The 144179-nt window shown below is 43.3% G+C and overlaps 2 protein-coding genes, 1 long non-coding RNA gene and 3 pseudogenes across 3 annotated transcripts in view; 4 read left to right on the forward strand and 2 right to left on the reverse strand.

The window, feature by feature from the left end:
- Nucleotides 1-18688: 18688 nt before the first annotated feature.
- Nucleotides 18689-39646, reverse strand: LOC121561529 (annotated as a pseudogene).
- A 1071-nt stretch (nucleotides 39647-40717) lies between these two features.
- LOC121561526 lies at nucleotides 40718-44680 on the reverse strand (annotated as a pseudogene).
- Nucleotides 44681-45432: 752 nt separating this feature from the next.
- On the forward strand, nucleotides 45433-47261 carry LOC123481211. The gene is made up of 3 exons (XR_006658795.1): nucleotides 45433-45725; nucleotides 46655-46759; nucleotides 47219-47261. It is a non-coding gene; the product is annotated as an uncharacterized LOC123481211 (long non-coding RNA).
- Nucleotides 47262-47266: 5 nt separating this feature from the next.
- On the forward strand, nucleotides 47267-54139 carry LOC121561525 (annotated as a pseudogene).
- Nucleotides 54140-86041: 31902 nt separating this feature from the next.
- On the forward strand, nucleotides 86042-109540 carry LOC121548348 (aldehyde dehydrogenase family 1 member A3). The gene is given in 17 exon segments (XM_045215778.1): nucleotides 86042-86104; nucleotides 86107-86154; nucleotides 86773-86877; nucleotides 88061-88201; nucleotides 91720-91849; nucleotides 94248-94309; nucleotides 98372-98500; nucleotides 100029-100142; nucleotides 100688-100790; nucleotides 101515-101625; nucleotides 101628-101665; nucleotides 101668-101700; nucleotides 105223-105301; nucleotides 105304-105386; nucleotides 107559-107716; nucleotides 108683-108757; nucleotides 108916-109540. Coding segments are annotated over 17 exon segments (1542 nt in total). The 3' UTR covers nucleotides 108986-109540.
- A 6906-nt stretch (nucleotides 109541-116446) lies between these two features.
- LOC123484960 (leucine-rich repeat serine/threonine-protein kinase 1-like) overlaps nucleotides 116447-144179 on the forward strand; it is an 85990-nt gene continuing 58257 nt past the window's right edge. The window contains 8 exon segments of the mRNA XM_045215779.1: nucleotides 116447-116659; nucleotides 117306-117520; nucleotides 129438-129631; nucleotides 141886-141990; nucleotides 141992-142058; nucleotides 142235-142414; nucleotides 143131-143279; nucleotides 143447-143673. Of these exon segments, the coding sequence (XP_045071714.1) occupies nucleotides 117427-117520; nucleotides 129438-129631; nucleotides 141886-141990; nucleotides 141992-142058; nucleotides 142235-142414; nucleotides 143131-143279; nucleotides 143447-143673 (1016 nt within the window). The 5' untranslated portion in view covers nucleotides 116447-116659; nucleotides 117306-117426.

A 144179-nucleotide genomic window follows, 5' to 3' on the forward strand; every position in this document is an offset into this window, starting at 1 on the left:
TGGGCTATTATAGCTATTTGGTTTCTTTCCATAAAAGCTTTAACAAAATGTTGTTATGGTATTACACGTCCATCCTGTTTTGACAAGACCCTCATACTTAACCAGAATTCAAAACAATCCTAACTAAACTTGTCCATTTTACTATCTGCAATCTAATAGCAGTAGTAGTTTGTATCGCATGAAAATAGAATTCATATGACCTCATGCACTTTTATAAAACCCATCCAAAAGAAAAAGAACTACAAATCCAACAATGCAGCATCCCAAAACACTTGAATCCAACAATGTAGCATCCAAAAAAACTACAAATAAAACAAATCAATTAATAAAATAGCATATAACTGCTTATGTAAACATTCATTTAACATTCCTTCAAATATTAAAAACTCACTAGACATTGGGACCAAAATAACTATATATTCAAGAATGCAATATTTTCCAATGTAGTTCTAAGGCGGTCGATGCTCTGGGAGCAAAAGCACTTCAGCTTCCGGTGAAGATTGGCGGCCTGACCGGGTCTAGCCCTGAAAAATATGAATTTCTATCGAATAGAAAGATCTATAGCCTCAGCAAAAGGAGACATCCAGGTGGGAAAATATGGCCATTATTAGGTATGGGTGGAGGAAGAAGTGTGTGTTATAAAGAGAGAGAGAGAGAGCGAGGGAGAGAGCGAGGGAGAGAGACGGGAGAGAGAGAGGAAAGTACTTTATTATTTTGGTGAGTGTAATATTACCTGTTCATTTTATTGTACATTTTTATTTGTTTATTATCTATTTCCATCTTGCTTTGGTAATGTAAATATATATTTCAACTGTCAATAAGCTTACATTTTTATTGAATTGAGAGAGAGAGAGAGAGAGAGAGAGAGAGAGAGAGAGAGAGAGAGAGAGACAGAGCGGGACAGCACAGACTGACAGACCGGGAAAGACAGACAGACAGACAGACAGACATACAGACAGACAGACAGATAGATAGACAGACAGAGAGAGAGACAGAGCAGGCCCCAACAGGGAGTTTACAGAGTGGAAATGCACATTGTAAAACAAGGCCCAGCCACAGCCTGAGAAGCCCCTCCTTCCAACAGATTGGAGCTGAATAAACATCAAAGAATGTGGAGATAGCATAACGTTTCAGAAACCCAGGATTTATGAAACCTACACCAGGGACGACTTCTGAATACTAAAACTACTGTACAACAACGAGACAGGGAAGAAGATGGCGTCAAGGGTTGGGGGAGTAAACTGATTACCGTAATGTAATCTCGTTCCAAAAAGCTGTAACTGTAATCAGTTACTTCACAGCTTTACACAAAAAATTTAATCGGATTACAGATACCTTGAAAAACTAGATGACAACTTCTTGGATTACTTTCCAAATTGAGAAAGGATGTTTGGAAAAAAAATACATTATGGCATCTTGCTATTTATCTCAATGACACTCAATTCAGCATTGAAAAAAGTTCAGAGACCACTATGATGACACACCCAAATGATGACCACCAATCAGAGACTACTATGATGACCCACACCAAATGATGACCACCAATCAGAGACCACTATGATGACACACCAAATCATGACCACCAATCAGGAGACCACTATGATGACACACCAAATCCTGACTCACTAATCAGAGACCACTATGATGACACACCAAATGATGACCAAACCAATCGAGAGACCACTATGAAGACACACCGTCAACGTTTGATGGATCCCTTTTTCCTTCATGCCTCTTAAGGGTATCCAAATAAATGGTTACTGATTATATTTGGACAGGTAACTAGTAACTGTAAGGGATTAAATTTAGAAAGACCTACTAGTGTTGCACGGTTATACCGAAACCAGTATTTCTCTGATACTAGAACATGAAAAACGGTTCGGTACTAGATTTTCTTTCTACTGTCGGTACTTTTATCAAATGTGTCTCCGAATCAACTCTGTCTATTGGTAGCCGATGTCCCACGTACAGCCTTCTCCCCTTAGCCTGCACTGGAAGTCTGGGCTTCATCGTGTTAGCTCCACTCATGCTGCACTGACGTTTAACACACTTCAATAATGCGACACAGCATGTAGACATTTTTGACACTGTTCATTACTGTTACGCAAAACAATGTTACAGGCTTGCACATACTGTGTAGCTTCCAATTTTTGTAGGTAACTTTCTTGCTAGCTTACAGCTGAATACTGTATCTTCAATTCACTACCCTGGTACTTTGTTTCGTGATCCATATGCAAACCATAACGCAAAATATGCTGATTTCAAAGCTGATTAACAAAACTTTATCCCATTCACTTAATCGGTCGCTCTCAATCTCTCACTACATACTCACACTCCTATTGAATAGCCCATTCATGAATAGGCCAGGATACATCTTGAATTTACTCAGTTTATCAATAGAGATTTACCATTCAAATAAATGATTACCATTGTGTTGTTATGTAGTTAGACTGGTAAAAAACAAAGTCATATTGATTGTATAATTGATTCATTAATGCATACATGACTGTCTATAAAAATGTTGATGTATAAAATGTAAATGTAATGATATTGAACTCAAAAGATGCTAACGATTGGACAGAGCAGAATGAGTTTATCTGTCTGGATCAAGTGCCATTCGTGACTTTGGTTAATATGCCTTCTTTTTTTTTGCAGTGGTATCATTTTTGGTATTAGGGTATCGTGGTGGTATCGGAATCGTGATACTGAACCTGGTATCGGGTATCAGAAAAATCTGGTATCGTGACAACACTATAACCTACCCAACCCTGGTTGTCATAGCGTAAAAGCATGTCAATTAAAAATAAGAATATTAAATCTAACTTCTGACTTCATAAGATGTGATGATCTGTAGTGCATTATCTTTGGCTAGTAAGAGCAAACCGACAACACATGGTTTTGATTCTGGGTGGCTCAATTTGGAAAAGGTTTTAATGCTCGGAGGCCTTCTAGTCACGAATCAATTCAACTCAATCTTCACCCCCTTCCACACAGTCTGCATGGATGGACTACTTCTCTCCTCCTTCAAAGCTTCCGATTACATTTGGAACCCCTACTGACTAGAATAAGGTATGCATGAAAGTTACAAAAGGCTAATAAACTTGCATGTAACGGTAATAAAGCTTTTGAGTGACAATTGGAGGCCACTCTCCCGAGTGGCACAGTGGGTCTGGCACTGCATCGCAGTGCTAGCTGTGCCACTAGAGATCCTGGTTCGAATCCAGGCTCTGTTGTCATAGCCCGGCCGCCACCGGAGACCCCATGGGGTGGCGCTTGGCCCAGGGTAGGAGGAATGGCTGGCAGGGATGTAGCTCAGTTGGTAGAGCATGGCATTTGCAACGCCAGGGTTGTGAGTTCGATTCCCATTGGGGGCCAGTATGAAACAAAATATATATATATAAATTAATGTATGTACTCACTAACTGTAGTTGCTCTGGATAAGAGTGTCTGCTAAAATGTAAAACCATAAAATGACTGTTTTCTAATGTACATGCAGCTGTCACTTCTACTATTGGTTGTTTGTTACAGCCATACTTCACAGAGCACTGGAGGATCCGCTCTCTCACTCAATACAGGATCCCTGTTTCTGTACACTGATTTTAACTCCTGAACCAGAACATTTTATTTGGACTGTGAGCATCGCTGACACTCCATTCCCATTCATAGGGGTTGGGCTAAGTGTGGAAGACACATTTTGGTTGAATGCATTCAGTTGTGCAACTGACTAGATATTCCCCTTTACCTTTCCCTTCCAAAAGCCACCAAATCAACCAGTTAAGGACAATTATTTTAGGCAGTGTAGGTCCAATGGTATCCAATATCCACTATCCATCATTCAACATTTCTGTCACTCACCTGGAATGGTGCCGCAGTACTTGGGCTGCTTGTCTGCAGCCGTGGGTCCAGTGGGAGGGGGCAGAAGTAGGGATGGTCTTGGCTGAGCGTTCGGTGTCGGACCACCCTGTGCTGCAGCCCGGAGAAGGAGTCGGCAGGACCGCTGACCACACTGACCGGCTGGATGAAGAGACTGTCCTCTCCTGTATAGACCAGTCCAGTCTGAAGATGAGACAGACAGAGAGAAAGAGAGAGAACGAGAGAGCGAGAGAGCAAAAGAACAACAGAGCAGCCGTTAACATTCATACTCCCCTTGTGTTTTTAGGCTAGATCGGCTTTTAACATATCTCTTGGTTTTCTCTCACGAGATCCCAGATAGTTGTTTGCATCATGCCACCTCCCCTTGCCCCGACCAGAGCTGCCTCAAGCCCCACCTCTATACCCCAACCTACAACCCAGGCAATGGCCCACACCATGCCAAATACCTTATAGTCTAACCCAAAGCCCCGTGAGGGTAGGCCGGTGCAACTTGAATAAACTGCAACGTATAAACACGGCAGGCCCGCTCATTAGGCAGATTAGGCGGACGCTTATGAAGCGGCAGATTGATGAGGGCGGCATTTTCTGAGCTAAACTGACCAAGACGCACCTCCAACAACACATAGAAACTCACATACAGTGCATTCGGAAAGTATTCAGAACCCTTGACCTTTTCCACATTTTGTTACGTTACAGCCTTATTCTAAAATGGATTAAATTGTTTTTCCCCCTCATCAATCTACACACAATACCCCGTAATGACAAAGCATGTTCTGCAAATTTATTAAAAATAAAACACTGAAATATGACATTTACAAGTATTCAGACCCTTTACTCAGTACTTTGTTGAAGCACCTTTGGCAGCGATTACAGCCTCAAGTCTTCTTGAGTATGACGCTACATGCTCTGCACACCTGTATTTGGGGAGTTTCTCCCATGTGGTCCTCTGTAGCTCAGCTGGTAGACACGGCGCTTGTAACGCCAGGGTAGTGGGTTCGATCCTGGGACCACCCATACACAAAAAATGTATTCACGTATGACTGTAAGTCGCTTTGGATAAAGCATCTGCTAAATGGCATATTATTATTATTATTATTCTCTGCAGATCCTCAAGCTCTGTCAGGTTGGATGGGGATGCGTAGCTGCACAGCTATTTTCAGGTCTCTCCAGAGATGTTAGATCGGGTTCAAGTGGGCCACTCAAGGACATTCAGAGACTTGTCCCAAGCCACTCCTGCGTTGTCTTGGCTGTATGCTTAGGGTCGTTGTCCTGTTGGAAGGTGAACCTTCGCCCCAGTCTAAGGTCCTGAGCAGGTATTCATCGGGGATCTCTCTGTACTTTGCTCCGTTAATCTTTCCCCCGATCCTGACTTGTCTCCTAGTGCCTCCTGCTGAAAAACATTCTCAGCACAATGCTGCCACCACCATGCTTCACCGTAGGGATGGTGCCTGGTTTCCTCAGACGTGACGCTTGGCATTCAGGCCAAAGAGTTCAATCTTGGTTTCATCAGACCAGAGAATCTTGTTTATCATGGTCTGAGAGTCCTTTAGGTGCCTTTTTGGCAAACTTCAAGCGGGCTGTCATGTGCCTTTTACTGAGGAGTGGCTTCCGTCTGGCCACTCTACCATAAAGGCCTGATTGGTGGAGTACTGCAGAGATGGTTGTCCTTCTGGAAGGTTCTCCCATCTCCACAGAGGAACTCTGGAGCTCTGTCGAGTGACCATCGGGTTCTTGGTCACCTCCCTTACCAAGGCCCTTCTCCCCGATTGCTCGGTTTGGCCGGGCAGCCAGCTCTAGGAAAGTCTTGGTGGTTCCAAGCTTCTTCCATTTAAGAATGATGGAGAACACTTTGTTCTTGGGGACCTTCAATCCTGCAGAAATGTTTGGTACCCTTCCCCAGATCTGTGCCTCGACCACAATCCTGTCTCAGAGTTCTACGGACAATTCCTTCACCTCATGGCTTGGTTTTTGCTCTGACTTGCACAATCAATTGAATTTACCACAGGTGGACTCCAATCAAGTTGTAGAAACATCTCAGGATGATCAATGAAACAGGATGCACCTGAGCTCCATTTTGAGTCTCATGAAGGGTCTGAATATTTATGTAAAGAAGGTATTTCCTGTTTTTTTGCAAACAATTTCTAAAAACCTGTTTTCACTTTGTCATTATGGGGGTATTGTGTGTAGATTGATGAGGGGAAAAAATAATTTTAATCAATTTTAGAATAAGACTGAAATGTAACAAAATGTGGAAAGAGTCAAAGGGGTCTGAATACTTTCCGAATGCACTGTAATTCTGACCAAAAACAATGACAATTTCTCTCAAACAGTGGCAATGGCCCTTTTTATGCGAGCACTGATGCCGGCCTGTGACAAAACAATGCCCACTTTGTCAAAGTATTTTGCTTGTCCATTCCCAGCGCTTCTCCAGGGTGCTGTTGGGAGATGCACTCTGCGCTCCACCAACGTTCAGTCAAAAAAATCATCTAACATAAATCATGTAGCAGATATAGGATATGGTAGAAAGAGGATGTGGCCTTTTTCTGTAGCCTACAGCCTGGAGATAACATGTATGACAATGTAATGAGGCAGAATGTTTACGTCATGCAGGTTTCTCCGATCAAATAGCCTAACCTAAATGGCGCCAATCAAATAAAAAAATGCGCTATCATGTTTAACAAACAAAATACCCTAAAAACAGGACAGTCAAAGTAAAATGGACATTATGGAATGGACAATCACAATGGTTGTCCAGAGTTATACCCCATTGTCATGATCAGTGGTTTCAGTTTGTATCAGTCAATTTCTGACAAGGTGATCATAATGAAAAAATTAAAACACTTCTGAATTATTGCTGTGTATACACATTGCAAAAATGCTCATGATAACTCCTGATAAAGTTGGGTAGCTGATATTCAGAGCTTAAATCGCCAAATTCATTAGTCACAGGAATCCAGGACCAGTAAAGCCAATGCAACGGCCTGTTATACAAATGGTGGCTTACCACATGGATGGGCATTCATAACATTCCATTGCTGGCGACGGTGGCTACACCACAGTAAGCACGAGCCAACGTCTTTCGGATGTCTTGTTTTGGTCGGTCCGGACCTAAGTCTTTTTTGGTGTTTTACAAACGTAAGCTTACCACATAGATAGGCATTCATAACATTCAATTTCAGGCAACACTGTGGAAGGCACCTCAGACCAATGCCATGCCTTTTGGACGCCTTTTTCGTGCAGTCCGGACCAAATTTGAACCAATCGTGTCCATCTAGAAATTACGTATTTTTAACTTTCATTCAGAACCGGAAAATGAATCTGATTTCAACGTCCTGGAAGAAATACGTATTTTCAACGTCCGGAAAAGATGTATTTTCAATGTCCTGGAAAATATGTATTTTAAACGTCTGAAACATGCATCTTTTCACCTTTCATTCAGAACCTAAATTGAACCTAACTTCAATGTCTGGAAAATACGTATTTTACACGTCTTTTCAACTAATTTCGCTAACTGGGACTATTCTAGTTTTGGGGGCATTTTTTTTGGTCTCGCCTAGGCGGCAGAACAGCACGGACCAGCCCCTGTGTATAAAGGCATTATATAGCATAAACAAGGTCTTCATCAGCATCAGATGCTTCATAAACCATACGTAAATGTCATACTGTATAAAGAGTGTAAGGTTTGACATAACAGCTCCTTGTGTAGGGTGCATTGCCAAATGGGCCAAATAGGCCAAATAGCAAGTCATGGCAGAGAACTCCCAGAGAGAACAGACTGAGAGAAGAAGAGTCAGCGCAAACTCTCTAATTTACATCTCAGCACACACCTCCTCAGGGCTAGGGAGAAGAAGCATGAAGGAGTGTGAGAGAGAGGGGGAGAGAAGAGAGAGAGAGAGAGAGAGAGAGAGAGAGAGAGAGAGAGGAGAGAGAGAGAGAGAGAGAGGAGAGAAGGGAGAGTGAGGGAGAAGGAAGAATAAGGAGGAGAGAGAGAGAGAGAGAGAGAGAGAGAGAGAGAGCGGGGATTCTGAGAGAAATAAGGAAAGAGTGAGAAGGGGAGAGAAGAGAGAGAGAAAGAGGACCATAAACCTCACTCTTTCATCCCTCTCTGACAGGTACAGACAGACACTCCCTACAACATGAATCATAAAAGGGAAAACTAGAAGAGGACAGCTGCAAGGTTTTGTAAGGCTTCACTAAGGATCCATCGTTGTATAGTGAAGGTGCGCCGGACAGAGCTAGAAAAAATGAGTTGACATGGCATTAACAAGCAATCCAGATCCACACAGTGTCTTAAAGGTATTCCAAAAGCCCGAGCGGCAGCAATTACAGAACCTATGAGCCCGTTTCCATGGCAACTAGTGTTGGCGGGATAATGTTGTCTTCTTCTCGGTCAGAATAAGCCCAAGGTTTTTTTTTTTAAAAGGAGACGCCCGATGATTCATTGTCCATTCAGCAATCACGGTTATGTACACAGTGAAGGAAAGAGAGGGAAAGAGAGAGAGACAGACGGACAGACAGACCGAGACTTAAACAGGCTGTTCACTTGGCCACATTCACAACACGACACAATGTGAGAGCAGAGCCTGCATGCGGCCAGCCACAGAGCTTCCAGTGTGAGGCGGGGTTATGAATAACGGCTGGTATTTCAGGGTAAAATAGAACACCATGCTAAGCGTGTTACAACATACTGTAGCCACAGCAGGCTAATACAGCAAAGACATCCACCGGGCCCTAGCTCCAAGCTAAGCCTCAGGGTAAGAATGCTGTTGCAGCACAGCACAATACATTTCTATCTCCCCTCACTTAAAGGCTGGTATATCAATCGTGTTTTTCCAACCATGGCCTGACCAGTGAAATCTCTAGAGCCCATTATAGTGAAATTCTAGAGCCATTAAGTGAAATCTCTCAGAGCCCATTATAGTACCTTATAGTTGTTGTCTGGTGATGGTAGTTATAATGCTGCTGTTCGCTCCAGGACACTGAAGTACTGTCTCTTGTACTGTATAGGGTCCTATGCCACTGACTGACAGACACACACACACACACACACTTCCAAGGCTACAAGGCTAGGGTAAAGGGATACTTAGTGACCTGGCTACAGACAGAGAGAGAGTATCCAGGGAAGATAACTATTAGGGCTACAGTCTGTTCTGTGTCTTCTCCCCTCAACTAGCCTACTGACACTAACACAGGAGAATACGTGACACACACACACACACACACACACACACACACACACACACACACACACACACACACACACTAGTGGGACTGGTCTCTCCACTAGGCACGGTGTCAGGTCTTGACCTGAACTGAACTCCAGCCAAAAACAACCCAATGATTTAACAACACAAATAAAACTGTCTTGAAGTGCCACTGTACAAAATCCAGGTTTTTTCATGATTACAGTAAAGTGAAAGGTTTGGACACACCTACTCATTCAAGGGTTTTTCTTTATTTTTTACTATTTTCTACCTTGTAGAATAATAGTAAGACATCAAAACTATAAAATAACACATCTGGAATCATATAGTCACCAAGTAAGTGTTAAACAAATCAAATATATTTTAGATTTGAGATTCTTTAAAGTAGCCACCCTTTGCCTTGATGACAGCTTTGCACACTATTGGCATTCTCTCAACCAGCTTCATGAGGTAGTCAATTAGAATGCATTTCCAATTAACAGTGTGCCAGAAAGGAAGACCCAGAGTTACCTCTGCTGCAGAGGATAAGTTCATTAGAGTTAACAGCACCTCAGATTGCAGCCCAAATAACTGCTTCACAGAGTTCCAAATAACAGACACATTTCAACATCAACTCTTCCAGAGGAGACTGCGTGAACCAGGCCTCATGGTCGAATTGCTGCAAATAAACCACTACTAAAGGACACCAATAATAAGAAGAGACTTGCTTGGGCCAAGAAACACGTGCAATGGACATTAGACTGTGAGGTTTTTGGTTCCAACTAGGTGAACGGATGCTCTCCGCATGTGTGGTTCCCACCATGAAGCATGGAGGAGGAGGTGTGATGGTGTGGGGTGCTTTGCTGGTGACACTGTCTGTGATTTATTTAGAATTCAAGGCACACTCAACCAGCATGGCTACCACAGCATTCTGCAGCGCACGCCACACACACAAACACTGTTTGTGTTACCTTGCATTGACCTACTGAGTGAAAATGAACTACTAAATGAACAAAAGGATGGCCTGCATAGTGTCTCTCTGACATAGTGTGTGTGTGTGTGTGTGTGTGTGTGTGTGTGTGTGTGTGTGTGTGTGTGTGTGTGTGTGTGTGTGTGTGTGTGTGTGTGTGTAGTGTGTGTGCTGGCACACACGTGCATATATGTGACACACACACCTTAAATCAGCCTTCGTCCTGAAATACGACTGTAGGTGTCAGGCTATCCTGACCCACTTCTCTCCCTCCACAAATGGATATAACATTTAAACAATCATGACCTCATTTTCCAGATAATAATATCCTACACAGGCCTGGGGGAGAAAAAAAAGCTGCCAGGCCTATTGAGCTTAGAATGCATGAAATGCCAAGAAAAGGATCATGCCATTTTTCCAATTCTTTTTTTACTTTAACTCATATGCTCATGTGGGTTTGGAGCCATCCGATCGTATTCTACTGTCAATGACATAATATGGTGTGTGTAGTTCAGGGTAGTTATTATGGTGTGTGTAGTTCAGGGTAGTTATTATGGTGTGTGTAGTTCAGGGTAGTTATTATGGTGTGTGTAGTTCAGGGTAGTTATTATGGTGTGTGTAGTGTGTGTGTAGTTCAGGTAGTTATTATGGTGTGTAGTTCAGGTAGGTGGTCGGGTAGTTATTATGGTGTGTGTAGTTCAGGGTGTTATTATGGTGTGTGTAGTTCAGGTAGTTATTATGGTGTGTGTAGTTCAGGTAGTTATTATGGTGTGTGTAGTTCAGGGTAGTTATTATGGTGTGTGTAGTTCAGGGTAGTTATTATGGTGTGTGTAGTTCAGGGTAGTTATGGTGTGTGTAGTTCAGGGTAGTTATTATGGTGTGTGTAGTTCAGGGGTGTTATTATGGTGTGTGTAGTTCAGGGTTGTATTTCAGGGTAGTGGTATGAATGGAAGGGACAGTCATAAGTAGAAACTGTGACAGGGAACAGAGAACAGTTCCAGGCGCAGTCCACACACACACACACACACACATGCACACACACACACACATGCACACCACACACACACACACATGCACACACACACACAGGCACACAGACAAACGCACGGATGCATGCGCGCACACACACACACACTAGACAATGAAGCAGCCCAAACACACAAACACACACACACAGCTCAGCTCAGTCACACCAACATGGAGTCTATCTAAACATGTGAGAGAGACAGAGAGGAACACAATGTCTAGCTGTTAATTGTCTAATCACAACCACTACATTCAGTTCAAACAGGGTGTGTGTGCGGGTGTGTGTGTGAATTCCTGAACACTTGACACTTCCCAGAATACAATGCAAGGTGAAGGAGAAGTAATTTACCAGACCGCTGCAGGTGTTGAGTGACGCAAAAAGAGTCGGTGTGGTTGACAATCCATCCCGAGTAGAAGCAGAGCTGGTCTCTGGCAAGGCGCGACCATTTAGGGGTCTGTTTCGCCTCCCCCTCTCCTCGACCACAAACCCCTCAGACAGAAAAGTGACATCCCTTTTCAGGTGTAAGTACAGGTTCTTTTCCAAAAGCAGGTAAAGAGAAAAACTAACGTGTTCCCACAGAGTTTAGTCCACCCGGGAATCGACAGAGCGCTGGGCACGCCCGACGCCACACTGCGCCCTGGATGAGTCCTGCAACAGGTGAGCCTCCTCTCCAGAGAGCTCCACGGGGACCACCATGTCCACTAAGTCTGTGTCATAACTGGAGTGATCTATGGGAAAGGAGAAGGGAATAACTCATTCAACATTGAGTGTAACTTTCAAAACTTTCTGTGCCAAGGTCTGTTTGAAAACAATATGCTATTGTTTTTTAATATTGCCATAAGTTGCCTTGAGTTGTCTGTGGTGTGATGTAGGCTAGTAATTCAATGTCATAGCAGCCTATTTCACAACAAATGAGGAAAATTGTACTATGTCCTGGTCATTAAATAAGGTCTATTTGGGGTCTGAAGCGGCATACAAGTCATTATTGATCTTATTCTAGTCACTTATTCAACTCTCCAATTGTGCGTAACTTCGTTGTGAGCGGGCGCTGGAAAACGGAGGAGAAAACACAACCAAAGCTGTGCAAAGTTATTACTCTGGCAAAGCAACACAACTGGAGTTAATACAGGAATGAGTTGGACAGAAGATCTTGAGAGAGGGAGAAAGAGAAGGAGAGAAAGAGAAGGAGAGAGAGAGAAAGAGAGAGAGAGAGAGAGAGAGAGAGAGAGAGAGAGAGAGAGAGAGAGAGAGAGAGAGAGAGAGAGAGAGAGAGAAAAAGAGCGAAAAAGAGGAAGAGAGAGAGAGAGAGAGAGAGAGAGAGAGAAAAAGAGGAGAGAGAGAAAGAGAGAAAGAAAGAGAGAGAGAGAAAGAGAGAGAGAGAGAGATTCCCCATGCCAATAAAGCCCATTTAAATGAGAGAGAGAGAAGAGAGAGAGAGGAGAGAGAGAGAGAGAGAGAGATATCAGACAACCGTTCTACAAGTCCCTGGCAAAACAATGATTAACAGTTACAAAGTATCTACAAAGCAGGTGTTACATGGTACTTACCAGTCATCGCCTACTCCGAAACAGAAAAGGAATATAGACAGGAAAAGCTGCGGAGCATGGCGCTGTCATACAGATAAAGACTAGCGGAGTGACTGCGGAGGGTGTACGCGCCTGCAAAAGCGAACAAGGACTGCAGGGAACTTCCACAAAGTTTGTGAACTTAATCGGAACTCCAGGCAAAATGAATTTGAAGCGCTAGACACGCCTGCCGCACTTCGGCACTGCCTCTGCAACCACCGGATTGGTTAGGGTAGTTTGACCAAAAAATCTCTAACGTTTGATTGGACAGAAACGACGTCAAGCATCGGGGGGGCTGCAACTTAACACGTGGTTTTAGCGTAGAGGAGAAAAGATTTGTGAATGTTATATTTAGGAAAGTTTTCTTCCATGGGTTATGCAGTTGCAATATACCCCACTGTTATTTGATTTATGCTTGTTTATGTAATAATTGGAACTTGTGGGACAAAGTCCACATTAAATGTGTAGGGCCTGGAATAGCCTATCAACAGTCATTTCAGTCAAGTGCTAGGAATCGATAGGCAACTAAATGAAAGCTGTGAATGAATTAATGCAGTGCAATTGTAGCCTATTCATGATAGCCTACATTTGCTAGACTGATTGAGATGACTGTAGGTCTAGTTGATTACATGTCTGTCCACAGGCCAAGAAACATGTTGCTTCAATTCAAGCTCTTGGATAAAGCAAAATGCAGACAAGAAGAAAAGCATGCAGAAAACCACAGTACAAATCACATGTGGGGCTTTAGCTGGGCTAGCTAATGGACTGTTAAAATCTCTCATCAGCTCCTAATTGCAAATGGGAAGAAAATGTGTTTCAATTAGTGAGGAAGATATTACACATCAGTGGTTGGCCTCTGGCAATGTGTCCCAGTTTGATAAGTCAGGATGAAATCCCCAGCCCTGCTGAGTGTGCTTACATTGTGTAGTGTACCACAACAAGGGCCTCTAGGATCCTGTGTAGTGTCTGTCTGTCTGTCTGTCTGTCTGTCTGTCTGTCTGTCTGTCTGTCTGTCTGTCTGTCTGTCTGTCGTCTGTGACTGACTGACTGCTGTCTGCCTGCCTGTCTGCCTGCCTGTCTGTCTGTCTGTCTGTCTGTCTGTCTGTCTGTCTGTCTGTCTGTCTGTCTCTCTGTCTCTGTCTCTCTGCCTGTCAGTCTGCCTACCTGTCTGCCTGTCTGTCTGTCCATCTGTCAGGCTCTCTGCCTGTCTGTCTGCCTGTCTGTCTGTCTGTCTTTGTGCGCGCACTGCTCTTTTCATCAACAACCAAACTGTTTTCTAGATGATATAGGCTACAAAGATAAAGGTTGTGGAGGGCAATCAGTTTGCCTCTCTGTCTCCAGCAGGCAGCACAGCCTCTGCATAAGCCACGGTCGAACACTGCCACCAGATATGGATGGAGTCATTTACAATAGGCCAGCCCGGTCTAGCATAACCCAGCCCCGAGCCAGCCCCACACACACAAATACTGTTCTCTCTATCCAACTACACTGACAGTCATTTTATTGCCTTTACTGCTCCATGGGTTATGGGGTGTGCTTAGAGCATCAATCACAAACAAATAGACTCAACCCATTGGAAGACACTTTAACAGGTCAGCACTGACCGGACAAAAGCTGACTGGTGACACTACTGCCGACTCATGTTCCTGTTCATTCGAGTAGAAAAGGCTGAAGTAACTGAATTGTGTGAAATAAGTGTGTGTGTGTGTGTGTGTGTGTGTGTGTGTGTGTGTATGTGTGTGCTGCGTCGCCCTACACCATGGCTACGTCCCAAATAGCACCCTATTCTCTATATGACTTTTGGACCAAAGTAGGGACACTATAAAGGCAGTAGGTGCCATTTGGGGACGTGGCCATGGTTCAATCTAATTCCAGTGGTAGCCTTTCTCATAACTATCTCTCTTCCACCAATAGTCCATACATCATCTAGATCACAGGGAGGCTGCTGAGGGAGGACGACTCATGATAATGGCGGAACTGAGTGAATGGAATGGCATCAAACACATGAAACCATGGAAACCATGTGTTTGATGTATTTGATGCAATTCGACTCATTCTGCTCCAGACATCACCACGAGCCCGTCCTCCCCCAATTAAGGTGCCACCAACCTCCTGTGATCCACATCCATATCAACACAGAGACTGTTTTATCATACTTCTGTTTTCCTAGCCTGGTCCTATCTGTTTGTACTGCCTTGTCAACTCGGTCATTGTGACAGGTCTAGGACCAGGCTATACTATAAACCTGCCCAAGAGTGGCTGAATATCTTCTGTCAATGCAGTTTGGTTTGGTTTCATGCACCATGGTTGGACTGTGAGGTAGTGAGTCTGGCGACAGTACATTTCTTATTTTGCCCAAGTGGCCTGAGACCTGACAGATGAGCTGCAGAGTATTAGGACTGTTTGAAGCTAAGCTGTCTTTTCTAAGGAAGGAACAGGGCCTAGAGTAATCCTCTATGGAGCCTGTCGTCTGAATAGACCCTGGTCTCTTTCTGTGTGTGTGTGTAACTCTCTGGAATGAGTCTCTAGAGTGAGTCTGTCTCAATAGACTCCGGCCTGTGTGTGTTTGCGTGCGTGCAGGGATTAATCCCAATTCCAGGGCTTTGATTTCTTCATTTCTAAAGCTAGAGTAACCTCCATGGACCTCTGCTTTCTCTCCAGGACAAGCGGCCAGCCACTATGACGGTTTCCCCTAAACACTGATCTGAGGTCAGTCTTGCATTTTCCTTATAATGGTAAAAGATAGGATTCAGGGAGGGTAAACTGATCCCATATCTGTGCCAACCAGTAAAACAGAGCTGTCCCGGGCTTGAGCGGATGGTCAGGGGGCCGAACGTAATTACAAATACATTGTAGACTGCAGATTGAACACAAGAAGCCGAAACAGATATAATATTTGACGAAAACATAATAATTCAAACCTTACATTTGTATACGATCACGTGTCTATTATGCATGGGAATATTTAGAAACCTCATCCATGTTTGTGACTCACCATAGTTATACCTGGCTCAGTATCAAGAATCATTTCAGCGATGTCTGTCTCTCTTGCCCACCAATGGAAAATGCGTCATTCAAAACTGTTAAAGAATCTCTCCACCTTGTAGATAAGTGTTATACAAGCCAGGTTTTAACCAATTAACATACAATCCCATTCAGAACAAGCACACTAACTCCTACGCCAAAAAGGTCCAGACCTGCACTCTTCTTCCTCCCTGAATCACTACAACACAGTATTCTTTGTTCCAGCCCAGGACTAACACACATGATTCATCCACTAATTAATTTAATATAGGTGTTTTACCACTAGGATGTGACAAAAGCCTGTACTCACTGCACCCCATCCAATACCTGTCTCCCCTGGATTAGGAATGGAGTTTCAGACAGGAGGGAGCTAGGACATGACATTTGACCCAGAGGCTGTTTGTGTCTTATTTGGGCTCCAGACAGTCAGGCGGTAAGACAGATGGACAGATGGAAACGGACAGACGGAGACGGACAGACAGATACAGACATAGATATACAAACAGACAGGCAGATACAGTACATGCAATTAGACAGAGACAGACACATGCAGACAGACAGAGGCATCTCAGTCTGTGAGTCTGGCATTCACACGGTGAAGTACAGTTGTGGCCCGCATTTGCTGTTTTCAAGCCTGCTCACTCTGGTGGGAACAATCCTGGAAGCATTCGGTATCAGTCAGGAGAGTGTGTGTGTGTGTGTGTGTGTGTGTGTGTGTGCACCTTTCAGCATGAAGTGCTTTGGAAAAGCAAAACATTCATCCCAAGTATGAAAGCCATGACAGGGGAGGTGGAGTTTCAATTTAGTCACTCAATGTGTCGAGAACTATTTCTGATTCACAAAGAGGGCTCTCTTTGACTGAATGGGTTACCCTGGGAATCAGTGCTCTTGGATATAGGACTCTTAAAACTGCAGAGCCAGTAATCTCCATCCAAGTTGGTTTGACTGAAGCCAGTGGTGATCTACTCCCCTCTAGAGGCCAGTTGTGGTAACACAGGACTGGGACACCAAAAAAACATCAAAAAGACTCCGTCCCAAATCGCACCTTATTCCCTATATAGTGCACCAGGTTCCATAGGGCTCAGGTCAAAATTATTATATTATAGGGATAGGGCACCCTCTGTATATAACCTTGTTATTTTTATTTTATTGTGTTACTTTATTTTATTTTATTTAGTAAATATTTTCTAAACTCTATTTTCTTAACTGCATTGTTGGTTAGGGCTTGTAAGTAACCATTTCACGATAAGGTCTACACCTGTATTCGGTGCATGTGACAAATAACATTTGATTTGATTTAAGGTGCCATTTGGGACACATCCCATAGACTTCAACAGATAGCATGGCTTTTGAGGATCTCAGGATATTCTGTACAGATCCATGTGAATCTCTATAGTATATGGCTCAGTTCCTGTTAACACATTGCACCTACTTCAATATGATCTTAACACCTTATAAATGTGTTGGGTTGTATAAATCTGATGAACAGGATAGATTTGATTTGAACCAGTAGAAAGATGAGTGACACACACACACACACACACACGGTGCTAGTCAAAGACAGGTTTATTACAGTACATAAAACACACTACACTAGACAGTTATAGTTTCAAGTTTCAAGGTTACATGCACAAGTACAGTGAAATGCCCTTCTTGCGAGCTCTAGTTACAGTGGGATGTTCATTATAACATCCTAATCGTTATCTTTTAAGAAACCAAACTAGACCGTATAAATGTGTTTCCATATTTGGGGGAAGATGTGCAAATTAAAAACAGACATACAAATACTAACCTATGTGTTTTACACATCACCGTGAGTGACTCCTAAATGTTCTACAGTGCTTCATTAAAACAGTGTAACATAACCTTGTTTCAATGTTACGTAAAAGTTTCTTCAGCATTCTGAATGACATAGGATTTTTCCTCTGGCTCACACGTTTTCATACAATCATATGATTAAATACTACATCAAATAAATGTTACACTTGTAAAATACAGACCATAGTTACTGTATGGATCAATCAATTAGCAAAATATTGGCATGTTGTTTTTAAGAAATATGAAGAAATGTACATAAAGTACTAAAAAGTGTTGATTGTATTCAATAAAAATGCTTGTGGCAAGACATGAAAGGGATGAGAGGAGATGACGAACATGTAAAATGAGAGAGAGAGAGAGAAGAAGAGAGGAAGAAGAAGAGAGAGAAGGAGAGAAGAAGAGGTGAGAAGAAGAGATAGAAGAAGAGAGAAGAAGAGGGAGTAGGAGAGAAGAAGAGAGGGAGTAGGAGAGAGAGAGACGAAGAGAGTAGGGGAGAAGAAGAAGAGAGAGAAGAAGAGAGGGAGAAGAAGAGAGAGAAGAAGCAGAGAGAAGAAGAGAGAAGAAGAGAGAGAGTAGGAGAGAAGAGAGGGAGTAGGAGAGAGAGAAGAAGAGAGAGAGAAGAAGAGAGGAGGAGTCCATTGTGATATAGGCTCTCATTCATCACCTGGTTGTCCATAACTAACCCCCATAGCCAGCAGAGGTTGAAATAAAACATGTAGGCCGCTAGTGAATGAACGCAGCCCATAAACTATAAACCCTAGCCAGGCCTTGATGGATGAAGGGCTCAAGCGGAGCGGCCGCCTGGCACCGTTTTACGACATGCTTGCGCACCACCTTTCTGCAACAATACTGAACAGATGAAATATGACAATGAACAAAAACACAAGGGTTTTAGTGTTTTGGGTTTTCTGGTCTTTATCTCGTTGCTGTCTGAGGAGGGTTCCATGTGAAACTGTGCCATCGTCAACATTGTTTTCCTTGAAGATGAGAGGAGTTGGGACGTGGAAGAAACTACAGGCCAAGAGGAAACGGTCTCTTTCTGTTTGTGAAGTACTTCTTTTTTTACTAGACTACACTCCAAATTCCAGAGTCAGAAATCTAAATCTAAATGTTTGTCTGATTGTTGTCGTTTTTCCATATGGGATGGAATCTGTTTTGTGTTGTTCTAGCTTCTCCTATGACCTTGATCCCGCCCCTCCCTGCCTTTGGTGCAGGGCTCCGGCAATCACGACACGAGCTGGGTCAGTAAACAGTCTTTGATGAGCAGACATTCTCTGAGAGAGATAAGTGTCTGAAGCAGCCGTTGTTGCCCTCCTTTGTGCCCACTCCAGATCCGTTGCCATAACGATACCTGCCCTCCTCTTTTTCCTCTTCAGTCAGACTGCTTCCTTCACCATCATCCTCTTCATCACTTCTTTCATCTCTGGTCATCTGGAGTCATGAGAGAGACAGAGAGACAGAGAGACAGAGAGACAGAGAGACAGAGAGACAGAGAGACAGATAGAGAGAGAGAAATCTATTAATGGTCCTAAAAACAATGTACTCAGAACATACAGCAAGATTCCTCTTTCTACCTCAGAGACCATCATTATCTCTAACACAGTAGTTCCCAAAGTTGGCCGCCTTCGATCAATCAAAACCACCTGGAGTTTAATCCATGGTAGGTCAGGTCAGTCTTTCAGGCTTACCAATATAGGCTCTATTCTCTCTCCTTGAGCCGTCTGACCGTTCTGAGTCACACTGTGCTCTCCACCAATATAATTATGTTAGGCACAATGCTAAATCCCCAATAATTAGGTTCCAATGGCAACCCACTGTTGCCTTGTGACCTCGTGGGGTTGAGTAATTGCCTCTGGCACCTTGGCTGTTTTCTGCCATTGCCGTAGCTGACAGGGATCAAGCACCTTGCCAAGCCCAACACACTTACACACACACACACACACATGCACACACTCGCACACACATGCACACACTTGCACAATGTTCTAACTGCCCAGTCAGTAAGTCTACATTCACAGAATGAGAACAATGAAACAATAAAACAAGCTAGATTCTAGACCACATTGACAGAGAACAGACACTGTAGTCATCTGACAGAACAGACACTGTAGTCATCTGACAGAGAACAGACACTGTAGTCATCTGACAGAGAACAGACACTGTAGTCATCTGACAGAGAACAGACACTGTAGTCATCTGACAGAGAACAGACACTGTAGTCATCTGACAGAGAACAGACACTGTAGTCATCTGACAGAGAACAGACACTGTAGTCATCTGGCAGAGAACAGACACTGTAGTCATCTGACAGAGAACAGACACTGGTGGAGACATCTGGCAGAGAACAGACACTGTAGTCATCTGACAGAGAAGAGACACTGGTGGTCATCTGACAGAGAACAGACACTGTAGTCATCTGACAGAGAACAGACACTGGTGGAGTCATCTGACAGAGAACAGACATTGGTGGAGTCATCTGACAGAGAACAGACATTGGTGGAGTCATCTGACAGAGAACAGACACTGGTGGAGTCATCTGACAGAGAACAGACACTGCAGTCATCTGACAGAGAACAGACATTGGTGGAGTCATCTGACAGAGAACAGACACTGGTGGAGTCATCTGACAGAGAACAGACACTGTAGTCATCTGACAGAGAACAGACACAGTAGTCATCTGACACAGAACAGACACTGCAGTCATCTGACAGAGAACAGACATTGGTGGAGTCATCTGACAGAGAACAGACACTGGTGGCTCATCAAGAGAACAGACACCCCCCTCCTCTCTCTGTGGATGACTTCGTCAACCACTTTGAAAAGAAGGTTGACGACATCCGATCCTCGTTTGTTAAGTCTAATGACACTGCTGGTCCTGCTCACACTGCCCTACCCTATGCTTTGACTTCTTTCTCCTCTCTCCAGATAAAATCCTGCGACTTGTGACTGCAGGCCGCCCAACAACCTGCCCGCTTGACCCCATCCCCTCCTCTCTTCTCCAGACCATCTCCGGTGACCTTCTCCCCCTACCTCACCTCGCTGATCAACTCATCCTTGACCGCTGGCCATGTCCCTTCCGTCTTCAAGAGAGCGAGAGTTGCTCCCCTTCTCAAAAAACCAACACTCGACCCCACTGATGTCAACAACTACAGACCAGTATCCCTTCTTTCTTTCCTTTCCAAAACTATTGAGCGTGCCGTCTTTAGCCAACTCTCTTGCTATCTCTCTCAGAATGACCTTCTTGATCCAAACCAATCAGGTTTCAGGACTGGTCATTCAACTGAGACTGCTCTTCTCTGTGTCACGGAGGCTCTCCGCACTGCTAAAGCTAACTCTCTCTCCTCTGCTCTTGTCCTTCTAGACCTGTCTGCTGCCTTTGATACGGTGAACCATCAGATCCTCCTCTCCACCCTCTCCGAGCTGGGCATCTCCGGCGCGGCTCACTCCTGGATTGCGTCCTACCTGACCGGTCGCTCCTACCAAGTGGCGTGGCGAGAAGCTGTCTCCGCACCACGTGCTCTCACCACTGGTGTCCCCCAGGGCTCAGTTCTAGGCCCTCTCCTTTTCTCCCTATACACCAAGTCACTTGGCTCTGTCATATCCTCACACGGCCTCTCCTATCATTGCTACGCTGACGATACACAACTAATCTTCTCCTTTCCCCCTTCTGATAACCAGGTGGCGAATCGCATCTCTGCATGTCTGGCAGACATATCAGTATGGATGACGGATCACCACCTCAAGCTGAACCCTGGCAAGACGGAGCTGCTCTTCCTCCCCGGGGAAGGACTGCCCGTTCCATGATCTCGCCATCACGGTTGACAACTCCGTTGTGTCCTCCTCCCAGAGTGCGAAGAGCCTTGGCGTGACCCTGGACAACACCCTGTCGTTCTCCCGCTAACATCAAGGCGGTGACCCGCTCCTGCAGGTTCATGCTCTACAACATTCGGAGAGTACGACCCTGCCTTACACAGGAAGCGGCACAGGTCCTAATCCAGGCACTTGTCATCTCCCGTCTGGATTACTGCAACTCGCTGTTGGCTGGCCTCCCTGCATGTGCCATTAAACCCCTACAACTCATCCAGAATGCCGCAGCCCGTCTGGTGTTCAACCTTCCCAAGTTCTCTCACGTCACCCCCTCCTCCGCACACTCCACTGGCTTCCAGTTGAAGCTCGCATCCGTTACAAGACCATGGTGCTTGCCTTTGGAGCAGCGAGGGAACGGCACCTCTGTACCTTCGGGCTCTGATCAGTCCCTACACCCAAACGAGGGCATTGCGTTCATCCACCTCTGGCCTGCTGGCTCCCTTCCTCTGCGGAAGCATAGTTCCCGCTCAGCCCAGTCAAAACTGTTCACACACACACACACAGCGGAGTCGCTCACCACCTTCCGGAGACATTTGAAACCCCACCTCTTTAAGGAATACCTGGGATAGGATAAAGTAATCATTCTACCCCCCCCACAGCGGAGTCACTCACCACCTTCGGAGACATTTGAAACCCCACCTCTTTAAGGAATACCTGGGATAGGATAAAGTAATCCTTCTACCCCCCACACACAGCGGAGTCGCTCACCACCTTCCGGAGACATTTGAAACCCCACCTCTTTAAGGAATACCTGGGATAGGATAAAGTAATCCTTCTACCCCCCCAAAAAAAATTTGTAAAGTGGTTATCCCACTGGCTATAGGGTGAATGCATCAATTTGTGAGTCGCTCTGGACAAGAGCGTCTGCTAAATGACGTAAATGTGCCCTTGAGCAAGGCACTTAACCCTAATTGCTCCTGTAAGTCGCTCTGGATAAGAGCGTCTGCTAAATGACTAAAATGTAATGTAAATGTAAAATCTGACAGAGAACAGACACTGTAGTCATCTGACAGAGAACAGACACAGTAGTCATCTGACACAGAACAGACACTGTAGTCATCTGACAGAGAACAGACTATTATTCTACAATGTAGAAAATAGTAAAAATAAAGAAAACCTCTGGAATGAGTAGGTGTGTCCAAACTTTTGACTGGTACTATGTGCTGTATAGGATGGTGTGTAGAGACATTAATATATGTATAGAAAAGGTGTGTACAGCAGTAGCTATATAGGATGGTTTTTCACTGATCTACCCCAGTACTAGTACACCTGTTTCATCTGGTCAACTAATCATCAACCTCTGGTCAACTAATCATCAACCTCTGGGCAACTAATCATCAACCTCTGGGCAACTAATCATCAACCTCTGGTCAACTAATCATCAACCTCGGGTCAACTAATCATCAAGCTCTGGTCAACTAATCATCAAGCTCTGGTCAACTAATCATCAACCTCGGGTCAACTAATCATCAACCTCTGGTCAACTAATCATCAACCTCGGGTCAACTAATCATCAAGCTCTGGTCAACTAATCATCAACCTCTGGTCAACTAATCATCAAGCTCTGGTCAACTAATCATCAAGTTGGTATTCTGTCAATTTGTAAGTACCATCACAGTCATAGCAAGTTCATGTTGAGTCAATAAAGTAGTTATCAGCAAAGTCAGTGCTAGTAGGAAAATACTTGTCAATACTTGATTTATTTAAGGTACGCTTTGAAGAGGTAGGGTTTCAGACGTTTTCGGAAGATAGGCAGGGACTCTGCTGTTCTAGCTTCAGGGGGAGGCTGGTTCCACCAATGGGCTGCCAGGACTGAGAAGAGCTTTGACTGGGCTGAGTGGTAGCCTGACCCCCTGTAGGTCATTCCACTTATTTGACTTATCCCAAAACCAGCAAGCCTAATTCCAACTAATCAAAGGCTTGATGATTAGTTGACCAGATAATAATAAATAATAATAATATGCCATTTAGCAGACGCTTTTATCCAAAGCGACTTACAGTCATGCGTGCATACATTATTTATTTTTTGTGTATGGGTGGTCCCGGGGATCGAACCCACTACCTTGGCGTTACAAGCGCCGTGCTCTACCAGCTGAGCTACAGAGGACCACAGATGAAAACAGGTATGCTAGTACTGGGGTAGATCAGTGGAAGACCACCTTTTTATGGAAGTGGAACGACTGGGGGTACTCAGAGAGCGGTTTGGGAACCACTGGTTTGAGTGTCAGACTGGTATGATTCAGGCCTGCTTTAAGTGGTGACTTTGTGACCAAATGATGGACGTCATAAAGGGAATGGATGAAGAATGTAAAAAAAACACTGACAAAAAGATGACTCACTTTGCCGAAGAGGAACTTCTTGACCATTCTCAGGATGAGGTAGGCCCAGAAGATGTGTAGGAACAGGAGGACCAGCAGCATCACATTGAAGAAGTAGTATCCAAAGAGCGGGGTACTGGAGGGTGGGGTACACCCATGTACAGTGGATCAGCCTGGAATTACAGAAACAATACAAACAATGATGATGATGATGAAGATGGTGCATTTTACTCTGTTAAACATGTAAACTTGTTCTGGGTGGTGTTCAGTGTGGATGGAAGGACGTGAAGCAGAGGCAGTATAACCAATAAGAATCCAATAAGGCTCTTTTTCCTATTCAAAATGTTTAGCTTTTCATGCCTACTAATCACAAGCCGTTGTGAAGGAAAATAATGGCTAACCTTTGCTTTACAGGGCTTTATCATTATTGAAATAACCAGGTAAATACTATGGAACTATCTGTAGCTTTTCACCTTTCGTTCTCATTCAATTCAAATGAATTGTTGTCTGACTCAGGAAAGATGAATCAGTTGCAGAAACACTGGGTCGTATTCAATAGGCACCAGACTGAAACAGGAAGGGACAACCTGAACCTGACCAAACATAAACCTTCTTTCTTTTTTATTTATTTGTGACTACAGAGCAGGGGGGGAAATAATTAAAATATGTGGGGGGGAAAAAAAGAAAGGTTTGTTTATTTTCTCTGCAGAGAACAGAACATTATGTTTTGTACTCTCGCAAAGCTCAACGTCTCTTTGTTTGGCCTTTCAGAGTGAAATGAGATGGTTGATTGTTTCTAACAGGAGAGACAGACAGAACATAATTCAATAAATATTGGCTTCTGTATCACTGAGCGCTCACGAGACAAAGACATTCACCTGACAATTACTCCTCCTGTGTGCCAACTGGTAAACATATAATAGAGAGCGACACACACACACACACCTAGGGCTTGTCAGTTGCCTTACCAGAATGGGAAGATGATCAGTCGGGTTACCATGAACACAATAGCAAACACCACAAAGAGACTGTTGCAGGTTCTCTCCCATTTGGCGTAGTTAAACAACTTGGCAGACTGGGGTAGAGAGAGAAAACCACGCAATGAGTCTCCCCGCTATCATACTGCACAGCTCAATCTATGGGTGTCTTCTAAATGGCACCCTATTCACTTCAGTGCACTACTTTTGTCAGGAGCCCTACGTTTAACAGGTGGCCATTTGGGACGTAACCGTTGCTTTGGATTAAAGTGTCTGCCACAGACACACACACACACACACACACACACACACACACACACACACACACACACACACACACACACACACACACACACACACACACACACACACACACACACACACACACACACACACACACACACACACACACACACACACACACACACACACACACACACACACACACACACACACACACACACACACACAGGCCCACACAGGCCCACACAGGCCCACACACACACTCCATGTGGTAGCAGACCTCTAGTAAGACGTCGGAGGCATCGTGAATGAGCATCACCAGGGTTCCTATGCGGATGTAGTTGACACACCAAGAGAAGGACAGCAGTGTCAGGGTGGCCAAATGGTGGATGATCTGTTCCTTAAAGTCCTAGAGGAGACAACACAACGCACAACAAAGATCATCACCTGTTGTTGTTGTTGTTTCTGTTGGCACTGTTGTTATCCTACTACGTGTCCTCAAAATGACCTGATAGTGTTACATGCATAACTCAGCAGGCAGATGGACAATGTCAGGCATGTTGGACCAACTAATAAAACGGCTAATCGTGTGTGTCATATAGTGGAAATGATAATGAACTGTAATTGCTTATGAGGAGCCAACTGCAATTTACTATTTATTAAAAATACTTTGTTGATTTCCTGATATGGTCATTTCTACACACTTTGTACTTTTCATCTCCATAAGACATTTAATGCCTCGCTGGCCAGAGGTGGCAGGCCGCCATTTAATTAGAACTGGAGTAGGGGAACTGCGTGGAGAAAGCAGAGCTTTAGTACCGCTTTTGTTTTTCCATCTTATGAGAAGCAGGTAAACGGGTTAGAGTGGAAGATAATGCAGGGGTATGCGAAAGAAAGCAGAGCTTGAGAAAAGCCATAGGGGCTGGCAGGGACTGGGATCCCCGACTCTCACCTTCCTCTTGACATCAAAGGTGACTCTGAAGAGAAGAGAACCATAGAAGCTCATCTCCAGCATGTAGTACCAGTACTGAGAATCCAGCATAGTCTAGACAGAGACAGAGACAGAGAGAGAGGGAGACAGAGACAGAGACAGAGAGAGAGGGAGACAGAGAGAGAGGGAGACAGAGAGAGGGAGACAGAGAGAGACAGAGAGAACGGGGAGGGAAAGATAATGAGATGTGTGTAGAGAGAGGGAGAGATAAACACCAGTAACAGGTAACATGATCCTACAGTGCCATGAATGAATCACAGTCCCACAGAATGGACTCAAAACAAAGAGCTCTCCAAAGCCCTTCTCCTTTGTCTGAGTGTTTGCATCAGAAATGGCACCCTATTCCCTATATAGTGCAAAGGGCTCTGTTCAAAGTAGTGCACTAAATAGTGAATAGGGTGCCATTTCGGAGGGGAGACAGTGTCTCTAGCTGGGGCAAAGAAATCAGGGGTTGTATAGCTATCAAGCATCTTAGAGTAGAAGTGCTGATTTAAGATCAGTTTAGCCTTTTTAGATCACAATGAAAAAAAAACACATGGATAGAGGGGACCTGATCCTAGATCAGCACTCCTATTTAGAGACCCTTGACACATACGGCCCCAGAGCTACATGGTGATTTACACTCCAGCTATTTCACCTGGTTTTACTTAGCAACTACATGGTTAAAATTATAATTGCATAATAATTAGTCTGCCTAATAACCACTTTTTATTTTGGGGGATTCATCAACACGAGCCCTTCTAAGTAGGCCTACAACTTGGATACCAGGTAGTTACCAACTGTGTTGAATTCTTTGTTGCAAATATGATCACATAAAGCACATCCAACATCTCTCTATAAACTATGTCTTCATCCCAAATGACACCCTAGTCCTAATGTAGTGCACTACGTTTGACCAGGGCCCATATGGGGCGCCATCTGGGACGTGGCCTGTATCTACTTAGATCTGCTTTAAACCCCAAACAACATTGTTAGGTGTGGAGCCTGATCAAACATTATCCTAGCCTCGCCGTTCCAGTTTGGGTGATATCATCATTCCTTTGATTAGGACCTGGCACCCAGTAAAGATTGAACAGCAATCTAAACCATACACACATTCCCCCACATGTTAAAAATAAATCAAGTAAATTAAAAAATAAATAGTCTCACTACTAAATATGGACCTGTGTGTATATGTGTGTGTGTTTTGGACCTGAGAATAAGTATTAGACAAGTTTTATATGTTTTATTTGTGAGCAAATTCGTAAATCTGGACATTGCGTGAAAATGTTAGCCAAGAGTTGAGGCTGTTCAAGTATGATGTGTTGTTGTTCTTCCTGGTTAGTTCTACTGGTGTGGAGACACATTAGAAGAGTAAAGGGAGAGTGAGAGCTCTTAGAAATCTCTCTGGTAAATCACCAGTAGTGCTGAGCTATTAATTATTTATTTTTTACAACTAATTGACGAACGTTGGTTCAATTATTTGAATGTATTCTGTGAGCTCAATGTGAAGTGTCTCTATAGAGAAATCAGATCAAGCCTGTTGGGAGTTGTAGTTTCCAACCCACCAATATTCTATATGCCTCCTTGTCCGGTCGGTGTGGGCAGAGATCTGTATATAATGACAAGATGCTCATGTCTCCGCCCTAACAATGGGAGCCGTTGTCCCAAAGGCAGGAAGACAGGTGACAAGCTTAGGTCCAAAATAAGCCCCCAAAATATGTTATGAAAGTAAAGTATTGTGAATAATAAGCCGTAATAGGCCGTCGCTACCATCATGGGACTGTTATTCATTGTTTTATTCTGTGTTGTTTCAGCATTCAATCCACATAATGCATACATTTTTATGTTTCCAAAAATCTAACCGAAAAATCTGATCATTTTTTAAATAATCAAACCGAAACCGAACTGACCTCAAAAAGCACTAATGGCTCAGCAGTAGGCCTAATGACCAGAACACACACATGTCCACACTCACACACATATACACGATACGCACGCATACATACACACCTGTTTAGGAAAGCTGTTCCACACTTCCCGTGTGTCATAAAACCATTCTTTCTGAAATACAAAAAACAAAGGAAAAACATGCAGTGAAATCTTTAAAGAACATTACAGGACAATCTCATCACGATGCTTTCAATTTAAACTGTTGGTACAGGCATTGGCTAGAGGCCTACAGGCACTTGCTGAAGCCATCACCGTCAAATTCCCATAGAGCTCATCTCTCTGTCCTCTCCTCTCCTCTTCCCCCTCTCCCCTCCTTCACTTCAGGGCAGAATGACTGAAGAGAAGTTCTCAATTTCAGCTCAGCTCAGATAATATTTTTATCCAGCAATTGAGTCTTCCATTTTGACCCTCCTCCCTGCTTTTACCCGGGACAACCTGTTAAAGTTCTACTTTGATTATGTCAATTTTTTATGTATAACATATCATAAAGTGTTAGTAGGAATTTGTAGCGGTGCGTGTTTTTGGTACTGAATGTAACAGAGTTAAAATACCGTAACCTCACTCCACAACTTGACATCTCTCGACACACGCCGAATTGCTAGCTTGTAAAGACTTGTGTTTGTGAAGCAGAGGATCACTAGGGTATACTCACATCATACAGGGACATAACTCCTCCAATTAACGCCAACAGATAGAACACAAACCTCCAACTGCAAGACAGACAGACAGGGGAAGGTGAAAATGTGGCATAAGCATTCTATCTCCCACATGTGCTCAAGCACACACACACTTACACACTTACACCCGTTTTACCTAGCCTCTCTGAACTTCTTCAGTACTCCGGGACGATCCTGGTTTCTTCTCTTTCTGAACCAGCGCTCCACCTGCCTAACGGACCAGCCGCTCTTCTTAGACAGACCATCTATAACTGCCTGGGAGACGTACACACACACACACACACACACACACACATACACACATAAACACACACACATAAGAGTTCAGAGCCAAGTGTGTTTGATTAGCGCCAGCTGCCAGCTAAACAGAGGACTACTAACCCTTATGTGGACGGCTACTAAGTTGACTTTAATAAGTTGGGGTGCATCAGACGTCACCAAATTCGCTATAGCTTTTACCGTTGGAAAAGCATTCCAGGTGAAGCCGGTTGAGAGAATGCCAAAAGTGTGCAAAGCTGTCATCAAGGCAAAGGGTGGCTATTTGAAGAATCTCAAATCTCAAATATATTTTGATTTGTTTAACACTTTTTTGGTTACTACGATTCCATATGTGTTATTTAATAGTTTTGATGTCTTCACTATTATTCTACAATGTAAAATAGTACAATTAAAGAAAAACCCTTGAATGAGTAGGCGTGTCAAACTTTGACTGGTAAAATATTCAGACCCTTTACTCAGTACTTTGTTGAAGCACCTTTGGCAGCGATTACAGCCTCGAGTTTTCTTGGGTATGATGCTACAAGCTTAGCACACCTGTATTTGGGGCGTTTCTCCCATTCTTCTCTCAAGCTCTGTCAGGTTGGATGGAGAGCGTCGCTGCAAAGCTATTTTCAGGTTTCTCCAGAGATGTTCGATCGGGTTCAAATCCGGGCTCTGGCTGGGCCACTCAAGGACATTCAGAGACTTGTCCCAGAAGCCACTCCCTGCGTTGTCTTGGCTGTGTACTTACGGTCATTGTCCTGTTGGAAGGTGAACCTTCGCCCCAGTCTGAGGTCCTGAGCGCTCAAAGATCTCTGTACTGTGCTCCGTTCATCTTTCCCTCGATCCTGACTAGTTTCCCCAGAAGCTGCCGCTGAAAAACATCCCCACAGCATGTTGCCGCCACCACCATGCTTCACCGTAGGGATGGTGCCAGGTTTCCTCCATACGTGACGCTTGGCATTCAGGCCAAAGAGTTCAATCTTGGTTTCATCAGACCAGAGAATCTTGTTTCTCATAGTCTGAGAGTCCTTTAGGTGCCTTTTGGCAAACTCCAAGCAGCCTGTCATGTGCCTTTTACTGAGGAGTGGCTTCCGTCTGGCCACTCTACCATAAAGGCCTGATTGGTGGAGTGCTGCAGAGATGGTTGTCCTTCTAGAAGGTTCTCCCATCTCCACAGAGGAACTCTGGTCACCTCCCTGACCAAGGCCATTCTCCCCGATTGCTCAGTTTGGCCGGGTGGCCAGCTCTAGGAAGAGTCTTGTTGGTTCCAAACTTCTTCCATTTAAGAACGATGGAGGCCACTGTTTTCTTGGGGACCTTCAATGCTGCAGAAATGTTTTGGTACCCTTCCCCAGATCTGTGCCTTGACACAATCCTGCCTCGGAGCTCTATGGACAATTCCTTCAACCTCATGGCTTGGTTTTTGCTCTGGCATGCACTGTCAACTGTGGGACCTTAAATAGACAGGTGTGTGCCTTTCCAAATCATGTCCAATCGATTGAATTTACCACATGTGGACTCCAATCAAGTTGTAGAAACATCTCAAGGATGATCAATGGAAACAGGATGCACCGGAGCTCAATTTCGAGTCTCATAGCAAAGGGTCTGAATACTTATGTAAATAAGGTATTTATGTTTTTTAACTTTAATAAATTTGCAAACATTTCTAAAAACCTGTTTTTGATTTGTCATTATGCAGTATTGCGTGTAGATTGATGAGGAAAATGTTTTATTTAATCAATTTTAGAATAAGGCTGTAACGTAACAAAATGTGGAAAAAGTCAAGGGGTCTGAATACTTTCCCAATGCACTGTGTGTATGTTACTACCCCTGACTGAGCCAGAATGGCCTATCCTATACCTGTAGCATCTGGACATACAAGTACACCCCCTGGACAGGTGAACTAACTTGAATGCACCAAATTAACTTGAATTTATATCGCAGGGCCATACCCCAAATCCATCTCCTTAATGCTGACTCCCTAGCGGAGAGACATCAGGAAATATTTGTATTCTTTGGTATGACTTAGACCAGGGATCAAATCCCCAACCTTCCAATCTCAGGGCCGACACTCTAACCACAAGGCCACTGAGTTGGTCAGAGCATCAGATGGGGTAAAACCAATTTAGCAGAAGACCTAATCCATGTATATTCTCAAAACAACAGCTGTTTGTCTCCTGACACTAGCCATCAGACCTGGGTTCACAAAATATTAGTTTTCTTTTGAATAATTGAGTGTTAACTAGGCTTGCAAATATCTGGTAATTATTTGTATTTATTTTTCTGAAACCGAGTTGGAAGACTCCAGGGATCAGGAGGAATCCAGAATCCTCCAACCATGATTTCAGGAAAACCTGGGAATTTGGGGTTGATTGATTGAGTTTGACTAGCATTAGTCTTTGATTGAGCTTGACCAGAGTGCCGGATGGGCAGGGTTTGACCAGAGTGCCGGATGGGCAGGGTTTGACCAGAGTGCCGGATGGGCAGGGTTTGACCAGAGTGCCGGATGGGCAGGGTTTGACCAGAGTGCCAGATGGGCAGGGTTTGACCAGAGTGCCAGATGGGCAGGGTTTGACCAGAGTGCCAGATGGGCAGGGTTTGACCAGAGTGCCAGATGGGCAGGGTTTGACCAGAGTGCCGGATGGGCAGGGTTTGACCAGAGTGCCGGATGGGCAGGGTTTGACCAGAGTGCCGGATGGGCAGGGTTTGACCAGAGTGCCAGATGGGCAGGGTTTGACCAGAGTGCCAGATGGGCAGGGTTTGACCAGAGTGCCAGATGGGCAGGGTTTGTACTATTCAGGCTATTAGAATGTATTTAATCTCATAGTGTAATGACGTTTGATATTGACACTAATAATCAGGTCTACATGTAAAAGGTGTAAATGTGATTTGTAATATTGACACTGTAGGGTTAATACCTGGCCAGGGGTTCTGGAGTGGGAGAGGTAGTAGGTTAATACCTGGCCAGGGGTTCTGGAGTGGGAGAGGTAGTAGGTTAATACCTGGCCAGGGGTTCTGGAGTGGGAGAGGTAGTAGGTTAATACCTGGCCAGGGGTTCTGGAGTGGGAGAGGTAGTAGGTTAATACCTGGCCAGGGGTTCTGGAGTGGGAGAGGTAGTAGGTTAATACCTGGCCAGGGGTTCTGGAGTGGGAGAGGTAGTAGGGTTAATACCTGGCCAGGGGTTCTGGAGTGGGAGAGGTAGTAGGTTAATACCTGGCCAGGGGTTCTGGAGTGGGAGAGGTAGTAGGTTAATACCTGGCCAGGGGGTTCTGGAGTGGGAGCGGTAGTAGGTTAATACCTGGCCAGGGGTTCTGGAGTGGGAGAGGTAGTAGGTTAATACCTGGCCAGGGGTTCTGGAGTGGGAGAGGTAGTAAGTTAATACCTGGCCAGGGGTTCTGGAGTGGGAGAGGTAGTAGGTTAATACCTGGCCAGGGGTTCTGGAATGGGAGAGGTAGTAGGTTAATACCTGGCCAGGGGTTCTGGAGTGGGAGAGGTAGTAGGTTAATACCTGGCCAGGGGTTCTGGAGTGGGAGCGGTAGTAAGTTAATACCTGGCCAGGGGTTCTGGAGTGGGAGAGGTAGTAGGTTAATACCTGGCCAGGGGTTCTGGAGTGGGAGAGGTAGTAGGTTAATACCTGGCCAGGGGTTCTGGAGTGGGAGAGGTAGTAGGTTAATACCTGGCCAGGGGTTCTGGAGTGGGAGAGGTAGTAGGTTAATACCTGGCCAGGGGTTCTGGAGTGGGAGCGGTAGTAGAGCTCCAGGATAGGGTTGTCTGCTACTCTCAGTCTGGCCTTCTCCCGGATCCCCACTGAGGTGGCTAGAGGCGTGGCTATCAACCTGGGGGACAACATACAGATGCGGTCAAATATATTGGACTTTACAATGGAGCAGAATATTCCCTTTTTTTCTTTTCAAAACCGGTTGAATTTTTACCTTGTTTTTACCTTATATGCACATGCAAGTCACCACAGGTGAGATGAACTACACACTAAATGAGAATCATTGCCTCCAACCAAATTAACTTGAATTTTGAATAATTTAGTCCAAGCCATTCTTTTGAGAAAAATCTCAATTTCATTTTTGATGTTGTAAATCAAACAAATACACCTGTAACACCAGAAGTATTTTCAATAACAACTTATTTCTGAAGAAATAGTGAATCATGCAAGGGTGCCAATATATCTGACCGCATTTCTAATGGTGAGACTAGAGTGATCCTCTAGACTTAAATACACACACACACAAGTGCACATGCTCACAAACACATATGCACTATGCACACACACACATAGACAAGCACATGCGAGGGGATAAAGACACACACACACACTCACACACACTCACACACAGTACCAAAGCAGGTGAAATTGTAACTTAATATCTACTTCCCTGTAGCAACCTATAAAAGGGGCTTTTCTGTTCAGCGAGCTCTCCTTTCAAACTGGTATCTGATGAGAGGGAATTCTACAGTGTAGGGGGACAGTGAGGTAGAGGTTTGATCTAAACATGGTTTAGTAGTATATGAACAGTACAGAGTACGAGCCGGTTCTCTGGACACAGCATAGTCCTGGACTAGAAACCATTTCAACGGAAAATCTCCATTGAACAAACTATAATATTATACAGGGCTGTGAAAAAGTATTTGCCCCATTTCTAATTTTCTCTACTTTTGCATATTTTTTTGTACTGAATGTTATCAGCTCTTCAACCAAAACCAAGATAAAGGGAACCTGAGTGAACAAATAACACAACAATTACATACTTATTTAATTTCTTTCATAAACATAATGGGTCCCATTATGTCTGGCAAAAACCAAACACGGCATTCCACAGTAAGAACCTGTGGTGGTAGTTTGATGGTTTGGGGATGCTTTGCTGCCTCAGAACCTGGACCACTTGCCTTAATAGAATGAATCATGAATTCTGCTCTGTATCAGAGAATTCTACAGATGTTGCTGAGTTAAAGCAGTTCTGCATGGAAGAGTGGGTAAAAATTCCTATACAGCGACGTGAGAGACTGATCAACAACTACAGGAAGCGTTTGGTTGCAGTCATTGCAGCTAAAGGTGGCACAACCAGTTATTGAATGTAAGGGGGCAATTACTTTTTCACACCGGGGAATTGGGTGTTGCTTAACTTTTTTAATTAAATCAATAAAATAAGCATAAATCTTTTGTGTTATTTGTAAACTCAGGTTCCCTTTATCTAATATTAGGTTTTGGTTGAAGATCTGATAACATTCAGCATCAAAAATATGTAAAAATAGAGAAAATCAGAAAGGGGCCAAATACTTTTCCACGGCTCTGTAGATACCATTTAGTAAGACACTTTTATCCAAAGCCACTTACAGTCATGCATGCATACATTTTACGTATGGGTGGTCCCGGAAATCGAACCCTCAATCCTGGCAATGCAAGCGCCATGCTCTACTAACTGAGCCATACAGGACTACAGGAAAACATGTTTCTTAGTCAAGGCTTAAACTTTGTCCGGGAAACTGCCCTATATGTCAGCCAGCTCACCTTTCGAACAGGTATCTGACCAGTAGGAAGGCTATGGCATAAGGCAACGTCACATAGAGGTCAGAGGCTTTCGGCGTAGACATGTCCATCTCGGTCCTCTAGGTCCGCCCAGGTCAGGTTGACAGGCAGCCAGATGCGGTCCCACCAGATCCACTCGTATAGGGTGTCAATCATCCTGACAACACTGGGGTGGGAGAGGAGGGTTACGTTAGAAAACACGTGTCAATAGGTATCACATGTTGTCAAACAGAGGAGGCTGGTGAGGGAGGACGGCTCATAGTAATGGCTGAAATGGTGTGAATGGAATGCTTACAAACACATGGAACAAGTGTTGGATACCATTCCATTTATTCCGTTCCAGCCATACTATGCTCTCCTCCTCTGATTTAAAGTGCCACCAGCCACCACTGTTATCAAGTGAGGCCTGATGAAGACCTAAAGTAAAGTGGAAACGATGTCGCCAATAAAACACATGGGAGCAAGATTGCAGTGTGCAGTATCTTTCAATCATTTGCTGAATATATGTTTTTATATCCAGCACCTCAAAAACATTGTTTACATGCAATCATTGTACCATCTAAAACGCTGTGAAATATATTTTCGAATTTTTAACAGTTTGAAGCTGGTGTACGAAACACAAAGCGCAAAAAGGAAACTTAAAGAGAGGAAGCAGAGAAATAGTGCACATGGAATGGATTCACCACTTATCAGAATTGCTTCAATGACAATGACAGATCTGTATGAAAAATGTATGCACTCACTAAACTGTAAGTTGCTCTGGATAAGAGCGTCTGCTAAATGACTAAAATGTAAAATGTAAATGTATAACTCACATTTTTATCTGAATTCTGTCGAGTCGGCACAAAGCTACATACTGCAGCTTTAACCATTTTTTGAAGCAACACAGTGTTTGTTTACAAGTACACAGTTTACAAACAACAGAGTAAAACAAACAAGTTTATATTTTGGGTTCTGATGGGGGTTCGGCAGTTGAACTAAGCTAATAAGGCATTTATAAAAGTTATATTCTTTAAGAAACAATGGGATAAGGAAAATGTATATATCATTAATTTAAGTCCAGAAATGGAAGTATCAAATCACAGATTGCCCCTTAAAGATGGAATCCGCAGTAGGGGAAACAGAGCCACTGTCTGCCCCACGGCTGCTGTTATTGTTTGTTTTGTCAACAAGAGGTGAGTAGTGTCGCCCAAAGTGGTAAAACAAATTGCAGTACACTATTCTGCTGTTCTATTGCGCGTGCATTGATGTCCAAGACAAAAACTGTGTTCATTGTTCTTTTTGTTCTAATTACAAACTGACCTGGCAATTTAACCAATAAGGATTCCATTTTTAAGAGGAAGGGGTTGAACTTACAATTGGGTAACAGAGCAAGGTAAAGTAGCCAGTCTTTATTTTCATGTACTTTATTTATGAACCAGATAACCAGGAATTGATCATGATATATTGCTCATAAATCGCTAGTTCCAGATGTCAAGAGTGCATTCATTCACTATCAGTCAGATTTGATACCATTTTACAACATGAGGCGATGAGTTCATTGGACACCAGTCCTGTAGGTCATGTAGATAGTGTGGGTGTGTATAGCCTAGGTCACTCCAGTAAAGTGCACATCCAGTTCTTTATTTCCAATACAAATATTGACACAATGGCCTTCACCCCCTTTCTCACAATGCTTCCCCACACCTAGTCCAACACACACACACACACACACACACGTCAGCAGAGAAAACATCACTGGCAGTGGTAGTCAATGGAATCCAGGGGCTGTAGCCTAGCAACATATCCCAGTAAATCACGGACTACTCTTTTTTTCTTTGTAGTTTTTTCTAAACCGAGGTCAGAGTTGAAACAGATCCCAACCACTAGTGGTCCAGTCATGGTTAAAGAGTTATAGAGTTCTTCGACTCCCAGGTGGCAGTGAGGACATACAGCAGGGTTCCCCAAAGGGTGGTTTTATTTATTTATTGTTGGACATAAGACTGTAAAAACACCTGGAAATCAGCTCCAAGTGATTTACATTTGGAAATCTGTTCCCAAGTATTCCCATGCGTCATAGAGAGACGTGACGTATACAAACGTAAGCAAGGTTTGAAATGACTATGTCTTAGTGAAATATTATATCTGTTTGGGCTTTTGGGGGTCAATTTACAGTCTACAAATTATTTGTAATAATGTTCAGCCCCCCAACCATCCACTCAATAAATAAATAGTCCCGCGGCTGAATCTCGTTGACTGATTTATGTGAAGGGAAAACACACTACTACTGAATACTGTCAACAACATCAATAGGGGCCTCTATGGCCCTGGGCAGATTCTGATGACACACACACACACACACACACACAGACACACAAAAACAGACACACGCCACTAAACAAGTGCAGACTATTTATTATTCTTGTCATTTAGTCTTTCACTCTTGTGTGTGTGTGTGTGTGTGTGTGTGAGAGAGAGAGTGAGAGACTCGTTGCCCCCATGGGGACCCTTTTGATGACATCACTGCTGATGTCAGCACATCCCGGGGCTCTCTGCAGTGTTCTGGGGAGTCAGAGCACGACTCAGCACATTTCACTGCCCCGCAAAAAACACAACAACAACGCCACATCACAATGACTTCAACATGGAGACAATGGAACCACCAACCAAACACATCTACAGTTTGAAATGGAACAACAAAACAACCTTTTAACCACAGAAATCAAATACTAGTTCAATTGCTGTGGTCTGATGGACAATGTCCTTTCTAGTAATTCTATGTCTATGCGTTTAACCTTATCTTGCACTGATTACACATCTGTGACGCAATTGCTTTGTGATTCAAAGATAATATTATGGCACCAAGCGTAATGTATACTGGCGCTACCTAGCCTGAGCACCTGTATGTTTCTTTGTTTTACTACATCAGATACAAAACGACCTATCAAGCACCTGTTCTATCAAACACCTGTCTATCAAACACCTGTCTATCAAACACCTGTCTATCAAACACCTGTTCTATCAAACACCTGTCTATCAAACACCTAAACAGCAATAAGTCCAACTGAGCCGTGTTAGTATGCCACTGCAATGTACAGTATGTATTATGTTGAGGATGCAATGTACAGTGTTTATTTTGTATACAGCAGTACTGTGTGTCTAAGACAATTTTCACATGGGGAACATTACAATGTATCCTTTACTAGCACCCATGGTAGACAACCTAGTCTCGTCGGACTGGTCCATAGAGCGATGAGCAGTGTGCATCAGTGGTGTACTGCCAGACACCGCTGATAAGGAAGATATTTTGTATTGTTAGCATTCTGATGTTGAAGATTATCTGGGGATTCAGACATTCAGTCAATGAAGAACATGACAAAGCACACTCTGTCTGCAAATTGTAAGGGGATGTTCCTTTCTCTCTCTCCCTCTGGTCTCTCTGTTTCTTTCTCTCTCTCCCTCTGGTTCTCTCTGTTTCTTTCTCTCTCTCCCTCTGGTCTCTCTGTTTCTTTCTCTCTCTCCCTCTGGTCCCTCTGGTCTCTCTCTGTTTCTTTCTCTCTCCTTCTGGTCTCTCTGTTTCTTTCTCTCTCCCTCTGGTCTCTCTCTGTTTCTTTATCTCTCTCCCTCTGGTCTCTCTCTGTTTCTTTCTCTCTCTCCCTCTGGTCTCTCTGTTTCTTTCTCTCTCTCCCTCTGGTCTCTCTCTGTTTCTTTCTCTCTCTCTCCCTCTGGTCTCTGTTTCTTTCTCTCTATCCCTCTGGCCTCTCTCTGTTTCTTTGTCTCTCTCTCCCCCTCTGGTCTCTCTCTGTTTCTTTCTCTCTCTCCCTCTGGTCTCGCTGTTTCTTTCTATCTATCCCTCTGGTCTCTCTGTGTTTCTTTGTCTCTCTCTCCCCCTCTGGTCTCTCTGTTTCTTTCTCTCTCTCCCTCTGGTCTCTCTCTGTTTCTTTCTCTCTCTCCCTGGTCTCTCTCTGTTTCTTTCTCTCTCCCCCTCTGGTCTCTCTCTGTTTCTTTCTCTCTCTCTCTCTCTCCTTGGTCTCTCTCTGTTTCTTTCTCTCTCTCCCTCTGGCTCTCTATTTCTTTCTCTCTCTCCCTGGTCTCTCTCCGTTTATTTCTCTCTCTCCCTGGTCTCTCTCCGTTTCATTCTCTCTCTCCCCCTCTGGTCTCTGTCCATCTATTTCTCTCCTCTCTGTGTCTCTCCGCCACTCTCTCTCTCTCTCACACACGTACAGGGGCACAGGGTTCAACTGTACTGGTATCGTACTTTTCATCAACTTTCTCAAGCATGAGAAATGTTTGTCGGTAGAGAAGTATAAATGAACTAGGAGTGATTTCTTATCTTTGACGTGCATGATGAGATAAAATACGCACGCAAAAGTGGTACGCAGACTATGACCTAGCGGGAAAATACGTTATACTTGTATACAGAGACATCATTAAGGCAGAACCTAGAACAGACCGTATGCTCAACTCAAAGAGTAGTTTAATGATTGAAAAACAATGGCTCTAATTTATCAAAGATGACCTTTAGATTTTAACCCCGAAAATGACCGTTTGGTCGTTAATTTACAGCTAAGTGCAGAATAGGAGGCCAAAGGTGAAAGGGAGGATAAATATAGTTTTTTCCTCATTCCATACACCCACACACACACCACTAGATATCCCAAAGAACTGTGACTGGCACTGTTAACTGTAAAGCAATCCGTTTCCATGAGTACATGCTCTCCTTAGAGTAAATAAAACCAGTCAAGATGTATCTTTAAACTCTGATTACATTTGGTGAGATTTTTATAGTCCCATTTAAACCAATATGGTAATTACGCTTTGTAGTTAAATGCTGATGACTTCACATGGAATATCCAGCTAAAGTGCCAGAGATCCTTCATAGTTTGAGTTTAGGCCAGTTACAGTACTATAAATCAACCGCGAGAGCGTTCAGAAAAGCCTAGCTGGAGGGTCTCTATACACTTACTGACCTACTAAGAAAACAGAGGGTCTATTCAGTCCCATCCTAACATGGAAGATAAGGCTTAGCTCCTCTAACAGGGGGACACGCTCACCTGAACGAGACGATTTCACATCAACTCCAGTCAACTCCCACCGGTTGCTTCGGACGGCCTCGAGTTGAAACCTACTCCTCCGTTAACTAGGACAGGTGTAAAACAAAAGAAAATCAGCGATAGCTATTCACATCCCAGGTAGGAGAAGACCCTAGACAACACTACTACAGCACATTCCCTGAAACCATCCAATGAATCCAAGGTCATAGTGAAATATAATATACCACTCAGCTTCCCACCGTTCCAAGGAGATGTCTGTCTCACCTCAGTATGGAAACCAGGTAAGGTTGTCCTGTCCTCACCCTCAGTAGGGAAACCAGGTAAGGTATGTCCTGTCCTCACCCTCAGTGGAAACCAGGTAAGCTATGTCCTGTCCTCACCCTCAGTAGGGAAACCAGGTAAGGTATGTCCTGTCTCACTCTCAGAGGAAACCAGGTAAGCTATGTCCTGTCCTCACTAGAGTGCTGTTGGTGTAATGTTGACTGTGGGAAACCTACAGGCATGACAGTCCCTCCATTCAGCAGGCAGGCTCTCTCTCTCCCTACCTCTCCCTGTCTTTGTTTGACATTCTTGAAAAGGGTCACACCCAGCTCAGGCACAATTGGACAGGAGTTTTTTTCCTTCCCCTCCAGGTACGTTGTCGTAGAGGGACGATAATGGAGAAGTGTCACAACGCAAGACACACCCACAGATAAACAGACAGGCAGACACACAGATAAAGACACACGAGAGAGAGAGAGACAGCCCTGCTCCCTGCAGCCAGAGGTGCCCTCAGGTGATAATCTGTGGCTTGTTTGCATTGTTCTCCAGACAACGCAGACAGGGAGACCAGGAGCTACTCCTTCACACAATAGTCCTTCTAGTAAAGCATAGTAGAGACAGATAGAACGAGGTGAAAACAGGAGTAAGGAAAGAGGAGAGGATCAACAGACAGGTGGGGAAAATAGTGATGTTTTATTGACTTGTTTCAGTGATGTTTGCATGGCCTCAAGGGAGGGAGCCAAAAGCAAATACACATAGTTGAAAGAGGTGTGTGTGTGTTTACTTACAATGGTCATGCAAACAGGACGTGTTGCTTTTAGAATGTCTTTATGATTAAAATGTAGTTGGAAATAAAGGAAACTGTCATCATAATCATCCCTTCATAAACAATGCTTACCTTAAGTTGTCATACAACCACAAGGTCCCCAAAAAGAGCATTCAAATCCATTCACAAATAGGATGCCATGAAAAATAAAAGTATTAAATAAAAATATAGAGATTTAAGAAATCTAGAAGTCCCTGTTGAAGGATTCCCACAATTCCTGCTTATTCCATCCTGAATCCAGGAACCTTCCAAACGCAATTTAAACTGGGAATTTTGATAAATTTCTAGGAAATGTACCACCCCTAAATATAATTACAAATGAGGAGACCAAATGCATTTACCACCACGTAACCTTTATTTCATCATTACGGAGTTCAACGCCGTGAAGAACATCTATTCGCTTCAATCTGTGTCAGCAGTTTCAAGAGCGAGGTGGCATTGTAAGGAAACAGACTCCTCCTCTGTAGTCTAGTCACCACCACTCTGAGTTCTGTCAGACACATAACCGTCCTATCAAAAGTGTGGCTGTTGTGTGTGTGAATGACAGAGTTGCTGTGTAGCCTATCCTGTGTAAGGACTGATGGGAGATCCCTGTCCTCAGTCTCAGACTCCTCTGAGCTGCCGTAGTCCACCAGACGGAGAGGGGGAGGAGAGGCCAGGGTGTTTGCACTCCCTGAAGGCAGACACAGGCTGGGCTGCAGACACTGAGCTGGCTCTGGGTCCACAATGGTGACTGATCCTCCATGATGGCTCGAAGTAGACACGCTTCCCACGAGAGACACACAACGACTGTTGGAGTTCCTCTCTCAGGTTGTCCAATAGTTTATCATTTTTCTGGCTAATCTTCCAGCTCAGTTTACACCGGTCCGACCCATCCATCTTCTGACAAACCGTTCGGACCCCTTCCCAGTCGTCCCGGAGGTGTTTTAGATAACGGACAAAGTACTCGAGGAAGCAGGTTTCCGTTGAGATTAGGAAATCGAGGAGAATGCTGTGGTCGAAGGAGATGCTGCGGAGGAGGAAGAGAAAGTGGCAGTGGGGGTTTCCGCCGACGACACACGCAGCATCAGCATCCAGGTCAGAGGTCACTCTGTAGGAAGACAGACAGAAGAGTCAGACATCTCTAGGACATAATAGGTTTGTTTCCCGGACACAAAATAAGACTAATCTTGGATTTGCTAGCATCTGCATTGAGCATTGTTTTTAGTCCAGTGTCTGGGAAATTGGTCCAATTAGGTTCCCAACCTACTCCTTTATGTGGGTGACTGATCTCAGATAATCAGAGATTTCCAAATCAAAAGGTCAGATTTTCATGAGCAGAATCAAACCAACCCCTGACAAAACTACAATTCAGAATTAATACAAAAGAAAGCCACATTGCCAAAAGACAGTATTTCTATCAGTCAGTGTTTCAGTATTATAAACCAGCCATTCTACTCTTACTGTTCATCAATGTTAGTAGTATTAAAGTGTGTATGAGGTGGTATGGTACCTGTGATGGAGGTATATTACTAGTATTAAAGGTGTATGAGGTGGTATGGTACCTGTGATGGAGGTATATTACTAGTATTAACGTGTGTATGAGGTGGTATGGTACCTGTGATGGCGGTATATTACTAGTATTAAAGTGTGTATGAGGTGGTATGGTACCTGTGATGGAGGTATATTACTAGTATTAACGTGTGTATGAGGTGGTATGGTACCTGTGATGGCGGTATATTACTAGTATTAACGTGTGTATGAGGTGGTATGGTACCTGTGATGGAGGTATATTAGTAGTAAAGCCTTGGCTGCTTCCATCATGTCGTCGTCCTGCTCTCCAAACACCAAGGACACCCAGCAGCAGGAGTGGGATCCCTGCTTCAGCTGGACCCCACGCTGGCTCAGGAACAACAGCAACGCACTCAAATAGCCATGGATGTCTATGGTGTTACGTACACCTGTGAGACCAGAGAGAAGTGAATGGACGGAGTAGGTAGAAGTTGCCTCGACCCACTGATTCCGGGTCAGATATTTTCCACAGCCATAATGGTTAAGGTTCGGATTTGGGTAGGGTAATCTGATTCTAGACCTGCGGTTAGGGGTCCTGAGGAACTTTTACCTTGAGCGAGACAATACAGTGCAATACTGTTATTGCGTGTTATGTGTTGGGAAACACTGCCCCCTATTGTATACATTGTGCAAAGCATCTGTCTGAATTATCGATCCTGTCATCATATGATGTTTTTCTCCTGATTATTTCAGCTTTAGAAATGAGTAATGTTAAAGGTAGACTCAGCGATATGACATAGCTGCAGAAAGTAAACAGCATAGTGGGGTAATTTCCGCAACAACTTCCGCGAGGCTCAACTTCTAACCTGTTTGGGTCCCGTGCCTAGCAGGCTCTAACAGCGTGAAGAGAAAACGTGCACATGCGCAGATACTGTGTGTGAGACCGTGTGAGAGCGGATTCTTGCATGTCGCTCATCTCAATATCCGCGGTGCTGCTCGTGGCAACGTCATTTCACTGAGTCTACCTTTAAAGTAGAATAAACATAGTACCGAGGGTAGGACTGGTTAATAACGTTTATAAATAGTCCATTATTACCTTTCCCCCCAGCGGATTGGATTTTGTATTCCAGTGACTTGAGCACAACCAGACTAACAGCCCTCAGCATCACATGATCGAACTCATCACTGCTCCCGCCACGTAATTGGCCCGTCCCTCCAAAGAAAATGGCCGCGGACTCCACCGGAACACATTGTAACCAATCAGCGTGCACCGCCCGCAACACATCATCAGCCAGCGCAAGAATGTCACTCGTCATGTGATCATCTCCATGCGTTAGGGAGGACGCCTCTCCCAAAGCCATGTCCTCTCCCGCCTTCTGAAGGAGAATCCTCTTTAATAGCAGAAGCACTCGCTTCTTCACAAAGTAGTCGACGTGAGAGTCTACTATCCGCAGTAACGCCGATGCCTGTACGAGGGAGAGCCTTGAGCTCGTGAAACAGACACTGGTGGTGCTTAGTTTGAACCTGGATGCAGTGAGCACTTCCAGTAAGTCTAGGAGGTTACTCAGGGTTGTAGCCCAGTCTGCCGTGTTATTACTGGGGTATGATGCAGAGTCCCCATGGCCCGCTCTCTCTACAGGGACAAGCTGGGAGTAAGCAGAAGTGACAGCTGGGTCGAAAGTGGCAAGAAGTTTCTCCAAAGTCCCTGAGGGGCAAAGAAAGATAATTCCCCACTGTGGCTAAAACCAATGTACATTGAATTTACATGGTAGATGCATAGGTAGGTAGAACACAATTACAATGTAAACACATTCATAGCCACACTGTAGTTACACCTTTCCAGCTTAGTGGCCTAACTATAATAATAATAATATAATATGCCATTTAGCAGACGCTTTTATCCAAAGCGACTTACAGTCATGTGTGCATAAATTTTTACGTATGGGTGGTCTACCATGTAAATACATGGTAAATACATAGGATTTGGCACCAAGTAGAACTTATTTGGAGATAGTGGACAAATAAAACATACATGTTGATACAATTGATGGATGAATTGTGTTTCAATACCAGGTTTATATTCTGATGTTTCTTTTAAAACTGCTTTCAGGACAGTGGTAAGTGACCATGTGCATGCATCCAGTTCGTTGCCAGAGCAAGGGTTCTGGAGCACTTGCAAGCACTTCCATTTCCAAATCTGGTTGACTGTATTCTAGTCAGGAAAAAAGAGAACTGAATGTAAGAATTCACCTGTCAGGAACTGTCCTCATTAAGGAACAATCTGCTTAAATAAAGCCTGGTAGGCCTGTGTGTAAATGTGATTTTACAGGTTCAGGTGACAGATTTGGGTCCTCTAATGTGAGACTGTCTGATGCACACAGAACTTCTAGAGTTACTTGACTAGTATGCAATATAACTTACTTGACTATGCAATACAATACACTCTTAAATCACAAAAAAAACATGAGGACGATTAGCATACTCACAAAGCAATGCAGCTCAAAATAACATAGGAGGATACACTCTTTGCAGCTAGATGAGACAGCAACCTGTCCTTGCAGCAGACAAGGTGAACCTGTGGGGTGGGGGAACAAAAATTGTAATACTATAAACAAACAAACAAAAAGGACAAGGCAATTATATATTCCAATCATATGCAGGAAACCAAACTCACAAGTTTGGACATGAAATCCATTTCCTGGAATAATACTGTAGAAACATCTTTGAAGTAAAGGCTGGTTTCTTGAGACAGTTGTTGAGATGTCAGCTTGATGCTTATTTTCTCCACCAGGGTCAACACAAGACAAGCCAGTTCAGTTCCATTTGGGTTCTGAGAATATTCGGAGAACGTTAGGGGATCTCTGGACTGGCCCTGATGCTGAGAATCACTACTGGCATCTGGAGTCAGTTCACATACACAAGTGAACATGGAGGATGCCAACTCATGGCTACTCATTTTGCTGGGTGATGTTCTCGACAATAAACTTCTGTAAGCATCATTTAGGACATGAAAGTGGTCATTCATTTTGACGCAGCGTTTTGGTTTTCAATGATCACGAGGGTCTTGGCAGTGGTCAACCTGAAAAAAGAAAAATGTGCACCTAGTTTGTCGGATTTTCATTCGATTTCTGCCACGCGAACCATGTTGCGTGCATAAAATAAATTGCAATGATTGTATTATACATGTTTTCTGTACACTTTTGAATAACACAACACTGAATATTAACATTTAATGCCGACCACGATTATTTTACCTTTTGAAAAAGAAGCATTCTTCGACTTCCGATCATTGCGACCTACCAGCTCGAAAATAAATGTTATATCTGTTCCTGTTTGGTTTGCGTTGCATGCTGTGAGTTGTAGTGCGATTTATAATTTACAGTTAAATCACTTTAAATGTAGTCGCACACCCTAACGTTTATGGACTGAAAATGATCAATTTAGTATATATTGTATTTAAAATATACATGGGTCATTTTCTTTAAAACATTAATCTCTTGATTTTAAATTCTGGCTGTGTTGTGTACGGACAGTGCATCACGTGACTGAACACGGAAGTACAGCGTGCGATAACATTTAGGAGACGATTGGAAAGGAGTTCACTCATTCCATTGTGTCAACAACGAGAATAATTATAGCCATACAAACCGTTGGCCTATTTTGTTTGATATCGATCTAAACATACGACATATTGAAGGTTTGCAGAGGCAACTGGAGGCTTGCAGCAGGATGCTGATTTGACAGCTCAAATTCGTCGCTTCTGGTGCCTGATTGGCTAAAAGAATCCCGTTGAAATTGGGGTCGCATCGGTGGAGGATGGCTAGCAAGCCTGCTAGCTTCGTATTTTAAGTAAGAATCATGCATTCATTTATCAAAGCCAGCTAACACTTATCTTGTGTAGTTGAAGTATGGTTGCCTTCTCGAGTCGTGCACATGTTCACATAGCTATTGAATTGTTACAATTGTTTTAAAACTCTGAAATCCAATGCAGTTCTAGTAGCTTGAAAACTGGGTAACGATTTAGGCTAATTGCTAGCCAGATGCCTAACCAGCAGTAGTTAATCGATTAATTTATTCCTTAAAGGGGAATTGTTTATATATAGCAATTTATATCAGCACAATGTATCGTAGTATCCTGCCATAGTTTGTGGGCATATAGATATATCATTAAAATAAGTCCAAAAGGAGTGGAACAAGTTGGGGTCGCAGTGCTACTAGCTAACGTTAGCTAACTAGCTAACATTCCATTGTTTGAGCGCTTAGTTAGCTAACTATTAGCTGGCCGGTGGCTACTTAGCTCGATAACTTGGTGTGAATTATTTTGACTTCAACTTTGTCTAAAATGCATGGAGTCTAGTCTAGCTTTAAATAACACCGATATAGCGATACCATTGCCCTAATTTGGATGACAAAAGGCACTAGCCGAACTTCCATTCAGGTAGCTATCTAACGGTTAGCCAGTAAGCTAGCTAACCACTAATAGCTAGCTTTTGTTTGAATCGTATTTTAAGTGATTAGCCTACCAGCTTGCTTGTTTTTACATTCAACATTGTTATCTAGTTAGCTAAATAGCTATTATACCGCCATCCCATTTGGATAGAAGCTAGCTGCAGGTATAGCTAACATTACGTTTATGTAAAATGTTTAGCTATTCCCATTTCTCAGTTACTGTCATAATGGTATGACTGTGCAAATACAGTATGTTTTTTTAATGTCTTCTAGTTGATAATATAAACTGATGTATTTTGAATGCTCATGAAATTTTTTGTTTTTTTCAGGGTCAGTGCTAGCCATTTGAGCGGAGTTCATATCTGTCTGTTCTACTGTTGCGCAAGAGAGACACATGAAAATTGGCTTAACTACATAATCAAGCTTGACAAAAGGTGAAAATCTCCTGCTGCTCAGTATGAAATACCATGTCGTCCATAAAGTATACAAGGGTTCTGCACACCTAGAAGTGGTGCTGCAGTGGTCACCAACCCTGGTTCCTGCCAAGCATGAAATAGCCTACCTGTTTCAACTGGATCACCGGAGCTGGTGACCACTGTGCAATAGAGCAGTGGGGACCCCCAGTTGTCTTACAGATTTCCTCTATTCCACCCTAGCACCCTCAAGCCCTTGCTTAGTTGAATCAGATGTGCTAGTACTAGAATGTGCAACGGCTGTTGGTCCCAGAGGAACAGATGGATTTAGAAAACCTACTCATGCATAGTCGGCTTATTTATACCAATAACAAAAATGTATCCATCACGATGTACTGTTATCAAAACGTAGGCCTAGCTATTTTTCACTAATAACCAAAATGAAGTGATGCAGCTTACGCGACTGTCTCGACTCTCCAGACAAAGGACTAGGTGTGGATGACCCCTCCCCTTACGAGATGTAAGAGGATGCTGAACCATCACTGTAGAAGGAACCCCCGAGCTTCAAGAGGAGCTGCAGATACAGGCAAAGACACTTAATACCAAGACTGTCTACTCATTAGATTTCCACTGGTAAAACGACCGCTTATGCTAGAGATGAATGCTAATGCTCTTGGTTTGTACTGTCTTTGCTCCAGGCTGCAGTGGCAGCGGGGGAGGTACACGTCAGGAAGATGCTGGAGCAAGGCACTCTCCCAAGATCCGTGATGCCAACGGGTGGACCTGCCACTCTCCGCTGCCAAGGGGAAGGAGAGATGTGTCCGGGCTCCTGGAACACGGAGGTGAATTCAAGGGCCTGGGTGTTAGGGGGAAAAGGGGGTTATTAGTGGATCTGTTGTCCACAGGAGGTTGGGCGCACCTAACTGGGGAGGAGGGTCTGGTAATGGGTGGAGCTGAATCAGGGAATGGATAAACACAGTTTCGTGGTTTTCATATGTTTGAAACCATCGTGCTCCGTCCAGGCCATTTTATTATGACGGCTAAGTGTTAGGAGATACAGTGAGGGGAAAAAAAGTATTTGATCCCCTGCTGATTTTGTATGTTTGCCCACCGACAAAGACATGATCAGTCTATAATTTTAATGGTAGGTTTATTTGAACAGTGAGCTAGACAGAATAACAACAAAATAATCCAGAAAAAACGCATGTCAAAAAATGTTATAAATTGATTTTGCATTTTAATGAGGGAAATAAGTATTTGACCCCTCTGCAAAACATGACTTAGTAATTGTTGGCAATCACAGAGGTCAGATGTTTTCTTGTAGTTGGCCACCAGGTTTGCACACATCTCAGGAGGGATTTTGTCCCACTCCTCTTTGGTTCTCCAAGTATCAAGGTTCGAGCCTGAGTGGGAACCAACCTCAGCCCTCCACAGATTTTTATGGGATAAGGTTGGAGACTGGTAGGCCACTCCAGGACCTGCATGTGCTTCTCTTGAGCCACTCATTTGTTGCCTTGGCCGGGGTGTTTTGGGTTGTATGTGGAATACCATCACGACTCCATTTTCAATGCCCTGGAGGGAGGGGTTGCCCAAGATTTGACGGTACATGGCGCCGTCGTCGTCCCTTTGATGTGGGGAAGTTGTCTGTCCCCTTAGCAGAAAAACACCCCCAAAGCGCACGTTTCCACCTCCATGCTTTGACGGTGGGGATGGTGTTTTGGGGTATAGGCAGCATTCCTCCTCCCCCAAACATGGCGAGTTGAGTTGATGCCAAAGAGCTCGATTTTGGTCTCATCTGACCACAACACTCCTCACCCAGTTCTCCTCTGAATCATTCAGATGTTCATTGGCAAACTTCAGACGGGCCTGTATATGTGCTTTCTTGAGAGGGACCTGCCGGTGCTGCAGGATTTAGTTCCTTCACGCGCGTAGAGTGTAAATGTTTTCTTGGTGATATGGTCCCAGCTGCTTGGGATATTGACAAGATCCCGGAGTTCTTGCGATTCCTCACTATGGTCATTTCAACTACGAGGTGAGATTTGGATGGAGCCCCAGGTCGAAGGAGATTGACAGATCTTTTTTGTTTCTTCCATTTGCAAATAATCGCACTAACTGTTGTCACCTTTCACTAAGCTGCTTGGCGATGGTTTGTAGCCCATTCCAGCCTTTGTGTAGGCCTCTACAATCTTGTCCCTGACATCTTGGAGAGCTCTTTAGTTTGGCCATGGTGGAGAGTTTGGAATGATTGATTGTGTTGTGGAAGGTGGATGTATAAGGTAACAAGACTGAGATCAGGAGCACTCCCTTAAGAGCGTGCTCTAATCTCAGCTCGTTACTGTATAAAAGACACCTGGGAGCCAGAAATCTTTCTGATTGAGAGGGGGTAAATATATTTCCCTCATTAAAAATGCAAATCAATTTATAACATTTTGATATGCTGGATTTTTTGATTTGTTCACTGTTCAAATAAACCTACATTAAAAAAGAGATCATTTTTAGTGGGCAAACTACAAAATACAGGGATCAAATACTTTTTTCCCTCACTGTAGTGCTAGGGAAACACCATGTCTGAACAGATTCAAGAAGAAACACCGGCTCAGTCTCTATTAATATCTCCTTGTTTGATTCGGATGGTGTTCAGGCTTTATGCACATTAGTGGTGACAAGGTCAGAGAAAGGTCCCCTGTAGAATATGTTCACAAAGAAAAGGAGACTAGCGGAGGAAATGGTTGGGACACAGCAAGTTGCATATGATACTATCTACATGCATCATTCAGGGTTTATATAGTAATCTAACATATTTGTTTAGAATGATAATCCTTTCACATGTGCTTGTTTGAGATATATTTCATGTTGGTGCACCATGACAGTGCAACCTGAACTCAAACCCCCCCCCTTTGAATTGTTGGCTATAGATGGCAAATATCACAGTCTGGGAATGGCAGCAGTTGTCTTCTCCACAGCTTCACTCCCAGGTATTCTAACATGGTATAGGCTGTAGGATGGAAGTTGCCCCTAGACGCTGATCTGGGTTTTTTTACATTCCCCAGTAATGGTTAAGGTTAGGATTGGGGGAGGAGAAGTGATCTAGATCTGTACCTAGGGGAAACTTTTACTAAAGCAGTTGACAGTATGTTTGAGAGAGTGAAAATAATGTATAATGAGATTATGATGGAATAGTGTTGAATTAATTAATGTTTATATTTTGTATTAAAATGTGTACAGATTTGGATTAAATGATGTAGTTGAGTGATGGAAGTCAGAGGGCGCTGTAGACCAAGTCTCTCAAACTGGTTTTTCTTGAAGAGCTCATTAAACAAGTTGGGGGGTTTATTTTGTATTATGCGCTGAAAAATGAGACCGTTGAAATGTATGCAGGAACCAACAGTGAGAGTATGTTGTTACCCTTGACTTAATTGTCTAAAATAATTTAACGATACTGTGAAAATTAATATTTTTGCTGGTAGTATATAGAATAAATGGATTATGTTGGATAAGAGGGGAGCAGCCATTTTTAACAAGCTGTTGAATGGAAAATTCCCCTCTGGATAGTAGGCCCTAGCAGACAGTGAGGGGTCATTACAGCACCTCGGCATTGGCTAATTGAAATAGCAGGACTTTAACCCCCTGACCCCGCTTTCACACTTTAATGTCTCACTGATGCTAATTGTTCTAATGCACCAGCATCTGCCGGCCCACTCTTTCTTTCACACCACAGCAGGCTTTAAAGTGGCAATTGGCAGTTGAAATAATAACACAGTGGTTCCCGCCCCTGTTTTGGTAAAAAGCGTGATGGGGCTGGAGAACTGTAATGACCTTCAAATTCATAGACAGAGCTATGGATGCAAGGACTGACCATCCATGATATTAAAATTATGGTTTAATCCATGTTTTGAGGCTATGTAGTGTTTGTTTACATACACATTGTTTCCAAACATTGGAGTAAAACAAGGTTATATTTTTGGGTTCTGATGGGGTAGGACAGTTGAACTAAGCTCATGGGGCATTTATACGTTTTTATATTCTACAGAAATCAATGGATACATATTTTATAAAATCAGAAATGGATGTTGTAACTACAGATCGCCCCATTAATCTGCATTATGCTGTGTCACGCAATCATCCATCCTCTGTTTTTTCTGTCTCTCTCACTTGCTCTTTCTTTGGACTCTCTCGCTCTCTCAGCCTGTCTCTCTGAGTCTGTTTGATTGTTATTTGTTAGTGTCTTAACTAAATTGGTATTTTTCTGTTCTAATAAAGAGCCTGTAAAGACTGTCCCCTGTCTATCTCCCCAGCTGACCCCACGGTAAAGGACTTCATTGGCGGCTTCACGGGTCCACTATGCCGTATGCACGGCCGTGCACGCCGCCTCATGCTGGAGTCGGAATTCCGCAGCGACATCATCAATGCCAAGAGCAACGACGGCTGGACGCGCGGCACGTGGCCGCCACTACGGCCGCGACCTCTTTCGTGCGGCTCCTCCTCGAGTTCCGCGACGAGGTGGATCCCCTCAGCGACAAGGGCACCACGCCCCTCCAACTTCGCCATCATCCGGAGCGCTCGAGCTGCGTGCGGATCCTGCTAGACCACAGCGCCAACATCGACATTCAAAATGGCTTCCTGCTGCGCTATGCCGTCATCAAGGGGAATCATTCCTACTGTCGGATGTTCCTGCAGCGGGGTGCGGACACTAACCTGGGTCGCCTCGAGGACGGCAGACCCCATTGCACCTGTCGGCGCTTAAGAGACGACGTGCTGTGCGCCCAGATGCTCTACACGTACGGCGCCGACACCAACACGAGGAACTACGAGGGCCAGACTCCCGTGGCGGGTCGGCGAGCAGTCGGGCATCAGCCGGCCCTGCCTGGACTTCCTACAGGAGGTCACCAGTAAGTCTGGGGCTACTGGGCTGTTAGTAGTACTAGGACCGTACCACTAAGTGGATATAGACACTGCTTTAATATCATCTCATGACTTGACTGGGACTCAGCGTTTCCCCTAGATTGCTTTATCAGACAGGCAGAACGATGAGGCCCTAAAATTAACATCCAAAGTTGAGTTAAATATAATTGCCAATGTATCAATAACACTTAACATATTAGTTGTTGGTTGTCAAAAACATTTCTGCACATCAGACCAGTAAAGTATATGAGGACTTTCTATGAACCTGAAAAGAAACCTGAAGTCAAACAGGACGGGGCGATGGAAATGTTAAAATCGCTACAAAAAGTGTTGGAGGGAAATTGTAAGTTGAGAGGAGAAAAATAACCTACAGAGACAGGGAGCGTTGCCATGGCTTTATAATGACCAGTGTTCTGTTGGGGGAGGGAGTGGCACGATGTTACCTGAAGCAGTAATGATTTTAGAGAGGCACAATGCCCTGCTGCATTCCTCTGTGTTTCTCACTGAACTTTGATATGGAGATATCAAAGAGCTCTCGAGTGCGTCCCCAAATGGCACCCTATTCCTATACTGTATATTCCCATATGGTGTGGTCAAAAGTAGTGCACTATGTAGGAATAGGGTGGCCATTTGGGACGAAGACCTGCTCTGCTGCTTCAGACGACAGCCATGTGAAGTCGGACCCCTCTATTCATGCAGACCGCGAGCAAAGATCAGCCAGACACAATCCCCCCTTATTGATTACACTGACTACCTCAGTGGATTAACTCATCTGCTGCAGCTAGGAGGGCCTTGTTGAAGGGAGGATGAATGGCACCCAGCTCTTATGAAGCTCATTGTATATTATGCCATAGATGTATCAGTGTTTCCCTATAGGTTGTTTCTCAGGTGGGTTGGGTGCGGAGCAGAGCGTGGTCCCCTAGCTACATCCAGGGCTGCGCTGCCAACACCGAAATCTCAACTAGATAAATTTAGAGAGATGAAATGGTAAACGAGAATGTATGTTAAAAGTTGAAATACAACCTAACGTGATTTCACACGTACCTTGGCTGAAGTTGGTTCACCAACACAGATATTTCACCTGTAGTCTATAAATGATTGTCTGCAAGCTTTGGTTTTTATTTTGTCTTTTAAAAGGAGAACTGTGACTCATCTTCGAATGATTTCTCTTATTTAGACAGAATGTGGATGAAGGGTAGCCTATAGTTGAAGAGGGGAGAAAGTGTGATGGTGTCTGGGGCTCGGTAGACTGCAGCACTACCACCTGTCTGAGATTTTTAAACCAAACCTTTAGTTCAGTTTCAGCTGGAGCAAGGAAAGGACTGCTTAGTTCTGGTGACTAGAGACAGAGAGAGGACAGTATGGTTGTGGTGACTAGGGTGAGCGGGAGGAGGACAGTATGGTTGTGGTGACAGACGGGGAGAGAGGAGGACAGCATGGTTGTGGTGACAGTAGACAGGGAGAGAGGAGGACAGTATGGTTGTGGTGAGAGAGAGAGAGGAGGACAGCGTGGTTGTGGTGACAGACGGAGAGAGGAGGACAGCATGGTTGTGGTGAGAGAGGAGGACAGCATGGTTGTGGTGAGAGAGAGAGAGGGAGAGGAGGACAGCATGGTTGTGGTGACAGTAGACAGGGAGAGAGGAGGACCGCATGGTTGTGGTGAGAGAGAGAGAGAGGAGGACAGCATGGTTGTGGTGACAGTAGACAGGGAGAGAGGAGGACAGCATGGTTGTGGTGAGAGAGGGGAGGACAGCATGGTTGTGGTGACAGTAGACAGGGAGAGAGGAGGACAGCATGGTTGTGGTGACAGTAGACAGGGAGAGAGGAGGACAGCATGGTTGTGGTGACAGTAGACCGGGAGAGAGGAGGACAGCATGGTTGTGGTCCAGCCCTGCCCTGTGTATGTGTGAGAGAGACTCCTAAACATTTTAAAACTGGCAATAAGAGGGTGTTTGGCCTTGAGAGCTGCCTGATAATTTGGGAAATGTTTTTGAAAGGCTCATTGTTGTCCTATTTGAAGTGTGGAATAATCTAAAGTCACAGTGAGAGTGAGCTTACTCACCAGCTGCTTGTTTCAGTTTGATTCAGAGTCGAACGTCATGAATCAAAGTGAAACAAGCAAATTGACAACACTAGACATGCTTGTCTGATTCACCCCGACTCACCTGTAACAGCGTGACTCCCAGTCTTCTGTTCATCCTCAGTCTTTTCTGCAAGATTAGTTATCAAAACATTAGAACGCTGAACTTCAACCTTTATTTCATACACACGATTGTAGAATGACCAATGCTTACTGTCCTTTTGTGCAAAATGACGATCCACTTTTTGATATTTTTAACAGATGTTTTTGTTTCTTTTCAGGACAACCCAGGACTTTGCATGGACATGTGTGGATAAACATCCGGCATCGCAAGGCCCCAGAGCTTGACGTTTCTGGAGGACCTGCCCATTGCCAAGGTCATGAAAGACTACCTAAAACACAAGTTTGACAATGTGTGATGACAATAGTTTTTTATACTACCCGAACCAGGCAGACGGACAACGTCGTTCTCCTTTCATCAAAGACTATGCAAGCATTGTGTACCTTCCGTTGTCTGACGCCTGGATGATGTGGCGGACCAGGTTTTTGTACAACCTCCAGAGGTCACTTTGTAACCTCAGTTAAACACGCGGTTGGATGGCAGAGACAGAGTATATTTTCTCAACCGTGTTTCCACAGCTGTTAGTAGCATTACACCTTTTGGATCAACAACTGAATTGGATGGACGGGGACAGGTGGCAATGTTTCAAGTAGGGCTTTCTTTCAATCATGATGAATGGTTGATGAAGTGGTGCGGTCCTAATACGTGTTGTGGAATAAAGCTTGTTTTGATAGAAATTATGTTACCCACAATGTATGTCCCGTGTCAGACTTCAGTCCACATTATGCCAATTATTTTTGTGGATATTAAGTGTTCCTGTTTCCGTAGACGCCAATATTTTTTTTGCTGTGGTAAATCTGGGGAAGATGAGAGCGAGAAAGGATTGTCAGACACATTATGTTTCCATTATTAAGAAGTTTAGAACTTCGTGAATACAAATGGTGCAGAATGGGTCAATCTTGTGATACATTTCAAATAATCAAGTTATCAAAACCCCTTAATTATTCAAATATTACAAAAGCTCAGTGTTGAGTTACAGTGGGGGAAAAAAGGTATTTAGTCAGCCACCAATTGTGCAAGTTCTCCACTTAAAAAGATGAGGGGCCTGTAATTTATCATAGGTACACGTCAACTATGACAGACAAAATGAGGAAAAATAATCCAGAAAATCACATTGTAGGATTTTTTTATGAATTATTTTGCAAATTATGGTGGAAAATAAGTATTTGGTCAATAACAAAAGTTTCTCAATACTTTGTTATATACCCTTGTTGGCAATGACACAGGTCAAACGTTTTCTGTAAGTCTTCACAAGGTTTTCACACACTGTTGCTGGTATTTTTGGCCCATCTCCATGCAGATTCCTCTAGAGCAGTGATGTTTTGGGGGCTGTCGCTGGGCAACACGGACTTTCAACTCCCTCCAAAGATTTTCTATGGGGTTGAGATCTGGAGACTGGCTAGGCCACTCCAGGACCCTTGAAATGCGTCTTACGAAGCCACTCCTTCGTTGCCCGGGCGGTGTGTTTGGGATCATTGTCATGCGAAAGACCCAGCCACGTTTCATCTTCAATGCCCTTGCTGATGGAAGGAGGTTTTCACTCAAAATCTCACGATACATGGCCCCATTCATTCTTTCCTTTACACGGATCAGTCAGTCCTGGTCCCTTTGCATAAAAACAGCCCAAAGCATGATGTTTCCACCATGCTTCACAGTAGGTATGGTGTTCTTTGGATGCAACTCAGCATTCTTTGTCCTCCAAACACGACGAGTTGAGTTTTTACCAAAAAAGTTATATTTTGGTTCATCTGACCATATGACATTCTCCCAATCCTCTCTCTGTATCATCCAAATGCACTCTAGCAAACTTCAGACGGGCCTGGACATGTACTGGCTTAAGCAGGGGGACACGTCTGGCACTGCAGGATTTGAGTCCCTGGCGGCGTAGTGTGTTACGATGGTAGGCTTTACTTTGGTCCCAGCTCTCTGCAGGTCATTCACTAGGTCCCCCCCGTGTGGTTCTGGGATTTTTGCTCACCGTTCTTGTGATCATTTTGACCCCACGGGGTGAGATCTTGCGTGGAGCCCCAGATCGAGGGAGATTATCAGTGGTCTTGAGGTCTTCCATTTCCTAATAATTGCTCCCACAGTTGATTTCTTCAAACCAAGCTGTTACCTATTGCAGATTCAGTCTTCCCAGCCTGGTGCAGGTCTACAATTTTGTTTCTGGTGTCCTTTTGACAGCTCTTTGGTCTTGGCCATAGTGGAGTTTGGAGTGTGACTGTTTGAGGTTGTGGACAGGTGTCTTTTATACTGATAACAAGTTCAAACAGGTGCCATTAATACAGGTAATGAGTGGAGGACAGAGGAGCCTCTTAAAGAAGAAGTTACAGGTCTGTGAAAGCCAGAAATCTTGCTTGTTTGTAGGTGACCAAATACTTATTTTCCACCATAATTTGCAAATAAATTCATTAAAAATCCTACAATGTGATTTTCTGGAGAAAAATATTCTCAATTTGTCATAGTTGACGTGTACCTATGATGAAAATTACAGGCCTCTCATCTTTTTAAGTGGGAGAACTTGCACAATTGGTGGCTGACTAAATACTTTTTTCACTGTACCTCAAGCTTGAGTTGGCTAAAGTAGACCAGTTTGAATTGATTGATTTTAAAGGATTTACAAGTGAGTGATACCGAGGAAGGTTTTCAGTTGAGGAAAGGCCTGAGTTTTCCACATTTACAATAGGTGTTCACAAGATGAGTCATCCAGCATAGCTCAGTGAAGTCTGTCTGAATTGGATTACCATGTACAGATATGCACATAATCATAAAAACAACTAATGTAAATAATTATATGTACAGCAGATATTTTTTCAGAATTATTTAAGCAATGATCACCGTATTCTTAATGTATTTGGAATTTGTTGGATGGTATTGTGTGCTGTTGATGTGACCCATGTATTGTTTGTCTATGTGTATGCGTGTCTTTTTAAGAGTTTTTTTTTTTTAAGACATGCGTGTATTTTAACTAAATATTTAGTTAAAATACATTCTGATTAATTATTTTTTTTGTGGGAGACGGAACAGGGGGTTAAGAATAAAATAAGTGAATTTGTGTTTAAATGTCAATGCCCCTGTGTTTTAAATCATATTTGTTCACATTTGTGGAATTTAAGGTAAATCCAGATTATTTTTTTATTTGACACATTGTCACTGATACTAATGAATGGTGTTTACATAGATTTTTGCATGATTTCAATGACTGTATTATTTGCGTAGTTTTTGCCTCAACATTTCAAACTGCTATGATGTCTGCGTTTGTAAGTCTGAACAGACAAAGAGATGGTAGATGTCTTCCTCTCACTGATGCAATGTTTTGTTTAATTTGCATCTGCCCTGTGGTCAAATGGCAGTACTCTGCTCTCTACCTTAGATTTTATTTAGATTTTAATATAAGCGCTGACTTTTCTAATTTGCTTTGAATACTTTTAGACGGCACATTATTCAATTGCAGATACTTTAAAACGGGTCCAGCAACAGGGGCATCAGGATTTTAGTTTTTGCTCAAAGACAAATCACCAGGAATGAAGCTAAAAACTAATTTCATTTAGGAAATCTGTTCAAAAAATTCCCCCAAATAAATAATGATCGTGTCTCAATGTAATCAAGTTATGAAATTGTTATTTTCAAGTACGATGTCTTTTTGGGATTAGTTGTGGTCAATTTACAGTGTACAAAATATTATAGTTATGTTCTGGCCCTGACCATCCGCTCCGATAAAAAATCAGCCCGTGGCTTAATTGAGTTACCTACCCCTACCTTAAAACCAAATGTTAGACATTTTGAAATGCAGGTTGATCGCCCATTCTTAGTTAATGAAAGGAGTTATTTGAATAACACCGCTTACCATTGATCTGCATCATAGATATGGACAGGTGTTTTTCTGACCCTCTGCCTGACAAGGAAAACCATGGGCTAGGGTTTATTAATTACGCGATTCTGTTGTGGAAATGCGGAGGGAACAAGCTGAATTTGTCCAATAGAAACTCTGGTTTTATCTGTTTGGACTAATGATTACACCCCTGGTGTTGTAGCCAATAACTAGGGCCCCAAGTTTTTTCCTGGCCAGGTCATGTAGTCAGGAAAATCTCTTGGCCCAAATCACAGAATATAAGCCGACAAGAGTTTGTTTTTAGTTCTGTCACTAGTTCATCCCACAACCACACTCCAGTTGCATTTCCTGTGGTTTAATGTCCTCTGTCTGATTTTGGATACAATACCATTTTGTATGACGGACTGTTTATATATATATATAGTGAGCAGCGAGAGAGAGAGATTGTTGTATGTGATTCACAGCGTATCCTTGGTCTTGTTCATTAGGGCATGCAATGGAAAAGTTTAAAAATGATTTCTGACAGAAACCAAAAATGTGTGTTTCTTATTGGACAAGTCCAAGTAGTCCCTCCTCGTTTGAGTTCATTTTCTTCAGTTTGGTGCGTAATGAACACCACCCTGCATTGTGTGCCCCACAAGCCTCAGGAGGGTTTTCAAAGACTGGGCTTTACAGTCAGGGAAACAGTTATACATGTGTTGGTTGGGAGTAGGGTGTAGTTGTCACTGATCTTGGGTCAGTTTTACATCTCCCCCAGTAATGGTTAAGGTTAGATTGGAGGAGGGGAAGCTGATCCTAGATCTGTACTTAGGGGAAACATCACCCCAGAGCAATATGTTGCAGGGCTAGGAGTTTTACCTGGACAATGGGATCTGACAGGAAGATACCCAAGGCCCCTGAGTTCTTCCCAGCCAGGTTACATGGTCTATGGCCCTCAAACTCAACTCTGGACCTTGAAGCCAGTTCCACTGCTTTTTATCCATTGTTCCCCTCTAATCAGGGACTGATTTAGACCTGGGACACCAGGTGGGTGCAATTAATTATCAGGTAGAACAGAAAACCAGCAGGCTCCAGACCTCGTAGGGTCAGAGTTGAATACCCAGGTCTATGGAACCTGACCAGGAAGATACCTAATGCCCCGAGTTCTTCCCAGTCAGGATAAACTACTGGTCCCGCTTATGTAGCTCTCTAATGGATATGTCTTCCACAACATCAACTACTGAATGTACATAATATGCAGATTTATAAATGTAAAAATGTGAATAAACAAACGTCAAATATTATCCTTGTTGCGTTGTGTCCGAAATGGGAGTGAGACCGCTGATAGTAAATTAATTGATAGACTGGTTTTGTAATTGGGAAATATCACTGATGATATTGTTTTTTATCTTTGGGCTCTGTGAAAAAGGAACACATTTTACAGATGCCAGAAATGCACAGTAAGTCTAGTTGAAATCCCATGCCTTGACTTTCTGTATCTTGGAGTTTTTTTTTGTTGGTGTGCATTTGTATATAGAATCTTTTGTAATTTTGACTACAGAATAGGCTTATACAGTGCAGCTTGTCAAACTATTATTAACATGAAACATCAATGGAGAACGTCATTGCAGCCTGGCACTCAATAGTTTGAATGGCAGAAGTGGAAATGTGTTTGTTGTACTATCATGACCATCATCTCTTCCTGACTGTTTCCAGGCTGTAAGAGGAAAACATTCTGTCCTGTCATGACTAAGCCTGCTTCCAGAGTGAGGCTTCCTACTGCTCAAACACTGCAAGTTCTTCAGTTTCAGATTGAGCTGTGTATGTTCTAGTGTGTGTGTGTGTGTGGGTGACCTAATAGCATCCGTGATATATTTATGTCTAACTTTACCAAACATGGGGTGCTATCGTTGATCAGATCACAGGTAGCGTTACAGAATAACACAATGCCATCCCTCTTTAGCCAAGCAAGCCCACAGACAACAAGAACAATGCTGCCTTTGTAAGGAAGCCTATACGGTCTGCATGAAAACCTAGTGTCCTTGTCATGTCTACAAATACTAATCCCTCTTTCCTCTTTCCTTCCTCTCCTCTCTCTTCCCTCTCTCTCTCCCTCCTCACATATTTCCTCCTCTCAGGTACGGTAACTCAGACCGTTCCTTCCGCTCTCTCTCTACCTCTGTGGAAAAGGAAAAAAACAGGAGAAAAAACATGAGAGGCTTTCTCCATGAGGCACTATGATTTTGGAAGTTCTATTGTGCTATCTTAGATAACAGTTATCCAGAGCTGCTGCTAAAATCACAGTCCTCTGCAGCTCTTACAACACAGTCCTGTGTCCAGGCCATTTCAGGACAACTGTGCTGAGATGACTGTACAGGTTATCTCTGTTTACTGAAATACAGTGGGGGAAAAAAGTATTAGTCAGCCACCAATTGTGCAAGTTCTCCACTTAAAAAGATGAGAGAGGCCTGTAATTTTCATCATAGGTACACGTCAACTATGACAGACAAAATGAGAAAAGAAAATCCAGAAAATCACATTGTAGGATTTTTTTTAATGAATTTATTTGCAAATTATGGTGGAAAATAAGTATTTGGTCAATAACAAAAGTTTCTCAATACTTTGTTATATACCCTTTGTTGGCAATGACACAGGTCAAACGTTTTCTGTAAGTCTTCACAAGGTTTTCACACACTGTTGCTGGTATTTTGGCCCATTCCTCCATGCAGATCTCCACTAGAGCAGTGATGTTTTGGGGCTGTCGCTGGGCAACACGGACTTTCAACTTCCTCCAAAGATTTTCTATGGGGTTGAGATCTGGAGACTGGCTAGGCCACTCCAGGACCTTGAAATGCTTCTTACGAAGCCACTCCGTTGCCCGGGCGGTGTGTTTGGGATCAATGTCATGCTGAAAGACCCAGCCACGTTTCATCTTCAATGCCCTTGCTGATGGAAGGAGGTTTTCACTCAAAATCTCACAATACATGGTCCCATTCATTCTTTCCTTTACACGGATCAGTCGTCCTGGTCCCTTTGCAGAAAAAACAGCCCCAAAGCATGATGTTTCCACCCCCATGCTTAACAGTAGGTATGGTGTTCTTTGGATGCAACTCAGCATTCTTTGTCCTCCAAACACGACAAGTTGAGTTTTTACCAAAAAGTTATATTTTGGTTTCATCTGACCATATGACATTCTCCCAATCTTCTTCTGGATCATACATATGCACCCTAGCAAACTTCAGATGGGCCTGGACATGTACTGGCTTAAGCAGGGAGACACATCTGGCACTGCAGGATTTGAGTCCCTGGCGGCGTAGTGTGTTACTGATGGTAGGCTTTGTTACTTTGGTCCCAGCTCTCTGCAGGTCATTCACTAGGTCCCCCGTGTGGTTCTGGGATTTTTGCTCACCGTTCTTGTGATCATTTTGACCCCACGGGGTGAGATCTTGCATGGAGCCCCAGATCGAGGGAGATTATCAGTGGTCTTGTATGTCTTCCATTTCCTAATAATTGCTCCCACAGTTGATTTCTTCAAACCAAGCTGCTTACCTATTGCAGATTCAGTCTTCCCAGCCTGGTGCAGGTCTGCAATTTTGTTTCTGGTGTCCTTTTGACAGCTCTTTGGTCTTGGCCATAGTGGAGTTTGAGGTTGTGGACAGGTGTCTTTTATACTGATAACAAGTTCAAACAGGTGCCATTAATACAGGTAACGAGTGGAGGACAGAGGAGCCTCTTAAAGAAGAAGTTACAGGTCTGTGAGAGCCAGAAATCTTGCTTGTTTGTAGGTGACCAAATACTTATTTTCCACCATAATTTGCAAATAAATTCATAAAAAATCCTACAATGTGATTTTCTGGTTTTTCTTTTCTCAATTTGTCTGTCATAGTTGACGTGTACCTATGATGAAAATTACAGGCCTCTCTCATCTTTTTAAGTGGGAGAACTTGCACAATTGGTGGCTGACCAAATACATTTTTTCCCCACTGTACATTATTACTTCTCACAAGCTTGACTCAATTCAATGCCTTGCTTAGAGGATGAGAGGTATGGGCCATTCATTCACTAACATGCTCTACTACTGTTGTCCATTAGTTTACTCCAACTAGGAGAGGGGTGGTAGGGTTAGGGGGAAAATAATAAAGGAAAATATATTTTAAAAAGATATGTGTATATATATATATATATTTACAAAAAACATATATGGGGGATTGGAAATGAGGCAGATAATTACATTGATGGAATCTATAATCTATCTGCACTATTGAAGCTGATCCCGCTAAAAAACCAAAAGAAAACATGCTCTACTACTCAACAACAAATATAGAGTCAATTCAATGCAGAGTTTCCTTACTGTATGGCACAGAGGTAACATCTTTATTTGTTGCCAATAATACTCCCCATAGGGTCTACTCTAATAGGTAATAACAGCTATGAAAGAAAACAAATACCATTACTGATTTCCCAATAAATCCCAAATTGAACTGCAATTACGTGCTTTGTCTTTGGTCTCCTAAACCACTCTGATGTCTTGAATTAATTTAATCTGAGCATTTTTCCCTTGATTTGGCCATTTATTTTGTCTGTTACTTAATGTGATTACAAGCTTTATGAGAAATACAATATGTGATTTAGAAACAGGCCCCACTTACGTCCTGGAAGGGTGCCGACACGCCAGAGAGAGGAGGAGGAAGAGAAACAGTGTGTTTATTGTGCCGCGCGTTAGATCCTGGGAATAACACCCTTTTGGTTCAGCTTCCATTTTGGCGAGAACTGACAGCCGAATTCCTCGGAAATTTGATCAAATGGATATTTATTTATCAATATATAATAACAACGTAGAGATAAGTTAACAACGTTGCATGGGCAGAAGTGTAGCAGGGAGTCCTATACTAACAGCTGTACACAGCAAAATCGTAAGTGTTAAATCAACACTTAAAAGGTGTCTATATTGTCCTGTTGCAGCTTAGCTTTTCAACCCTTCAGTTTCTTTAACACTGTAAATACAGAAATTGGCCAACACTGGTTATTGTTGCATTCACAGGTGTAAAGTGTTCAAAATCAACTCAGAGTACATTTTTAACTATTTTAGTTGACTACCGTTGTGTCGGGTGTTAAAGCTGAAATCTGCATAAGGGGGAAACAGCGCCGCTCTCGCCAGCACGTTTGTTATTGTTTTTGTTTTTGTTTTGATGTTGAAAAAAGAGGAGAGGAGCGTCCAGCATGTGCATTTTTTGTTGTTGCTGTACATAAAAATTGCAGTACATAAAAAATTGCAGTATATACAGATGTGGCAGTTTCACCTTACATATTCCATCCAGCTTTAAGTAATGTTTTGCAAAATCAACTCTCTCTTTGTAAATGTTTTATTTTTGTCCTATAGAGTTGATTAGCTTTTAACAATGTAGTGTGTAAACTTAAATTAGTAGTAGGCCTAGATGCAGTTGTAGTTTATGTAGAAAAAGTTGTAGTTGTCCTAGTAATGTAAAGCCTAATCTGTAGCCTACAGTATTGTAGCAGTTGGTGGTGAAAACAACAATCCTCTCTTTCCCCTAGTTGGCGTCAACACTTTATCCCTTTCAGCTGTGTAGAAAGGAAGTCATTACGCAGTCATCACACTTACTCAACGTATACTCACTTACTCAGCGTATCTTATCTGTTTTTAACTTGTTAAATCCTCTGTGACGGAACGACAGGAGAATGCCTAGTTCAAGGCCTACGTGCTGTGGAGTGATGCATTGTTGTCGGTCACGATGAATGAAGCGCCCACTCGTATTCCAGGAAATGAGAAGGCATTCCGCAGGGGCGCAGGATTGGCCCCTTTCCATATTGGCCGTTCTGAAGGGACTCTTGATCTTATTGCCTGAATCCAGGAGACATCAGAGTATCAACTGGGTCAGCGATGTGACATCGGGCCGCCCCACGCTGCTCTGTCGCAACAACAAAGAGTCCCTTCTTGACGGCCACTGTTCCTCTGTTACGGTAAGCAGCTGTTAGGGGCTCCGTTTTTATCAAGTCTTCATTTGGTTGGTGAAAGCCCCCGGCTTGGCAGCCAGATGCACAGGTTACTGGGGCAGAACGGAGGAGCGAGAGAGGCCAGGGAAGGAATGCCCTCCTGCTGGGACAATCTCACATGAGAGCCTTGACACTGCCCAACCCTGTCCCAGTCCAACCCCAGGCCTGCTCAGGTTCAGGTTCAGCTTGACCCAGACCTAGTCCTAGAACCAGACCCGGCCATTCATGTTCATAGACAGGAGTTGTTTTAATTTGCATTGACCTCTATCCAGGTATTTTCTTTATTTCCAATCTTCTGGCTTGAGAATGAACAATAGTCATTAATGGCCGTAGTTCAGTTGTCCCTACAGGTGCAGCAAATCAGGAGGCGGAGTCTGCTCTGGAAAACATGCTTCGGTAGCATAACAAATGGTATAAAAATGGGTACCTTCACTTTATAAGAAAAATGCTAAAGCGTTTAATTGAAAGTAGATAATAAAAAGTAGTATGACTTGTTAATACACATTTGAAATAAAGGTCTGATGAAGAGTGGTGGTGGTGGTGGGTTAAAACTTTAACAGCTGCTCCTTAGTAGGCTACAGGTGCACAACCACGCCAGCAGCCAGAGAACCATAAGGCTGAGTGGGCTGTCATTAACAGGGGGGAGACAGACCTCCCGTCCTGGGCACACAGATGTGTGATTCCACCTGGCACTGGGCCCCGGTGATACGATGTTAACGACCACGGTGTAATGAGAAGGTCAGCCGCTCGCACTAAAAATAATTAACTGTAAACAGCTAAGTCAATTAAGAAAATACCTGAGTGCTTTCAATTGAATAACGTTTTTGTTTCCAGTCTTTCTTTTTTTCCGGAGGGGATTCCTTTGTTTCCCCCTTCCTTTCTTTCTTTCTCTCTTTCTTTCTTGTCCCATCATAGAGGACCAATCATAACCTTGTCCCATCATAGAGGACCAATCATAACCTTGTCCCATCACAGAGGACCAATCATAACCTTGTCCCATCATAGAGGACCAATCACAACCTTGATACATGAAGTCTTCTTTCTTGTCCCATCATAGAGGACCAATCATAACCTTGATACATGAAGTCCTCTTTCTTGTCCCATCATAGAGGACCAATCACAACCTTGATACATGAAGTACTCTTTCTTGTCCCATCATAGAGGACCAATCATAACCTTGATACATGAAGTCTTCTTTCTTGTCCCATCCCGAGTGGCGCAGTGGTCTAAGGCACTGCATCTCAGTGCTTGAGGCGTCACTACAGACCCCTGGTTCGATTCCAGGCTGTATCACAACCGGCCATGATTGGGAGTCCCATAGGACGGCGCACAATTTGCCCAGCGTCGTCCGGTATAGGCTGTCATTGTAAATAAGAATATGTTCTTAACTGACTTGCCTAGTTAAATAAAGGTTAAAAAAAATAGAGGACCAATCATAACCTTGATACATGAAGTCCTCTGAAGGAGAATTCAGCCATTGACATCAACCTACAGTATAGTATGAGGTGATAGCCTACTAAGTTTGCAGTTTTGCTGCACGCGTCTTCACTTTCTTATACTCTGGAAAGCCACTTGATATCTCAACATGTCAACATCTCAACACATCATTCTGATTCATGATTGATAGGTAAGTAAACTTTGGGGTTTTGGATGCATTTTACTGGGTTCGCAGCCTCTACTTGACAGGCTCTGAGACTGCCGAGTGAGATCAAACGCATGCTCGAATTTACGCTCGCGGCATGTCCGCCATATGTCACAGACAGTGAGGAAGACGAGATGACTTCCAATCGTGTATGATTGCCTTGCCTTGGCGTGTCGTCATTCGAGTGTATGGCTGGGACGAAGCAGTTCAAACACGTGGAGAAGCACATAAACTACAATGGATGAAGTAAACGGAACACGTCATAGCTGTTTTTGGAAAAGAGAAACAAATGTGGTTATACATATAGATTCCACCCCCACAGCAAAATCTCTATAGCAGTTAAACACCCACCGTGTTGAAATCAATAAGACCATCCTAACCAGTGTTAAATTAACACTCTTAGATGTGAGAATAACAGCACTGTGTTGCATTTGAAAATGACAGCACTTAATTGTTCAGTCAATTTAAAAATCACTTTCTGTCTCCAAACTGAGAATTCCAAACTAGCTCCAAAACAGCTTCCCTTCTGTTTCTATTTGAAGGCAGTGATACATGTACAGTGCAGGGCGGATATATAGAAATAGTCTATATAGAAAACATTATTGTAATGCATTTTCTTCTAAATGGCTCTTTGCTTTGTACCTATTTAAAAAGGAGCCTGGGGGGCATTGGACTAACACAAAAACAACCCTTTAATACAGTTGAGGTTTGCTTAATTACCTCGACCACAATCCAACCCCGTTTAACTCCTGCCTCTTGACCGCAGGAACCAGTTTCTCCACCTAATGGAACAAAAACAACTGTTTGCCTGTGAGGGGGGAAGTAAATAGAGGGGACACAACAGAGGTAGAAGTAGTGGCATACGCTGGGACTTGCCCCGGCTTCCTCTGGGCACAAACGGCTCTGTTCAATCAAGGATCATTTGCTGTGTGCGATGTAACAATGCCTTGTGCATGTGTTTCGAATCAAGTGTTTCAACTGGCATTCCTGTCTTCGTCTCTTGACCTCCTCTCCACTGAAAACACTCCCTTTCTCTTTTTCTCTCCCTCTCTCTCTGAGTAATATAATGTGATTTCCCAATTCCTATTGAAGAGAAAACCTGACGGGTTCTTTTTTTAGCTCTCCTCTGTGTTTTCCCATGCTGGGCGAAGTGCTTTTATTCATGCTTTCTCCTACTTTTACATGACTTCTATTTGCGAGCCCCTACATTCCTACACAGAAAAGTAAATGTGCTTGATTATTCCCCTGTCCGCACAAGTGGGTTTTGTTTTGACTCGCCAAGCGGGCCCTGATTAAATATCCAGTGACATTAAAATGTGATGGCCTCTAGTAAAAGCCCCTGCATGACCCCTGGGGGTTTATGGGGTCTGGACCTGGGAGAAATGGGGAGAAATGGGGGAGAGGGAAGGAAGAACGGGGGAGAACTAACTCCCATGGGTGGGGGGGGCACAGTCCAGCCTGTGTGTTTGACTGATGAAGACTATTGGCCCTGGTCTGACAGAGGGAGATGGAGAGAGAGGGAGACAGAGAGAGGTAGAGGGCGAGAGAGAGAGGGAGGAAGAGGGCGAGAGAGGGAGATGTAGAGGGAGATGTAAAGGGTGAGAGAGAGGGGGAGATGTAGAGAGAGAGAGGGAGATGTAGAGAGTGAGAGAGAGAGGGAGATGTAGAGGGTGAGAGAGGGAGATGTAGAGGGTGAGAGATGGAGATGTAGAGAGTTAAGCAAGAGAAAGCTCAAGAGAAAGAGAGAAAGTGGGAGGGCGCGTTGGATGGCTGTCAGCTGAAACCTGGGAGCTGTACGACCGGTCAGACAGACCACACTACAAGCAATTATCCAGGACATTCACTCATGCAAGCAGAATGCTTCTCGCTGCACAGCCGGGCGAGGAGAACAGGCCGGCCATACTTGATGGTGAACCAGCCCTGAGATAGCCCCCGGTTTGGGGTTTCCACTATCCACACAATAGGGCGTATTGATTCCGGATGCATCGAAAAAAACTGTGTTTTTTCGATGGAACAGTGTGTTTCTAGTACCCTCTGAGATATACCAAAATGGAAGGGGAGAGAAGTTGATATGGTGCGCTGTGTGTTTTTAAGTGTGGCTATGCTATTAAGGCATAGTGTTTCTCAGCAGTAATTGACACCCGTGAGTGTGTGTGTGTGTGTGTGTTCCTAAAACAGTTGCACAATAAATGGTTCTTCATTATCCATTATTAAACCCTGGAATGATTAGCCATTTGAATATTCCGACAGAGGTAGTAAATCTAAAGTGTTATCTCCTCTCCTGTTTTTCACAGAGAACATTTCCTTCCCCCTCGGGACGTGGCCCAGAAGTGAATATTGTGTTTGCTTGTACCAGCTGTTTCTATTTTATCTTCATCTCATTTTACACTGCAAAGCTCTGTGCTTTGATCTGAAATTGCTGAGTTGTCACAGACAATGTCTGTAGCCCAAATGGTACCCTATTCCCTAGACAGTGGGCCCTGGTCTCTATGGGCCCTGGTTAAAAGTAATGCACTATATATGGAATAGGATGCCATTGGGATGCAGACAATGCCTGTTGTTTTATTCATCAGGTTTTCTATCTCTCTACAGAGCTGTTGGTTTGATAGCTAACTGTATATCAAACCCAATCATGCTTTATTCAGGATGGAGATACACCGAAGTGTAAATCATTTGTAGGCAATTGTCTTTAAAGATCGGGTTGCAGCAGTTGTTGTGGCAAAAGACAAAGCCAGGCAGACATTGAGCCTGTTGGTGCGATCTGATTCCACTGTGTGAACGCAGCCTGTCTTGACTTGAAGATCTTGTTTTGTTTTAATTAGTGGCCGCTTATAATGGTCTTGGTGCTGTACTAGGTTCTGAAGTATTTATTGGGTATTTACTTACAACAATACCTAAATTTTCCGGGATTTTAAGTATTTTTTTCACAGTGTCAGCAACTATAATACTCACTGTTCCTGTGTCATTGTAATCCAAGCATCCACTTGAGGTGTGTGGTTGACTGAATTATATTTATAGTTATGGTTGCATTTATGGTCTATAAATGATGAACAAAATGATGAACCAAGAGGCAGGTTCTTGACACGCACAATAGAAGCTATCACATAAAAGACATTAAGAGTATCTCTATCTTTTCTCTCTCTCTCTCTCTCTCTCTCTCTCTCTCTCTCTCTCTCTCTCTCTCATGGCTGTGCCACAAGAGAACGTCATCATGATAAAGATTGGGGCCTAACTTGCATGACATCATGAAATCTCTTTCTCTCGATGTCTGTCTGTCTCTCTGTGCCATAACTTTGATAAATGGTCCTAACCTGACAGAAGATCCGTCCGTGAGGAGAAAGGAAGATGATTATTTAACAACCCCCAGAATCCCCTATAAGTGTTTCACCAGCCCATCAACATTTTATTATCCTTTATTCCAAAACCCCACAAGACTCAGGTTAGGGTTTCATCTCATAATATTGCATAACTACTCTCCTCCTACAACACTATTATCTTCTTTAATAACAAAGATTGTTCACCTTTTCATTATGCTCATGGGGGTAATAATTTAGACTGATTACAAGCGTAGCCTTGTTGGCGTAACAACACAGACAACGTCAGGCACACTAAAGCCGCTTTGTTCCACAAAAGCCCACAAAACTGGTGTTGCTAATAAAAAGCCCTCCCTCTATCCCTCTATCCCTAGTGTCCCCCACTCCGTGGCCCTCTATCCCTCGATCCCTAGTGTCCCTCACTCCGTGGCCCTCCCAGGGCCAAAAGGGAGATGTAAACGTTGTTCGGTCATTCAATGCTTCACATTAGGGCCAGTGCTTTTGACAAGAAGCCTTGCATCTCGGGGACAATGCAGACCACATTCTTCTCTCTCCCCCGAGCGGGGACGGCGGTTCTGACTTCTACCTCATCTTTGATACACTATATCCCAGGCTGCATTTCACCTCAAACAGTCAACCACTGTGGCCACCAAGCAAGAAGACACACTTAGCGAAAAAGCAAGCCGCACTCTATTGCTGAAAGATGGAGAGGATAGTACAACAGTTATTAGATAGTTTGTTAACTCGCAATAAACCGTTTTTTAAGTCGTTATGATTTTTGTGGAGCTTATGCATTTCACCCAAACCCACTGTGGCACCAAGCAAGACACACTTAGCTAAAAGATAGAGGGGAATAATAAAATAGTGTTATTGTAGCCTACATATTTGCCTGTAAATTGTGAATATGATTTCAAATTGTGGCAAGCATTGTCTATGGGTCCATTGCTGCTTCCCTAACTCTCTACCATGGTTAGTAACAATTGCATTGAGGTTCTGCTTGTAAAACATAGTGTAAATTATCATATTGTGTACGGCCATGTCTAGCATCACTTAAGATAATGATCAATTGTCAGCAGGGGTTGAATTTAGACCTTTTCCTCTTAAGAATGAGAGACAGCAGAATGTGGAAATTCAGTACATTTCTGTTCAAGTGCACCACAGAAAAACAACCAAAACAACCACTTGTTATGGCAGTCCTATGACAGTCCTATATCAATTTAAAACATTTCAGATTCAACCCCTGGTTGATTTTTTTACATTTCCTCTCTTCAAATTTTTGCGGAACTGTCTCTGCAAATGGTAATTGTTCAAACCAACACTTTAATTTACAGTAAACTGGAATTGACATATCATAGGCTGCTGAGGGGAGAACAGTTCATGGCCGGAACGACGCAAATGGAATGGCATCAAACACCTGGAAACCATGGAAACCATGTGTTTGATGTATTTGATACCATTCCACTGATTCCAGTGGCGCAGTGGTCTAAGGCACTGCATTGCAGTGCTAGCTGTGCCACTAGAGATCCTGGTTTGAATCCATGCTCTGTCGTAGCCGGCCGTGACTGGGAGACCCATGGGGTGGCGCACAATTGGCCCAGCGTCGTCCAGGGTAGGGGACGGAATGGCCGGCAGGGATGTAGCTCAGTTGGTAGAGCATGGCGTTTTCCCCCCGTGGGTTCGATTCCCACGGGTGGCCAGTATGAAAAATAAAAAAATAATCTATGCACTCACTAACTGTAAGTCGCTCTGGATAAGAGCGTCTGCTAAATGACTAAAAATGTAAATTCCACTCCAGTCATTACCACAAGCCGGTTCTCCCCAATTAAGGTGCCATCAACCTGCTGTGGCCTATCTCTATATAGAATAATAAGGTTGTTCTCTGAAAATTGTAGATTTTTTTACCAGCCATTTCTTTTTTTTACCAAAACTTAGCCAGATAATAGTTAAAACCCCCTTAACAACGTATATCAACATAAATGATAGCTTAAAGTATTTTGATATTTTTACTACATAACATTTAAAAAATGCTTGTGTTGCCTTTTTGTCACTGGTGTTACCTATATTTTACTGACAATTCAGGCTTTCCAGAATGTAATTTCACTATTTCATTTGCATATATAATGAAAGACAGAAAAGGTTAATGATAATATTAAGAAGTGTTTTTGATTAGTAATAATTTCCTTTAAACAAAACACATTTTTCTATAATAACACCAGTGACGGTAACACCAGTGACCAACAACACCAGTGACAAATCTGCAGAAAATATAGAATATCTAAGATGGTGGCCTTAATCATGTGATTTGATCAATTATTTTTATAAAATGACCTTTTACCCTTCTATAAACTATGTAACACCTTGACACATCTTAAGGCTTCGCATGAAATTACCAAATGAATCATCAAATTAATAACATGTGAAGAGAGAGCGCAGACTCACCATGTGCTTTTCAAAATAGCCGTGCCTCCAATGAACCTTTGACCCAGTAGGTTGTCAAGGATGTTGCATTTCTTTTATGGTGTTTTTTATAATGGAGTAACACCAGTGACATGAAATTGAGGAACAGCTATTCCCTATCAAATATTTATATTATTTAGTTGATATTTTAGTTTTTTAAGTAATCCACTAAATAACTATAATACTTTCCTTTGTATTATGACATTTAAAGTGTGAATTTTTTTAAAACAAATAATATGCCACTAAACCACGATTTCTTACCCAAGGGACAAGCCATTGTTCTACGATATATAAATAAAATAGTTTGAAATAAAACTGTCTTACATATGTTTTATTAACAAGAAAACACTTCAATTTAAACAATAACATAGAGTTTGTGTCATTATCTGATGTTTTTAAGTGTTTTTCCTAGTGGTTAAGGTAGGGGACAGGAAAGACAACATTTTTATAAATTGACCCAATAATAATAATAATAATGACAATAATTGGGTAATAATACGTTGGTGGTTGCTTATATTTGTCCTATTTCACACATGTACTAGTGTGTTTCTTAATTATTAATGTATTTATCTTACTATGTATTCATGTATTTCACTACCGGTGTGTATGTATGTATGTATGTATGTATCTGTCTGCCTGCCTGCCTGCCTGCCTGCCTGCCTGCCTGCCTGCCTGCCTGCCTGGGAGGTTTTTCTGCAGATAATGATTAGACAACCCTTGTGTGCGACACCGCACTAAGGTTGTGTGAACATTTGTGTGCAGGCAAACTCTCCGTGGCTTATTACTCTATGGATTATTCCCACTTTATAATTGATGCACGTTTGTTTTGGAAGACAAAATGAAACATGTTTCTGGAGGGGCGGTGGCGTGTAACAGTCAGAACTATTTGCTGACGGCATGGGTTGGAATTACGAGGCGGTGTTGTGAATGTGAAAAGGCTTTATGTCTTATTAATGCTTTATGTCTCACAAGGGACAGAGTTAATCAGTTGTGTATGTTTTCAAAGAGTGGATAGTGAAGATAAATATTTGAGGTGTCAGGAGCTATCTCCCTAGTCTGTTTGTGCTAACATTCCACTCCTTGCCACTCCTTGTCATGTCAAACATAGCAATGGTACGGACTAAAATGAGTGGAATGTTCACACAAAACAGGTTCTGGATTTCAGGCTACTATCTCCTATCTTTCAGAGTTCATGTTAAACATGTAGTTTAATGTATAGGTGGGCTTGGAGGTTGCTTACTGTGGTGAAATTCACTAAAGCCTTTTGAGCTTTAGTTGTTGACAGGGTTCAACACCATTACCACGATTACCACAGATAGATATACTGTAGCATTTCAATGTAAATTGTCATAGAATGCAGTTATATTTCAAATAGTTGTAAAAACTATTTTTAATCATCTGAATTAAAGGGGAATTTTACCTTGAAACAATTTTTTTCACACATTTTTCATTGGCCCACTTTTTGATATAGTCGCACAAAATTGTACATTTCAACGTTCAAATTTTCAAGATACAATATAAGGCATTCAGTCTTCTGATGCTTCATATAATGTACACTTAATAATTCAAGATTGTTTGCTTGTCTGTATATTTGTCTATTTTATCAATTTTATACTTCTTGGCCTTGCCAAGCTACCTTGCAAAATAGGTATTCTGACATCAATTGTGAATTCCTGGTTAAATAAATGTTAAATATATCTATTTTTATAAAAATGTAATCAATTCAATCTAAAGTGCACCCGTGTGTAAATAAGGTGTATATAAAAACTCTCTCCACTGCACTATACTGTAGAATTTTCAAACTGGCCCTCGACTGGTGATGTCATCAAGTCGGAAAGTAATCTACAGACGGGGAGAAACGACGATGATGGATTCTATATCTAAGCTTCCTTTGTTCCACGGTGTTCCTCAATGAGCTTGCAAATTGCTCTGATCTTAAACACAAAGCGCTCTCTCACTCCCTTTAACTGACTGGATAAGCGGCCGGCGGGACCCGGCAGGACGATGTGAATCGGTGAGAAACGACAGACGATAACAATCTTTTCCCTACATCAAAGGGTGAGTCACCTCTTTCATTCATGTCTACGCTCTTAGAAAAAAATGGTTTGACTGTCCTCATAGGAGAACCCTTTTTGGTTCCAGGTAGAACCCTTTTGGGTTCCATGTAGGACCCTTTCCACAGAAGGTTCTACATGGAACCCAAAAGGGTTCTATGCGGAACCGAAAAGGGGTTCTCCCTGGAATGAAAAAGGGTTCTCCTATGGGGACAGCTGAAGAACCTTTTTGGAACCCTTTTTTCTAACTCTAGCTCTGTCAGAGGTAATACCTCTCCTTCTTTTGTATCCTGTGTTTTGCCTCTGTTGTATGATATCTGCTGTTGTCATTTTGACCGAATCTCCCATTCATTAATGCTAGATTCCTTAATTGAAACAATAACAAAGTGTTTTCCCCACCTGTTTTGCTAAAACGCTAGGGGATGGGGCTGGAGAAATGTAACCACCCTCAAATTCATAGACAGATCTATGGATGCAAGGACTGACCATCCATGATATCAAATGTATAGTTTTAACCATGTTTTGAGGCTATACAGTGTTTGTTTACATTTGTTGTTTACAAACATTGGAGTAAAACAAGCTTATATTTTGGGTTCTGATGGGGCACGACAGTTGAACTAAGCTCATGAGGCATTTATCAGTTATATTATTCAAGAATCAATTGGTATATATAATTTATTTATCTGTCTAAAAATGGATATAGTGTAGCAACTAAGGACTTTAGCTTCCAGACTATATATACTAAGTAACCATTCCTGATCAAGTGCATGAACTACAGTCTTTGGGCCAATCCCAAATTGACCCAAATGCCCAATGCCCTTGATCTGAGGGGATTGGACAGGTAGGTGCAAGCAATATGGTAATAGCACTATTTGCATTTTGGGAAGCACATCTTAAGAATTACAAATAACAGTACATTACTTGACACATTAAAAGGTACCCTGTAAAGTTTAATATGAGTGGTATGTATCTCAAATTCCACCCTATCATTTAACTTAACCCAACCCTCCCTCATTTTCAAACATGGAATTAGAAAGGGGAAAGGGGGATACCTAGCCAGTTGTACAACTGAATGCATTCAACTGAAATGTATCTTCCGCATTTAACCCAACCCCTCTGAATCAGAGAGGTGCGGGGGGTGCCTTAATCGACATCCACGTCAACAGCGCCCGGGGATCAGTGGGTTTACTGCCTTGGTCAGAGGCAGAATTACTGATTTTTATCTTGTCAGCTCGGGGATTCAATCCAGCAACCTTTTGGTTACTGGTCCAACACTCCTACCGGCCAGGCTACCTGCTGCCCCCTACTAAGAATGACATAGTAAAAAATATTTTTTTTTAATTTAGCAGATGCTCTTATCTAGAGCAACTTACAGGAGCAATTAGTGTTAAGTACATTGCTCAAGGGCACATCGGCAGATTCTTTTCACCTAGTCGGCTCAGGGATTCAAACCATCAACTTTTCGGGTTACTGGCCCAACGCTCTTAACTGCTAGGCTACCTGCAGTGTACCCAGTTTGACACATGATCTCATCTTTTGTATTAAATACGATGTCATTGTATGTTCATGTTGGATTCTACTGTCTGCACTATTACCATGTTTGTTCTGGCTCAGAGATGTCAATCAGGTTCATTGTTAATGGTGTATCATAGAAGTTATACATTGTCCTTCAGAAATCAAATCATCAAATAATAACTTCACAGACTATGGCAGTTCATCCTCAAACAATAGGAGAAGCTGATAGCAGCTCATCATGTATGGGACTTAATATGCCTCCCAAATGGCACCCTATTCCCATGAAAGTGCACTATTTTTTACGAGGGCACATAGTCCTCTGGACAAAAGGAGTGCACTATAAAGGGAATGGGGTGCCGTTTGGGACGCAGTTTCATCTATGACCTGAACTATGGGCTCCGTTAATCAAAGGGCTTGTTATTGCCAATGAGAGCTCACTTAATTGCCTAGGCTTTCCTCTCACACATATTTAGCTACTGTAGTATACCCATCTGCCTGAGTTTTGTTCTCTCTTTCCCCTCCTGTATATTTTGCAACAAGCGGAGGGGGGGTTCTTTCTCATCGGAGCGCTGAAAAGAGTCTTTGTCTGGGCCCCTGAGCACCTGGACGGAGTTATCTCACTGTGGCACTCGCCCTCTCTCTTTTTCTCTCTTTCTCACTTTCTCTCTACCTCTCTTTCTCTCTACCTCTCTTTCTCTCTACCTCTCTTTCTCTCTACCTCTCTTTCTCTCTTTCTCTTTCTGGATTGCTGTCTTCCTCCACCCCACGCGCTAGAGATGCCCTCTCTCTCTCTCTCTCTCTCTCTCCACCCCACATGCTCTCCCTCTCTATCTCTCTCCCTCTCTCTCTCTCTCTCTCTCTCTCTCTCTCTCCACCCCACATGCTCTCCCTCTCTATCTCTCTCTCTCTCTCTCTCTCTCTCTCTCCCTCTCTCTCTCTCTCCCTCTCTATCTCTCTCTCCACCCCACATGCTCTCCCTCTCTATCTCTCTCCCTCTCTCTCTCTCTCCCTCTCTCTCTCTCTCTCTCTCTATCTCTCTCCCTCTCTCCACCCCACATGCTCTCCCTCTCTATCTCTCTCTCTCTCTCTCTCTCTCTCTCTCTCTCTCTCTCTCTCTCTCTCCCTTCCTCCCTCCACGCTCCAGAGATCAAGCACCACCTTTTCTCTCTCATTCTTATGGTGTTTCTCCCAGGCAGGCCATGGACTGGTGGCTGGCTTTAGAGCTCACTCCCTGACCGTCCCATCACTGATCAGATGGGTCTTAAGGGCCTGCCACTCACCAGTGATCTGATGGGTCTTAAGGGCCTGCCACTCACCAGTGATCTGATGGGTCTTAAGGGCCTGCCACTCACCAGTGATCTGATGGGTCTTAAGGGCCTGCCACTCACCAGTGATCTGATGGGTCTTAAGGGCCTGCCACTCACCAGTGATCTGATGGGTCTTAAGGGCCTGCCACTCACCAGTGATCTGATGGGTCTTAAGGGCCTGCCACTCACCAGTGATCTGATGGGTCTTAAGGGCCTTCCACTCACCAGTGATCTGATGGGTCTTAAGGGCCTGCCACTCACCAGTGATCTGATGGGTCTTAGGGCCTGCCACTCACCAGTGATCTGATGGGTCTTAAGGGCCTGCCACTCACCAGTGATCTGATCAGCCACAAGAAAGGCAGGGCCACTCAGCTGGCTACTAGCTACCTGGGTCGTGTTCATTAGGGCAAAACAGCAAAAATATTGTGCAAGTTCAGATAGCAGCTCCCTGTTTCACTCCATTTTTGACACAGTTTTATATAGAGGCAAAAGAAACGCACACCTATTTAGGCGAGGTGCTGGCTAACGGAGTAGAACACTTGGAAAAGAAAAGGAAAGCCGCACACTCATGTAACTCAGATGCAATAATTTAATAACCTAATAACCAACGTTTCGACAGACAAGCTGTCTTCATCAGGGTATAATGACAAACACTGCTAGTTTATATAGTGTCAAAGGACACACGCAGGTGTCTGTAATCATGGCCGGGTGTGGCCTAATAGCATTGGTTAATTCACAGATAAACAGAACATACAAAAAACATGGATAGCATACGATCATAGATACAACTTGGCTACATAGGCCCACAAACATTTACAATAAATAGCAAAATCACAATAATCACAAGAATGGCTTCAGATCAAAGTCTCTGTTGAGACTGAAGCAAGGGTCTTTAAATTAAAGATCCAGATAGCCTCTAGTTTTAACAATAAGTTGTCGAGGTCACCCCCTCTCCTAGGGAGGGTGACATGTTCGATGCCGATATAACGTAGGGACGAAATCGAGTGGTTCGCTTCCAAAAAGTGGGCAGCGACTGGGTATGTCAAGTTTTTGCACCTAATGGTGCTACGATGCTCCGAGATTCGTACTTTTAATTCGCGCTTTGTTTTACCCACATAATGTTTACCACAAGGACAAGTTATAAGATAAATAACTGCCTTAGTGGAGAACGTAATAACACCTTTGATTGGGATCTGTTTCCCTGTTTGGGGGTGTTTGAAGGTTCTACATTTGTAAGTGCCATTGCATTGAGCACAGCCGTTACACTTGTAGTTTCCATCCGGTAGAGGCGCAAATAGACGTTGTGCAGGGATATTTAGGGGTGGTAAATCCGAGTTTACCAATTGATCTCTGAGGTTTCTGCCCCGCGAGAGTACAACCAATGGAGGGTCCGAAAACACATGACCAATACTGTCATCGGATCTAGGACACAGTTTTATACCATTCCCTGCCTTCTGAACATGAAACTGTATATGTGCTGGGTTGTGGAGATGGGTCAGGCTGCAGGGGTTGTGGATTATGATACTGCAGATTAGCTGTTCATATATTTTCAATTCCATTTTATATATTTCAGTCATTGGTACATTGACATTGAAATCCGAGACATCACATAATGTAGACAGGTGTATGATTTAAAATACATTTTGTCAGGGGTGTCCAAATTCGCTGTGATTATAAAATCATATTGCTTAATTCATTCGTAGTCCATTCATATAAATTCTATAGGTCCAGTTTCCCGTACACAGTTAGTCCTGGATTAAAAAGCACTTTCAATGGAGATTGAGTTTGCTTTTTATTGCTGGACTAGGCCTAATTTGTGTACAGGAAATTGCCCCACTACGTAAGGACCAAAAATAGCCAAAGTGTTTAAATAATATTAATCATAATTAAATTGTTTCATAATTCCTAAATTAATACACACAGTATCTTGGCAATAACAGTCTCCTATTAACACAAGCTGTTGCCACAATTAGCTGTCTGGGTGTGTGTTGAGTCTAAGTGGTTGTTGACGTGTGGTGGGGGGGTAAAATACTTGACCTCCATTAGAAGGTGTGGAACCCCAATTAACCTGACCATCCAACCATGGAGGAGCACGGCACCTGGCCACACTTTCCCACGACACATCTGGACGTTTTCTGGACGTTTTCTGGATGTTTTCCACATAAGCTATTGCCATACAACTTTGTTCATTGTGGCAAGTTGTAAAGATTCTATAAAAACTTTTTTTAACCTTTATTTAACCAGGTAAGACCCATTGAGGTTAAAAAACCTATTTTGCGAGGGCGACCTGGCAAGAAGGCAAAACAGGGAAATAGCAGTGTGTACATAACATATTACAGAAAAATACAAAATACACACAAAAGACAAAGTGTCACAAATTACAGATACATTTAAAGATTAGAAACAACTGCAGCATCACAAACAGTGTCGTCGATCAGAGTCTTAAAAACAGGCAACTCCACTAACTCCTCTAACTTTAATATATTTTGAAACATGTTCCAGGATGAAGGGGCATTATGGGAAAAATATTGTTTCCCCATCTCAGTTCTAGCCTTAGGAACAGACAAGGAGAGCAGCGACTGTGAACAAAGATCTAGTGATGCTAATAACAATCCACTACAGTGCAGTTAAACTATCCTGAGCATTATTGAATGTTATTATAAGATGCCATTACTAAAAGATGCATTATTGAATGTTATTATAAGATGCCATTGCTAAAATATGCGTTATTGAATGTTATTATAAGATGCCATTGCTAAAAGATGCATTATTGAATGTTATTATAAGATGCCATTGCTAAAATATGCATTATTGAATGTTATTATAAGATGCCATTGCTAAAAGATGCATTATTGAATGTTATTATAAGATGCCATTGCTAAAAGATGCATTATTTAATGTTATTATAAGATGCCATTGCTAAAAGATCCAATATTGAATGTTATTATAAGATGCCATTGCTAAAATATGCATTATTGAATGTTATAATAAGATGCCATTGCTAAAAGATGCATTATTGAATGTTATTATAAGATGCCATTGCTAAAAGATGCATTATTGCCTTGTTTTTGCCACTGTCAGGTTGACCTATGACATATGGACACGTATTATGGTTCCATTGCAACCCAGGCAATTCCAACCTATATGGAATCATCTGTAGGCCTACTTTAGTTCCTTCTTTGCATGGAATTCCTGATTATCATCTACGTTTCCAATCCTGATGCATATCAAATCTACATTTTCAGAGCATTTGAAGACTATTTGCATAAACGATTTAAATAGGATGAGCCCATGACTGCAAAGTACCGCAAGCAAAGCAATGTGTCTGGCAATAATTCATTTAGTCTATAATCTTAACTGGTATGTTTGCTTTCCCTTCTCTGTTTTTCATCTCTCTCTCTCTCTCTCTCTCAATTCAATTTCAATTTAAGGGGCTTTATTTGCATGGGAAACATATGTTTACACTGCCAAAGCAAGTGAAATAAATAATAAACAAAATTGAAATAAACAATAAAAAATGTACTATGTCTCTCTCTCTACAGTTTCTCTCTCTCTCTCTCTCCATTCCTGCCCTGGCTTTCCTCTTGCTCAGTCTCTCTGGGTCTCTCTCTCTCTCTCATTAGGAAGTGTTAGAAACTTGCTGAAGTGAGAAATGCACCGGCGAGAGCTCGTTGTCCTCATTAGAACAAGAAGACAAGAAGAGTGACGAGAGGCAACGAAGGGGAAACAATGGCGACAGTGTTTGATTGTCGAGCCCCGAGCCGGTTGAGGGCTTTGTCCCCCCGAAGAACAAAAGCATTTGTTTGCATGTGTTCAACTCCATTCAACTTCACCACGTCCAGGTGCAAAAACCAACTTTGCGAAGAACATCACAACTCATCACACCTTTGCACGGCTGATGACCGGCCAGCAGTCTCCCCCAATCCTCCGGCCGTGGCTGATCAAAGCTCTTGTGTTACAATGTAAATATTGTGCTGACAAATTAATTCCACCTCATTACTTTCATGGACTGGACTGTAAAGACACAGACAATAATTTGGTGGTAGGCCTACAGTAAACTCTCTCTTTCGCTCGCTCGCTGGGGTTATTTTCGGGAGTTCACACAATTAGGCCTACACAGCACGTGCACACGGGTACACACACTCACGCTTCTCTTTTACACACACACACACACTGGGCAGTGTTAGAATTAATTAACGCCAATCAGTTTTGGTGATGTTGTTTGTGAACTTGATCTTGGTAACCATTTATGTCTTCATAATCGTGTACAAAATGATAGCCTACACAAACAAATTCTTGGAAAATATTAGCCTAAATACTAATACAAAATTATAGTAAAGAAGACTTGATGAGCAAAAGAGACCAACTTTAAAATAATTACCTGAAAGTCGGGGAACCCTTTACCAAATATATCCTCAATATCCGGGAGAGGTTTATCAAATGTCAACACAATCTCACACTCAATTCGTGCAAATATGTACAAAAAGTATTTTTGTGCGTTTTTGTGTGACTTAATGTATAGGAAAAGACACACCTTTTTGTGCGACTTCATTCATAGGAAAATAATTTTATTCGGGGCCAAACTTTGGAACAATCTTTTGAAAGTTATTAGAGTAATGCACAATGGGCAGTGGTGTTCTACACTGCCTTTTTTTTTGTGTCCCACATTTATTTATATAAAAAAAAAAAACTTGTTAACAACCCAAAATTCTTAATCCACCAGGTTATCACCAAAATAATTATAATATAATAGTAGCCTTACGTTGTTGTTTTTTAAATGAATGCCAATACTGTTTCTATGCTTGTTTTCTCTTTAATACTTTGGGATACTGGTGCATTTGTAGTCAGAAAGGCCCTTATTTCGTGTAGGCAACAGTAGGTCTACACGGTTTTCTTCATAACTCATTTCATATTTCATGGAGCCTACATTACAACATTTTCTTCATAATGTATTTAATACAAGGCTCAATTTCTTCGTGTACATTACACAATTTCTTTCATAATGCACTTTATACAAGGCTATGTTGAATTTTATGAGGTTGCCAGATTGGATAAAAACATTTTTTTTTGGGGGGTTATCGATGAAGGTATTTGATTGGTAAATGGGGATACAGTTTTATGATGAGAAATTATAATACACACCATAATACACACACACATATACACAAACACTTACACACATATACACACACTCACTTTGTTTGTACTCATGTTATAGCCAACTCTTGACTTTTGTATGAATTATTTTTAATAAATATGTGTATCTAGTTGTCATGTATTCATTATCTTTAACTGGTTAAATGTTTGTAGTTTGCATGTTTCAGTATTGATTAACATGGTTAAATAGTCGTAAATCTCTACTTGATTTAGCTTTTTGGTATATTTGGCATTTTTATACATATTCTGTATTTCCACTGAAGAAAGCAATAATTAATCAACACACTACTATAAATAAATGGACACTACCTGTTATAAAATGGAAATTGCTCTCCGTATATAAATGGTGAGAAATGCTCAGTCTGAAGCCATTCGGCTATGGGTTTCACAGCCCTATTATAATGATTATATCACCTTAAAAAGGGTTTATTTACAACCTCTGGGGTATAACATGTTGGGCAAAGCGGTATAGGAGAGTCTGACATATAACCCCTAACTTGAGTTCAGTCTTCACCAATGAGAACCAAGAGGGGCCAAGCTTCATCCTTCTTGACAGGGAAAGGCCTCGATTCTAGGCCGTAGAAAATCCTACAACCATCTCATTAGATCAGAACAGGATGGATCAACAGTGATTCATATTACTGGTTTGCATCTTTAAAAAAGGATAGTTGTGTTTTGCTGCATAACACACTTACATATTTATTTTTGTATTTTATTATGGATCCCCATTAGTTGCTGCCAAGGCAGCAGCTACTCTTCCTGGGGTCCAAACACATTAAGACACTTATATTACACATAAAACAAAAGATAAAACAATACTCTGTTCTGGACTTGGGTTTGTGAAGAGACCTCTGGTGGCATGTTATGTGGGGTATGCATGGGGGGTCCAGTAGTTTAAACTGTGTGCTAGTAGTTTAAACAGACAGCTCGGTGCATTCAGCATGTCAACACCTCTTACAAAAACAAGTAGTGATAAAGTCAATCTCTCCTCCACTTTGAGCCATGAGAGATTGACATGCATATCATTAATGTAAACTCACTGTGTACTTTTAAGGGCCAGCCCTGTTCTGAGCCAATTGCAAGTCCCTTTTTGTGGCACCTGACCACACGACTGAACAGTAGTCCAGGTGCGACAAAACTAGGGCCTGTAGGACCTGCCTTGTTGACAGTGTTATCAAGAAGGCAGAGCAGCGCTTTATTATGGACAGACTTGTCCCCATTTTAGCTACTGTTGTGTCAACATATTTTGACCATAACAGTTTACAATCCAGGGTTACTCCAAGCAGTTTAGTCACCTCAACTTGCTCAAGTTCCACATTATTCATTACAAGATTTAGTTGAGGTTTAGGGTTTAGTGAAAGATTTGTCCCAAATACAATGCTTTTAGTTTTTTTTCTTCATATTTAGGACTAACTTATTCCTTGTCACCCATCTTAAACTAACTGCAGCTCTTTGTTAAGTGTTGCAGTCATTTCAGTCCCTGTATTAGCTGACATATATAGTGTTGAGTCATCCGCATACATAGACTCTGCATACTCAAAGCCAGTGGCATGTCATTAGTAAAGATTGAAAAAAGTAAGGGGCCTAAACAGCTGCCCTGGGGAATTCCTGATTCTACCTGGATTATGTTGGAGAGGCTTTCATTAAAGAACACCCTCTGTGTTCTGTTAGACAGGTAACTCTTTATCCACAATATAGCAGGGGGTGTAAAGCCAATACACAAATTTTTTCATCAGCTAACCATGATCGATAATGTCAAAAGTCGCACTGAAGTCTAGCAAAACAGCTCCCACAATCTTTTTATCATCAATTTCTCTCAGCCAATCATCAGTCATTTGTGTAAGTGCTGTGCTTGTTGAATGTCCTTCCCTATAAGCGTGCTGAAAGTCTGTTGTCAATTTGTCTACAGTAAAATAGCATTGTATCTGGTCAAACACCATTTTTCCCAAAAGTTTACTAAGGGTTGGTAGCAGGCTGATTGGTCGGCTATTTGAGCCAGTAAAGGGGCTTTACTATTCTTGGGTAGCGGAATTACTTTGCTTCCCTCCAGCCCTGAGGGGGGCACACTTTCTAGTAGGCTTAGATTGAAGATATGGCAAATAGGAGTGGCAATATTGTCCGCTATTATCCTCAGTAATTTTCCATCCAATTTTCCATCCATATGATCAAATCAAATATTATTTGTCACATACACGTGTTTAGCAGATGTTATAGCGGGTGTAGCGAAATGCTTGTGCTTCTAGCTCCGACAGTGCAGTAATATCTAACAAGTAGTATCTAACAATTTCACAACATATACCTAATACACACAAAACTAGTAAGGAATGGGATTTAAGAATATATACATATATGGACAAGCAATGACAGAGCGGCATGGACTAAGATACAGTAGAATATTATAGAATAGAATGCAGTATATACATAATAATAATATGCCATTTAGCAGACGCTTTTATCCAAAGCGACTTACAGTCATGCGTGCATACATTTTTGTGTATGGGTGGTCCCGGGGATCGAACCCACTACCTTGACGTTACAAGCACCGTGCTCTACCAGCTGAGCTACAGAGGACCACATATGAGATGAGTAGTGCAAGATATGTAAACATTATGAAAGTGACTAGTGTTCCATTTCTTAAAGTGGCCAGTGATTTCAATAGGCAGCAGCAGCCTCTAATGTGCTAGTGATGGCTATTTAACAGTCAGATGGCCTTGAGATAGAAGCTGTTTTTCATTCTCTCGGTCCCAGCTTTGATGCACCTGTACTGACCTCACCTTCTGGATGATAGCGGGGTGAACAGGCAGTGGCTCGGGTGGTTGATGTCCTTGATGATCTTTTTGGCCTTCCTGTGACATCAGGTGCTGTATGTGTCTTGGAGGGCGGGTAGTTGCATTCAGCAGACCGCACCACCCTCTGGAGAGCCCTGCGGTTGTGGGCAGTGCAGTTGCCGTACCAGGCGGGGATACAGACCGACAGGATGCTCTCAATTGTGCATCTGTAAAAGTTTGTGAGGGTTTTAGGTGCTAAGCCGAATTTCTTCAGCCTCCTGAGGTTGAAGAGGCTCTGTTGCGCCTTCTTCACCACACTGTCTGCGTGGGTGGACCATTTCAGTTTGTCGGTGATGTGTACGCCAAGGAACTTGAAGCTTTCCACCTTCTCCACTGCGGTCCCGTCGATGAGAATAGGGTCATGGTTGTAATAACACTTTAAACAGGTAGTTTGTAAATGTGTAGAATGTGTTTGTTTTGGGTCCACACTAGTAAATTCACTTGTGTAAATTAGACAGTCACAGAGGATTTTCTTCTGAATAATTGGTCAGGGCATAGCACTTTCCATTAAGCTTCAGGCAGCTTTGATGTATGGCTTGATCACACCTGTAATGACTACTTCTATCCGCCACGCCCATTGTTGCTTATCCATTGTTCACTAGATATATCAATGTAATTACACCCAACACAATGTTGAAAAACAGAATGCTTCCCAACACTAGATCACATAACTAGACGTGAGCAGGATGTGGTCCCAATGATGCCACCAATGTAGCGGAAGAAAGTGAAAGCTGCAACAGGGACTCCAACCAGGTCTCATATGTGGCAAAGTCAACTCTAACGTCTGTTGCCATGAAAGCCTAGTAGGCCTCTGGGCAGAGGCAGTAGGATTACAATGCTGACATATGCCTTGTTACAATAGCCAAAGTATATAACATGATTGACACAACCGTAATAATCATCATGAAACGGCCTTGGAAGTGTCATATGTGTAAGACAACATAATTCATTATTTTACATTAACCTGTTTAACTGCATTGATGTGGCTTAATTGATCATAGTCCAGGCTTGTTATATATGCAAATACCATGCAGTTGCACCAGGGGAATTTAAACCCCCAATTTATTTTTACTGGTCTTCTGTTTCCCCCACATTTATTGATTAATGAATTTCCCATCATGAAAATGTATCCCCATTCCCCAATCAAATACCTTCATCGATATCACACAAAAAAACAGACAATACAGCTTTTTTACTCAAATCTGGCAACCCTCATAAAATCCGACATAGCACCAGTATCCCAAAGTATTGCGAAAACAACCATAGAAAAAAACATTGGCATTAAAAATAAAATAAAAACATAAGGCTACTATTGTATTATAAACATTTCGGTGACAACCTGGTTGATTAACAATATTGGTGTTTTAACATGTTTGTTTTTTTATAAATAATGTGGGACACAAAAAAAGGCAGTGTAGAACACCATTGCCCAAAATGCATTGCTCCAATAACTTTCAAAAGATTGTTCTGAAGTTTGCCCCCCAAAATGTATTTTCCTACGAATTAAGTCGCACCATTTTTTTTGTATTTTCACATTAATTAAGCCACACAAAAACGCACGAAATCTGCTGAAATACTTGTTGTACATATTTGCACGAATTGAGTGTGAGATTGTGTTGGAAATGTATACACATTGGACATACTGCTATTCGTGTTCTACGAAAAAAAGAATCCACAATAATTAGCATCTATTTGAATGGCTTAAGTTCCATACTTCGACACCTTGCACTTTCCCAAATAAATAAATTGACACGCAAAAAATTGCACCTGCCACACCTGTCCTTGAGTAGCCGACCGTCAATATAAACGCGTCTGTCATATCTTTATCCTGTTATGTTAAACATTCCTATTAACAACAATATTCCAGGAGGCTTTTGGTTTATGATTCCATGCAGCAGATAATGGGGCCTGATATTTTGATAAGGGCAGAGTTGGGTTTCCCTCAGCTGCTCTGGGGAGAGAGAGAGAGAGAGAGAGAGAGAGAGAGAGAGAGGGAGGATTTTCGCCTTCTTATAAAGACCGCTGGATGCGCTTCTAGTGCTCAGTAGTACACAGACACACAGAGAGGATACACTGGTGGCAGGACTGGACCGGTGACGCAGAATGGCTCAGAACGGAACTACAGAGAACGGGGTGACGGGGCGAATGGCGAGGGGGAGCCCTCCCGCATGCCTTTTCCTCAGCCGGTCAAAGTGCAGGAGATACGCCACACCAAGGTGAGACGCACGTCTTATTGAAGTAACATAGCAGCAATCACTGAATAGTGAAAATGTAATGTGAAAAAAAGTATTAAGCCGAAACATCTGAAACACCGGTATGCACAACTTTTGAACTATTTTGAAATATATATATATATATATATATATATATATATATATATATATATATATATATATATATATATATATATATATATAGTACTACTGCATTGTTGGGAAAGAGCAATCAAGAAAGGCATTTCACTGTACTAGTTAGTGCAAGTGACAATACAAACTTGAAACTTGAGTGTAAAGTATAAGGTATAATTTAATGTAAAACTACATGTTCAATACATCATAAGCCAAGGCAGGTGATTTTCGTCAAGTTATTCTAACGCATGTTAGGCTGTAGCCTGTGCGTAGGCTAAATGTTGTGGTTTGCCTGTTGGTGTGATATCCATGTCTTCATATTGGAGTTGGATCCAAAAGGTTGCATGAAAACTATATTTGAAAACCAAAAAACACACATTATTTATGCTCCTGTGTTATATTGCTTCCTGGTAGTAGCCTAATGAACAGGTGCGTTGTAAAACTTTATTTTAATTTTTTTTAAGCGTCTTTCTTTGTGTTCAACAGATTTTTATCAACAATGAGTGGCACACCTCTGTCAAAGGAAAGACGTTTCAGACCTTCAATCCAGCAACAGGTGTCAAAATCTGTGAAGTGGAAGAAGCAGACAAAGTATGTACCTAAAACATAAATTCATGTCCCGATTAATAAATTGACTTGACGAAATAAGGAATGTTTGCGAAATTAAATTAACAGAATTAGTTTACACCTACTGCAGTGACCCTGACTTTTTTCCACCTCTCTTTATCTCTCTCAGTCTGGTTCTGATTATCTAGGCCAGGGGTATTCAACCGGGGGTACAGGTACTGCAGGGGGTCCGCGAAAATATTTTATTTTATATACATTATTTTTTTCAACGTTTTTATGAATATCGCTAGCAACAACAGAATAAACACATTTTTAATTACATACCTACAGTAGAAAATAGGATCATGTTTTATTTCTAATGATGTGAACTTAATTTCTCAACTCCTAATATTGAGCAAATTACACTCATTGGAGCCAATTAAACTCGCTGGAGTATCTGACATAGGCTTTGAAAAAGCACCCGTCATTAGGCTACCAGTCATTAGGCTACCAGTCAATAGGCTACCAGTCAATAGGCTACCAGTCAGTAGGCTACCAGTCAGTAGGCTACCAGTCAATAGGCTACCAGTCAATAGGCTACCAGTGTGGCAAGTGCCGTTCGCTGCTGGTAAGCTTTTTTGACTTGGACATACATTTTTGCCAACACATGGCTAACCTTTGTTTATTAACCAGCTAAACAGCTGATCTTAGCGAAAATATTTCTGGAGTTACTACCTTTCTAGCTAATAGCCTATGTTAGAGATTATACTTCCTCTTCCAATTATAATGTGGGGGAGGTCAAAATAATGAAAAATTCTTTACCAAATCTGTTCATTTTAAAATGTTGATTACTTCTCCTTGCCATTATCATTCACCTGATGATAAGACAAGACATGTGAAATACATGTTTTTTGCTAATGTATGATGGCGGTCCCTGGGTTGCCAGTTTGCCTGGGAGGGGGTCCCTGGTCAAGAAAGATCTAGGCCTATATGTTTCATTTCCTTTTCCATAGCCTAATTGAAAACCAAGAGCGCGACTGTCTATCAACTCAATACCAAAGTATTTTATTAGGCTACAGACAAAAATAAATTTGTGCGAATGAATTAGGCCTATCAATTATCATTAGCCTGCTCATAATTGTAACTTATGCAAAATAACATTACGCATAGAAATGTTATAGGTAGGTTATCAGTTGTCCGTGTGAAAGCTGTTGATGTGTACCTGAAGGCAGATGTGGACAAGGCTGTAAAGGCTGCCAGAGCGGCCAGCCAGAGGGGCTCGCCGTGGCGAAGGATGGATGTGTCAAGCCGGGGGCGACTCCTGCACAAGCTCGCAGACCTGATCGAGAGGGACCAGGCACTGCTAGCGGTAAGTTGTCGATATAACGGTCTATTAACATCATTTGTCTCTAGACTGTAGTAGGCTACAACTAGCAGCCTATTGGTCAACTTTACACCTGACACCTGCGTTGTGAAGGTAGCCTATCATCTATTCTGGGTATCCAGAGATAATTGACAGCAGCAGCGCAGTGCGCAATGCACCAGATGCTGAAAGTGCATGATCTGTGATCGCGACTCGAGTAATATATATTTTTCAGTTCTACACTTGTTGCTATATAATCCCCACACAACCTTGACATTCATTCTAATATTGTTGGTGAGAGCCTGTGAGACTTTAGGCCTGTGTGTGGCACAAGAGAAGCCATAAAAATACATTATAAAGAAGATCAACTTGCATGAAATCTCTCTCTCTTTCTCTCCCTCTCTCTTTCTCTCTCTCTCTCTTTCTCTCCCTCTCTCTTTCTCTCCCTCTCTCTTTCTCTCCCTCTCTCTTTCTCTCTCTCTCTCTTTCTCTCCCTCTCTCTTTCTCTCCCTCTCTCTTTCTCTCCCTCTCTCTTTCTCTCCCTCTCTCTCTTTCTCTCTCTCTCTCTTTCTCTCCCTCTCTCTTTCTCTACCTCTTATCTGGTGATTGTGTGTTTTCCTCCTCCCTCCTCACTGTAAAAAATGCAACTTAGAAAAAGTACTTGTAGGTTAAATATAAAAATTGGGGAAAAGTTTAACTGACATGGAATTGTATTAACAGGGGACTAATGGACTAAATACCAAAATATAGTTTTTGAGTGTAGTATTCCTTTAACATAAAAAAATATAACAGTCTTTTGTCAATAATAAAATAATTTCCATGCAAAACATCTATCAAAAACATATTTTTAAGTTGATTGACATAGACTGACCAGGTGAATCCAGGTGAAAGCTATTATCCCTTGTTGAAGTCACTTGTTAAATCCACTTCAATCAGTGTAGATGAAGGGGAGGAGACAGGTTAAATAAGGATTTTTCAGCCTTGAGACAATTGAGACATGGGTTGTGATTGTGTGCCATTCAGAGGGTGAATGGGCAAGACACAAGATTTAAGTGCCTTTGAACGGGGTATGGTAGTAGGTGCCAGGTGGGTGCAACTCAATATTAGGAAGGTGTTCCTAATGTTTGGTATACTCAGTGTATAGTTGAGTTAGAACAATGTTTTGGCCAACTTAAAATATGAGGCTTATTCAACACATGTACAAGCGTGTATTAATACGCATGTATGAATTGGAAATGTGTTTTCTGCATACCGGTATCCCAACTCTCCCTGAGAGATGGTCTGACATAATTAACAGCAACCCCTAGAGCAATTAGGATTAAGTGCCTTGCTCAAGGCCACATCAACAGAATTTTCACATTTGTGACTCGGGGGATTCGAACTAGCAACTTTTCAGTTATTGGCCCAACGCTGTAAATACTAGGCTACCTGCCGCCACTTCTCCAAAAAGTTGAGTAAACTCAAAAGTCTGTGGAACTAGTTACTAAAAGATCTTGAGTTGGGCCACCTTGGATTATTTTTTTACAGTGTAAGTCAGATATTACAGTGGTGGGTGATCCGAGCCATGTTCCAGTGCCTTCTCAATCGAGTTTCCAGATTGCATTAGGAGTCCGATTTGTAAATGAAACATTACAGATGTGAGTGAAGTCATATTATGGGATTGCATGTGGCTGCTAATTGAAAACATGCTCTGGGAGGGCTGCTTGTGCTGGGGTATCGCTAATTACACTAACCCCTGTTCTGTTTGTGGGAGAAATAAAGACCAGATTTAGCATTTAGCCCAATGAAAAGACAGGATAAATCTATTGGTGTTCTAGCTCTGTGGCAGTGCTTCGTCTCTTATTATATTTCAATTTGCTTTGGTTGAATGTTGGAATTAGATCTTATTGGTCAAATAGCCTACATATATCGTGGTCCTCTGTAGCTCAGCTGGTAGAGCACGGCGCTTGTAACGCCAAGGTAGTGGGTTCGATCCCCGGGACCACCCATACACAAAAATGTATGCAGCGGCGTGACTGTAAGTCGCTTTGGATAAAAGCGTCTGCTAAATGGCATATTATATTATTATTATATCATTGCTGGTGCTGCACTTGAGCTGGTTCTCCCATAGAGATAGATAGAGGACTCTAGAGCCCGAAAGCCTGATTTAGCATGGGCCGCATCATTGAGGACTTTCACCATTTTGAAGTAGCCAACTGGGTGGGACTCCAATGGGTTAAGGAAGGATCACAAAATGATGTAGCTGGTCCGCACTCAAAAAGGAGATTCAAGGTTTCTTTATAGTATTTAGTTCATTCGGTGGTAGGTAGATAGACAAACATTTCGGCCTTCCTAAGCCTTCAACAGTGTAATTCACAAGGATCACATAATTCCATCCGGGTCATCAGGAGGGATCAGCCAATGAACTATACTCGTAAGCAAACATTCCATAACTGCAGGTGGCAATAAATCACCAATCTTGGCTTTATACCTGTTCAGACAACACACTCCAGGTGGCAGTATGCATCCTTTCTGTTTGTTTACCAACTCATAGAAGTAGTTGTAGAATAAAATGGACTACTTCAAAATGGAGATGCCAGTGCACTCACAGATGCCATAAATAGGACTGATACAAAGAAGAGTCCTCTATCATTCTCTATGGGTTCTCCCCAAACTCCAAGGTAAATCAAGCGCACCTCAAATACTTTCAAGTAGGCCTATTTTAAAGTATTTTACGTATTTGACCCAGGTTTTTAGTAAACACTTGACTTGTGTCTCACTTGACTTGAGAGAGTCAATCAAAGAACTTGAGTATCATAGCACCTTTTAAGTGTACAAATCATGTTTGACACAGTTGGTCTCACCATACAAAAATGTTCTCTTCCCCAACACATTCGGCTTAGTGGTTTCAAGCAGCTTGTGTCCGTCAAAGAGTTTAGTAACTTACGTACAGTCACTTATTGAAATACTGTCAAATGCACAACGTCATGGATTGCTTTTGTCAAGGTTTCTGTCCACCCCTCTGCTCTATAGAAATGATTGTTAATCTAGATTTGAAATACATTTGATATGACATTCAGATGAGATTCAGATGGATCTGTTGTATTTCATGGTCATATAATGTTCCAGCTCACACCACCCTTGGCTACACAGAGAGACAACCCTGCTAGCTATGGCAGCCATGCCGTACCCAGTGCCTCTACTCAGCCTCATATTCATTTATCATTATAATCATTATAACTTTTCTTTCTGAACCAATTAACTCCCACAGCATATTAACTTATTGGCGCACGTCGAGGGCATAAAACATTGTTTTGTAGCAACCAAGGCATTGATGGTGCTGCGCTTGCAGCTGACTGTGCAAAAGATGAGAGAACCTCTCAAAATATATTTTTAGTTATATTATTAGTTATTCCTTGTTTTATTCTATTGACATGATTCTGCCTCAGATTTCCCATTTTAGAAGTTAGGACAGCCTGCATTGATGTGGCCTTATTGCGCCATGTTCAGTGTTTCTGATTATGACTATTCCTTCTCTTTTACAGACCATGGAGACTATAGACACTGGGAAACCCTTCCTACATTCTTTCTTCATTGATCTGGACGGCAGCATCAAAACCCTTAGATACTATGCCGGTTGGGCCGACAAGATACATGGCAAAACCATGCCTGTAGGTAAGTGTCTCTGTGCTGCTTTAAACCCTTTTAGATTGCCAGACTATTACTTTAACCTACAGGTATAGTGCATTATGATGTGGTCATAATGTATTGTACGATTTGTTAAAAGCATGTAGGCTTATGACCCCTTGTAATGTCTAAGTATCATCTCATAATGATCCAGTTATTACCATTTCATACATTTATAATATAACAAGATTTCCAAACAGTGTTATTACAGGTAATAATGCATTATAACTGACAGCTTTTGTTAAAGTATTGCCCAAAAAGGTCCATGACCTGTCAATCTGAGCAAGCTGTTTCGCAACAATCACTTGTCTCTCTCCTTTGTGGCGTAATGGCTCACATAGACTCTCTGTCCAGTATATGATTAGCCCACTGGTTCTGCACAGTCGTCAAGAAACGAGTTAATTAGCAGTCGAGTCACTCAGCCGGTCCATCAATTGTCCGCAGACCTGGGTGGCATCTCATCCGTCCTCTTAATACTTCCCCCTTGCACAGTGTCAAAAACCATCCTCGGCCACCACGGCAGGACGTCAGATAGACAAAACAGGCTTCCCTCTTTCCTCCTGATTAGATTCCAATGGGGCAGTTGAGAGACGAAAGGCTGCCGAGGACAAAGGAAGAGGAAGAGGGGGCTGATGGTAATCAGCGAGGTGCAACAGTCTGTGTCGGGATTAGCTGAGAATCAGACACTCCAGATCAGTGCCTCATCAACGCCTCCGAGCTAGTCCCTCCCCCTCCCTCCCCCTCCAGCTCTGGGCCTAAATACAGCTCTGGGCCTAAATAAGCGAAGGTGCACTACATAGGGAATAGGGTGCCATTTGGGACACAGTCTAATTCCCTCTACTGTACATCCCATGTCCACTCCACTGGCTATGGAAATGTAACCTTTGATAAGCGGTATAGCCTGGGATGAGTAGGCTCACCCAGTACCCCGGGAGATAATAGGGCCTGGGAGATGACCGTTGTGTGTGTAGGAGTCTGTCTGTCTGTAATCACCACATACATCAATAGGAGAAACAAGAGAAGATCAGTGACACAGAGTGAGAGGATCGGATTGAACCGATTATCTAGGCTATCAGCTGGGCTTTTGTGGAGGTGGAGGGGGATCATGCAAAATGTCACGGAAGCAAGGTGAAAGGAAGCTAGGTGAAAGGAAGCAAGGTGAAAGGATGTAAGGTGAAAGGAAGCAAGGTGAAAGGAAGTAAGGTGAAAGGAAGTAAGGTGAAAGGAAGCAAGGTGAAAGGAAGCAAGGTGAAAGGAAGCAAGGTGAAAGGAAGCAAGGTGGAAGGAAGCAAGGTGAAAGGAAGCAAGGTGGAAGGAAGTAAGGTGAAAGGAAGTAAGGTGAAAGGAAGCAAGGTGAAAGGAAGCAAGGTGAAAGGAAGCAAGGTGAAAGGAAGCAAGGTGGAAGGAAGTAAGGTGAAAGGAAGCAAGGTGCCATAGGGCTCTGGTCAAAAGTAGTGCACTGTATCAGGAATAGGGTGCCATTTAGGAGGCAGCATTGGAGTCAGTTTGTTGTTCTAGTCACTATCTCAGAAGGATTGACCTTAGTTGCAGAGATACTGTGGTACAGTAGTGGGAAAGGATTTTGGAATGTCTTGTGTTGGTATAATTTCATGTTACTATGCAGTATTATACATGTATTTTATAATAGACAGTTTCCTGTCTTTGTTTTATGTTAGAGTTGGGGGCACTAAAAGGTTTGGTTGCACCACAGTAGACTATTGGTGGAACAATTGCTGCAACGCATGTGCAACATGGTGCACTAAGATCTTGTAAGTTGATAGTTGTTGAGACAGGGTTTTACAGGATTTTAACAAACCTTTCAGTACCCGCAACACCCAAGTAAGTAACTTCTGCTTAACAAAGTAGTTTAAGATAAACTCTATTGCATAAACATTCTAACTTAACTTATTTATAGTTCAACTATATTTACCATAAAAAGCCAGTTGACTACTACAGAGAAAGAGGAGGGTGGGACATTGCAGCAATTAAATGGGGGACACTTTTAATTGCCCCAACCCCATTCCAAGAAGGTCAAGGGTGACATTTCACCATAAACAGTAGGCTTAATAGTCTGGTTATTGGTGTCTCTAGATCCACCTGCTCTATTTCCTTCTATTAAACAGGACTTTCAGCCATGTGAGTAGCAAAGCACAGGGACTTTTAGGACGGGCAGAGGATGAGTGTCAAAATGACTGTGTTCCCGTTTATATGGAGAGCTTAATAAGGATATTTTTGACCATCATTCGAAAATGCAAATGGTTGATGTAGCTAAATAAATGAGAAAGGATGCCACATTTAAACAGACTTTAAACTTGAAGTAATGTGTCATTTTGAATGGAGAGAGATTGATAATGAGTCTCTTGTTGTTGTGTTGTTGTTTCTCCAGATGACACTTTTATGTGTTTCACCAAACATGAGCCCATAGGTGTGTGTGGAGCCATCATTCCAGTAAGTAAGACCAGTGGCTGCTTTGTGTTTGTGACTCTGTAATAATAATATATGTAGAATCTGCTGGCAGGGTGTGAACAAGTACTAAACACATACTACTGCTGTGCTACAGCTAAACACAATGACTTGGCAAATAGGAGTTGTGAAATTAACCTGCATTGACTTAAAGATGCATGCGCACACACACACACACATCACGCACCCACCACCCACCCACCGACCCACCCACCCACCCAACGGCCCACCCACCCACCGACCCACCCACCCACCCACCCAACGGCCCAACGGCCCACCGACCCACCCACCCACCCAACGGCCCACCCACCCACCCACCCAACGGCCCACCCACCACCGACCCACCCACCCACCCAACGGCCCAACGGCCCACCGACCCACCCACCCACCCAACGGCCCACCCACCCACCGACCCACCCACCCACCCAACGGCCCACCCACCCAACGTTACACCCACCCACCCACCCAACGGCCCACCCACTGACCCACCCACCCACCCAACGGCCCACCGACCCACCCACCCACCCACCCAACGGTCCACCCAATGGCCCACCCACCCACCCGACCCACCCAACAGTCCACCCACCGACCCACCCACCCACCCACCCAACGGCCCACCCACCCACCCACCCACCCAACCACTCAACGGCCCACCCACCCGACCCACCCACCCACCCAACAGCCCACCCACCCACCCACTGACCCACCCACCCACCCAATGGTCCACCCACCCACCGACCCACCCACCCACCAACGACCAGCGCCCACCGACCCACCCACCCACCCAACGGCCCACCCACCCACCCACCCAACGGCCCACCCAGTGAAATTGTGAAATTCACCTGCATTGACTTAAAGATGCATGCGCCACACACACACATCACGCACCCACCCACCCACCCAACGGCCCACCCACCCACCCACCCACCCACCCACCCACCCACCCACCCACCCACCCACCAACGGCCCAACGGCCCACCGACCCACCCACCCACCCAACGGCCCACCCACCCACCCACCCAACGGCCCCACCCACCCACTGACCCACCCACCCACCCAACGCCCAACGGCCCACCGACCCACCCACCCACCCAACGGCCCACCCACCCACCGACCCACCCACCCACCCAATGGCCCACCCACCCAACGTTACACCCACCCACCCACCCAACGGCCCACCCACTGACCCACCCACCCACCCAACGGCCCACCCGACCCACCCACCCACCCAACGGCCCACCCAATGGCCCACCCACCCACCGACCACCCAACAGCCCACCCACCAACCCACCCAACAGCCCACCCACCCACCCACCACTCAACGGCCCACCCACCCGACCCACCCACCCACCCAACAGCCCACCCACCCACCCACTGACCCACCCACCCACCCAATGGTCCACCCACCCGACCCACCCACCCACCCACACACCGACCCACCCACCCACCCAACGGCCCACCCAACAGCCCACCCACTGACCCACCCGCCCACCCAACGGCCCACCCACCCACCCAACGGCCCACCCACACACCGACCCACCCCACCCACCCAACGGCCCACCCACCAACGGCCCACCAGCCCGCCCACCGACCCAACCACCCACCCACCCACCCGACCCACCCACCCACCCACCCACCCAACGGCCCACCCACCAACGGCCAACACCGACCCACCCCACCCACCCAACGGCCCACCCACCGACCCGCCCACCCACCCACCCACCCGCCCACCCACCCAACGGCCCCACACACCCACCCACCCAACGGCCCACCACCGACACCCACCCAACGGCCCACCCACCCACCACCCACCCACCCACCCAACGGCCCACCCACCCACCGACCCACCCACCCACCCAACGGCCCACCCACCCGCCCACCGACACACCCACCCACCCACCCACCCACCTAACGGCCCACCCACCCACCCACCCAACGGCCCACCCACCCACCCACCCACCCACCCAACGGCCCCACCCACCAACGACCCACCCAACGGCCCACCCACCGACCCACCCACCCACCCAACGGCCCACCCACCCACTGACCCACCCACCCACCCAAAGTCCCACCCACCCAACAGCCCAGCCATCCACACACACAGCATTTGTGTCATGCCCGATCATGGCACTTTGCCTACCATATTTCCACTGGGAAAGGCATTGTAAAGTAGTCCGTCATTGTAAAGTAGTCCGTCATTGTAAAGTAGGCCGTCATTGTAAATAAGAGTTTGTTCTTAACTGACTTGTCTAGTTAGATAAAGGTTAAATAAAAAATAATAAATAAATAAATCCCTCATACGCTGGACAGTGTGTGTGTATGTCAGAGGTGTACAGTGCAGTGAGTTTACCTTCACTGTAACAGAATCCCCACAGACGATAGCCATGGGACATAGTCTCAGATACTGGCCTACAGTACAGCAGGCTGTTGGAGATTTAGAATAGTGATGGACGGACGCCACATTGGCACCAAAACTCTCCTTTATTCTAGAGACAAGGGAGAATGTTATTGTGTGTGTGTGTGTGTGTGTGTGTGTGTGTGCCAAACACAAGAGCCGTTCATCAAGCTTTTTACTGTCAGTGCTGTCACCCCAAAACCATATTGTTCCGTGCCTCAGCTCCAAGGGCATTACATGTCCCTGGCACGTACAGAAATATAACTCTTAGCATGCATGTTGACAGTCATAGATCAGTAGAGCTGCAGCAATAACGAGATAGTTAAATAGATGCTGTGTCCCAAATGGTACCCTATTACTTACATAGTACACTACTTTTGACTGAGCGCTATAGGCTGTAGTGCACTATATAGGGAATAGGGTGCCATTTGGGATGCATTAGAGTAAATGATCCCATTATATTCTCAGGTAACATCTTTCTTGAAAGTGCATTTTGAGGTAAATGCAACTTTATTTGGAACAATAACAAAAATGAAGATTTGAGTTTGGACTGGTCTTAAAAATGTTTATTCGTAAGTGGGTCGCAGTAAAACTGCACTTTACCAACTTCAACTCGATCTGAGGGGTGAAATTAAATCTTGGACATGTACTGGAAATCTAATCCTAATCTCTACCTTTTCTTTTCAAAGCACTCTCGCTCTTAATCCAACTGAAGTGTACCGTTAAAGGAACACGACTGCTTACAACTATACATTAAGGTCACATCCCAAATGGCACACTCCTCCCTATATAGTACACCACTTATGACCAGGGCCCCCTCCACTATATGGGGAATACGGTGTCATTTAGGATGCAGACTTGCAGATCCAAAAAAACATCCATATTTCCTTTTTGATTATAACATAATCAGATTGCTTGGGGTGGGATAGCAGTCCATGTAGGCTAGCGTAAAGGCTATCACATTGCACAGTGTTCACTACAGTCTAGACCAGACGGGTGTCCTTTCTTCTTCTACATTTTGACTGACTGAATGCGGCCAATGGGCTTTCTCTACTAGCATAAGTCTATATCTTCTTATGTTGCTCCGGCAACAAAGGAACAAGAAGGCTGTTGTTCGACATGGGAGATTATATCATCAAAATGAAATTTATACTGAAGGACGTCGTGTAATTACTAAAAGCACCACTGGCACTCACGCAGACCATGAGTCATCGCTTAGGAAAACAGGAAGCTCGTTTTTAGGGTTACACATCCAAAAAAATCCTAATTGTGGCAGCTGTATCCAAATCATTGTAAAAGTTAACAATGCTTAAACAGTAAACATTAGGATTCTTACACGCGTTTGCTGTCTAATATGTGTTTGAGGGCCCAGTTATTTGTTCATTTGTTTCATTAAGTTCTCTGGAGGGAAAATAACAGGGCAGAGAGAAGAAAGGTTTTCTAAGCAGATTGTTTGAATCATCACTTTATAGGATGACAGAACAATGGTCTTGTTATTTCTCTCGAATCAAATCATCACACTTTTTGCTCTGTACTGAAAGTGCTCTATCTTGAAAACTTGGCTGCTGACATGCAAAAAAAAAAAGGATCATATTAACAGTGGACTAATGAAGAAAATACTAAATTATATACACTTGTTTTGTTTCTCCTAGTGGAACTTCCCCCTGCTGATGTTCATGTGGAAGGTGGCCCCAGCGCTGTGCTGTGGGAACACTGTGGTCATCAAGCCAGCCGAGCAGACCCCTCTCACAGCCCTGCACGTAGGATCTCTCATCAAAGAGGTGAGAGAGACTTTCAAGTACAACAGGGGCCTCCAACTCCATTGCTGAAGAGCTATACTGGGTGAGCAGGCTTTTGTTCCAGCCCAGCACAAACACATTCAATTTGGTCGTGGTGCAGACTGAAGGGGCCACGATTGGTTGATTATTTGGAACAGTCAGGTGTGTCAGTGTTGGATTGGAAGTAAAGCCTGCACTCTCTGTAGCTCTCCAGGATCGGATTGGGAGAATCCTGCATTGTAATGAAGAGAGATATTATATGCAACTATCCCAAAAAACTATCCTAAAAGTGAACGTGCACTTTCTGTCCTTTATAAGAAAAACAACAGGCAATCTGTTGGTCCTCCTCAGGACACATGAACTATTACATCTGTTGACCAGGAGACACACCTGAGGTCAAACTATAGACCCTTCTCCTCTCCTCTCCTCTCCTCTCCTCTCCTCTCCTCTCCTCTCCTCTCCTCTCCTCTCCTCTCCTCTCCTCTCCTCTCCTCTCCTCTCCTCTCCTCTCCTTTCCTTTCCTTTCCTTTCCTTTCCTTTCCTTTCCTTTCCTTTCCTTTCCTCCCTCTCTTCTCCTCTCCTCTCCTCTCCTCTCCTCTCCTCTCCTCTCCTCTCCTCTCCTCTCCTCTCCTCTCCTCTCCTCTCTCCTCTCCCTCTCCTCTCCTCTCCTCTCCTCTCCTCTCCTCTCCTCTTCTCCCTCTCTCCTCTCCTCTCCCCTCCTCTCTCATCTCCCCTCCTCTCTCCTCTCCTCCCCCTCCTTTTCCCTCCTCTATTACAAACATCTTTCCCTTCACTCTGCTCCTCATGTCGGGGCTCAGGAGAGCAAATATGAAGGTCTTCAGCGTAGAACCTAAATCAATACAGTGTGTGTTTGTGTACATGCGCGTGCTGTTGTGCCTGTGTGTATGTGTGTACAGTATGAAATTAGACTGTAGTAGTGACTCGCAGGTCATGAGACATTTGGTTTCAAACCTATTTGGCTTCTCTTCCCGGCCATTACTCCAAATGATCCCAGGCTGTTTTATACCCAGAGAAAAGCCCCGGTCTTATGCGATTAGACCAGCTCGCTTTTATCATGTCGACGGTAATGATTTTGAAAGGGAAAGACAAGAGTTCTGCTTCTAATCATTGGGTAAATGAGAGTTGTTCAGCCAATCAAAGACGACAATGGAAATTGAATAGAAAAAAGACGTATTTATTATATATATTAAATAACAAGCTCCTGGTGCCGCCTGGTGTAATCCGCTGAGTAACTCTCTGATACTCACACACTGTGCTCCTTAAAGGGACATTTCACTCCTAAATGAAAGTTTGGCCTATGTGTCCGGACCTTAAGAGTAGTCTAATGTCAAGGTGAAACCACGTCCCACAACATCCGTTTTGTGTGTAGATCCTGCTAACTTTGATTTGAAAAGTGTAATGTACCTTTAACTCATCCATGTTGACTGAGTTAAGAGGTAGCGAGAAGCGTACCTTATTCCCATGCACATGGTGCTGATCACTAACATTCTTCGTCGGGTTGCCATGATAGGCCGGTTTCCCCCCCGGAGTGGTGAACATCGTGCCAGGGTTCGGCCCCACGGCAGGCGCAGCCATTGCTAGCCACATGGGCATCGACAAAGTGGCGTTCACGGGTTCTACAAAGGTACGTGCATGTTTGGAAGTATGCATAATGCTGGAAGCGACGGGGCAACTGGTTGGAATAATGTGTTTTTTTGTAACCGTTCACTGTCTGTTCCAAGATTAACAGACCTGGGTTCAAGTAGTATTTTCCTTTCAAATAGTCTGCCTGGAGTGTCAGATGGGCGGGGTTTGCACTTTTGGGACTAGTTTGTGTGTTCCATTGTACCAGACAAGCTCAATCAAGTGCAGCTAAAGTATCAAAAGGAAACAAATACTATTTGAACCCAAGGCTGAAAATAAATGATTTTTCAAAGCCAAGTGGGGTACAGGATTGTATGATAAAAGTCAAATTTATTTGACACTTGTTTAAACATTTTGGTATCTTTCTCATTTCGGCATGCAGTACATGCTTTCATTAACAGTCTGTCTCACCGATACCAGTCCCTCGTGCCCTATCAAATCCCAATGTACATTTCAAAAAGTATTTGTTTGAACTGAATGTCCCGTATGACACATTGTTATATGACTTCCCCCTGTGATCCGTCCTCGCCCTGTTTGTCTCCCCAGGTAGGCCAGTTGATCAAAGAGGCCGCAGCCAAGAGTAATCTGAAAAGAGTGACTTTGGAGCTGGGTGGGAAGAACCCCTGCATTGTCTTTGCTGACTCGGACTGTAAGTGATGTGGTTACTGTCTCTCTAATAAACCAACAAGGCAGACAGGGAGAACAAAGACAGCAGCTTGGCTAGGCGCAGAGGAAAGGGCTTTGACACAGTGTGTGTGTGATCAACAGTGTGCCTGTAAGCAATAGAGCTCGAGACTGATTGCGAACTGTGTGATAGTTAGCGTGACGGACATTGTGCCATCGTGACTCCTATCCTATAACCACGATAACCCAGCGGGCAAAACTGGTTGCAATGACGTCTTTACGACGTCTCTGAAGACGTCATGGTCAGGTTGTCTACTGGTTGTAAAAGGACAGGGTTTCTGTTCAATTTGTTTGTGACCAGAAAAATACATGTTTACCTGGTTCTAATCTTGTTATCTGACATCTCTACGACCAGAAACCAAGTTTACAATCAGGAAATGATGTCATAATGATGCCAAATGTTGCCCTCAAGGAAGATGTTGCCAATTGTTCTGTTATTGCTCTGAGGGACTCTAATGGAGGAAAGGACAACCCACACTCACTGTATTAGGCTATGTCCCAAATGCCACCCTATTCCCTATAGTGCCTATGGGCCTCGGTCACAAGTAGTGCACTATATAGGGAATAGGGTGGCATTGGACTCCTACTAGTCTTAAATGTAAATGTAAATTTAGAAGCAGCAGAGGTCACACAAATGGAGGCGTTTTGGCGACAGCCTTCGTCAGCATTTCTCTTATGTTCACTAACAGTGCAGTTGGCGGTGGAGGAGACCCAAAAGGGAGCCTTCTTCAACCAGGGCCAGTGCTGCACGGCCGCGTCGCGTGTCTTCGTGGAGGAACAGGTCTATGAGGAGTTTGTACGCCGAGCGTCGAGAGTGCCAAGAGTATCGTCATAGGAGACCCCCCTGGACCCCACGCACATCACACGGACCACAGGTATCTCTTCTCTTTTCTCCCCCTCTCCCCCTCTCCTCTCTCTCTTCTTCTTTTCTCCTCCTCTCCCCCTCTCCTCTCTCTTCTTCTCTTCTCTTCTCTCCTCCTCTCTCCCCCCTCCTCTCTCTTCTTCTCTTTTCTCCTCCTCTCCCCCCTCCTCTCTCTTCTTCTCTTCTCTTCTCTCCTCCTCCCCCCTCCTCTCTCTTCTTCTCTTCTCTCCTCTCCCCCTCTCTCTCTCTTCTTCTCTTCTCTCCCCCTCTCCCCCTCCTCTCTCTTCTTCTCTTCTCTTCTCTCCTCCTCCCCCCTCCTCCTCTCTCTTCTTCTCTTCTCTCCTCTCCCCCCTCTCCTCTCTCTTCTTCTCTTCTCTCCCCCCTCTCCCCCTCTCTCTCTCTTCTTCTCTTCTCTCCTCTCCCCCTCTCCTCTCTCTTCTTCTCTTCTCTCTCCTCCTCTCCCCCTCTCCTCTCTCTTCTTCTCTCCTCCTCTCCCCCTCTCCTCTCTCTTCTTCTCTTCTCTCCTCCTCTCCCCCTCCTCTCTCTTCTTCTCTTCTCTCCTCCTCTCCCCCTCTCCTCTCTTCTTCTCTTCTCTCCTCCTCTCCCCCCTCCTCTCTCTTCTTCTCTTCTCTCCTCCTCTCCCCCCTCTCCTCTCTCTTCTTCTCTTCTCTCCTCCTCTCCCCCTCTCCTCTCTCTTCTTCTCTTCTCCCCTCCTCTCCCCCCCTCTCCTCTCTTTTCTTTCTCCTTCTTCTCTCTGATTGGAGTGTTCTGCCAGAGAGGCCTCTCAGACAGGTGTTTCTCAGAAACTCTCCACTGACACAGAGCAAGTCGTCCGAACGCCACAAACCCCAGTCATTGTGTCTGTGATGCTGGCCAGTAGAAAAGCATCTCAAATATGTCGACTTACACCAAAATGCTCAAATATGGGGCAACAGACAGTATTCAAATCAAATAGAATTTTATTTATCACACGCGCTGAATACAACTGGTGTAGACTTTACAGTGAAATGCTTGCTTACTAACCTTTCCCAATGATGCAGAGCTTAAAAATAATAATACAAATAAAATAGTAACACAAGAGGAATAAAATAAAAATACACAAGAATGCAGCTATATACAGGGAGTACCAGTATTAGATCAATGTGCTGCTATATACAGGAGTACCAGTATCAGATCAATGTATATACAGGGTACCAGTACCAGATCAATGTGCTGCTATATACAGGGAGTACCAGTACCATATCAATGTGCAGAGGTACAGGGTATTTGAGGTAGATATGTACATGAAGGCAGGGTAAAGTGACTAAGCATCAGGATAGATAATAATATGAGTAAAATAAAAAACAGAGTAGCAGCAGCAAATGATGAGTGTAAAAGTGTGTGTGTGCATGTGTGTGCATGTGTGTACTGTATGTGTGTTTGAATTGGTATGCGTGTGTGTTATGTGTGTGCGTATGTAGTGTATGTGAATGTGTGAGGGGTTTTGTGTGGGAGTGACAGTGCAGTGTGTGGGTGGTGGTGAGTGAGTGAGTGAGTGAGTGAGTGAGTGAGTGGTGTGTGTATATGGTGTGTATATAGAGTCTAGTGAGTGAGTGAGTGAGTGAATGTGTGTATATGGTGTGTATATAGAGTCTAGTGAGTGAGTGAGTGTGTGTATATGGTGTGTATATGGTGTGTATATAGAGTCTAGTGGTGAGTGTGTGTATATGGTGTGTATATAGAGTCTAGTGAGTGAGTGTGTGTATATGGTGTGTATATAGAGTCTAGTGAGTGAGTGAGTGAGTGAATGTGTGTATATGGTGTGTATATAGAGTCTAGTGAGTGAGTGAGTGAGTGAATGTGTGTATATGGTGTGTATATAGAGTCTAGTGAGTGTACGTAGGGTCAGTGCAAGATAGAGTCAGTGCAGATAGTTCGGGAACCATTAGTTGACTATTTAGCAGTCTGGCTATTTAGCAGTGTTATGGTTTGGGGGTAGAAGCTGCCTTGGAGCCTGTTGGTCCGAGCTGATGCTCGGTACCGTTTGCCTGGCCGGTAGCAGAGTGAACAGTCTATGGCTTGGGTGGCTGGAGTCTTTGGCAATTATTCACGATTAGATCAGTTCCTAACTTTGGACCAAATCCTACAGATGTAGGATCTTCAGTTGAGCCAGTTTGCTACGGCAGGAAAATAATCCTGCAGCAACAGGAAATTTGCATTTTTATTTAACTAGGCAAGTCAGTTAAGAACAAATTCTTATTTACAATGACGGCCTACACCCGGCCAAACCCGGACGACTGGGCCAATTGTGCGCTGCCCTATGGGACTCCCAATCACAGCCGGTTGTGATACAGCCTGGAATCGAACTAGGGGTCTGTAGTGACACCTCAAGCACTGAGATGCAGTGCCTTAGACCGCTGCGCCACTCGGGAGCCCAAGGATTTGGTTAATGGACATTTTTGTAGGGGGTTGATACATTTTTCATAGGGCAAATCAAGTCTGGAATTTCTAAGCCTTTTTTAAAACTCAAATACACTAAAAGTTAGCATTTCCTGCGGTGCAGGAAAGTTCTCAGCAACAAAAAAAGTGATCAAATGAAGATCATACATCTGTAACTTGGAGAGCTGTGTGCTTAACTCAGATATTCATGTAAGTCATGCAGTGAAGTCAATCAAATATTATCTCAAGTTAACTGTGCAGACCACAAATTAGGATTCAGTCCTTTACTTTAAGTCTACAGCTGATAGCATGAGAAGATGTGGGACAGTTACAGAACATAGCCTTCAGGTCTTTTCTGACAGAAACTTCGTTTCCATTACGCCGTTGGCTATCAATGTAGGCTATCAGTACAGCTTCACTAAAGATCGCTTGTGGTGGGAGCAGAAAACATCCCCTTATTTTTCTAGCTGTTCTTTCTTTCTCTTGCTCCTGTGCCAGCTTTGGATGTGTGTAAATGAATACTACCTTTATATCCATTACTTTACCTTTTGTGTAATGACATTACCCTGCCTGCCTCCAACTTAACGAAACCACTTGTCTCTCTCTCTATTCTCCCTCTCTCTATTATCCCCCTCTCTCTCTCTCTCTCTCTCTCTCTCTCTCTCTCGCTCTTCTCCCCCTCTCCTCTCCTCTCCTCTCCTCTCCTCTCCTCTCCTCTCCTCTCCTCTCCTCTCCTCTCCTCTCCTCTCCTCTCCTCTCTCTCTTTCTCTCTCTCTCTCTCTCTCTCTCTCTCTCTCACTCTCTTCTCCGTCTCTCTCCTCCCTCCCTCTCCTCTCTTCTCTCTTCTCCTCCCTCTCTCTTCTCCCTCTCTCTCCTTCCTCTCCTCTCCTCTCTCTCTTTCTCTCTCTTCTCCCTCCCTCCCTCCCTCCCTCCCTCCCTCCCTCCTCCCTCTCTCTCTTCTCCCTCCCTCCATCCCTCCCTCTCTCTACTCCCCTCCCTCTCTCCCTCTCCTCTCTCTCTCTCGCTCTCTCTCGCTCTCTTCTCCTCTCTCTCTCTCCTCCCTCCCTCCCTCCCTCCCTCATCTCCTCTCATCTCCTATCTTCCCCTGTTCCTCCAGATTGAGCAGAAGCAGTTTAATAAGATACTGGAGTTGATTGACAGCGGGAAGAAGGAGGGAGCCAAACTGGAATGCGGGGCGTGGCCATGGAGGACACAGGCCTCTACATCCAGCCCACCGTATTCTCCCATGTCAAAGACCACATGCGCATCGCCAAGGAAGAGGTAAGAGATCCAAATGCTGATCTATGGTCAGTTTTGTGATTTTCTTGTCAGATGGTTAAGGTTAGGATTGGGGGATGATGCATCCGTCCACCACAACGCTGCCTGAAGAAGACTCTAGCAGTCGAAAGCGTCCTGATATGAATTATAAACTGGGTGGTTCCAGCCCTGAATGCTGATTGACTGACGGCTGTGGTATATCAGACCGTATACCACGGGTATGACAAAACATGTATTTTTACTCTTCTAATTACATTGGTATAAAAACAAAGAGAGTCGCACTCTATGTATAAACACCCAGTCATTTATTGGGTAAACCACCAACCTTCCGGCATACATTGGTAACCAGTTTATAATAGCAATAAGGCACCTCAGGGGTTTGTGGTATATGGCTAATATACCACGGCTAAGGGCTGTATCCAGGCACTCCGCGTTGCGTCGTGTGTAAGAACAGCCCTTAGCCGTGGTATATTGACCATATACCACACTCCCTCGGGCCAGATTGCTTAAATATACCACAGGCTGATCTGATCATTCTGTTCTCTGTATGTAATACCTGTAAATACTTAACTGAAGTGTTTCTGCATCGTATTGGCTGCCTACTGTTTCTTCTTTCGATGATTGGGGGAAGGAAAGCTGATCCTAGATCTGTGATCTGTGTCTACGGGGAACTTCTACCCAGAGCTAGGGGTTTCTGATGTTGGCATTACAGTGATTTCATTCATAAAAATGAGAATGCCACTACTGGTCCAGGCAGTTTTGTTGTATACCACTGCCATCTTCTGGTGGTGTGGTTGAAGTGCAGGTTCAGACAACGGTATATATATGGTTCAAACAAGGTCATCGTCATGCAGATGGATGGAGGGCGCTTCTTTGCATCTGTGGCATAATGACTTCTGTGACAGCATGGGCAGCGATCTTTCTCCGTTTTAAAGTAGTCAATTTCTTCTTGCATTTCTTCTATGAGTCTGTAAACAAATTGAAAGAGTGTATACTGCCACCTGGAGTGTGTTTTCTAAACAGGCATGAAGCCAAGGTTGGGGATTTACTGCCAGCTGCCATTCATTGGCTGATCCCTCCTGCTAACCTGGATGAAATTCTGTGATCCTTCCCTTAACCCATAGAAAGGTCCACCCAGTTGACTACTTTAAAATGTTGAAAGTCCTCAATGGATCTGCCCATGCTAATACAGCCTTTGTGGCACTAGAGCTGTCTATCCAAGTCTATGGTCATGGTAAACCAGGATCGGTATCATAGAAATAGATAGAGGACTCTAGTGGCCAAAAGCCTGTTTTAGCATGGGCAGCCCCATTGAGGACTTTCGACCATTTTTAAGTAGTCAACTAGGTGGGGCTTCCTATGGGTTAAGGAAGGATCGACATCATTCCCTCCAGGTCATCAGGAGGGTACAGTAAATGAATTATACTCGTGAGCAAACATTCCATAACTGCAGTTGGCAGTAAATTGCCAACCTTGGCTTTATACCTGTTCAAACAACACACTGCAGGTGGCAGTATGCAGCATTTCAGTTTGTTTACCAACTCATAGAAGTAGAAGAAGAATAAAATGTACTACTTAAAAATGGAGATGGCATCAATGGCACTGCTCATGCTCCCACAGACGCCATAAAGGGACAGATACAATGTTGCATCCTCTAACTATCTCAATGGGTCGTATTCACTAGACACCAAACTGAACATGTTTTACTGACACAGGGAGGGACTATCTGGACCTGTCAAATAACAAACACCAATGAATATGACCCAAGGCTATTCTGATTGGTGCTAATTGATCTGACAGAGATTCATTTGGACACAACACAACATTGACAGGGTTAAGCAGTGAAGTCATTGCATTTTTAAATTATTTTTTTATTCACATTATTCATCATATCCACGTCAATCCAAATTGGACGTTGAACTGACAGCTGTGCCCTGTGAGGTTTTGCTTTGTCCTTCTCCTGCTCACCATGGCCTGTTTGAATACGTAACAAACATACCTGTCTTTCCTCCTTGGGGTAATCACTGATCCAACACAAACTGATAGGTGTAAGCAACGGTTCTATCGCATAGCTTTACCAATCCAGCCATGTCACATCAGGGATTTCTTCAAAGGAGGGCGGTAGGAAGGATGCATTCGAAATGGGCATGTAATCTTCTCCATGACCCCATCCAGATCTTCGGTCCGGTCCAGTGTATATTCCGCTTCAAGAGCCAGCAGGAGGCCATAGAGAGAGCCAACAGTACGGAGTACGGCCTGGCTTCTGCCGTGTTCACACGCAATCTGGACCGGGCTCTCTCTGTGTCTGCCGCCCTGGAGACTGGCACCGTCTGGTAGGTTACTGTTAACTCCTGAACAATAGTACCATGATAGTATCATTATATATGACTACAACAACAACTATTAACTACTACTATTCCCATCCTAACAATTCATAACTAGTACTAGTATCCAAAATAGTGTAGGGAAGAGAACTGGATGTTAGTGATTGATTAGTAATGCCTGACCAGTTCTTATAAATACTGTAGGTTAGTCCCATAGAGATACTTTACTATTCCTTTACTCCATATGCTACTAACTACTACTTCCTACAGTACCACTTCTATTACCGTTTTACCACTGTACTCCCTATTCACTCCGACTTCGTATCCCCTACTTATACCTCTTCATGTTCCCATGAGAACACAGCTGTGGCTGCACATGGTGGCCACAAGACAGAGCTAGGTAGGTAGGTATCCCAGACAAAGCTCCTCTGTGTGGCAGTGAGAGGAGGACAGGGAGTGGGAGAGAAGAACGAAGAGATTTGAACGGCTGGAGAGACATTTACTTGGCACGCAATATCGGCTGAGCAATCTGTACTGTCCTTAAAGCAACAGGGTTTCCTGAGTGATCATAGCGTTTCTTTACGTTTTACTCCCAGGTCAAGACCTCAGTCTGAACGTTTATGTTACGTTATGGCAGAGGAGTAGGTCCATCAGAACATAAGGTTATGGCCGCATTAGGATTGTGCAAATTAAGGTTATGACACTGGATGAGTGCGACATGCTATCGTGTCCCTGGTGAATTCTGGGAAGGAACTGAAGTTACTGTAAACAAAGACATTACTCTGCTTAGTCTCATCTCTCTCTCTCTCTCCCTCTCTCTCTCTCTGTCTCTGTCTGTCTCTCTCTCTCGCTCGCTCGCTCTCTCTCTGTCTCACTGTCTGTCTCTCTCTGTCTCTCACTGTCTGTCTCACTCTCTCTGTCTCTCTCTCTGTCTCTGTCTGTCTGTCTGTCTGTCTGTCTCTCTATCTCTCTCAGGGTTAACTGCTATAACGCCCTTCATGCCCAGGCACCATTCGGAGGATACAAAATGTCAGGCAATGGACGAGAGCTGTAAGAGTCATTTCTTTTCAACACTCTATGTGTGATGAAAGGGTTTACTAGTTTGTTTGCCCAAACTTTACACTTTTGCAAATGTTCTATACAATGTGAATGATTAGAACAATACAAACTAATTTGTATTTATTAACCTTTGCATTTTGATTCCTCAGGGGCGAGTATGCATTGGCAGAGTACTCTGAGGTGAAAGCTGTGACCATCAAACTAACTGAGACGCTGTGAGGGACACAGGAGGAGACCACACCCCACTGCTAGAGCCCAGCCCAGCACTTCTCTGTCATCAGCCCAGGCTGTGTCCCAACACTCTGAAGCCACTTCCTTTCCTAATCTTCTTGTCTCCTTTCCTTTATCACCTTTGGTCTTAAAGAGTTTGATTGGTGTGTGTGCTGTGCTCAAACCCTATTCAACGCATATTTCACCTATCAGTCAAAGTCACAAGATGTAAAAGCCAAGGAAAGGACGCCATCGAAGGGTGTTGGGACACTGCAGTGGCTTGAAGTGGCTTTCTTTCGTTGGCAAATTAAAGGAGACAAGGAGAGGTGGCCAATCTGGAAGTGAATTGGAACGCAGCCAAACCCTATTAGAGTTTCAGCCCCTCCCACAGCTCTATTGTTCCAGGGGTGTATTCATAGGAACCAAATGGAAGCAAACTGGGAGGGACCTGCCTGAATTTGTCCAATAGAAATTGCTACGGTTTGTTACACTTTGCACTAATGAATACACCCCAGCCCTTTACAATGAGAATCTCCATTGAAAGGTTGTCCTCTGTAGCTCAATTGGTAGAGCATGGCGCTTGTAACGCCAGGGTAGTGGGTTCGATCCCGGGACCACCCATACGTAAAAATGTATGCACACATGACTGTAAGTCGCTTTGGATAAAAGCGTCTGCTAAATGGCATATTATTATATTATTATTATTACAATACCACAGCACTTCACAGCTTCACTAATGCCCACCAACAGACGTGGTGTAGAATTTTGGACCTTCTTTGTCGCCAGTCCCATAGTAGCACGTGGGCCGTGTTCAGCAGAGCACAACATTGTGGAACATTCAGATAGAAATATATTATGTAGAACAAACATGCCTCTGATTTGTAGAATAAGGAATCACCACATCAGCTCTAGTCATAGCATTTCTATCTGCAACATTCCACAACGTTTGCCTACCCTGAACGCAGCCCAGTTTATGCCTATGATCCTGTCTATCTATGTAGGTCTCATGTACAGAGATTAATGTGAGGAATTATTTTGTTTTTCAAAAAAAAAGTTTCTTCATTTGGGTTTTCTGAAATGAATGTTCTTCTCTCATTTTGAGGAGCATTTTCTCCCTTTTCAAATGTTGGAATGAATTTTGATTCTCGTTCTGAACAAGGTAATATTTACCTACATTTTTTACAACTTTATAATGCCCAGAAGAAAGACATGTTTTTAATCCACTACAATAACAATATATAGGTCTAGTACTGTATTAGCAAACCTTAACTGGCATTTTAACACTTTTAAACACTTTACATTGTGTTGCATTTGGAGCTGTATACAATATATTTCAGAGTTGTATGACTTTGCTCATCTATAAGCTCTTGACTAGTGTGGCAAAATTCCGGTAACTTTCCCAAAATTCCCAGGTTTCCTAGAAATCTTGGTCGGATTCTGGGATTTCTGGGAAACCTGGGAATCTTCTGAAAGTTAACAGAATTTTTCAGCACTAGTCTTGACTCCTGAGTACTGTTATTAACACATTGTTATGCCTTGGGTGACGATACCCCTGATTTTTGAAAGCTTTATTATTTTACTGAACTAAATGTAGGAAGTTCTGCAAATGCAAATGAATTGATGAAACGTATTTCTTTACAATACATATGGGGCTGGTTTCCCAAACCCAGATTAAGCCTAGTCCGTGACTGAAACAACCGTTCAATGGAGATTTTCATTTGGGATTTGTGTTTAATCCAAGCACTAGGCATAATCTGTGTCTGGGAAACCGGCCCCTAATTCAATAAGGAAATACATGGGGGTTTTGTCCTAAAACAACGCTACTGAAAACTGCCATTATGTTGAAAATACAAGTAATTTGTACTCCAATGATGTCTCAAATGGGAGGTAAACCATTCCTTGTCGTCACAATATGCACCGTATGTGAGATGTTACAATGTATAACAAACCACAAGGAAACAAGTCCTGTTCATGTTTCTTACACTAGTCTTTTACTTTTTATATGGCTATTTAAATACAAATTCTAAATAAAAGAAAATGGAATGTGTTTGTGATTCGTTTGGATTTTCATGTCATACATATAAGATTGCACACACCTCATGGAGAAAAGCAGTTTCTTGTAATATGATTACCAACAACTGCTAGTTAAAAAGGGCAAGTATCTTTTTTTTAAACTGAGGATTCTGTCTGTCTATCCTTTTAGAACACAGATCTCAATCTTGTCATAAAGTCATTGAGTGCTGCTATATCAAATGTCATCACAGTCCAAGGCACAATGAACATGATCTGAACAGAGAAAATAGATATAATGTATTGACAGTTCAGAACTATCATCAAGCAAACATAAAATACACACACGCACACACACAGTCACAGAACACACACAGGTTTTGCATGATACTAGTATCGTTTGGCTGGCTTTAGGACCATGCTCCGCATTGACATGATTGGTTGACGGTAGGTGAGGGCGGGAGGTTCTATATAAACACAAACTCACTTCCTTGACAACTTCCTTCACAACAGCTCTGCGCTGCTCAGCGAAGCGCAAGAAGTATGAATGCCCTGACTTCTGCAGAGGCCATATCACTGTAAATGCTGCACGGCCAATGCAGACATCAGATTGACCATGTAGCGCCTTTAAGAAAGCAGAGACCGTGCCAGTTTGCTTTGCCAGTCAGCCGTTAAGGCAGTGCGCCGATTAATTTACATTTGATGTCGGCATTTGAACTCGGCTTTATAAACCTTGTTGTAATCTGATAGCCAGGGGTTATTGAATTGGGAGGTGAGGGAGCTCTCCTTTTTGGTGACCATTTGAAACTCAAAGTTATTTTATAGCTATAAAAATATAGGCTGTGATAGCTTTGGGCCTAATTTATATTTTCATTCATTTACCCAGTAGGCTAGAGCAATGTTGGTTTCATGTATTGGTATGAAAATAAACACAACTGAACAACTCGCTATTTAGAGCATTTGCCAAAAATACATGTCCTGTTTTTGGCTTCAAAGACAATAACAATTGTAGGCTATAACAATGTACATTGTCATGCAGTGACAGAATGATCATTGAGATAATGCAAATCATTAATGATTTAGTTGTGCAAAAAAAATGTTTCTTCTTACTTTTCTTGCTGTAGGGCTAGTTCCTCATCATCCTCTGGCTGTATCCCTCATCCCTACCTGTAGCCTACCTGCCTCTGGTAGCATTTACACCTCACTCTGTCATTCTTGCTGGTCCATCTTCCTCAATTAAAATGAGATATTCTCACAGATCCATCTTTTTTGGCAAACGTCATTAAATATTGCTAAGTTATTTAGCTATAGTGTGGATGTAAGGCTGTTAAAAATAATAATAATAATAATTTACCCAGATAGTGCAACTACTGCATAGACAACATAATAATGTCAGACAGAGGGACAAACTGGCCTTGTTGGCTACTATGTTGCAATCGATATTCTCGGAGCCGCCTTGTTTATACAAAATGTTTCAATATTCTCAGAGCCAAATTGTTGATACAATGCTTCAATATTCGCAGAACTTTTCCCTTCCCTGTCGAATAATGCAAACAGGCTAATGCAAACATTTGCCGGAAGCACACGAGACAATCTTGGCGGGATGCACACGAGACAATCTTGGCGGGAAGCGCAGGAGACAATGACTGTCATTGCACACTGTATGCACCGTTCCACAACCGTGGCTTCATATAGCCTATAGCAAGGGGTTGGCAAACTTTTTCATGTGGAGTGCCAATTTACAATTGATCATAACATTTCTAAAGATCTGCTTGCCGGTTATGATTTTCATATAAGCATTGCAGTCTACCTAACTGTGCCCAAAAAATATATAACTGCCAACAAACTAAATAATTACACTGAACAAAAGATCAATGCAACATGTAAAGTGTTGGTCCAATGTTTCATGAACTGAAATAAAAGATCCCAGAAATTTTTCATATGCACAAAAAGCTTATTTCCCTCAAATCTGGTGCACAAATTTGTTTACATCCCTGTTAGTGAGCATTTCTCCTTTGCCAAGATAATCCATCCACCTGACAGGTCTGGCATATCAAGAAGCTGATTCAACCGCATGATCATTGCACAGCTGCACCTTGAGCTGCGGACAATAAAAGGCCAGTTTGGTAAATGCCACAGATGTCTCACATTTGAGGGAGTGTTGCCAGATCCTGATTGGTTTTCTGATCCACGCCCCTACCTCTACCTTTTTCTAAGGTATCTGTGACCAACAGATGTATATCTGTATTCCCAGTCATGTGAAATCCATAAATGAGGGCCTAATGAATTTATTTCAATTGACCGATTTCCTTATATGAACTGTAACTCAATAAAATCTTTGAAATTGTTGCATGTCGTGTGTTATATTTTTGTTCAGTATATACAGGTAAAAGTCAGTAAATTAGAATATTTTGAAAAACTTGATTTATTTCAGTAATTGCATTCAAAAGGTGTAACTTGTACATTATATTTATTCATTGCACACAGACTGATGCATTCAAATGTTTATTTCATTTAATTTTGATGATTTGAAGTGGCAACAAATGAAAATCCAAAATTCCGTGTGTCACAAAATTAGAATATTACTTAAGGCTAATACAAAAAAGGGATTTTTTAGAAATGTTGGCCAACTGAAAAGTATGAAAATGAAAAATATGAGCATGTACAATACTCAATACTTGGTTGGAGCTCCTTTTGCCTCAATTACTGCATTAATGCGGCGTGGCATGGAGTCGATGAGTTTCTGGCACTGCTCAGGTGTTATGAGAGCCCAGGTTGCTCTGATAGTGGCCTTCAACTCTTCTGCGTTGTTGGGTCTGGCATTCTGCATCTTCCTTTTTCACAATACCCCACAGATTTTCTATGGGGCTAAGGTCAGGGGAGTTGGCTGGCCAATTTAGAACAGAAATACCATGGTCCGTAAACCAGGCACGGGTAGATTTTGCGCTGTGTGCAGGCGCCAAGTCCTGTTGGAACCTGAAATCTCCATCTCCATAGAGCAGGTCAGCGGCAGGAAGCATGAAGTGCTCTAAAACTTGCTGGTAGACGGCTGCGTTGACCCTGGATCTCAGGAAACAGAGTGGACCGACACCAGCAGATGACATGGCACCCCAAACCATCACTGATGGTGGAAACTTTACACTAGACTTCAGGCAACGTGGATCCTGTGCCTCTCCTGTCTTCCTCCAGACTCTGGGACCTCGATTTCCAAAGGAAATGCAAAATTTGCTTTCGTCAGAAAACATGACTTTAGACCACTCAGCAGCAGTCCAGCTCTTTTTTTCCTTAGCCCAGGTGAGACGCTTTTCGCGCTGTTTCTTGGTCAACAGTGGCTTGACACGAGGTATGCGGCAGTTGAAACCCATGTCTTTCAAGCGTCTCTTGGTGGTGGATCTTGAAGCCCTGACTCCAGCAGCTGTCCACTCCTTGTGAATCTCCCCCACATTTTTGAATGGGTTTTTTTTCACAATCTTGACTAGGGCGCAGTGATCCCTATCGCTTGTACACTTTTTCTGACCACAGTTTTTCCTTCCCTTTGCCTCTCTATTAATGTGTTTGGACACAGAGCTCTGAGAACAGCCAGCCTCTTCTGCAATAACCTTTTGTGTCTTTCCCTCCTTGTGCAATGTGTCGATGGTCGCCTTTTGGACAGCTGTCAAATCTGAAGTCTTCCCCATGTTTGTGTAGGCTTCAGAACTGGACTGAGAGACCATTTAAAGCCCTTTGCAGGTGTTTTGAGTTAATCAGCTGATTAGTTTGTGGCACCAGGTGTCTTCAAAATGTAACCCTTACACAATATTCTAATTTTGTGACACACGGAATTTTGGATTTTCATTTGTTGCCACTTCAAATCATCAAAATTAAATGAAATAAACATTTGAATGCATCAGTCTGTGTGCAATGAATAAATATAATGTACAAGTTACACCTTTTGAATGCAATTACTGAAATAAATCAAGTTTTTCAAAATATTCTAATTTACTGACTTTTACCTGTATAGCTGGCTACTAGAGAGAGGCGCTGTCCATTCAGCACCATGCCACGGAGCTCCAACATGCCTACCTACCTCTACCGAGGCTCCGTCCATTTAGCGGTTCTGAATCACGGGCGCGGCCTTAGCTCAAAAGGCATGTGTAGATTTTCCTTTCGTGATTTTCGTCATTCTTTGGTCGAGTTTGTTTGTCTCCATGCGTCGTTGTCGATTGCAGGCCTGATGTAGGCTATGCCTTTTATTTCAATCATGTGTAGGATTTATCTGGCATTGTTTGCATTAGCGGTCAGCTGTTTTATTCACGGGTTGCTTTCACATTGATGTCGGCATTTGAAGTCGGCCTTGTTGTGACTTGATAGCGTGTATTATGCATCTATTTCATGTTCGCTGTATGCGCCGTTGCACAAGTAAATGAGTCAATGTATGAGGTTGAGTAGTGGTTGACATTGTGCACGCAGTTCCACATACCTTTAAAAACATATTGCGGTGATAATTAATGGCTGGGGTCATTTTCATTTGTTTTTGCTGTTCTCCAAAATAGCATTTGAGAGTTTTAAAACTATGTAGAAATGCAGTAAATGAGCTTCACATTCCTACAAAAAATCATACTTTGCCATATCCTAGGTTCAGTGGTTTAAAGTGGTCCTCTGTAGCTCAGCTGGTAGAGCACGGCGCTTGTAATGCCAAGGTAGTGGGTTCGACCCCCAGGACCACCCATACACAAAAATGTATGCACACATGACTGTAAGTCGCTTTGGATAAAAGCGTCTGCTAAATGGCATATTATTATTAAGTAAAAATACTTTAAAGTACTACTTAAGTAGTTTTTTGGGGTATCTGTACTTTACTTTACTATTTATATTTTTGCCAACTTTTACTTTTACTTCACTACATTCCTAAAGAAAATAATTTACTTTTTACTCCATACATTTTCACTGACACCCAAAAGTACTCCTGTTACATTTTGACAGGAAAATTGTCCAATTCACACACTTATAAAGAGAACATCCCTGGTCATCCCTACTGCCTCTGATCTGGTGGACTCACTAAACACAAATGCTTAGTTTGTAAATTATGTCTGTGTTGGAGTGTGCCCCTGGCTATCCGTCAATAAAAAAAATAAAATTAATTGTGCCGTCTGGTTTGCTTAATATAAGGAATTTGAAATGGTTTATACTTTTAAATTTTGATACTTAAGTACATTTGAGCAATTCCATTTACTTTTGATACTTAAGTATATTTCAAACCAAATACTTTTAGACTTTTACTCAATTAGTATTGTACTGGGTGACTTTCAATTTTACTTGAGTCATTTTCAATTAAGGTATCTTCACTTTTACTCAAGTATGACAATTGAGTACTTTTTCCACCACTGTCTAGGTTTAGCTGAACTGACGGCACTGGTACAGTAGAATACAGTCATTGTATAGTAGGCTATTCCCATATCCGGGTTATGAGACAGACAGCGTGGTAGGCAGCATCACTGGCTGGAAGTGTTTGGTTTGATGAAATCAGGAAGTTAACGCTTTTCCTTTGCAATCCGTGCTTGTGAGTGTTCCTTCGGCTCTTTTGTCTTTGGTTAAACATTCAGTTGTGGATTTATCGAAGTTTTGCCTGTTCAATGCTTTAGAAGTGCAAAAATCAATACCATTCGACAGTGCATGAACACTACGGACAATGCGGTGAGTAAAAATTCCTCATGAACTAAGTTACACTCATTAACGAGCAACAAGTGCGCACGTTTCGCAAACAAATATGTCTACTTGCTGTCATTGGACGAACGTTTGGCACGTTTCAGCGTTTATAAGCCTAGTAAAGCCAACTTCTTAAAAAATCAAGACCACGCACACAGTTGTGGTTTTAAAGATGTGGTATGTGTAAACCAAAGCGAATGACCTGAAGTGTCGTGTGTGTTCAAGGCCGCCCGAAATAGTAACGTCTCTGTTTTTATAGTTCTGGCTGTCAGCTAGTGTGTGTTTTGCACAGATATTATTTAAAAATACAAATCCACTAAATTAGGCAACTGTGTTGTAATGTTTATTGTATTTTATTGTATATGGGTCAAAAACAATAACACGAGAAGTCATAAAAGTTGTAGTATAAAGCTTCTCATTCGAGACACAAGTACATTATTCTAATTAAGGCATCTCAACGACTATAGTTGTAAATGTTGGGTGGCAATTTGTATATCCATTAACTTTTTGTTATGCAATGTTTGTCTGCTTTCACTTTCTCAAGATCAAACCTATGTCTGTCTGTCTGCCTGCCTACCTGTGTTTTGCAGGGCACTGACTAATGGCTCTCCCTCTGTCCTCCCTCCTACTACAGCCCATCTCTAACCAGTGTCTTCCACCACACCAGTGACTCAGACTGGGACCAGTCCCACTGACCACCACCACCACCCTGTACTGGTCCCAGTTCAGTCCTGCCCTGCTGTGGAGGAGGAGGCATGTCCTACTGGTCTGTAGGCCTCTCCAAGGCCACTGGAGACACACAGAGCAACAACATGGAGGACCAAGAGAAACAAGATGGTGAACAAGATGGTGAGAGAATTCACTTTTACTGTATTGTACTTAGGCTGTATCTCAATTAGTATTTTCCTTATTCCTTGCCTCCTTCTCAACCGTATTGGAGGAGAATGTTCAAGGTCCCTCCCCTAAGACCTTTAGAGAAGGAGATGAGTAGAGAGGATGCAAGGTTTAGGGTTCGGTTAGGGGAAAATATGATTTTGAATGGGAATCAATTGTTGGTCCCCAAAAGCCCTCACAAGTATAGTTAGACATAGCTAAATATCTGTTACACATTCAGTTTGTTCGTCTATGCACCTTGGTTGGACTGGGAGCTAGCGTCAGCCAACATTATCCCCATTGGATACTGTGTTCTGTTAGACTGCTCCCAGATCTGTTTGTCGTTGGCATAACAATCACCATAGGAGTTGGCAAGACGGCACAAACAGATCTGGGATCAGGCTACTGTTCTGTGGCAGTCAGAGAGGTTTTGACTGTGAACCAGCGGATTCAGAATCGGTGAGCCACGTCTGAGTGTCCGCTGCTTAAATATAGAAGACAGAACTGAAACAACACCATGACACTGGGTTTAGTCAAGAGAAGTGGTGGTGGTGGCGGCAGCAGTACTGTAGCCTATGCTACTACTGAAGTCACTGCAGCTGCATCTGAAATGGCACCCTATTGCCTTTATAGTGCCCCAGTTTTGACCAGATTCCTATGGGCCCTGGTCAAAAGTGAGTGACAGAGAGAGACTCTTCCTCGGTCTCTCTTCCACTCCCCTTTCTCTCTCTCTTTTTTTCCTCTGAGGCTGTGTGCTAAGTGGAGTCATCTCCAGTCAGGGCGAGGAGAGGTAGAGGGTTGGGTTACACTCTGCAGGGATGGGTGGTGGGGGGTAGAGATCAATAGGGGATAAAGACTGAGAGACAGAGACATATCATCCTTACCTTTCCTTTAGGACACTCCCCTTCTCTCTGACATTAGCTCTGAGTGCAGCCAGAGGGAGGGAGGGAGGGAGAGGGAGGGATGGAGAGAGAGAGAGCCATCGGCCATGCAGACAGGCTAGAGAGAGGCTGTGCTCCTTGGATACATAACACACTATAGAGGAAGAAAGAGGGAACGGCTATATGAGAAAAGGATCAAGCGATCTGAATGCCATGGGGAGACGGGAGAAAAGAGAAGTGTCCACTCACACAGTATGAACAGGTATGCTACAATACAGGACATGTGGGTGATGCCCTAGCCCAGAGTAACAATGGACACTGTAGTCACTGTGTAGCCTATGTAGCTAACTGGGTTCATATAGTCTTGTTTACAGTCTGAAGCCTATGTACAGGGCATGTTGTTGTACGTGTGGCTAAAGCTAATGCTACATGAGATTAGTGGCAAGTCTATGGGGTTTAATGTACTTTAGCTGTGATTGACGCTAGTGTTAGCCTGTAGGATCTGATTGTTTACCGGTGCAGTTGTGTGTACTGAAGGCTTATAGAGGCATGTTATTTATTCCAGAGAGCTATGGGGACCCTGAAGATTTTATTTTCACTCTGACTGACTGGGTTTCGGAAATCTCTTTATATGCTTGTGGCTATACACTTTGAAGCCGTTGATTTAATATTTGGCATTGGGGGGAAAAACATATACAACCCTATATTAGGGCTGGGGTCATTTTCAATTTCAAGTGTCATTTTCAGGACTCGTGACGTCATCACTTTAGTAGCATATTGGTATTTCAGTTTACTTCCAGAATTGACTGAGTTTAAATGGAATCAACCACAGCCCTGCTACCGGTATACATACAGTATTTAGCTTTGCTCTAAACTGCAATAAATGCTTTTGGATAGAATGACAGTAAATGCCAAATATTTGTCAGAATTCAGCCAGTGTTAGGTAGATCAATTAATTTGACTTGATTGATTAAATCTCTGACTATTTAATCAGAATTAAAGTGTGAAGTGTTGCTATTTTTATTTCTCCAGGCTTAATTGAAGGTATTAACAAGACTCAAACAACCGTCTTTCATCTATACTAGAGTAAGCGCTAAGCCCATCACATATGGAACTAACTATTTTATTTTATGTAGAGTAGGCTAAAGCATTTTTACACGAGACATTGAAGGCCTGTTGGGAGTGTTTGGTATCTTGATAGAAAATCAAAGTGTTCTCTGAAATTGGTATCTTTCCATGGTGCTGGAACTGTAGATCTCAAAGAAACGTCTCCATATGTTGATTATCTTGACCTTTGTTGAACATCAAGGCCACTGGGCACATTTGACCCATGGGTGTTGATGGTGCCTTTAAAAGGTCATCTCTACAATATGCTCTGACAGCTCCAGGTTTCCCTTGAAAAATACTTGATTTATCTCAGTGGGGCTTCTTGGTTAAATCAAGGTTAAATACTGTATCTCAATAATACATCACAGTGGTACAGGGATGTATGAGAGACTACAACATAAACTCCTGCACTGACTTAATAGCTGAAGTGAATGAGACTGAAACTAGGTGGGTTTTATACCTTTTAACCTACCTACCTCGGGGTGAACAAGGACAACGTTTTGAAATGGAATGCAGCCCAGGCAGGCCCCCCTTCTGTCCAATCACAGAAATGATAGGATTAAGGATCCTGTTACACAGAATGAGCCAATCAATCAGCAGATTACTGTCACTCTGCAGACGACGCATTATGATCCATATAGTAATGAGACAAACACACACACACACACTGATCCAATGACGAGCCCAGTCTCTATGGGGACGATTGTATCGTATGTCCCTGTGCATCCATGATGACTTATTCAAAGGTAATTAATCTTTGAGACAGGAAGTCCCTTTGCTTAACACCTCTTCAATGCAGTAAAGATGAGATTTCCTTAAAGCTAGAATCCGCATTTGTTGAAAAAGCGCCACTTTTCGCCCCAGCACCTTTTAGTGTTATTTTTGTTTGTTTGTTGATGAAACCAAAGAGAGGATTGTAAAAAATAATTGCAGTACATATTCTGCTGTTCTATCCCGCAATGGAAAAAAAGAAGGAAGGGAAGCGCTGCTAAGGTACACAATAGTAGGTTTTGGTAGACAGAAGGTGCTGCTTAGGTACACAATAGTAGGTTTTGGTAGAAGGTGTTGCTAAGGTACACAATAGTAGGTTTTGGTAGACAGAAGGTGCTGCTAAGGTACACAATAGTAGGTTTTGGTAGACAGAAGGTGCTGCTAAGGTACACAATAGCAGGTTTTGGTAGACAGAAGGTGTTGCTAAGGTACACAATAGTAGGTTTTGGTAGACAGAAGGTGCTGCTAAGGTACACAATAGCAGGTTTTGGTAGACAGAAGGTGTTGCTAAGGTACACAATAGTAGGTTTTGGTAGAAGGTGTTGCTAAGGTACACAATAGTAGGTTTTGGTAGAAGGTGTTGCTAAGGTACACAATAGTAGGTTTTGGTAGAAGGTGTTGCTAAGGTACACAATAGTAGGTTTTGGTAGAAGGTGTTGCTAAGGTACACAATAGTAGGTTTTGGTAGACAGAAGGTGCTGCTAAGGTACACAATAGCAGGTTTTGGTAGACAGAAGGTGCTGCTAAGGTACACAATAGCAGGTTTTGGTAGACAGAAGGTGTTGCTAAGGTACACAATAGTAGGTTTTGGTAGACAGAAGGTGCTGCTAAGGTACACAATAGCAGGTTTTGGTAGACAGAAGGTGTTGCTAAGGTACACAATAGTAGGTTTTGGTAGACAGAAGGTGCTGCTAAGGTACACAATAGCAGGTTTTGGTAGACAGAAGGTGTTGCTAAGGTACACATTAGTAGGTTTTGGTAGACAGAAGGTGCTGCTAAGGTACACAATAGCAGGTTTTGGTAGACAGAAGGTGTTGCTAAGGTACACAATAGTAGGTTTTGGTAGACAGAAGGTGCTGCTAAGGTACACAATAGCAGGTTTTGGTAGACAGAAGGTGTTGCTAAGGTACACAATAGTAGGTTTTGGTAGACAGAAGGTGCTGCTAAGGTACACAATAGTAGGTTTTGGTAGAAGGTGCTGCTAAGGTACACAATAGTAGGTTTTGGTAGACAGAAGGTGCTGCTTAGGTACACAATAGTAGGTTTTGGTAGAAGGTGTTGCTAAGGTACACAATAGTAGGTTTTGGTAGACAGAAGGTGCTGCTAAGGTACACAATAGTAGGTTTTGGTAGACAGAAGGTGCTGCTAAGGTACACAATAGCAGGTTTTGGTAGACAGAAGGTGTTGCTAAGGTACACAATAGTAGGTTTTGGTAGACAGAAGGTGCTGCTAAGGTACACAATAGCAGGTTTTGGTAGACAGAAGGTGTTGCTAAGGTACACAATAGTAGGTTTTGGTAGAAGGTGTTGCTAAGGTACACAATAGTAGGTTTTGGTAGAAGGTGTTGCTAAGGTACACAATAGTAGGTTTTGGTAGAAGGTGTTGCTAAGGTACACAATAGTAGGTTTTGGTAGAAGGTGTTGCTAAGGTACACAATAGTAGGTTTTGGTAGACAGAAGGTGCTGCTAAGGTACACAATAGCAGGTTTTGGTAGACAGAAGGTGCTGCTAAGGTACACAATAGCAGGTTTTGGTAGACAGAAGGTGTTGCTAAGGTACACAATAGTAGGTTTTGGTAGACAGAAGGTGCTGCTAAGGTACACAATAGCAGGTTTTGGTAGACAGAAGGTGTTGCTAAGGTACACAATAGTAGGTTTTGGTAGACAGAAGGTGCTGCTAAGGTACACAATAGCAGGTTTTGGTAGACAGAAGGTGTTGCTAAGGTACACAATAGTAGGTTTTGGTAGACAGAAGGTGCTGCTAAGGTACACAATAGCAGGTTTTGGTAGACAGAAGGTGTTGCTAAGGTACACAATAGTAGGTTTTGGTAGACAGAAGGTGCTGCTAAGGTACACAATAGCAGGTTTTGGTAGACAGAAGGTGTTGCTAAGGTACACAATAGTAGGTTTTGGTAGACAGAAGGTGCTGCTAAGGTACACAATAGTAGGTTTTGGTAGACAGAAGGTGCTGCTAAGATACACAATAGCAGGTTTTGGTAGACAGAAAGTGTTGCTAAGGTACACAATAGCAGGTTTTGGTAGACAGAAGGTGTTGCTAAGGTACACAATAGTAGGTTTTGGTAGAAGGTGTTGCTAAGGTACACAATAGTAGGTTTTGGTAGAAGGTGTTGCTAAGGTACACAATAGTAGGTTTTGGTAGAAGGTGTTGCTAAGGTACACAATAGTAGGTTTTGGTAGACAGGTGCTTCTAAGGTACACAATAGTAGGTTTTGGTAGACAGGTGCTTCTAAGGTACACAATAGTAGGTTTTGGTAGACAGAAGGTGCTGCTAAGGTACACAATAGTATGTTTTGGTAGACAGAAGGTGCTGCTAAGGTACACAATAGTAGGTTTTGGTAGACAGAAGGTGCTGCTAAGGTACACAATAGTAGGTTTTGGTAGACAGAAGGGTGCTGCTAAGGTACACAATAGTAGGTTTTGGTAGACAAGGTGTTGCTAAGGTACACAATAGTAGGTTTTGGTAGAAGGTGTTGCTAAGGTACACAATAGTAGGTTTTGGTAGACAGGTGCTTCTAAGGTACACAATAGTAGGTTTTGGTAGACAGAAGGTGCTGCTAAGGTACACAATAGTAGGTTTTGGTAGACAGAAGGTGCTGCTAAGGTACACAATAGTAGGTTTTGGTAGACAGAAGGTGTTGCTAAGGTACACAATAGTAGGTTTTGGTAGAAGGTGTTGCTAAGGTACACAATAGTAGGTTTTGGTAGACAGAAGGTGTTGCTAAGGTACACAATAGTAGGTTTTGGTAGAAGGTGTTGCTAAGGTACACAATAGTAGGTTTTGGTAGACAGGTGCTTCTAAGGTACACAATAGTATGTTTTGGTAGACAGAAGGTGCTGCTAAGGTACACAATAGTAGGTTTTGGTAGACAGAAGGTGCTGCTAAGGTACACAATAGTAGGTTTTGGTAGACAGAAGGTGCTGCTAAGGTACACAATAGTAGGTTTTGGTAGACAGAAGGTGTTGCTAAGGTACACAATAGTAGGTTTTGGTAGAAGGTGTTGCTAAGGTACACAATAGTAGGTTTTGGTAGACAGGTGCTTCTAAGGTACACAATAGTAGGTTTTGGTAGACAGAAGGTGCTGCTAAGGTACACAATAGTATGTTTTTGGTAGACAGAAGGTGCTGCTAAGGTACACAATAGTAGGTTTTGGTAGAAGGTGTTGCTAAGGTACACAATAGTAGGTTTTGGTAGAAGGTGTTGCTAAGGTACACAATAGTAGGTTTTGGTAGACAGGTGCTTCTAAGGTACACAATAGTAGGTTTTGGTAGACAGAAGGTGCTGCTAAGGTTACACAATAGTAGGTTTTGGTAGAAGGTGTTGCTAAGGTACACAATAGTAGGTTTTGGTAGAAGGTGTTGCTAAGGTACACAATAGTAGGTTTTGGTAGACAGGTGCTTCTAAGGTACACAATAGTAGGTTTTGGTAGACAGAAGGTGCTGCTAAGGTACACAATAGTAGGTTTTGGTAGACAGAAGGTGTTGCTAAGGTACACAATAGTAGGTTTTGGTAGACAGAAGGTGCTGCTAAGGTACACAATAGTAGGTTTTGGTAGACAGAAGGTGCTGCTAAGGTACACAATAGTAGGTTTTGGTAGAAGGTGTTGCTAAGGTACACAATAGTAGGTTTTGGTAGAAGGTGTTGCTAAGGTACACAATAGTAGGTTTTTGGTAGAAGGTGTTGCTAAGGTACACAATAGTAGGTTTTGGTAGACAGGTGCTTCTAAGGTACACAATAGTAGGTTTTGGTAGACAGGTGCTTCTAAGGTACACAATAGTAGGTTTTGGTAGACAGAAGGTGCTGCTAAGGTACACAATAGTAGGTTTTGGTAGACAGAAGGCGCTGCTAAAGGGACGTGGCAGTTTCATCAAATAGAGATTCTAGTTTTAATGAAGAGTAGAGCTGAGACACTGAGCCAATATCCAATCCAGTAACTAGGGTTGGAAAATGCAGGAAACTTTACCCAAATCCCCAGGTTTTCCAGAAATCCTAGTGGAGGATTTCCTGCTTATTCCCTTCTGATTCTGGGAAACTTTTAACAGGGATTTCTGGAAAAACTGGGAATTTTGGGAAATCTACCATATTTTTGTTAACCTACATGTAAGTTTCTATAAGGGTCAGATTGTGTCATACACAGATAATATATCCGTTCTATATCTATGACGTCATAGGTCTGCCTACATCTTTACCTATCAGAAAACATTCCGCACATTGTGATGTGATATTATGGAACACTTCCACTTCCCCACACTGATAGCACATTTAGCTGGAGGAGGTGGAGAGGAGCGCTAGCTATGCTTGTTTACTGTTGGTGATGGACAGATTTAGGAGGGGGGAGCACTCTTCCTTGTTCTGTCTCTCAGATGGACAGATTTAGGAAGAGGAAAGAGGAGTAACTATCCTTGTTGTGGCGTGTCCTGTGCTGTGCTCTGCTTTGCCCTTCAAGATCTCTTCACACAAACTGGCCAGTAAAAGGATGGTATTGACGCATGGGGGTGCAGGCAGGTCTAATGGTTACAGTCCCTCTGGCTTTCTCATATAGCCTTTATAGCCCAGTCAGACTCACCATCTTTCTCATATAGCCTTTATAGCCCAGTCAGACTCTCACCATCTTTCTCATATAGCCTTTATAGCCCAGTCAGACTCTCACCATCTTTCTCATAGCCTTTATAGCCCAGTCAGACTCTCACCATCTTTCTCATATAGCCTTTATAGCCCAGTCAGACTCTCACCATCTTTCTCATATAGCCTTTATAGCCCAGTCAGACTCTCACCATCTTTCTCATATAGCCTTTATAGCCCAGTCAGACTCTCACCATCTTTCTCATATAGCCTTTATAGCCCAGTCAGACTCACCATCTTTCTTATATAGCCTTTATAGCACAGTCAGACTCTCACCATCTTAATTACACATCCATATAGCAGCTGCAGGCCCTGAGCCCACATCAGTGCTACACACACACACACACACACACACACACACACACACACAGGGCGGCAGAGATGCTCAGGGCTGTAGAGACCCACAGGGTTACAGAGACACACAGGATTGCAGGGACACAGGTTTGCAGTGACACACAGGCTTGCAGACAAACATGGTTACAGGGTTACAGGGACTCACGGGGTTACAGGGACTCACAGGGTTACAGGGACTCACGGGGTTACAGGGACTCACGGGGTTACAGGGACTCACGGGGTTACAGGGACTCACGGGGTTACAGGGACTCACGGGGTTACAGGGACTCACGGGGTTACAGGGACTCACGGGGTTACAGGGACTCACGGGGTTACAGGGACTCACGGGGTTACAGGGACTCACGGGGTTACAGGGACTCACGGGGTTACAGGGACTCACGGGGTTGCAGGGACAGACAGGTTTGCAGGGACAGACAGGTTTGCAGGGACAGACAGGTTTGCAGGGACAGACAGGTTTGCAGGGACACACGGTTACAGGGACACACGGTTACAGGGACACACGGTTACAGGGACACACGGTTACAGGGACACACGGTTACAGGGACACACGGTTACAGGGACACACGGTTACAGGGACACACGGTTACAGGGACACACGGTTACAGGGACACACGGTTACAGGGACACACGGTTACAGGGACACACGGTTACAGGGACACGCATGTTTGCAAGGACACAGATGGTTACAGGGACTCCCATGGTTACAGGGGCACACGGTTTTGCAGGGACAGACAGGCTTGCAGGGAAAGACATTGCTACAGATGTACTGAGTCTCTCTTAGATCACATACAGGATTTGATCTTCTCGAGATAACCTCAGAAGCCCAGAAAAGAAGACCCTATATTGACAAGTGATATTGTCAATGCAATGCCTGAAGAAAGTATTGGGAGTGGCCGCCTCACAGGTTCTGGAGAAAGGGAGAAGAGAGTGGGGGGAATAGGTACAGTGAGGGAAAAAAGTATTTGATCCCCTGCTGATTTTGGTACGTTTGCCCACTGACAAAGAAATTATCAGTCTATAATTTTAATGGTAGGTTTATTTGAACAGTGAGAGACAGAATAACAACAACAAAATCCAGAAAAACATATGTAAAAAAAATTATTAATTGATTTGCATTTTAATGAGGGAAATAAGTATTTGACCCCCTCTCAATCAGAAAGATTTCTGGCTCCCAGGTGTCTTTTATACAGGTAACGAGCTGAGATTAGGAGCACACTCTTAAAGGGAGTGCTCCTAATCACAGCTTGTTACCTGTATAAAAGACACCTGTCCACAGAAGAAATCAATCAGATTCCAAACTCTCCACCATGGCCAAGACCAAAGAGCTCTCCAAGGATGTCAGGGACAAGATTGTAGACCTACACAAGGCTGGAATGGGCTACAAGACCATCGCCAAGCAGCTTGGTGAGAAGGTGACAACAATTGGTGCGATTATTCGCAAATGGAAGAAACACAAAATAACTGTCAATCTCCCTCGGCCTGGGGCTCCATGCAAGATCTCACCTCGTGGAGTTGCAATGATCATGAGAACGGTGAGGAATCAGCCCCAGAACTACACGGGAGGATCTTGTCAATGATCTCAAGGCAGCTGGGACCATAGTCACCAAGAAAACAATTGGTAACACACTATGCCGTGAAGGACTGAAATCCTGCAGCGCCCGCAAGGTCCCCCCTGCTCAAGAAAGCACATATTCAGGCCCGTTTGCCAATGAACATCTGAATGATTCAGAGGAGAACTGGGTGAAAGTGTTGTGGTCAGATGAGACCAAAATAGAGCTCTTTGGCATCAACTCAACTCGCCGTGTTTGGAGGAGGAGGAATGCTGCCTATGACCCCAAGAACACCATCCCCACCGTCAAACATGGAGGTGGAAACATTACATTTACATTACATTTCGTCATTTAGCAGACGCTCTTATCCAGAGCGACTTACAAATAGGTGCATTCACCTTATAGCCAGTGGGATCACCACTTTACAATGTTTTTTTTTTTCTTTTCTTTTTTTGGGTTGGGGTAAGGGGGGTAGAAGGATTACTTTATCCTATCCCAGGTATTCCCTTAAAGAGGTGCTTTGGGGGGTGTTTTTGGGGTGTTTTTCTGCTAAGGGGACAGGACAACTTCACCGCATCAAAGGGACGATGGACGGGGCCATGTACCGTCAAATCTTGGGTAAGAACCTCCTTCCCTCAGCCAGGGCATTGAAAATGGGTCGTGGCTGGGTATTCCAGCATGACAATGACCCACAACACACGGCCAAGGCAACATTAATGTCCTGGAGTGGCCTAGCCAGTCTCCAGATCTTAATCCCATAGAAAATCTGTGGAGGGAGCTGAAGGTTCGAGTTGCCAAACGTCAGCCTCAAAACCTTAATGACTTGGAGAAGATCTGCAAAGAGGAGTGGGACAAAATCCCTCCTGAGATGTGTGCAAACCTGGTGGCCAACTACAAGAAACGTTTGACCTCTGTGATTGCCAACAAGGGTTTTGCCACCAAGTACTAAGTCAGGTTTGCAGAGGGGTCAAATACTTATTTCCCTCATTAAAATGAAAATCAATTTATAACATTTTTGACATGTGTTTTTCTCGATTTTTCTGTTGTTATTCTCTCTCTCACTGTTCAATTAAACCTACCTTTAAAATTACAGACTGATCATGTCTTTGTCAGTGGGCAAACTGACAAAATCAGCAGGGGAACAAATACTTTATGTTGGGAAAAAAGTGTCATCCCATTGGTAGATTAACGACCCTTCATCAAACTTGATGAGTACTTCGCTGTTGTGTTGTAGGTGGATTAAAACCAATCCAGGGTTGTGTATTTTAGGGCACACAATGGGGGGAAAATAGGTGTTTCTTATTGGACAAGTCCAGGTAGTCCCTCTGTTTCAGTCTGTTTTCTTCTGTTTGGAGCCTAATTAACACGATCCATGCAAGGCCTTTAAAGTCACTAATCGGATCGATCACTGACTATATATACTGGAGATGTCCCACTGTGTGTAAGAAGACCAGCATACTCAATTGATGTTCAATTGGAGCTTCTGGAGCATCTATGTAGGATTTACCACCCGTTCAAAAGCTTTGGTTGATGACTTGCAGGCATTGTTACCACACTGAAACCACTGAAGTTAAGTAATACTGATCTGTATTGAGATATCAGTTCACTCTTTCCAAAGGATGATAAACCTGGGGTTTATTCATTTGTGCAAACTGACGTTTTGGACCGAAAATGAGAGCTTCTTATTGTGTGTGTGTCTGTTTGTGTGAGTGTGTATGTGTTCGCTCCAACCTCCGACACTAGTCCAGTATCCAGAGAACAGGTAGACTATGTTTCCAGTCCTGCCTGGTAACCACGTAGTCTTTAGAGCTTGCTCCTGGTGAGAGAGAGAGTGTGCATTCTTTAGCAGGGTGACCTATTTCTTACTCGCCACCGGTGCTCTGCACACGCCTGCTCCCCAATACTCTGTTACTGTGTTAGACTGTGTTAAACTGCAGCTGGTCTGATCTAATGGAGGTATGTTCTATTTCTCCTCTCTTCTGTCTTCTTCTGTCTTCTCCTCTCTTTCTGTCTTCTCCTCTCCTCTCTGTCTTATCCTCTCCTCTGTCTTCTCCTCCCTCCTCTGTCTTCTCCTCTCTTCTCTGTCTTCTCCTCTCTTCTGTGTCTTCTCCTGTCTTCTCCTCTCTTCTCTGTCTTATCCTCTCTTCTCTGTCTTATCCTCTCCTCTGTCTTCTCCTCCCTCCTCTGTCTTCTCCTCTCTTCTCTGTCTTCTCTGTCTTCTCCTCTCTTCTCTGTCTTCTTCTCTCTTCTCTGTCTTCTCCTCTCTTCTGTCTTCTCCTCTCTTCTCTGTCTTCTCCTCTCTTCTATTCTGTTGTTTTCTGTCCTCCTCTGTCCTCATCTGATCTCCTCTGTCCCCCTCACCTCTCCCCAGGTTCTTTGGCGGTGGAGGACATGGGAGCCAAGGTGTCTGCGATGGGCAGCGGTGGAGCCTCCTCTCTGGGTCCGTCTCCAACCCTGGAGAACATCCAGGCAGCGTACGGGGAAGGGGAGGGCAGGAAGGCCCGGGAGCTGATCCAGCAAGCCTGCTGTGTGGAGTGTAGCGCGGCTAGTCCTCGGCTGGAGGGGGTGAGTGGAACGGAGAGAGACAGAAATACACACATGCGCGCACACAAAACCGAGACAGATCTGTCGCACGCACACCTTGACACCCTCACACATGCACAATGTCGCACATAAGCAGTGGCACATATACACACACATACACACACACACATATACATATACACACACATACACACACACATATACATATACACACACACATACACACACTAAATCCGAGTGTTTGCCATGAGGAGTCCATTGTTTTTATAGCCTAATGTAGATATGTGCTGCATAATGTGTGAAGTGTGCTACAGAGATTGTTTTGGTGTGACTGTAACCATCTAATGTGCTGTATGCTCCTGGTGTGGTAGAACAACATGTTTACATTCATTTACATGGTGTGTATCTGTGTGTATTTCCATGTCACTGTGCGCGTGTGACCGGATAAGAGATGTGTAAGGCTGCATCGTCGTATGGTGTTGCTCAGACCTACAGCCCCTCATGTTGCAACACCACTGCCTTCACAGAAAGACAGCAACACTCCTACAGTGTGACGTGTCTGTGGGTTTCACTTGGTCCTGTACTGTTGTGTGTGTGTTTAAATGTTTGATTTGATGTTGTTGATGTTTGATACGGGTGTGATATAAAGACTGTGTGTGTGATGTTTGTGTGAATGTGTGTTCTCTGAGTGGTATCCTAGTTATGTGATAGTTTGTTGATATTTGATGCTAGAGTGAGAGTGGGCGTGCTGCGCTTGTTGTTTTGGAGTGGATCCAGTCTGCCAGACAGTGTCAGGAGACAACTGGCCTAGTTCAGTCTTTCTCTCTCTTGACTTCCATTAGCACTAAAATACTCCCTTCAATACAGAACCAATTAAAGTACTTATTCTATGTTTCTTCATTAGCTCTGTTATATCGACACATCACTTCTTTACGTAGATTACAGTGATCTCATTACTGTATGGATCATAATGCGACAGTAATCTTGCGTGTGTGCGTACTTGTGTGCATATGGTAGGTTCCAAACACCCATGCTGCCAAACCCACTTCTCCTTTCCTAGAGCGTTTGGTGTTGCCCTTGGTTACCTTTATCTGCTGGTCTTCCTGTCATTCAGGAATAGATTTGATGTGGAGCTCACTGTATCTTAACACTTGACACACCAGCATATGTTCCGGCTATTATCGGACGAGTTCAGCTAGTACCTCCAGGTTTCACTCCGTTTCAAGACGTTTTCTCGCTACTGAACACGACCCAGCTAGTGCCATGTCCCTGAGAACTGGTAATACAGGTTGACTGGGGTAATGGAGATAATGTTACATTCCTCTGCCTAAAAAAACTATTGTGTCAGATTGAAAAAGGAGAACTGTTTTTATTTACATTGATTCTGTTCTCGTACCCTAAAATACCCCTATGCTTGACTCATACTGCTACTTTTAGGCTTCACAACATGAACTTATGTCGGCCAGTGGTAACCAAGAATTATAGATGAACTAGGTCTGTGTGCTTGAAAGCAGCTTGGCGACTCTCTCCAGTGCTTAAAAAGCCTTTAATTAAGTAAGAAGTAGGGCAACACAACAGTGTGAGACTGCATGGTGCCTAAAGGAACCAAAAGTATTCAGTCAGTTGAAACAGTTACTGTATATCAAAACTTCAAACAGTTACACTGCCATCCAGTGCTTGCCTACAATGCAATCACAATGTTCAGCATTGGAATTGTCTGTGGTATCTGTGGTAAGAGAACAGAGACAAGGTCCAACTCTGGTCCTAGAGAACAACAGTCAGTGAGCACAGTATTCTATTTAGGGCTAACCCCAATTAGTCGATTTCTATATATATAATTATATATACAATAATATACACTACCGGTCAAAAAAGTTTTAGAACACCTACTCATTCAAGGGGTTTTTCTTTATTTTTTACTATTTTCTACGCTGTAGAATAATAGTGAAGACATCAAAACTATGAAATAACACATGGAATCATATAGTAACCAAAAAAGTGTTAAACAAATCAAAATATATTTTATATTTGAGTTTCTTCAAAGTAGCCACCCTTTGCCTTGATGACAGCTTTGCACACTCTTGGCATTCTCTCAACCAGCTTCACCTGGAATGCTTTTCCAACAGTCTTGAAGGTGTTCCCACATATGCTGAGCACTTGTTGGCAGCTTTTCCTTCGCTCTGCGGTCCAACTCATCCCAAACCATCTCAATTGTGTTGAGGTCAGGGGGATTGTGGAGGCCAGGTCATCTGATGCAGCACGCCATCATTCTCCTTCTTGGTCAAATAGCCCTTACACAGCCTGGAGGTGTGTTGGGTCATTGTCCTGTTGAAAAAACAAATGATTGTCCCACTAAGCCCAAACCAGATGGGATGGCGTATCACTGCAGAATGCTGTGGCTGGTTAAGTGTGCCTTGAATTCTAAATAAATAACAGACAGTGTCACCAGCAAAGCACCATCACACCACCTCCTCCATGCTTCAGGTGGTAACTACACACGCGGATATCATCCGTTCACCTACACTGCGTCTCACAAAGAAACAGCGTCTGGAACCAAAAATCTCCAATTTGGACTCCAGACCAAAGGACAGATTTCCACCAGTCTAATGTCCATTGCTCGCGTTTCTTGGCCCAAGCAAGTCTCTTCTTCTTATTGGTGTCCTTTGGTAGTGGTTTCTTTGCAGCAATTCGACCATGAAGGCCTGATTCACAGTCTCCTCTGAACAGTTGATGTTGAGATGTCTGTTACTTGAACTCTGTGAAGCACTTATTTGGACTGCAATTTCTGAGACTGGTAACTCTAATGAACTTATCCTCTGCAGCAGAGGTAACTCTGGGTCTTCCTTTCCTGTGGTCCTCATGAGAGCCAGTTTCACAAATTCTTACATTTTCCGGCTTGACTGACCTTCATGTCTTAATGTAATGATGGACTGTCGTTTCTCTTTGAATATTTGAGCTGTTCTTGCCAAAATATGGACTTGGTCTTTTTACCAAATAGGGCTATCTTCTGTATACCCCACCTTGTCACAACACAACATGATTGGCTCAAACGCATTAAGAAGAAAAGAAATTCCACAAATTAACTTTTAACAAGGCACACCTGTTAATTGAAATGCTTTCCAGGTGACTACCTCATGAAGCTAGTTAAGAGAATGCCAAGAGTGTGCAAAGCTGTCATCAAGGCAAAGGGTGGCTATTTGAATATAAAATATATATTGATTTGTTTAACACTTTTTTGCGTTACTACATGATTCCATATGTGTTATTTCATAGTTTTGATGTCTTCACTATTATTCTACAATGTAAAAATAAAGAAAAACCCTTGAATGAGTCGGGTGTGTCCAAACTTTTGGCTGGTAGTATGTATGTATGTATGTATGTATGTATGTGTGTGTATATATGTGTGTGATGTATATATATATATATATATATATATATATATACACAGTGGGGAAAAAAAGTATTTAGTAGCCACCAATTGTGCAAGTTCTCCCCACTTAAAAAGATGAGAGGCCTGTAATTTTCATCATAGGTACACGTCAACTATGACAGACAAAATGAGAATTTTTTTTCCAGAAAATCACATTAGGATTTTAATGAATTTATTTGAAAATTATGGTGGAAAATAAGTATTTGGTCAATAACAAAAGTTTCTCAATACTTTGTTATATACCCTTTGTTGGCAATGACACAGGTCAAACGTTTTCTGTAAGTCTTCACAAGGTTTTCACACACTGTTGCTGGTATTTTGGCCCATTCCTCCATGCAGATCTCTAGAGCAGTGATGTTTTGGGGCTGTCGCTTGACAGCTCTTTGGTCTTGGCCATAGTGGAGTTTGGAGTGTGACTGTTTGAGGTTGTGGACAGGTGCCTTTTATATTGATAACAAGTTCAAACAGGTGCCATTAATACGGGTAACGAGTGGAGGACAGAGGAGCCTCTTAAAGAAGAAGTTACAGGTCTGTGAGAGCCAGAATCTTGCTTGTTTGTAGGTGACCAAATACTTATTTTCCACCATAATTTGCAAATAAATTCAGTAAAATCCTACAATGTGATTTTCATGTTTTTTTCTCTCAATTTGTCTGTCATAGTTGACGTGTACCTATGATGAAAATGACAGGCCTCATCTTTTTAAGTGGGAGAACTTGCACAATTGGTGGCTGACTAAATACTTACACTGTGTGTGTGTGTGTGTGTGTGTGTGTGTGTGTGTGTGTGTGTATGTATGTGTGTATATAAATATATATATTTTTTTTATTATTATTATTATTTTTTATTTTTTTCCACCTTTATTTAACCAGGTAAGCCAGTTGAGATCAAGTTCTCATTTACAACTGCGACCTGGCCAAGATAAAGCAAAGCAGTGCGATAAAAACAACACAGAGTTACATATGGGGTAAAAACATAAAGTCAAAAATACAACAGAAAATATATATACAGTGTGTGCAAATGTAGCAAGTTATGGAGGTAAGGCAATAAATAGGCTATAGTGCAAAATAATTACAATAGTATTAACACTGGAATGCTAGATGTGCAAGAGATTATGTGCAAATAGAGATACTGGGGGTGCAAAATAGCAAAATAAATAACAATATAGGGATGAGGTAGTTGGGTGGGCTAATTTCAGATGGGCTGTGTACAGGTGCAGTGATCGGTAAGGTGCTCTGACAACTGATGCTTAAAGTTAGTGAGGGAGATAAGAGTCTCAGCTTCAAGAGATTTTTTCAATTCGTTCCAGTCATTGGCAGCAGAGAACTGGAAGGAATGGCGTGCCAAAGGAGGTGTTGGCTTTGGGGAATGACCAGTGAGATATACCTGCTGGAGCGCAGACTACGGGTGGGTGCTGCTATGGTGACCAATGAGCTAAGATAACAAGGATTTGCCTAGCAGTGATTTATAGATGGCCTGGAGCCAGTGGGTTTGACTGACGAACATGGTGAGGACCAGACAACAAGAGCGTACAGGTCACAGTGAGTAGGTAATGTATGGGGCTTTGGAGACAAAACGGATGGCACTGTGATAGACTACATCCAATTTGCTGAGTAGAGTGTTGGAGGCTATTTTGTAAATGACATCGCGAGAAGTCAAGGATCGGTAGGATAGTCAGTTTTACGAGGCATGTTTGGCAGCATGAGTGAAGGAGGCTTTGTTGCGAAATAGGAAGCCGATTCTAGATTTAACTTTGGATTGGATAATCTTTATATGAGTCTGGAAGGAGAGTTTACAGTCTAACCAGACACCTAGGTATTTGTAGTTGTCCACATACTCTAGGTCAGACCCGTCGAGAGTGGTGATTCTAGTCGGGTGGGCGGGTGCCAGCAGCGTCCGATTGAAAAGCATGCATTTAGTTTTACTAGTGTTTAAGAGCAGTTGGAGGCTACTGAAGGAGTGTTGTATGGCATTGAAGCTCGTTTGGAGGTTTGTTAACACAGTGTCCAATGAAGGGCCAGATGTATACAAAAATGGTGTCGATCTGCGTAGAGGTGGATCTGAGAGTCACCAGCAGCAAGAGCGACATCATTGATATACACGGAGAAAAGTGTCGGCCCAAGAATTGAACCCTGTGGCACCCCCATAGAGACTGCCATAGGTCCAGACAACAGGCCCTCCGATTTGACACACTGAACTCTATCTGAGAAGTAGTTGGTGAACCAGGCGAGGGCAGTCATTTGAGAAACCAAGGCTATTTAGTCTGCCAATAAGAATGCGGTGGTTGACAGAGTCGAAAGCCTTGGCCAGGTCGATGAAGACGGCTGCACAGTACTGTCTATTATCAATCGCGGTTATAATATCGTTTGGACCTTGAGCGTGGCTGAAGTGCACCCATGACCAGCTCGGAAACCGGATTGCATAGCAGAGAAGGTACGGTGGTATTCGAAATGGTCGATGATCTGTTTTGTTAACTGGCTTTCAAATACTTTCGAAAGGCAGGGCAGGATGGATATAGGTCTGTAGCAGTTTGGATCTAGAGTGTCACCCCCTTTGAAGAGGGGGATGACCGCGGCAGCTTTCAATCTCTGGGGATCTCAGACGTTATGAAAGAGAGAGGTTGAACAGACTAGTAATAGGGGGTTGCGACAATTTCGGTGGCTAGTTTTAGAAAGAAAGGGTCCAGATTGTCTAGCCCAGCTGATTTGTAGGGGTCCAGATTTTGCAGCTCTTTCAAAACGTCAGCTGTCTGAATTTGTGTGAAGGAGAAGCGGGGGGCATGGGCAAGTTTCAGCGGAGGGTGCAGAGTTGGTGGCCGGGGTAGTGGTAGCCAGATGGAAAGCATGGCCAGCTGTAGCAAAATGCTTTTTTGAAATTCTCGATTATTGTAGATTTATCGGGTGGTGATAGTGTTTCCTAGCCTCAGTGCAGTGGGCAACTGGGAGGAAGTGCTCTTATTCTCCATGGACTTTACAGTGTCCCAAAACTTTTTGGAGTTAGTGCTACAGGATGCACATTTCTGTTTGAAAAAAGTTTGCCTTTGCTTTCCTGACTGCTTGTGTATATTGGCTCCTAACTTCCCTGAAAAGTTGCATATCGCGGGGGGCTATTTGATGCTAATGCAGTACGCCACAGGATGTTTTTGTGCTGGTCAAGGGCAGTCAAGTCTGAGGAGAACCAGGGGCTATATCGGTTCTTAGTTCTGTATTTTTGAATGGGGCATGTTTATTTAAGATTGAGAGGAAATTACTTTTAAGGAACAACCAGGCATCCTCTACTGACGGAATGAGATCTATATCCATCCAGGATACCTGGGCCAGGTCAATTAGGAAGGCCTGCTCAGCTAAAGTGTTTTAGGGAGCGTTTGACAGTGATGAGGCGTTGTCGTTTGACCGCGGACCCGATGGACGAGGCAATAAGGCAGTGATCGCTGAGATCCTGGTTGAAGACAGCTGAGGTGTATTTAGAGGGTAGTGTTAGTCAGGATGATATCTATGAGGGTACCCATGTTTACGGATTTAGGGTTGTACCTGGTAGGTTCGTTGATAATTTGCGTGAGGTTGAGGGGCATCTAGTTTGGATTGTAGGATGGCGGGGTATTAAGCATATCCCAATTTAGGTCACCAAGCAGTACGAACTCTGAGGATAAATGGGGGGCAATCAATTCACATATGGTGTCCAGGGCACATCTGGGGGGCTGAGGGGGGTCTGAGCATGCGGCAACAGTGAGAGACTTATTTCTGGAAAGGTGGATTTTTAAGTAGAAGCTCAAACTGTTTGGGCACAGACCTGGATAGTAATGATAGAGATCTGCAGGCTATCTCTACAGTAGATTGCCCAACTCCACACCCTTTGGCAGTTCTATCTAGACGAAAAAATGTTATAGTTGGGGATGGAAATTTCAGAATTTTTGGTGGCCTTCCTGAGCCAGGATTCAGACACTGCTAGAACATCAGGGTTGGCGGAGTGTGCTAACGCAGTGAATAACTCAAACTTAGGAAGTAGACTTCTGATATTTATGTGCAAGAAACCAATACTTTTGTGATTACAGAAGTCAGCAAATGATAGCGCCTGTGGAGTAGGAGTGATACTGAGGGCTGCAGGGCCTGGGTTAGCCTCTACATCACCAGAGGAACAGAGGAGACTAGAATAAGGATACGGCTAAAGGCTTTTAAGAACTGGTCTTCTAGTGCGTTGGGTACATAGAATAAAAGGGGGCAGATTTCCAAGGGTGTTGTAGAAAAGATTCAGGCATTATGTACAGACAAGGATATGGAAGGATATGAGTAAAGTGGGGGTAAACCTAAGCTTGGGTAACAATGAAAGAGATAGTATCACTAGAGGCACCAATTGAGTCGGTCTCTCGCGTGTATGGGGTGGGACAAAGGAGCTATCTAAGGCAGGTTTAGCTGGGCTGGGTTATCTACAGGGAAATAGTACAATTAGAAATAACCAAACAACAATAAGCTAACCATGTTTGGGCTGAGGCTAAACATAAACAGGATGTAGTACCGTAAAAAGAACAGTCCAGCAGACATCAGCTGTATAGCTGAGTTATCATAAGGTCGGGTGAACAGCAATAGGATAGTTCGGAGGCTGCTACGCATTAGCAGTGGTAAGTAAGAAGACGCGTGTGGAGGGCCGGTGCTGAGATGGAATCCGGTGGTCGCGTCTCAGAACCACATCAGACGATTTATACGGCAGACAAGTCGTGTAGGATCAGGGCGGGGCTCCGTGTCAACACTAGGTGGTCAGTCCGGTTGGTACAGAGAGTAGATAGCCGGAGAGATGGGCCTAGCTCAGGATGATTCGGCCAGACCACAGCTGTCCATTTAGTTGCAGCTAGCTGGAACTAATATTTATATATATATATATATATATATATATATATATATATATATATATATATACACACACACACAGTGGGGAGAACAAGTATTTGATACACTGCCGATTTTGCAGGTTTTCCTACTTACAAAGCATGTAGAGGTCTGTAATTTTTATCATAGGTACACTTCAACTGTGAGAGACGGAATCTAAGACAAAAAATCCAGAAAGTCACATTGTATGATTTTAAGTAATTAATTTGCATTTTATTGCACGACATAAGTATTTGATCACCTACCAACTAGTAAGAATTCGGCCTCACAGCCCTGTTAGTTTTTCTTTAAGAAGCCCTCCATGTTCTCCACTCATTACTTGTATTAACTGCACCTGTTTGAACTCGTTACCTGTATAAAAGACACCTGTCCACACACTCAATCAAACAGACTCCAACCTCTCCACAATGGCCAAGACCAGCCGAGCTGTGTAAGGACATCAGGAGATAAAATTGTAGACCTGCACAAGGCTGGGATGGGCTACAGGACAATAGGCAAGCAGCCTGGTGAGAAGGCAACAACTGTTGGCGCAATTATTAGAAAATGGAAGAAGTTCAAGATGACGGTCAATCACCCTCGGTCTGGGGCTCCATGCAAGATCTCACCTCGTGGAGGCATCAATGATCATGAGGAAGGTGAGGATCAGCCCAGAACTACACGGCAGGACCTGGTCAATGACCTGAAGAGAGCTGGGACCACAGTCTCAAAGAGAACCATTAGTAACACACTAGCCGTCATGGATTAAAATCCTGCAGCGCACGCAAGGTCCCCCCTGCTAGCCAGCGAAATGTCCAGGCCCGTCTGAAGGCCCACAATGACCATCTGGATGATCCAGAGGAGGAATGGGAGAAGGTCATGTGGTCTGATGAGACAAAAATAGACTCCACTCGCCGTGTTTGGGGAAGAAGAAGGATGAGTACAACCCCAAGAACACCATCCCAACCGTGAAGCATGGAGGTGGAAACATCATTCTTTGGGGATGCTTTTCTGCAAAGGGGACAGGACTGTTCCGTATTGAGGGAGGATGGATGGGGCCATGTATCGCGAGATCTTGGCCAACAACCTCCTTCCCTCAGTAAGAGCATTGAAGATGGGTCTTGGCTGGGTCTTCCATCATGACAACGACCCAAAACACACAGCCAGGGCAACTAAGGAGTGGCTCCGTAAGAAGCATCTCAAGGTCCTGGAGTGGCTCTAGCAGTCTCCAGACCTGAACCCAATAGAAAATCTTTGGAGGGAGCTGAAAGTCCGTATGCCCAGCGTGACAGCCCCAAACCTGAAGAATCTGGAGATGGTCTGTATGGAGGAGTGGGCCAAAATCCCCTGATGCAGGTGTGCAAACCTGGTCAAGACCTACAGGAAACGTATGATCTCTGTAATTGCAAACAAAGGTTTCTGTACCAAATATTAAGTTCTGCTTTTCTGATGTATCAAATACTTATGTCATGCAATAAAATGCAAATGAATTACTTAAAAATCATACAATGTGATTTTCTGATTCGATTCCGTCTCTCACAGTTGAAGTGTACCTATGATAAAAATTACAGACCTCTACATGCTTTGTAAGTAGGAAAACCTGCAAAATCGGCAGTGTATCAAATACTTGTTCTCCCCACTGTATGTATGTATGTATATATATATATATATATATATATATATATATATATATATATATATATATATATATGATATATATATATATATATATATATATATACCATACACACTACCAGTCAAAGGTTTGGACACACCTACTCATTCAAGGGTTTTTCTTTATTTGTACATTGTTTAGCAGTGTGCACAGCCTATGCTACACTTGTAAGAAACATGTTTTGGTTTATTTCGATTCCATTTATGAGTTTTGTCAATTTAGTAATTGTATTTTGTTTCGAGCGCTCCCCTGTCAGTGTTGAGTAAGGACGCGCACGCTAGAAGTAGGACAATAGGCTACCTGGCCGGCATGCAAATGTATATAAATGTGCCCATTTGGGGATCTGATAGTATTTCTGATTGGCTTAACGCACCACCACTAATGACCTGTGGAGCTTCTCAAAGTAATGTTTTCTTCACCTCAAACAGCAAGCAAACAAAGTCTGTTTTTACATCCATTGAGAATTACAATAGTTCCTCAATGTATTTGAAAAATCTTTCCAGCTCTCTCCCTTTCGATAACTACTCAGCGTGAAAGGGAAAAATGTCATGCTCTGATCCAGTGGAAACGTTATAACATAGGCCTACCTGATAACTACTTATCAGTGCTTGACTTGGACTGAAAAATATTCCGGTACTCATTTTGGGTACTGGTACTGTTTATATTTAGGTGCATGAGCTCCACAATACTTTTGAGCTAATATTCTATAAGAGGAACAGGAGCTCAAGCAGTAGCAAATTTGAGGTTCCGGTGAGTTCCTGCCCTAGTCAAGCACTGCTTCTAATCCCTTGCGAAAATAGCCTACAGCTGTGTCTGTCCCGAGGGAAACTCTGAGGGCCCAGAATATTTTATACAATGTTGGAAGTTTGCTAGCCCAAGCTTTGGGCCAGACCCAAGTTAATAGTTGATACAATGTTTCAAGTTAGTTTCAGACAGGCCATGTGTAGCCAAGTGATTTATAGGATATTTATTTTTATGAGGATATTTTCTACCTGCAGGGTGCAATGTTTTTATTTGTTGACTTTATGTAGGCTATTTTTACATAGTTGTCGATGGCAATAGAAGTTACTTTTTAGGTTTGTATCATTTTCATTTGGATAGAATTTAGATTAACCACATGACAATGATTTTGAGATATGAAGACGTTATTTTAAATTAAATGAAACTGTTTCACAAAAATGTGCATATGAAAACCATAACTGGCACGCAGATTGGTAGAAATTGTAAGATAAATTGGCATTCCACATGAGAAAGGTTGCCTACTCCTCCTGTAGCCTATTACCGGCAACTTCAAGAGAGTAATGGCAGAATCTGCGAAAGCCAGCAGGAGTGGAAGGAGAATAGTTGGGTCAGGTTAAAGTTTTTTTCTTCTGGTTATCTAGATCTCTGGCACCCTCTTGAGGCATTTGTCTTATTTCATCAAACCGTAAGCTTAAAGCATCAGACAAGCTCAATACATATAGTTGATTTTATTAAAACACATAGGGTGTGTCTATATATGGAAAAATACACATCTAAAAATGTTGGCGAATCGATTGGAACAGACAACTTTCTTTGTCGGGGACCGCCCTAATTCTATTTCAGCCAAGCACTGACACCTTATCCAGGTGTTGTAGAGGTAGCCTCGTTCCATACTGGATGTGCTGTGACCAACTCTTCTATTGGTCGTACATCGTTGATTGCCCACCTGATGGTGCCGTTACATCAACTTTGAAGCTCATGTTTTTACCTGGCTGCAGTCAGTGTTACCAACACATTTTCAGTGAGAATTAGCTCCTTGATTTGTCGGCTAGATGACATTTTGCCATTGCTGCGACGACGTCACAGCACCAACTTGCTGGCAGAATTGAGTGGGAAAAGTCGCTAAATACTATCAAAACTATAGAAACCCTTGGTGTCAAAACTCCCCAAAAAGGCAGCTGGAAAACTAGCTAAATATAGCGACAAAATTGCTAAATTGGCAACACTGGCTGCAGTACATGGTAACTTTTAAATGCTCCCAACCAGGGTTGGGTTCAATTCCATATCAATTCCAATCAATTCAGAAAGTACACCAAATTCCAATTCCAAATGTTCCTCATTGAAAAACATTGAAGGGAATGGGAATTGGAATGCTAGTGTACTTCCTGGATTGACTGTGATTGAAATTAAATTGCCCCCTGCTCCCAACTGTATGGCATGACAATGATCGAAGAGTTGGCTACAGCACTCCTAAGGTGGAGGCTATGGGAGAGGTGGACTTGAACAAAACTTGACTGTCTTCTATAATACTAACTTGTCCTATTCCCTCCCTGTCCTGTCCCGTCCCTTCCTCAGCTGCGTCTCCTGTGTGTGGCCACCCAGCATGGTGATGCGGAGAGTGTAAGTTACCTCCTCCATGAGGCCCGTGTGCCCCTGCCCCTGGAGCCGTCGGAGGGAAACCCCCGCCGTCCTTGCTGCCCACTATGGACATGTCAGCCTGGTCAGAGAGCTGCTCGACTCAGTACCAGGTGACAATGTTGTGTGTGCATGTGAGACATTTTCCACCTGTGTGTAGTTGTAGTAGTTAATAGATAGTAACAGATTGCATGTATTGTTTTGAAAGTGGGTGGGTGGATGGGGGGTCTGTCTGTGTGTGTGTTAGTCATAGTTAATAGATGATAAACAGATTGCATGTCTCTCTCAGGTCCGTGTGTCCACAGAGATCTGCTGAACTGGATGTTGGTGTCGGCGTGCCAACAGGGTCACCTGGAGGTGGTTAGAATGTTGGTGCAGGGTTACCATGCTGACGCTGAGGACTGTGCCATCCACAACGAGGAGTTTGCTGTCATCACGGGGCTGCCTCTCTATGCTGCTGCACGCGCAGGTAGACTGCAAGACACACACAGTACACATGTACTGTACGTATGCACACATGTACACATGTACTGTACGTATGCACACATACGCCACACATACACACACACACAAAGGCACACAGTCCACAAATACCTCACACATAAGCCACACACACACACGCCTCACACAAAAGTAGAGAAGTATAGAAGCTTGCACTATAAGATGCTTTTACACGTATGTTACTTCTCACGTTATTAGATATTACTGCACTGTTGGAGCTAGGAACACCAGCATTTCGCTACACCCGCAATAACATCTGCTAAATATGTGTATGCGACCAATAGAATTTGATTAGATTTTATGTACGCTTACATATTAGCCACTTTGGAACAAATGTTAGACTTAGACATTCATTCCTACTGTGGTGTGTTGTCAGGCTGACAACAGCAGACGGGGATTTCCTCCTACTCTGCTCTGTGTCTCGGATTCCACCTCCGATCCAACTCACTTCCCTTATTCTGGTCATTAAGATCTAGGATCAGCTTCCCTCCCCCCAATCATACGCTTAACCATTAGAGGGGAAAATGCTAAACTGACCCAAAATCAGTGTCTATGGGCAACTTCACCCTACTCCGGGCCTATTGATGGAGAGCTGAGGAACACTTCCTGTTATCTTAGACCAGGGGTCTGTTCAGGAGGAGCAACATTACAGAACATCCAGATATCTAACTGTGTTCTGTCTAGGTAATGAGGACATAGCTAGTTTCCTGCTGCAGAATGGTGCTGGGTTCTCCTCCTACACCCTGATGGATTATCCTGCCTTCAGCAGACTGCTCCTTGAACAACGACTGGTAGAAGAAGCAGACACACACACAGGACCAGCAGGAGAAAAGGTGATTGAGGGAATTGTGTGTGTATCTGTATTTATGTGTGTGTGTCTCTCTCTCTCTGTGAATGTGTTATGCTTTCCCCAGTGCGTCGGTCAGGTCAGACGCTGTCTGTGTGTTGTGCACTATGAAAATGTCAGCCAACATGTTGTGTTTTCTCACTCCCCCTCTAGCTACTATGTGGCCGTTGGTCAGGTCTGAAGCTGCCGTGGTTGGAGCTGGACTGGTTCATGGACGTGTCGTCCCGTATTTCCCACCTGGACCTGTCCTGTAACAGCCTCAGCACCCTGCCCTCCGTGGTTCCCTGGGGGCTCATACAGCTCCAGACCCTAGACCTCTCCAACAACCTGTTCAAAGAGCTGCCCACAGCACAAAGCTCACAGGAGATCATCTGCTCAAGGTGCTGCTCCACACACAACATTCAATGGGATGTTTAGGTGCAGAGCACACACACACACACACACACACACACACACACACACACACACACACACACACACACACACACTAGGGCTGGGCGGTAAAATTATATCTAGATTTTTTTCACATTTATGGATGATTCACGATATCTCCATTTAAAAAAATTGTTTCTCTAAATAAGCTTTGTTGTACAATTTAAAGGTCAAATATACTGCAGTCAGCAATAATCTAATGAATTCAGGGCTTGTGAAGTTATACCTAGGCTAAATATAAGCCTTCAACCATAAGACCCACTAATAATTAAATTATTTTATCAATATAGTTTTACCTGCTTTATTGCAATAATCACTGATCTGGCTTTCAAGTCTGTCTATGGAAATGCACTTTTTGTTACAAATGTAACCAGAACCCATGCATAATGCACATTCACTAATAATGGCTAACTTCTGGTAGCAGGCATTATAGAAAAGCCCACATGCTAGTGAG

Source organism: Coregonus clupeaformis, unplaced genomic scaffold, assembly GCF_020615455.1.
Source record: "Coregonus clupeaformis isolate EN_2021a unplaced genomic scaffold, ASM2061545v1 scaf0512, whole genome shotgun sequence".
Lineage (NCBI taxonomy): Eukaryota > Metazoa > Chordata > Actinopteri > Salmoniformes > Salmonidae > Coregonus > Coregonus clupeaformis.